The 139064-nt window shown below is 40.0% G+C and overlaps 11 protein-coding genes and 1 long non-coding RNA gene across 33 annotated transcripts in view; 5 read left to right on the top strand and 7 right to left on the bottom strand.

Moving 5' to 3' along the window:
- The window catches only part of micall1a (MICAL-like 1a), a 15362-nt gene extending 10503 nt beyond the window's left edge, over positions 1-4859 (bottom strand). For all 3 annotated transcript variants that reach the window (XM_067498098.1, XM_067498101.1, XM_067498099.1), the window contains exons 1-2: positions 4164-4859; positions 1219-1267 (exon numbers count right to left, since the gene is read on the bottom strand). In XM_067498098.1, the coding sequence (XP_067354199.1) occupies positions 1219-1267; positions 4164-4309 (195 nt within the window). In that variant the 5' untranslated portion in view covers positions 4310-4859. The remainder of the gene's footprint in view (positions 1-1218; positions 1268-4163) is intronic.
- A 283-nt stretch (positions 4860-5142) lies between these two features.
- On the top strand, positions 5143-14972 carry LOC137123834 (ADP-ribosylation factor-binding protein GGA1-like). Its single transcript, XM_067498104.1, has 17 exons — positions 5143-5269; positions 5990-6074; positions 7193-7268; positions 7344-7442; positions 7760-7883; positions 8862-8962; positions 9106-9186; positions 9667-9804; positions 9886-9967; positions 10150-10260; positions 10353-10496; positions 10832-10875; positions 11080-11270; positions 11441-11655; positions 11784-11953; positions 12115-12225; positions 12688-14972. Exons 1-17 carry the CDS (start codon positions 5224-5226, stop codon positions 12796-12798), a joined length of 1929 nt encoding a protein of 642 aa, XP_067354205.1. The 5' UTR covers positions 5143-5223; the 3' UTR covers positions 12799-14972.
- An 816-nt stretch (positions 14973-15788) lies between these two features.
- Positions 15789-23253, bottom strand: LOC137123833 (probable ATP-dependent RNA helicase DDX17). Of its 2 annotated transcripts, none has more exons than XM_067498102.1 (13): positions 23111-23253; positions 22417-22576; positions 22233-22329; positions 21855-21988; positions 21513-21578; positions 21276-21417; positions 20720-20880; positions 20433-20605; positions 19837-19947; positions 19662-19723; positions 19236-19295; positions 16920-17153; positions 15789-16791 (listed from the first exon to the last, which is right to left on the bottom strand). In XM_067498102.1, exons 1-13 carry the CDS (start codon positions 23161-23163, stop codon positions 16298-16300), a joined length of 1947 nt encoding a protein of 648 aa, XP_067354203.1. In that variant the 5' UTR covers positions 23164-23253; the 3' UTR covers positions 15789-16297. The 2 variants fall into 2 exon arrangements, with proteins under 2 accessions (XP_067354203.1, XP_067354204.1); XM_067498103.1 differs by lacking the exon at positions 23111-23253 and adding an exon at positions 22729-22842.
- Positions 23254-23728: 475 nt separating this feature from the next.
- Positions 23729-28728, top strand: ntan1 (N-terminal asparagine amidase). Of its 2 annotated transcripts, XM_067498105.1 has the most exons (11): positions 23729-23868; positions 24366-24468; positions 24755-24820; positions 24935-25043; positions 25142-25215; positions 25311-25364; positions 25459-25512; positions 25607-25704; positions 25792-25905; positions 26065-28214; positions 28630-28728. In XM_067498105.1, exons 1-10 carry the CDS (start codon positions 23788-23790, stop codon positions 26233-26235), a joined length of 924 nt encoding a protein of 307 aa, XP_067354206.1. In that variant the 5' UTR covers positions 23729-23787; the 3' UTR covers positions 26236-28214; positions 28630-28728. The 2 variants fall into 2 exon arrangements, with proteins under 2 accessions (XP_067354206.1, XP_067354207.1); XM_067498106.1 differs by lacking the exons at positions 25459-25512; positions 28630-28728 and having other exon boundaries at positions 26065-27771.
- LOC137123839 (uncharacterized) lies at positions 24375-26180 on the bottom strand. The gene is made up of 3 exons (XR_010913886.1): positions 26040-26180; positions 24722-24807; positions 24375-24512 (listed from the first exon to the last, which is right to left on the bottom strand). It is a non-coding gene; the product is annotated as an uncharacterized lncRNA (long non-coding RNA).
- On the top strand, positions 28120-44410 carry LOC137123838 (bMERB domain-containing protein 1-like). 3 transcript variants are annotated; one of them, XM_067498111.1, is made up of 6 exons: positions 28225-28854; positions 37517-37637; positions 39883-39956; positions 41642-41756; positions 42706-42788; positions 42877-44410. In XM_067498111.1, the coding sequence occupies exons 1-6, from the start codon at positions 28551-28553 to the stop codon at positions 42993-42995; spliced, it is 816 nt and encodes a 271-aa protein (XP_067354212.1). In that variant the 5' UTR covers positions 28225-28550; the 3' UTR covers positions 42996-44410. The 3 variants fall into 3 exon arrangements, with proteins under 3 accessions (XP_067354210.1, XP_067354212.1, XP_067354211.1); XM_067498110.1 differs by lacking the exon at positions 28225-28854 and adding an exon at positions 32476-32765; XM_067498109.1 differs by lacking the exons at positions 37517-37637; positions 39883-39956; positions 41642-41756; positions 42706-42788; positions 42877-44410 and adding exons at positions 29161-29231; positions 29780-29809; positions 30289-32043 and having other exon boundaries at positions 28120-28854.
- Positions 44411-44460: 50 nt separating this feature from the next.
- On the bottom strand, positions 44461-61423 carry LOC137123831 (meiosis regulator and mRNA stability factor 1). 11 transcript variants are annotated; one of them, XM_067498086.1, is made up of 27 exons: positions 61302-61423; positions 60470-60680; positions 58791-59660; positions 58434-58575; positions 58037-58251; positions 57738-57855; positions 57469-57641; positions 56642-57166; positions 55599-55753; positions 54392-54553; positions 54048-54237; positions 53667-53845; positions 53473-53553; positions 53085-53324; positions 52816-52935; positions 52505-52683; positions 52145-52365; positions 51882-52024; positions 51603-51736; positions 50262-50464; positions 49902-50129; positions 49024-49263; positions 48666-48917; positions 48368-48434; positions 48136-48249; positions 47790-47957; positions 44461-47388 (listed from the first exon to the last, which is right to left on the bottom strand). In XM_067498086.1, exons 2-27 carry the CDS (start codon positions 60620-60622, stop codon positions 47180-47182), a joined length of 5481 nt encoding a protein of 1826 aa, XP_067354187.1. In that variant the 5' UTR covers positions 60623-60680; positions 61302-61423; the 3' UTR covers positions 44461-47179. The 11 variants fall into 11 exon arrangements, with proteins under 11 accessions (XP_067354187.1, XP_067354194.1, XP_067354192.1 ...); XM_067498093.1 differs by having other exon boundaries at positions 48136-48231; XM_067498091.1 differs by having other exon boundaries at positions 48374-48434.
- Positions 61424-63131: 1708 nt separating this feature from the next.
- Positions 63132-67762, top strand: LOC137124586 (pannexin-1-like). Of its 2 annotated transcripts, XM_067499681.1 has the most exons (6): positions 63132-63540; positions 65028-65149; positions 65492-65691; positions 66201-66705; positions 66798-66957; positions 67048-67762. In XM_067499681.1, the coding sequence occupies exons 1-5, from the start codon at positions 63360-63362 to the stop codon at positions 66945-66947; spliced, it is 1158 nt and encodes a 385-aa protein (XP_067355782.1). In that variant the 5' UTR covers positions 63132-63359; the 3' UTR covers positions 66948-66957; positions 67048-67762. The 2 variants fall into 2 exon arrangements, with proteins under 2 accessions (XP_067355782.1, XP_067355781.1); XM_067499680.1 differs by having other exon boundaries at positions 66798-67762.
- Positions 67763-68722: 960 nt separating this feature from the next.
- LOC137123830 (nuclear distribution protein nudE homolog 1-like) lies at positions 68723-74896 on the top strand. Of its 2 annotated transcripts, none has more exons than XM_067498085.1 (9): positions 68723-68883; positions 69285-69380; positions 69499-69652; positions 70114-70262; positions 70393-70529; positions 71009-71179; positions 71267-71352; positions 71463-71617; positions 72920-74896. In XM_067498085.1, exons 2-9 carry the CDS (start codon positions 69295-69297, stop codon positions 73011-73013), a joined length of 1032 nt encoding a protein of 343 aa, XP_067354186.1. In that variant the 5' UTR covers positions 68723-68883; positions 69285-69294; the 3' UTR covers positions 73014-74896. The 2 variants fall into 2 exon arrangements, with proteins under 2 accessions (XP_067354186.1, XP_067354185.1); XM_067498084.1 differs by having other exon boundaries at positions 69259-69380.
- A 427-nt stretch (positions 74897-75323) lies between these two features.
- On the bottom strand, positions 75324-101514 carry myh11a (myosin, heavy chain 11a, smooth muscle). 3 transcript variants are annotated; one of them, XM_067498083.1, is made up of 43 exons: positions 101365-101514; positions 97759-98123; positions 97266-97422; positions 92733-92760; positions 89551-89650; positions 89405-89431; positions 87261-87353; positions 87065-87128; positions 86665-86763; positions 86069-86212; positions 85853-85948; positions 85636-85754; positions 85343-85495; positions 85032-85205; positions 84749-84922; positions 84510-84624; positions 84125-84318; positions 83576-83697; positions 83391-83460; positions 83111-83271; positions 82790-82898; positions 82489-82620; positions 82125-82331; positions 81844-81981; positions 81601-81724; positions 81300-81471; positions 80934-81146; positions 80557-80701; positions 80254-80460; positions 80054-80158; positions 79782-79934; positions 79323-79571; positions 78924-79136; positions 78602-78814; positions 78344-78505; positions 78011-78139; positions 77834-77922; positions 77626-77749; positions 77320-77528; positions 77035-77143; positions 76695-76867; positions 76326-76358; positions 75730-75868 (listed from the first exon to the last, which is right to left on the bottom strand). In XM_067498083.1, exons 2-42 carry the CDS (start codon positions 98098-98100, stop codon positions 76334-76336), a joined length of 5832 nt encoding a protein of 1943 aa, XP_067354184.1. In that variant the 5' UTR covers positions 98101-98123; positions 101365-101514; the 3' UTR covers positions 75730-75868; positions 76326-76333. The 3 variants fall into 3 exon arrangements, with proteins under 3 accessions (XP_067354182.1, XP_067354183.1, XP_067354184.1); XM_067498081.1 differs by lacking the exon at positions 76326-76358 and having other exon boundaries at positions 75324-75868; XM_067498082.1 differs by lacking the exons at positions 76326-76358; positions 89405-89431 and having other exon boundaries at positions 75324-75868.
- A 4581-nt stretch (positions 101515-106095) lies between these two features.
- cep20 (centrosomal protein 20) lies at positions 106096-109361 on the bottom strand. Its single transcript, XM_067499013.1, has 4 exons — positions 109252-109361; positions 108331-108528; positions 108040-108124; positions 106096-106631 (listed from the first exon to the last, which is right to left on the bottom strand). The coding sequence occupies exons 1-4, from the start codon at positions 109355-109357 to the stop codon at positions 106502-106504; spliced, it is 519 nt and encodes a 172-aa protein (XP_067355114.1). The 5' UTR covers positions 109358-109361; the 3' UTR covers positions 106096-106501.
- A 453-nt stretch (positions 109362-109814) lies between these two features.
- On the bottom strand, positions 109815-133569 carry abcc6a (ATP-binding cassette, sub-family C (CFTR/MRP), member 6a). 2 transcript variants are annotated; one of them, XM_067499010.1, is made up of 32 exons: positions 132993-133569; positions 130276-130452; positions 129961-130086; positions 125210-125347; positions 124756-124779; positions 122963-123085; positions 121799-121860; positions 121543-121674; positions 120632-120838; positions 119176-119353; positions 118789-118950; positions 118599-118691; positions 117864-118067; positions 117521-117667; positions 117310-117397; positions 116720-116789; positions 116500-116626; positions 116231-116407; positions 115976-116143; positions 115560-115743; positions 115392-115476; positions 115196-115313; positions 114430-114637; positions 114032-114342; positions 113479-113678; positions 113162-113288; positions 112856-112957; positions 112584-112730; positions 112301-112459; positions 111970-112136; positions 111599-111793; positions 109815-111214 (listed from the first exon to the last, which is right to left on the bottom strand). In XM_067499010.1, exons 1-32 carry the CDS (start codon positions 133032-133034, stop codon positions 111106-111108), a joined length of 4557 nt encoding a protein of 1518 aa, XP_067355111.1. In that variant the 5' UTR covers positions 133035-133569; the 3' UTR covers positions 109815-111105. The 2 variants fall into 2 exon arrangements, with proteins under 2 accessions (XP_067355111.1, XP_067355113.1); XM_067499012.1 differs by lacking the exon at positions 124756-124779 and having other exon boundaries at positions 132993-133568.
- Between the last annotated feature and the right edge of the window lie 5495 nt (positions 133570-139064).

Below are 139064 nucleotides of genomic sequence, written 5' to 3'. Positions count from 1 at the left end.
CAAATTAAAACTATATTCATTGCCAATGTGTATTATTTAAAATCTATTTAATTTGGCTCCATGTAAACATGGACAGAGGACACAACATACACAGGACACTACAATGCCTTTGTTGCATGTGCCCAACAAATCAAGCAGCTCACCATTTCGTCCCAACCAGCAGATACTTGATGCTCTGATTAAACTACTTCTGTTGCCAAAACATTATTTGCTCATAATGTAACAAATAGTCCTTTGAAGATAACCATTACTCTAATGACAAATTTCACTAAACAACAAACAACAAATGAGACGGTGAGTAAAGTTACATAACGCAGATACAATTGTTGGCAGTTACACAGTATGGACATAATCCAGCTAAAAAATCCTGCACATGGACAAAGTGGAACCAAATTGAAACTAATCAAAATGCATTGCACTTTATCCTACAAAAAAACTGCTTTGCTGCCGAGTGGTTATTACCAGGTCTACCTGCTTTTCTCCAATTTACTGAAAATGTATTTTGAGTTAATCCGCTCTAGATTAATGACGTACTGCTGATTCACTAAAGAGGGTGAGGGTTGTAGTTCAAACCGGCATGCAATAATGAGTCATAGACTTTCAGAGTAATCTGTGTTACCCAACCTGCCTTTATGTCACTTACATTCACATGAAATTTTATTATAATGTGACTAACATTTAACCATTTAACTGATTAATGAAAACAATTTGTGACAGAAAGGCCAGAAGGGTAGACAAATACAAGAGTGTAAAATCTGACCCAGTAGCCCGTCGCAGGCTCTCTGTATTAACAGTCGTGTTAGATACTGTGACGTATTTGATTTATTTATAAAAATCCATATGACCTGTTTGTTTCTCTTGCTACCTCAAACTGACAGAAACAGGACAGAGCTGTCAAATCTTAACTCAGACAGAACATGCGGAGAGTCCCATTTTATCGCTCAGTGTTCTGTTGGCATACAAATAATGTGGGGAAAAAAATAGAACAAGAGAAATATGAAAAAAATTTGTATAGTATATACTCAATAATAAGGCTCAATAATTCTGTTGCTGAATGAAGCATACACTGTGGGTGATGCTGAGTGACAGAAAATAGTTAACTAACAAGATCTCATGCACCTTTCAAGATAAAACTGGTAATCATATGGTATCATACAACAACAGATCATAGCATAGCAGCATTTCATCCTTGTAACATATAGTTGTAAGATGCCTCACCAGTCGATTGTTTTCGTATACATTCTCTTTAGACAGCGAGCCGAAGTCTCTGAAATGACAAGAATATAAACAATGTTAATAAGAATGAATATACAGGTCGGTGTACATTTGTCGCCTGCAACAACTGTAGCTCATGGTATCTTTTAGGCCGGGGCTCTTAAAGGAGATCATACAGTAGTAACCAATAAAGCCACGATGATATATAACAATCCTGTATTGCTTGCTGACCTTGTCCTACTTATGCAAACCACTGAACCACTGAAATGCTATTATTAGCATGATAATGTGACAGAAATGGTTAGCTGTTAAGCTTCACAGCTAACAGAGCACACGACTGCTCCAAAGCCATACATAAATGACGCCTGATGTTAAAAACTGCCAGGACACAAGGAAAAAAGCAAGTGCACTAAACTGGAGTGATGGGCTGATAATTACAAGGCTCTGCTTTGAAATGCCTGAAGCAAGGAACTAAAGCCAGGCTCTCTCCAGTAAACATCCTGCAGTAAAACTAGAAAGATGTCTGAGGTGTTCTGGAATGAAAATTTGGTTGTGTGCATGCAATGAATAAACGTATGCTGACACCAGTGTATAGCAGTTAGGACAATAAAAAAATGTTGGGGGTGAAAAAAAAACCCTACAGTGACCCCGGTGAGAGCTTGTGGAGACCATTTGGAACTCTCAAGAAGGAAAAACCCTGTGAATAAGCTCTGTGTTGGAGGTACACAAAGTGACCTCTGTTCTCTCTAATCTAGTTCCCATGGTCACAAACACACAGAGCAGCAGCTCTAACACTAAGATCATGTCAAAACAAGTCCACTGTGTCAGATCTACCAACACTACCAGATGGACATGCGGAAACTTAGACAAATATTACCAAAACAGTTACTGGGGCAGTTTAGCTTAGCAGGAAAGACAGTGCCACTGGTCACTGACATGGATGATCGAGAGAAGTGTGTGTGATCTGAATCCGCCGTGACTCTGAGTCTCATTCTCAGGTTTATTTTAGGAAAGAGGACTGCTGACGAATAGTGTCTGAGTATAATGTATGTGTACTGTGTCCTAGGCACTTGAAAACCCATATGAAAACCTGATTAGCAAGAATAGCTGCAATATCTGGTTCAGTTAGACTGTGATCAAGTGTGCAGAATTAGGATTTAATTCTGTTGTGATAGTCAAAAAGGGAAATTTAAATTATAAATCAGTAGTTTTAGTAGTAGACGAAACAAAAATGCATTAAATAGACACATTTAGATAAAACTGCATTAAATAGACACATTTAAAAACAGAGAAGGCAATATAAAAACAAAGCAGATTTTGCGTTAATATGTTTAATATGCGTTAATATTTTTAATATGTTCCATTATAAAGTTTTAAAAGGTGCAGTTTGTAGACTGATAGCACTCTGCCATCCACTTTAGTTTACCAGGCCAAAGATGATTTCTTGAAATCATATCACACTAGCCTCTTCAACAAAGTGACATGAGTGACGGTGGGTCTTAGCTAAGCAAATTCAAATAAGGTAATTTGCTGTAATAATGGGTCTCCTCTGTGTTGGACAGTCTGATGTTTTCTCATGAGAATACACTGACAATAGACTGCAGGGCTACAATGGCCTGTTCCTGTAATAGAGCTAAATCCAGTTTGACAGCCAGAGGTCTCAGCTGAAGATTACCCTGACAAACTGTCTGTCTGGATCAGAGGGAGTTCGGCTTGGCCACTGCAGCTACACAGGAAGACATGCCGGGGTGCAAATTAAAGAGGAACGACTTATTAGCTGGGTGTTTAGGATTTTCCACTGTCACACCTTGGCTTTTCTTGCTTGACTGACTTCTCCTTCTGTGACTAGTCCATTAAATGTTTTTTCCTAGTACAATTCAAGCATAGTTTTTTACTCATAAGAATCTGGACCACCTAAGTGATGAAGAGCATGAGCAAGCTGCTTATTGTCAAAAATCATTCCATCGTGCCAAATTTCCTTCCAGGACCCAGGAAGAACATAACAGCATGTTTACTGTCAAACTGCAAATAACTGCATTTCTTTTGCATTTTTTTCTAAACAAATGATTCACTTATGTTAATAATATAGTTTGTAACAAGTATATGATCATTAAATAAGCATCCCCGTTGGATAACACATACTTTCCTCTTGCACTCTTCAACTGTAATCAAGTTATGAAAAGTAAAACCGTAAATCTGTGATTTTGGTCTCTACCAAAACAATGGGCAGTCAACACTTCCTCATCCTTTAAATATATACAAGTCATTTTATTCGCATTGATACTGCGGATGTGGCTTGTAGTGGCTTCTGTGCTGAGTGTGTAGGTGGAAAATGCAGAGAGGAGGGGGATGTTTTTGCACACAGGGCATGGCAAGTCAGTCTGAGTTAAGTCCAGCACACTGGCCTCTCACTCACTGTACAGTGCTCACATGAATATTATCACTGGTGATTTAAGCAAAGATAATATAAAAAGAAAACTTATTAAACATTGAAAACAGTGTTGGGGCCATAATAGCCATGTTCATTGCACATGCAAGTATATAGAAGAAACATATTTAGCCTTGTTAATACGAGGTTTGGATTGAGAGGCTTTCCTCTTGCAAGTATTCTCAAAAAAGAGCAACTTGTATTTTTGTGAATATGGGCCTTACATAAACCCAGTCCTCATAAATCTGCTCACATATTGATTTAAAGCAAAGATGGTTTCACGACTATGCTATCTAGTTTGCTGTGCATTTATCTGATTACTAAGTTTTGCACTGTGGTCTGGATTTAAGGTAAAGGGAATCACCAGCCTATCAAAGATGTGCCCACCTACTAATGGATCAAGCTGCTGTGTTCAAATCCAGCTTGTCAAATTAGCTATTCACCGTTTATTCGAGCTACTTTCTAGCTGTCTATTTACTTGCTACCATCTGTCTATGCTACTTAGTAAAAGGATACTTACATCAAATCGGGTCTGTAACGATGTATTATGGCACAAAATGCCAGACCGTCCCGAAAGGACGTTGACATGTCCTTTATTTCCACATCGTTGTAATTTTGACACTGTATCCGACACCACTCCTGGAGAGCCTTGAGAGATCCCATCATACTATTTCATAGCAATCCGAATATTCCTGCCAACAAAGTCGATGCTCTAGAAACAGGCGTGAGAGCACACAATGCAAAGTCTTTTCTACAGTCGCAGACGAGTCATCGACTGGGTCTTAGCGTAGAGGCGACAGACAGGCAACACCCGATGTGGTGGTAACTTACGTTACATTCATTAACAGCCAGTGAGCCACGTTAAAAGACTAGCCCGGCTTGCTATCTAGATTTTAGCTGACTTTTGCAACAGTATCGCATGGTGTCGGCACTGTCCGATAGCAAATAGTTACCACAGCTGAAACTTTGATCCCCGGGCTAGTCGCGGCTGATATCCGGAGATGATAACGGTAACGTTAGCTTGCCAACAAAGTTCTTCATTTAAGTTAGCCAACTTAGCTAACTTGCTACGGTATCCTCCTGGGAGCTCTGGTCAGCAGTTTGCAGGGTTTGCTTCTTTTTGTTGAGCACCGGCACAATAGAGAGTCTCCTCCACAGTTTCGATCGATGATCCAGTTTGATGCGACACAGAGGTGATAGGTTTGTCTTTGAGGTTAAAAACAACACGATTTTTTTTTTGGTGATGCAGTGACTGCGGCGGCTGTTAAAACACCGAATAATAAAGTCTGTATCGCGCGCTACTCATGACGCCTTCGTTGTAAAAACAAATGTAACCTAGACGGCGAAAAACACATCCCGAACATCTGAAATTGAAAAAAGCCGCTCAGCACCACCGACTAGACATCCCAGTCGCAATGATTGAATATCTGGCAGACCTCCCTGCTGCAAACCGACTGTCTCCTCACTGTTTCTCCTCTCGCCCAACTGAGGGAGCTACAGAGCCGGTGCCATCACGGCAGTTGACGCGAGATGTTACAAGTATCACGCGATAGTGACCACTTTTTAAGAATTCCCGAAAGATGGCGGCGGCGCCTCCAGATGAGGCTACCCTGCAGTCTCGCATCAGTAAGTCATCATACATTACAATATTACATTAAATTTCAACGTAAACCTGCGAAAGAAGCACTGTTTAGGGATAGGTACACGCTTTGGATTTTCTACCGTCGTTCACAGTAATCTTTGGGGCAACGTTTTTTTTTTTTTTTTAGTCGAGAGATCGAATGTAATCAAATCAAGGTGCAATTGACGACGAGACAACAATCTGTCAGATAAGGAATCGTCTTGCATTTTGACTTTAAGTATAAGTTGCTGTTAACACCTTAAGATTACTGACACAGACGTGGCATTTAAATGTAAGAATTCAGGCAATGTCTAGTTAAATGCTAACAAAACCAAGTAGCTAGTTAGCTGCTGACTGTTTCCTGACACCAGCCGGTTGAACGAACCCCAAACCAGGAACCGTCGAGTCTCATGTGACCGATAGCTACATTGTCATTTGCAAAAACACTCCAAAACAGAGAAGTGGCTTGCAAAAGAGGGTACAGTTGCTGGCATTTAGTCAGACAAAATGAGATTAATGTCTCAGCTGTACTCCTGTCAATCCTACCTACTTGAATGGTTGATGTCACAATTGAGAGGTTGGACAGACTTTGCTAGTCTATACAGAACAACGTTAAATAAAAAGTGTCCAAAGGCTCATGATTTGTTGTGTTTGTAATGTCAGTTTTAAAGTTTTTATCAGGCAGATACAGAATTCTTTAATAATGTGTATACATTTTTACACAGACGGGGCCACAAACCCTCTGAATAAGGAGACTGACTGGGACAGTATCAAGGGATTTTGTGATCAGCTCAACAATGAACCAGAAGGGTGAGAAGAAGATGATGATAATGAATATCACACCTTTTCAGTGCAGCTGTGGAATGTAACAAAGCTCAGATATTAATCAGTGCTATTGCTGCTGTCACTCAAGTCATGTCTGGCTTTCATCAGCTGTTTCACAGCTGTTCATAAAGCATTTCTCATTTTCACCTCTTTTTTGTTTTTTACTTCAGTAATACACCAGTCAGCCACAACTTTAATTCCATGTGGTGGTTTAGAACACTTTTATATAAGTATATAAATGTTGATGTTTTATTGTGGCTTTACCACCTTACAGCACATAAAGTGGTTCAGCTCCACCTTTACCAACTGTGATTATATTTTTATTAAGCACTGTACATGTTTTGCTATTATTACTAGTATTACCAGTATTATTTAAACTATATTTTTTCTTAGTGGAGTACTACTACTTGTGTACTATAGGTACAATGTAGATAAGCTGTTAAGTACATTTACTTGAGTAAAAGATTTGAAGTGGCACATGTAGTGGAACGTTTTGACAATTTCTTTTTTTGTTGTTGTTGTTTTTGTTTGCGCTTTTAATTGAGCATTGTGTATTTTTAGCAAGATGGCACACAGTTTATCACACTATGCTGTTATATTGGGCTGTGCAGCTGCAGAATGCTCAAAATGCTCATGCTGGCCCTTGACCTCCATGATATTATTACCACCAGTGTTGATGTTGTTGCTGACTAGTGTATTTTGTTACAGATTTTACAAGAATGTTTGTACAAGGTGTTTGTATAGCATATTTTATGTTTCATATTCATATTTCTTTTTGTTTACATCAATTTGTGAATATTCTTTTGTGTGTTTTATTGGACAAAAGAAGAAATGACATTCTTAGAAATCGTGATTGGCATTTTTTCAAACAATTTCTTGACCTTTCTAGATAAAATCACCTTGTAATAGGAGTTTAATGGATAGCAAAAATAACTCAGCCTTACAACCAGGTAATTAAGTATAAAGTTGACTTTCAGAGTACACAGCACAAAACCCTCTACATATTGTAACATTGTGTGTATCTGAGAGAGAGAGAGACAAAGAGAGGAATTGGGTTTAAAGTGGTGTTGGTGTTGTTTTTTTTCTCCCTCAACTCTCATTAGTCCCCAACTTGCAACCAGGCTTCTGTCTCACAAAATCCAGTCTCCTCAGGAGTGGGAGGCTATGCAGGCACTTACAGTAAGTGTAAATGACCCGGAAGATGTCTGCTTGTTTGCACAAATGTAAAACTAACAAATGCTAAATAATTCCCAGGTTCTTGAGACATGCATGCAGAACTGTGGGAAGCGATTTCACAGTGAAGTGGGAAAGTTTCGCTTTCTCAATGAGCTCATCAAGGTGGTTTCACCCAAGGTAATGTCTTTTATCCTTTATGCTGTCATACCAGTTTGGCTACACTCTATCTGTCGTTTTATGACTTCTTTTTATGTGAGTTTACTACCTAATGAAAATAATTATATCCTGCATTACACTGCATAGTCCTAAGAGAAAATCTGGTGAAAAACCCGGAAAATATATGTTGTATTTAAGCTTTCAGTCTGTTGGATGGAGTCAGGTAGTTTCTGACCATGAGAATAATTATGTACATACATGTCTATGTATCACAAAAAGCCTTTGTGCTAAATTTACTAATTTAAAAGAATAATTGTTACTAACCTCTCTCCCTGCAGTATTTGGGTGCCCGAGCTCCAGAGCCAGTGAAGAAGAAGGTTTTAGAAATCATGTACAGCTGGACGGTGAGGCTGCCAGATGAGACCAAGATAGCAGAAGCCTATCAGATGCTGAAAAAACAGGGTGGGGGCTCCACAAGAGTGAGAACGTATATAACCATCAATTCAGTTCAGAGTGTTTTAGCAGCTTGTTCTCTTTATGATTACAGTGCTAGTCTGATGCATTCTACCATAAATTAATAACATCATGACTAATTAATGTGTGCTTTACCTTTTGTATGTTTGTTTGTTTTTTGTTTTTTTTTAAGTGCTCATACTTTTACATATTTTGTATGATGTTTGCAGATGACATTGTGATTTGTAGTAAGAGAAGGGAGCAGGTGAAGGAAGATCTATTAAGGTGGAGGGCTGCTCTGGAAAACAGAGAAATGAAGCTTAGCCATAGTTCATGAGCCACAGCTCATGTTAGATGTTTTGGAGATAAAGTCAGAGAGGCCAGATTGAGGTGGTTTTGGACATGTTCAGAGGAGAGACTGTGAATATATCGGTAGAATGATGCTGAGGTTGGAGCTGCCAGGTAGGAGGTCTAGAGGAAGACCAAAGAGGAGATTTGTGGATGTAGTGAGAGAGTACATGAAGTTAGTTGGTGTGAGAGAAGAGGATGCAGAGGACAGGGTTAGATGGAGGCACATGATTCACTGTAGTGACCCCTGAATGGGAACAGCTGAAAAGAAAAGAAGACTTATTTTGGTTCCCATTATTTTTTTAGTCTTAACATATCATGTTCTGTACAAAGTACTTTCAGTTCTTCTTTTTATAACGATGAGCCACAAGCATGGTTTGCTGAAAGTATTTCAGGTTACTAGAGTTGATCCAAAACTTCTGTAGGGTTTTGTATATTCCATATCTGTACTGTATTAGTTTGTGGTGTCTGTATAGTTTCGATATAGATTTAAATTTAATCAAATGACTTTTTTCAATTATTTTAATAATTACTGCACGTTGCAATTCTGGCAGAATACAGTGTAAACAGTGTAAACCAAATAGGAGCTGTGCAGTTGTATTCCTACAGGAGTAAGTTGGTGTAAATGCTCTCTTTCAGGCATTGTCAAGCAGGATCCAATACTTCCTGATGAAAAACCCCTACCACCCCCTCCACCCAGAGCTAAAAGTGCGGTATTTGAGGATGAGGAGAAATCCAAGGTAGGATGTATAAATCGCACTACCACATAGGATCCCAAAAAGAATGACTTATAACAATACTTATCTATGAAAATCAAATCCTCCAGGGAAAGTTATTTACTACACTGTTTAAAATCCATTTCTGGCCTGTCCTGTTTTTGTAGATGCTGTCTCGCTTACTGAACAGTACCCACCCAGAAGATCTCAGAGCAGCTAACAAACTCATTAAGGAAATGGTCCAGGAGGTGAGTCATTTGTTTTGTTAACCAAATAAGTTCTGCAACATGTGGTTTCAACAGGATGCATTTGTATAAAGTAAAAGTAAAAAAGACAAAGGTTACACATCTGGTGGTGTAGCATGAACATATTATTGCAAGAAAACAAACGTCCAAAGTCTAAAAGGGCAGTCTTGCAATACATTCTTCATAAAGTGATAATATTACAATTTTGTGTATTATTTCTTGGCCTTGGAAAAAAAAAAACTAGAGTTGTTCCCAAAGTCAAAAACATTAATGAGCATGATTTGAAATTGTGAGATTCATAGTTGCAACATTTCATAGTTGCAACATACGAAGAAATCAATTGCAGTTACGCTATTTATGTTATATACCCAAATTACCCCTCCTATTGTCGCACACTCTGTCAAAGAGAAAAAAAAGCACATTTTTTTTAGATTATTTTTATAAATCCTGGGTCCAGTGACATCCTGTCAGTCTTCTTCCTAGGACCAAAAGCGTGTGGAGAAGGTTTCAAAGCGAGTGAACGCAATCCAAGAGGTGAAAGAGAGTGTCAGCCTGCTGAGCCAGATGCTGGAGGGTTACAGCAAGGAGAGCTGCTCCCAGAGCAACCAGGAGCTCATTAAGGTTAGTAGTACAGTCTCATAGTTCTGTTGTTAACGCTCACAAAACTTTTAATAAATTTTTTTTGGATGTTTTTATTTGCAGGATCTTTATCAGCGCTGTGAAAAGATGAGGCCTACATTGTTCCGGTTAGCGAGCGATACAGAGGATAGCGACGAAGCCTTAGGTAAGTGTATTGATGTCATGTCAATGCAGTATGTTATATTTTATGAAGCCAGAAAAAAAATATTATGAAATGTGTTTTTGTGTGTGTGTGTGTGTGTGTGTGTGTGTGTGTGTTTATTGCAAGACCAAAAAAAATCATTTTGGTTTTGCTCATTATTTAATTAATTAATTTTCTGCTTACAGCGGATATTTTACAGGCCAATGACAGCTTGACACAGGTCATCAATCAGTATAGGCAGATGGTAAAGGGAGAAGAGGTGACAAAAGATGGCTTAATCACATCCTCCCAATCAGGTAGGTGCTTCTGTTTCAAGGTCACTGCTTGACCAAATGTCTCTGTGAACTACTGTATCAGATCATAAATGGGTGTTCTCTTTTCAAATTAGGCAACAATACTTCAGTTTTAGTAGACCTGATGGGACTTAATGCATCGGCTAACACTTACCCATCCAATCCAGAGCCCTCCGATCTACAGACCCTGACTCAGAACATGGGCATAAGCCTTTTAGATGATGAGCTCATGTCTTTGGGTAAGTACTGATGAATCTGGTTTTAAAATGTGGGAACATTTTCAAAAAGCTTACACGATTGAAGCCAGGAGTATAAACTGGCTGTAGTCTGCAAAAAACAAATGCACCTAATTTCGTCTAGCATCCTGGTGGTTGGACGGAAAACCAGAACACAGTTGGCGTAATCCCAACAAAGCCAGCCCCATTTGTTATCATTTAGCCGAACATCTCACAAACTCTGGCATAAAAATTATTCTCCATTTGGAAAATGTAAAATTTGTATTACATTGTACTTAGTATAACCCTGAAAACTGGATTTTAAATTTAATTAACCTTTTGTTGTTTCTGTTTTCTAGGGCTGAATGTTACGGAAAACAGCCACTCCCAGACCACCTTTCAGGTGCCAGTTACATAGTAATTGTGTTCATGTTCATAGTTCCATATTAATAGAATGTGAAAGTTTTTACTTTGGCACCACCCAATATTTTTGCTACTAATAATTTGGTATAAGCGCATAAATCCTACAAACTGGAGCTTTCTACAACTTGTGCTCCCATATCTGGTATTAAAAAATAAACTTTAACTCTTTTTAATGTTTTGTCAGTCTGCTGATGGCATGGAATCGTTTGTTGCATCAGTGCCAGCTGCAGTGTTACAACCAGCTGTTGTTCAAACAGAGCACACTCCACCAGCAGGTGGCTCCTGTGCTCCTCCTAAAGCCATGGAAGAGCTGGACTTGCTGGGGAAGACACTGTTACAACAGTCTCTACCTCCAAAAAGCCAGCAGGTGAAATGGTAAGTGAAATGAGATGTTGAAGATGTGCATGGAATAAATCCACTAACTTTTCATCCACCCAAAGTGTAATATAATACATAGTAGTAGCACTTGTTCAGGGGATGTATGTGTTTAATATTTTATCTTTGGTGCGCATCCAATTACCATGTAACTTGTCTTCTCGGTGCAGGGATAAACTCCAGCCTCAATCCAAAGTCCCTTTAAGAGAGCTTCAGACTAAGTCTAGCAACATTTCTAGACCTGCTCCAAGTACGGCAATCCAGCCCGACACCCTCCTCCTCACCAATCTCAATCTTGCTGCTGAAAAAGGCTCATTTCCCACTGACCCCTGTGAAAACATCTCCTTGTCTGATGTTACTGTGCCCCTGGAATCAATCAAACCTAGTAAGCACAAGCAGCAGCTCCAGACCCAACAATGACATTGGTTGTAGTTACAGACACAGTTTTCTCTTTTATTTCTCTATATCATATTGTGTTTTGGTTTTCTCTTTGCATCTCTTCATATATTTCAGGCAGCTTATTACCAGTGACTGTATTTGACAAACACAGCCTCCGAGTTTTATTTACCTTTGCTTGCGAGTGTCCACCATCACGGCCTGATGTGCTGGTAGTAATTATCTCCATGTTGTCCTCGGCCCCTGTTCCTGTTACCAACATCCGCTTTCAGGCAGCTGTACCCAAGGTGGGTTCGTGTTATCTATTGCTATCTACTGCTACTGCTATCTATGCTCATGACATTTTTAACATAAAATCAATTCAAAACTATATTAAATTATTTGCATGTTTATCTTTCTGGTATGTTTTTTTTTTTTTTTTCTTCATGTGTGATTGGGTGTATGTTAGGTCATGAAAGTAAAGTTGCAGCCTCCTTCTAGCACTGAACTCCCACCCTTCAATCCCATCCTGCCTCCAGCTGCCATCATACAGATTCTGCTACTCGCTAACCCTCAGAAGGTAGCCTTCACTTGTCACATGAATAAATGAAATCTCACTTTATAAAAGTAATTTGATGAAATAATTTAAAAAATCCAACTTTATTTAAAAAAAATACATTTGGAAGCATCTGTAAATTAATTGAGTGCATTGAAATGTATCCCGGTCCCAGTGAATTGGTCTGTGTATGCATTTTATTTTATACTTTTTAAAACTGCAAAAAAGTACTACTAAAAGTACTACTAGCACAATAGAATTCTGTTTTATGAGCAGTTCCCATGTTTTGTTGTATCTTGCCCAAGACAACATAGTTAAATAATATATCTTAATATATCACTGATTGACAGTTGCAGTAATACACGAAACAAATGTAGCAATGCATCATCAATGATGACAAAGAGGATAACTAGCAGACAAATATAGATGTAAACTATGCAAGAAAAAAAATGTAAAACCTTTTTCTTTTTTTTCCCCGTGTTATAGGAAAAGGTACGTTTGCGATACAAATTAACATTCAACTTGGGCGACAAATCTCATGATGAATCTGGTGACGTTGACCAGTTCCCTCCTCCAAACACTTGGGGGAACCTTTAGTGAGAAGGACCACCCTCCTGTCGTCGGATCTGCTGCTTCATTTACATTTATGTCGAAAGTTGCCCCTCAGTGGCAGTGGCAAAACAGCCTCTTTACACTTCAGTGGTTTCTGGTTTGGTAACACAAACTGACATGAGACCAGTTGTGGGAACCAGCTTGGACCGTGTGCCTTCCTTCACAGCTTTCCTGTCCTTATTAGATTACCTCCCTGTGTTTTGTAGTCACTTTTTTCCTTCAACACTCACTCCAACACACTCATGCAAAGCAACCTGTCAAATACATTGCTTCAAAGTAGTGATTTTTGGGGAAAAATGTTGAGCCTCCCTGAAAATTCAATGTGTGTTTGTCTAAATTTTTTTTCCCTGCTAGTCCCATTTCATATGAATTACATGATACAGCTGGTGTCTGACATTTTTTTTTTTTTTTAACACACACTTAATCTAAGCAAGTATCTCATGCATTCCTATCTTGGGATTCAAGTATTGTGACATTTTGCATGTCTAGTGTTTCTTTTGAGTACAACACGTGAGGCTGCAAAAAAATCAGGATTTTCTTTCAGTTCACCAGTAGTTTCTCTGTAAAGTGCTTAAAGCAATATGTGAAAAGTGCTACAATCTTACCAAAAGCCAAAAACCCACTTTATTTAAACTGATGTTGAATGGATGCCATTTTACTTGATTACTTATCAGATTTGAAATGATTTACTATCCAGTGATGGTCCAAATACAGAAATCATTACACACTTTTGACCCTATGTAGACAGTTCATTGTGAAACAATTAAACAAATATTGTTGTAAGAGTAAACAAATAGAGTGAACCACATTATGCAGGGCGCGTACGTGATTAATTGGTGTATGTTTTGTTTTGGAAAAATTGGTGGTGTGTGTACATAAGCTGTGACAGTAGGCCCGTTTCACAGCAGACATTTTGATTTGTCATATTAGGAAAAAAGCACAGGTGTTCTAACGGTGATCCTGTTTGATGGTGATGGTGAATAAGCGCAAGTCTAGAATTTTAGTAGCTAAATGAAATATAGCAATTTGTAATTTCTACCATTTATGTCTGTGCTTTTTCTATTATGACATGTAAAAAAATGCCTTTAACTATGAAGGAAGGGCGCTAAATCTGAGCGCCTTTAAAATATAAACTTTTTATTTCTGCACTTTTCTTTGTTTTCAAGAGATTGGGATCATTGAATTACATGGGATCTTGATATGGAGATTTGTCACACAACCAGATCTTCCACGCACTTTTTTTTTTTTTTTTTAAATTTGCACAGGACACCATTCCCTTTCAGTGTGTAGTCTTTTCTTATTTGCTGCCTTGCTACTGTTGATTGACCCAAAGAGGGACATGTGAAGTCCTGAGTTGACGTGACTGACGTCGTTTGATTCTACCACATGTGCCTGACATAAAACGTTTACTTTTCTTTTGCTAAATATGTATGTATCTATGTATGTATACAAATGACCAGTTTGATCTCTGCTTCTTTTTTCACTTTTATTTTCTTAGTTGGAAAAGAGTTTGTGAAACAAATAACAAATCCAATGTTACATAATCATCCTTAAATTCACAGGAGCACAGGTCTGTGATCACTTACTAGAGTCATAAAAATGAAAACACATTTTGAGGAAGATTAACTTCACTAAATGTGCAACTCCAAATCTGTGTAGCTACTGTAGATTCAGCTAAGGATCATTAGGAATCAATTTAAGAATTACCCACAGAATAAACATGATTAATTTATTAACTCTCTTCAAACCAAACATTAAACTTGATGTATTACGGCAGATTAAGCTGGTCAGCATACAGTGCTATTACCATTTGTATAGGCTATTTCATCTGAATGTGATCTAAGCTTTTTGTCATTTGATACAGTTGCACTTCTAAATTGTGTAGGGTGAAAAAGCAATAATCACACAAAATAGTAGTAACACCCTTTCATTGCTCAAGCAGAATGTCAATTATTGATTTTGCTCCCAGCATGCTTTGTTGTAAACTATGCATTGGAGAAGTTTGAGAACAAACTCTGTGTAAAGTAGCACATTCTGTGACTGGAAGAGTATTAATCAGTGGATATTCAAATTAATCGAGGTCAAAGGTTTTGAGCAAGTTGTCTGCGATTTGCCCATCCTATCTGCACTTATTAAAGTGAAACACAATGTACCAACTGCATTTTCCAGAATCAGGAAAATGCAAAGCATGAGCCATTTCATGTCTGGGTTGAATATTCATTGAGATATGCTCACAGCAATGGTACAAAGTCTTCTGCTTCCCATTCAATGACCTGTATATTTAGATTTGAGAGGTCACTACTGCAGTAAGCCACTTCAGCTTCAGAATGTAAAAGACTGGACCATCCATATGAACTACGTTTGGACAGTAACCCAAACTATTTGTCAGTTAAACTGGAACCAGATTTTTTTTTTTTATTAATTCTAGACATCAAGATGTTTCAGCAACTAGAACAGTGTGAGAGAAAAGGCCTATCTAGGAATATTTCTGAGGGAGGGAAACTGTCTTTTCCTAAGTGTTCATGTCATTTTATGCCATTGTGTATGTTTACCAGTGCAGTCAACGTATGTACATAGTGCTGGATACAAATTCAGAATGTACTGCAAATGTGTATTTAAGGCAAATAAAGTGATTTGTATAGGGGAATGTCTAAATAATTTGAAAAAATTGTAGCTTTGAATCATTCATTTAATAAGAAATTCTTCAGTAGAAAGTAGATAAAAGAAAACAATCTGCAATTTAGTCAATGATTTTCATGAGAATTTTGCTGCATTAACTGTTCTGACTGAATGTTTGAGTTAAAAGTTCCATAATCAGTTCTAACATGCTACAGGAAAAGAAAAAAATTAAACAGTATGCAAGAAAATCATTTTTCGAAATCTTCACATGGTGGCTCCATGGTATTAAAACAAGAATAATTATAAATGTAGATGCATTTTGAATAACAAACCAAATACAATACTTAAAGTCTAAAGACAGTCAGAGGTTAAGTTTTAATAGGACAGAGTTGAATGATGTGGTGGAAGCCAGTAATAAGGCAACATACAAAGCTAGAGCAAGACATGACTGGAATGTGATGGTATCCATGATAAACCACTTCAAAACCGCTAAACACTGAGGCCTCAGTATATTCTAGTTTTCATTCTATCCAAACAAATTATACAGTCTAAACTAGTGAGGGGACAACAGCTAAAAAAATCTACCATGGTAGTGTTTGACAAAAACGTGTTCCTCCATTGTACATGACTGAGAGCAACTGTATGAGAAGTGGGTGACAATATACATTGAAAAAATACTGAAGGGTAAAACATCCCATTTCTTTTTTGCATAGGAAAATTTCAAATTCACACCATGGTTTTAATAAAAGGTACATACCAGAGATAATACCAAACCTCCTCTGATAAATGCCTTTGTTGAATAAAATAGTTAGGCTGTGAGCACACTAAGTAGAACACATTAACTCTGTGCTTCTTTCTTGTAGTTCTATTTCCGAGGTGGAGGGCCTTGGGGAGGAGGGGGCGGAGAGGTAAAAGGATAGGGTGGTTGCCCCATGAAGCCCAAGAGTGGGGGCTGGGGTGGAACAAACTGCTGTGCCATCAGGGGCTGTGGCCCCCCTGAAGGTGGAGGAGGAGGAGGCTGAACAAACTGACCCTGTGGTTGGCCTGACTGATCCTGAACACCCCCACTGCCACTAGACTGGCTGCCACTGCGAGAGTTGTAGCCCCCGCTGCTGCTGTAGCTCTGGTACTGATCTGAACCAGAGCTGTAGTTGTTTCTGTGATCCTGACTTCTGTCCCTGTATGAAGAAGAGGATGTGGACCGGTCTCCATCACGGCTGTTGCGGCTGTCACGGCTGAAGCCACTGCGGCCGTCTTTGCTTCCTCCACCTCCACCAGAGCGCATGCGCCGATCACACTCGTCTTGGTACATCAGGTTTGGGTTGTTAGAGCTGCTGCCACGGTAACGCATTCTGCCACCTGTAACAAACAACAAATGTAAAATGTAAGAAATATTTAAACTGCAGATCCCCTGAAAAATGTTCCTCTTTCCTTGTACTGTGATACAGTCATAGGTTAAGTTGAAAACCTTAAGAACTCCCTCTTACCACCTCCTCCACCGCGGCCTGAGTCCACGAGCTGAAGCAGTTTAGGGTTTATGGCCTGCCGGGCTTCTTCCAACACCCGGACAAGGTCACGTGCCTGCCGCAGGTTCCCTGGGGTGAAGAAGGTGTAAGCAGTGCCCTTGTTGGTACTGCGGGCTGTACGTCCAATACGATGGACGTAATCCTCAGAGGAACTGGGATAGTCATAGTTGATCACAAACTTGATGTCTTCCACATCTTTTGGATAAAGAATGATTGGTTTTACAGCATGGGGAAAGGAAAAGGATGATAATCTCAAGAAGGGAAAAGGTTTCTGGAGAAAACATTGATCACTTTTACTCTTATACTGTTATATAAATACATTCTAATTGTGTTTTCACTTTGTACTGTAAAGAAGATACTGTTTATATTAGATTAGGAATAAAGATCTGAATAAACTTACCTGCGTTATCAGACACCATGCAAAAAATCCACATATCCAAGGTTTTATTTCAGTGTAAAACCTTTATAACTCATTTAAATCAAATACAGTTAATACCGAACTTGATTTCAGAGTTTCGTGCTCATTTCATATTTAGGGAGCATGATGCTGACGTGAAGAAACCACGTTTAGGTTGTAATGTTCACACCAAGCGGATTACTGGTCAAAATGTGTGAACGCAAGGAGTCTGTTTCTCATTACAGAAGACGTGGGGCTCTGACAGCACTGCTGACTAACAAGTCTCCATTTTCCCCTCCATCGTGGCAGAGGGAAACCCCTTCATTGACCAAAACGTAACAAAATAAGGTGTGCCAGGATAAAACTATGCTATACTCTGACTACAATATGAACAGGATAGAAGTACCTGAATATATAATGAGCTCATGAAGGAGTTAGGAGAAAGGGGCGGTGCGGTACTTACCCCCTTCATGTTGTTTCTACAAAGGTAGCCAGTCCCCCCTGATCAGTTCTGGTTCATTGTGAGGAACTGAGGGGGAGGGAGACAGGATTCATCCCTCACCTTCTGCGCACACCAGCAACGTCAGACGGGAGCAGAACCGTTTAACCTCATGAGACACACACACAACGACTGGTTCTCTTGCTCTCTCGCTGCATTGCAGGACCATCCTCAGACCCTGGCCAGGACTGGATCCAGACGAGCCCGTCTAATTCTCTCTCCCCTGTCTGTCTGCTTTTTGGGACGCACCGATGGGCAGACATACAGGTACCTCAGGCTGCTCCCAAGGAAGGCTCGTTGGATTTTCAAAGTCTGACAATACTGGGCAGGGGGGATCTTAGTTACCCAAGATGAATAAGAGGGGCTTTAATCCTTCTAAAACTAACTGAGCTTCTACTTTAACGTGACTGAGGGGGGCAGTGACAGCAGCACAGACTGTTACAGCTGCCATGTGCTGCCAAACCCTGAGAGGAGAAGAGGGGAGAAAAGAACAATACGGTCATAGGAATTTTGGCAAGTCAAAGACACTCCACTTATCCCCCCTTCTCAAATTTGTCTAATGAGATGTCAGACTATTCATCTTTGTCTTCTGATGTAGCTAATGAAATGAGGCAATTCAGCTGTCACTGTTCTATTTAAATATATCTGCAAAACAGAAAGATATACCATTTTGCAGAATGATATCAATGGAATAAAACTACATAATGTATTATTTTACACGTGAAGAAAGGTGTAATGTAACAACATCTACAGTGAATTTGCACTGACACCATTAAGGAGACATAAGAAAGGTGCGCAGGAGTATCTGTCCCACACAGCCCTCTGTTCAGGCAGTGTGCCAAAGAGCCCCGGTTGAAGGAAGCTTTTTTACTGCAGTAACAAGAAACAGACAATAAACCCAGTGGACCAGAAGGCCCGCAGCCTCCATCTTGGACGTAATCATTTTTTAAATAAGGGGTCCTTCAATATACAGTGTGGATATTATTACACAAAACTACTATAACTTCTGTGTGTTTTCACATTTTGGGTAAAAGCATTGCCACATATTATGGAAACCCCCTAATGTGAAATGAATATATAAATAAAATTCACAATGGCACCTGAAAATAATTAAGAACATTCTGTAAGAATTAATTCATTAATTATTGATTTATATGTGTCATGTATAAATTATACACTAATAAAATGTTTTTTCAAGTCTGCCTTTATAGAATACATAACTACTGGTCAAGTCTAGTTGTATTTAAACACATTGTGACTATTTAACTACTGTTATAATAATATCTACAATATACTATTATTTACAGAAAAATGATTACAGGTAAAATGCAGAAACGAGACAATAATATGCAGCATCAACTGCACATGTGAGGAGACATACCCAGACCACGAGAGGCAACATCTGTAGCAATCAGTATAGGAGCTTTGCCACTTCGAAACTCTGTCGAATTAAAAAAAAAAAACATCAGTTTGGATAAAGTGCTACTAAATTTTGAGAGCTTCTCAGTTTGTACGTAAGCATTTGAGTGCAAACCGACATGGATGTGCAAGAGCAAAGTCAAACCTGAGCTCAAAGGTTTTGGCATTGATACACACACCATTAATAATTTAAAAATAAAACTGGCATCCAAGAGCTGAACGAGTAGCTTTAAAAGTAATACCTTTTATGGATGTGAAAATAAACGATTTTAATATTTTATGTCGTTCAATGGCCCTTCACCCATGACAGATGAAAGCCGGTTAAAGTGAGAAAATTATCTACAACCAGGAAAAGGAAGTGATAGGATAGTATTTGAAGTATTCTTGCCTGTAAGTACCCAGTCTCTTTCTGGCTGGCTCTTGTCTCCATGAATGCACATTGCTGGCCATCTAGAAAACACAAAACCAATTTCAAGTGACAAGAGTAGTGAACTGTGAATACATTCTATCAAGTATCTGCATAATTCATATTGGAACTACTGCCAAAAGACTTAACTCCTCACCCGTCCCGTCTCATTCTCCTTGTAAGATCATCACAACGCTTCTTGGTCTCCACAAAGATGATGGTTTTGTTTTCCTTTTCAGCCATAATTTCCTCCATCAGCTGAATAAGCCTGTAGACAGACATCAATAATACCGCTCTCAATTTCAACTATGGCAGAAATTAAACTAACTAAACGCAGAATTATACTTCTTCCTCGATACATCTAAACGTTGATGCAGACTTACTCAGAGAAGGGAATTATAGTACTTCACATGGGATGCAAACTATTTGCTAAATGAAAACTGAAATAGTTTCACAATTTCACAAATATTCATAGGTTTATTCAATAACAACAAAGGACAGGACATTGTAGATCTCTATCAAATACATGACATCCTCATCTGACTGCAGAAAACAAGGTAACTCCAGAGGCTTCACAGACTTCATCTTGTCATTGTAATTTTGTGCTTTCTATATTTGTGAAGTTCAGTTCAGTAGACCAAGCATCAACAGACAAGTATCAGTTCATGTTATAACACTAGTATAGCAGTTGGTGTTGATGGTAAAAATATAGTGTAATTTGAGGTCAGATATTTTCCCGCTTGGTATCCTTACTTGTGATCCTTTTCAGTCTCAATGCAGACATCAACAATCTGCAAGATGTTGTGGTTAGCACTGAGCTCAAGAGCGCCAATATTAATCTGGATGTAGTCCCTCAGGAAGTCCTCAGCAAGCTGCCGAACCTCCTTCGGCCAGGTTGCACTCCACATCAGGGTTTGTCTGTCAGGCTGAGTGACAAATAAAGAGAAAATGTACACGGAATTTAACAGCAAACACTTAATCAATAAATAAAGATAATCTGTTTAAATGTCATAGTGATGGTAACCAAGCCATTGTCCTACCCTTATTTGTTCAACTATCTTGCGAATCTGTGGCTCAAACCCCATATCCAGCATGCGATCGGCCTCATCCAAAACTAGGTAGGTGCAGCGCCGCAGGTTAGTCTTCCCTGACTCTAAGAAGTCAATGAGGCGACCAGGTGTGGCGATGCAGATCTCAACACCTACAAGCATATAAAACCAGCAGGTCAAAAAAAAACTATTAGGTGCTGAGGAAGAATATTTCACTCAATGAGAATTGTACACAGTTGTTGGTTCATGTACAAAACTTTATGTGTGAGCAGTCCAACAATTATTGTATTAACATATGGACCCACATTACATTAAAATGCAGTGAGTTGAAAAACCAAGTAGCAGCTGTGGAAGCGAAACATCACAGTCAGCTCTAGACTGGTGTGTAGATCATTTACATATGTGCAGATACATCTGTTTTTATCAGTGAATAAACATATTTTATTTGAACAATATGGGAATAACACAGCCACCAGCAATAAGAGACATTTTCCAAGTCACTTAAGTTCACCACATCAAATTTGAGAATCAAAAAATGCATACACACCCCTCTCGAGATCTCGAATCTGTGGTCCTTTTGGTGCCCCACCATACACACAGGTGCTTTTGATACGGGAAGACTTGCCATAGTCACAGGCAACCTGTTGAACCTGCTGTGCCAGCTCTCTGGTAGGGGCAAGCACCAGGCACTGAAAAAAGGGAAGAGCGATTGTTTGTGCAATTGCACAATTTAGTTAAAAACACTTTTTCTAATACAGTGAAATGTTTTTGCATTGCCACTTACAATCGGACCATCTCCTCTCTCCAGATAGGGTTGATGGTTGATGTGAACTATAGCGGGAAGGAGATACTGCAGGGAACAAAGAGGCACAAAAGGCCAAATCGTTAAAATATTGTGCAACAGGAATACAGGCAAACCAGTTAATTTGTCGGATTAACATCCAATTAATGACTTAATTAATCTCACTTAAATCATCAACCCTGTCCTTCTGCAGTGCTACTACTGTTCATGGTTTGCAATTGTTTTTGACTTTACAGGGTATTTCTCCTGTGATGTATATATGGTCTTTCCCCATATTCTAAAATATGATATACAAACTTATTATGAAATTAGTACTATCCTTACAGCCAGTGTTTTTCCAGAGCCAGTCTGAGCAATGCCCACCATGTCCCTACCACTCAGGGCCACTGGGAAACCCTGAGACTGGATAGCTGTGGGTTCCTTAAAGTTCTGTTGCACCAGCACATCTATCACATATTCTGCCAAAAGAAGGAAATAGAAAATCTTTGCAGTGTAAGAAACATTTTACAAACATTACCACTGCTTATTAAGACTAGTTATATTTTATGTCTGAATGTTTTACACAGTTGACTTCTAAAACAAACAAAAAAATGCCATGTTGACATTCTGGAACTAGTGAATGAATAATATATTGTACATGCTTAATGGTTCTCTGGTATTAGCTGTGAACACTGTGGTACGTGTACTGTGTGGTTTACTAACGGGGAAACTGCGCCTGGTGAAAAGCAGTGATCGCTCTTGGCGCACCAGAGCCTCTGATGGTGATCTCCTTCTTTCTGTGAAATTCTTCCAATTCATACTAGGTATGACAGCAAAACACACATGCAGGCACAGTTAGTAAATAATATTATGATATTGATATTATTATATCAGATGTAAGATTTACCTGATTCATGCGCTGGACCTCAGGGTGTTCAGTGTAGAAGTTCTTCTCAAATTTTGGCAGCTCGTCCAAATTCCACCTCTTCTTGCGGAGACGCTCACCTGGATTCCCAAACTTCATTGGTGGGGGTCCACTGCGACCACTCATGGCTCCAAACCGTGGTCTAACAAATTAAAGTCAAAAATGACAACGCACTGAGGAATCATCAATAATAGTGGCAATAATGGTCTGTGATTATTTCTTTCGACGACTTGGATATGACATTTCATATGTAAATTCCTGAGATGAACTAATTTGATTAATCCGTTTTCTCACTTTTAGCGCCGCCATCATATTCATAACGGCAGTTACAGGGGACGTCCCGAAGCGCATAAGCTTAATGCTACGTTTTGAGTCTGACTTTGACAAAGGTCCTGTCGTCGCCTTAGGTCAACTTTAGCTTAAAGTTACATTTGTACAAACAACCTGTAATCTGTAGGTTAGTGCAGTGTTTACCGCAAAAGCACACGCAACATTAAGAGAGACGCTGCCTTTTAGCTTTGGTGCTGCTATAATCGGCCTACTAGTGCAGGGAGAAAATACTTGTGTCTAAACAGCCATGGCCCTAACGCAAACTTATTTTCATCTGTAACGCTAAACAACACTTATTCTTCTGTTAACGTGTGTGCATCGTTTCCACACGTGAACTAAAACATACCTGTCTCGTCCACGGTCCCTGTCTCTGTCTCCATAGGAAGAACCACCTCTCATTGTGGCGAAAATAAAAAGGTTAACTTACTAACAGTTATCGTCCCTGCTATAACGTTGTGACGCCAACCTAAGTGTTTCCCCCGGGTTGTTTGCGTTCTGCGCTTTAATAATCTGCAAAAAAACCGAAAAGCCTAAAATCCAATGACAGTCTATCTGTGTGCATACATAACTACGCATAAATAGGTATGTTGATAAACAATTGTTGGATGCGTCACATAGTCAAACAGCTTCACGACTTCGCTCTTTCTCTCGCTGCCTACTACTGGGGCGTAACTCGGGTTTTACGTATCGTTGTTTTGGCAGAACGTCACTACGCACGAAATGTCAACAAGTCGTCTTGGTGAATTGGATTCTTGTTGCTTAACGGTTGGTGGCGGTGTGTCAGACTGAGAGAGTTGGAGCCTTTTCAAAGCGAATAAATAACCGTAGAAGAAGACGAACTCTCGGGATGTTCAGGGCGATGAGCAATAGCCGGTGTCCACAGTTACTGCATTTTTACTACATATATTGTGCTATAGAAATATGAAGTTATAATTCTTTATAACTATTATTAATTTTTAATATCTTTATAAATAACGTTAGTCTGGAAAGAAACAACATTTAAAGTGGACTTCGCATACGAAAATGCCCTTGTTTATTCAAAATCGAAGAATTGACTGCATAAGCTCGACAGCAGAACTGTTCGACAAATACCCGCATTTGAAGGTTTGTTTCCGCACAGTGTGGCTAAATGTAGTATGCTGAGAAGGTCTTAGGGCCATTCGGTAGTGCTTTTCTTTAAGTAATCACCTTACAGACTGGCAGTTAGCTAATACTAATACATAAATTACATTAATGAATGGGAATGGGTGTAACGTTTGGGTGCAACTAATTCTAACTTGAGGATTGAGGAAACTTTACGAAATTTGTATTTGACATAACGTACAAGGATCGTACGTATAGTGGCACGAGTTGGGTATTTTGTAGTCAAATTTAGTAAATAATGATGGCTAGGGAATCAAATTAAATGGTGTAGTCAAATTAGAAGAGGACCAATCAGATCCCAATGTAAAAGTTTACAGTCAGTATTTATACCTATGAAGTAACACTGAGCAGCACTAGATTAATGGTCTGTCTGTTGCTTTTAGTGTTGCAAACCCACAATGGCTAGAATCTGCTTTAGTATATTTTCTAAATTCTAGTTTTTACTAATTATTTCACAGGAAAATGCAAGAGTATTTCGCTCCAAGCCACTTGCTGATATCGACCCGAAGCAACTACTGTATGTCCAACAGAGAGAGTTTGCTGCAACAACTCCAGCGGACGGTAAGTGAAGATGATTTCCATCTCTTCACTTAATTTGTTGTCGTCTGTGGGGGAAAAAAGAAAACACAAAATGTAGCGACAGGTATGGTGACAGTCCCTCTGAGTAAGCACAGTAGCCATTGTTATATGTTTTAAAATCTAGACAGAACACTTGTGAATATGTGGCAATGAGGATTTTTAATAAAATGAAATGTTTTGTATTAAACGCTGCTGTTAGGGTTTTGTTTTTTTAGATAGTAACCGACTCCCATACCCCATGTTAACCTTTCCTTCTTGTCTTCCATAGATTGTGTTTCAGTCATTGGATCTGATGATGCCACCACCTGCCATTTGGTTGTGCTGCGACACACAGGTAATGTTCTTTTATTAAAAGTGTCTTTTACAAGTATGCTTGGTTCTTCCTATCTGTGAAGTCAAGGAAGGACTTCCATAAAGTCTATCATCACTGAATTTTCGCATTTCTTAGGAAGTGGAGCTGTTTGCCTGGCTCACTGTGATGGCTCCAGCACTTGGTCAGAGGTACCACGCCTTGTGAAAGCTGTCACATCACTGAGTGACGTCAGTAATGATGGCAGGTATGAAACACAGATGAGCACACTATTGAAGTCTATGTATGAAATTGTTATGATTTTTTAAAAATCTTCCTACCTTTTATTTCCTTTTCATTATACAGACTTGAGCTTCATCTTGTCGGGGGGTTTGATGATGAGTCAAAGGCATCTCATAAACTCAGCCTTAACATATTGAGTAAGGACCATTAAGCTACTTCATATCCAATGGTAATGTTAAGTAGACAACACTTAAGCTATGCATAACTTACAAAGACTCTTTTCACTTAACAGTAGCATTCCAGAAACATAAAGAGGATATTCATCTGGAAACATGCTGCATCACAGGTAAACTGCTGAAGTTTGATATTTCATTTTGTTCAAAACCAATCCAGTAGTCATGATGTCCTGTAATCAAATATTGCGTTTTCTGATGTTGTAGAAATGAATGACATCATTGTTGATGGAACACATAGACCTGTAGTATATGGAATATGTAAGTGATGAATAGACTAAAGATTAAGAAGGATGTATCCTTTTACAGTAATTGAATGTGCATTCTAATATATTTTGTCTATGATTTTGCACAGGTGTAAATGTTAAATCAGGGGATGTGGTTCCCGCGTCATTCACTTATAAAGGACCTGCAGAGGAGCTGCGATCTGCACGGACCTTTACTGGGGGACAGGTAATCTAAAATGCAAAATAATTAATTTGTTTGAGACACAAAACTAAATCCAAAGATCAATAATACAATTTTCTTTTCCTCCTGCAGATGGCTGATATATATGACTCAAGTCAAAGACTTGTAAAAATTGGCCCCTGCAAGTGGTCTCCAAATCTGGACATTGCCTTCTGGTTGTCACAAGATGATGACACAATTTTAAAGGTAAATGTATCTAGAATCCTTTAAATGTTATATATACTGTATAATTAAATACACTAAAGTATTCTATTATGACACAAACATATCTTAGGTGAGTAACAAAGCACTCTACAAAGTAGCTTAAAACAAATATTTACTCTGGTTTTTCTCCTTCTTGCAAAGTACCTGTCCACCTCTCCCATGGCCGAGCCACCCTACTTTGTCCAACACACGAAGTCTACTATCCAGTTCATTTTAGAGCACCCCAACTCCGATAGCCTGTTTCCTGCCAGTCAGCCACAGCTTTACCAGAGGACTGAAAGCGGGGACTGGGAGAGGATTGTCCAGCAATAAAGGGGCCGGCTCCCATGTTTCACTGAACCTTAGGTGGAACCTGACTGCTTCTAAGCTCTATGGATACACTGTGACCCATCCACTGTGTATCTGTTATTTGTTCTTTGTGTCTTAACCAGGTGACCAAAGAGTACAGCATGTCTGATGAAAGGCTCACTTGACACAGCTGGCTGTTCCATTTAAGAGACTAAAGAAAGAATAACTGATTCTGTTCATGCCTATTAGTCAATTTCCATTTATATGATGTTGTATAAAGTTTTCATATTGTGTAGCCCGCAGTATTGCAGTAAGTAATGGTTAATGTCCTATTCCTGTCTTCGTGTGTATAGTTAAAACACCGAGCTAAATTCTTTTTTTTAATAGCCTGTATACTACAACGTTTTTTATAAGTTCAGTTTACGCATGCAAAATGAAGATCAACTTTCATAGAATTAATTTTTGACCGCCATTAAAATATGTTGAGTTACCATTTTTAAGCATCAGGTTGCCATGAAAAGTGTGAATAGAAGCAAAGGGTTATATGGATTTAGTGTTTTGGTTTGTTTTTTTGGTTTGTTTCTTTGGTTTGTTTTTTTGTCCTTTCGGCTTATCCTGTGAGTTCAGGGTCACAACATCGGATCATTTTGTCCTCATGTTGATTTGGCACAGTATTTTTTATTCATTTATTTTTTTGTCCTTTCGGCTTATCCTGTCAGTTCAGGGTCACAACATCAGATCATTTTGTCCGCATGTTGATTTGGCAAAGTTTTTTGTGCCAAATCAATTTTGTGCCATTTTTTTAACCCTCCCCACTTTCTACCGGGCTTGGGACCAGCACTGCATGGCTGGGGATGGGCTCTTGGGGGTTCAGTGTCTTGCCAAGGAACACTTGGACATGTAGGTGGGAAGAGCAGTGCTTGAACCTCTGACCCTATGGTCTGTAGACCACCACTCTACCAGTGTATTGATTGTCCAGACTGCTCTCACATCAGAGATGTTGGCTTTTCCTACACACATGAATCCAGTACGAATCTCCATAATTTAACAAAAAAACAGACAATGATTGGGATTGCCTAGCCTGCAAGTTAAAACTCATACAAATCTTTACCTTATTAAATGTCTGAAGCCAAAAACAGGAAACCAATCTCTAAACTAAAGGCTAAAACATACCTAAAACATCTGTATGATGTTTAAACATCAAGCTTGACATACTAGTAAAGAGTAGTTTCAGGTGTGGCACAAGCTGCAACAACAATAAAAAATATATTTTGGCAAAGGAAACGAGTAGTGATTGCTCACCTTTGAATTGTTGAACAAAGTTCATTTTAGTTTATACATACACCTTTTTAATGAGACTGTAAGGTGAAATTTTATCACAGCCTGCTATATTCTTTGCTTTGAAACTTGCATGTGTATAGATGTTTTTTCAAAAAGGATTATAAGGATTCTATTCAGTTTTGTCTTTTTTCAAACTAAAAATTCCAACAGTATTATCTAATACTGTTTAAGGTCTTTTGATTAGTTGTTTTTTTCAGAAGATTGCAAGGTGCCCAATGCATAACAAGTGCAACTTGTTACAACTTGTGAACATACTTTGTGTAAATAAATGTACCTGTATATCTACAATGAGTGTTCAAGAGTGAATTACATTGTAATTACATTACAGCAATACCTATTATTGCTGTATATTGCATTACATATAGAAACCAATACACTAGGTGTAAGTAGCTTATCACAAATATGCCAGTAATGTAATGAAATCTCGCATACACAACATAAGATAGAGGATACAAAAAACAACAAAACAAAAAACATTTTGACGTTAGTTTTGTAAAATTGTAACTTGGCAGACCATTAAAAAAAAGCCTTCCCTTTGGAGTCACTCGATTTTATCATCGTCACGGAGGATATCATCGTCTCCAGGCCTCAATTTGCTGTGGCCCATGAAACACTGTGAGGTATGAAGGTCGCTCCGCCCTTCGACTCTGCTTAACTTAAAGGTGCGTAGCGTTACTTCACGCAGAAAGACCGACCCGGCGAGTAGCAGGCTCGGGGTCTTTAGCCAGTTGTAGAATGCTAGTAAACGACGGCGTTATCCGACATTATCGTCCGCTGTATGAAAAACACTTCGTCGTTGAAAGGAGTTGAGTGAGCGTTTAAAGTAACTGAAATGTACAGTATACGCGATGCCGCAGAGATCAGATTGCTCGTTACTATGTGGTTTTAACCAACCAGATAGTAACATGTAGCTAAACCGAGCACACCCTTAACGTCAGTTCACGTCACGGAGATGAAATAACCATTTCACGTCTAGGGGTGACAAGGGCTGTGAAATAATGCGGACGGCGTTTTTGAGACATGTCCGTCGGTTTCCGTGGGCCACCAACGTTACTCTTTACGGCTGCCTGTTCGCAGGAGGGGACTTCGTCCACCAGTGGTTCTCGCGAACGGACAAAATGGACTGGAGCCACACGCGGAACGTCGCCCTGGTCGCTTTCAGTTTCCATGGCAACTTCAATTACTTCTGGATGCGGTACCTGGAGCGAAGGTTTCCCGGGAGGTCCGTCGGGATGTTAATGAGGAAACTGATCCTGGACCAGACTACAGCAGCGCCGCTGGCTACCTCTGTCTTCTACACAGGTCGGTTAGTAGAACAAATGCCGGCGCCGGTTAACTTTGAAACGTCACCTATCTGTCCAGTCATCCAAATAGTGACAAAACAATCGTTTTAATGTTGAATGGCCTGCAGGATTAACTGAAACTGAATAAATTAGGTACAGCCGCTCATCTGTTTACATGTGAGCTTTGCACTGATAATGTTTTGAAAACACTAGAATCGTTTTTTCCACTTCTAAAGAGACACACCTTACATGTGCACTGTTAACAGCCAAACCATTTGTAGTTTGTACTCAGAAAGGGAACTGACGCGTGTCTTATTTCAACTAGGCGTCAGCTTCTTGGAGGGCAAAGAGGACATCATGGAAGACTGGAGAAAGAAATTCCTCAATACATACAAGGTGAGAAGTGTCATGATCCAGGACTTTTGTGTCTTTGTTTCACGAGTTTACTTCCTGTTTTCAACCTTTATTTTGTAGTTCCTCAGTTCTGTTTCCTGCCCAGTGACTGTGACCATCTTCATCACTCACCATCAACCCTGATAAGTTTGGCCTGTTCCCCTGCTAATTTAAATCCAGCTTTCCCCACTGTTTGCTGCCTGGTTCTCTGATCATGCTCACTCTGTTTGTCTCATGTGTCTTATTTGTTTTTTGTTTTTTTCCTGACGACTTGCTTGCTTGCCTGCCTGTTTACCTGCCCTGTTTGTTTGTCTGCCTGCCTGTTCTCTTTTTCTTTAACCCTGGTTCTGTTTGCCAGTATAACAGTTTATTCCCTATTAGTCATGTGTCATTGAGTTTTTCAGAGAAACATTATCTATCTCTCACTTCTGCCAAGACAGATCCCCGTAGTCACTAACCTTGAACAATGTTTACCATTGTTGGTCGTTCTTAAGTTCTCAATATTTCGTAAGTTCACTAATGACTGGTGTGCTGTCTGTTTCTTATTTCAGACAGGGCTAATGTTCTGGCCATTCATGCAGGTAAATATTAACATCTCCTGTGCATCGATGGTAGTTTTCAACCATTGGGAACTAGTGTCCGCTCAGTAATGATTCAGAGCTTTCCACCACTTCTAACAAAACCTGACATCAGTTAAAATTAGGATCTTTGAGCATAGATCCTCCTTACTGATAAAATATCACATTTCATGAAAAGTTTGGCTATTAAAATATAAGCAAAATTACCAACATTTTTTCCTCGGATGGATTTTGAAAGGTAAACCAGTAGAACACTTGAAATATTAGTCTTGTCCAAATCCTAGCACGCAACTGACGAGCAGAAAGTTTGATTACAAAAAATGTATTTTATTTTTATTCTTTAGACATTTAGTCTCTGTATGACATCAGACTACATTTGTATAGAAATTATTTAGCTTTGCAAACTACTTATTTTGAGGTGTAAATATTAAACGTGCAATCACTGTGGTCTACATTAAATGTTCTTTATCTGCTTCTCCAAGTTTCTTAACTTCGCCTTGGTGCCTCTGTATGTGCGGACCACTTTTACCGGCTGCTGCGCCTTTGTCTGGGCCACCTTCCTTTGTTTCTCGCTTCAGAGTGGTGATGGCACTGCTAGTGCTGCTTTGGCATGGATTTTCCCCTCTAAAGAGAGTGATACTGTTTCCACAATGGAAAAAGTAGCGTCTGAAGACAAGGTAGTGGCTCCCAAGGAAGTGTGTAAGAACTGAAATATAGGTTGTTAAAGAGGGAAGCAAAATGTGGACTGAACGACCCTCAACAGGACTTAGCTGGACCAGTCAACGGTTGTCCTGTCTTTAATGTTGCACTACCACTGCTGGGGTTTGAGGTCAAAGTGTCAATGGGGTCAAGCTAAAAACGCGGTCTGGAGCTGTGAAGTGCTACGGGAACATCCTCCAGCAAGTGTATGCATAAATCATATATATTTCTGTAATCCCAGAGTGTATGGGCTCGGTGAAAAATGTATTATCATTCCTATAATTTAATCCCATAGGGGACAATCACCATGTTATATTTCTCATTTGGTTTGATTTCTTTTTATAAATCCAGTCTTTTGTGCTTGCATTAAGAAAAAGGAGTTTTCAATTGGACCATACAAAAGAAATGATTTCTGAGAACCTTTATGTCTGGATGGAAAGCTGATGGAACAGTGTAAGGTTGCTGTTCCAGATTCCTCTGCTTTCCATCTAAATGAAAGTTTTGATTAATTTGTGTGTTTGTGGGGAAACATTAACACTATGTGGACGGGCAGCTAGCCTTAGACCTTTACCTTCATAAAACCTGGTCAGTGGCCAATTTCACTAGAGATGAAATATCACTCCTCCTTATCACAAGTGCTTAGGCTGCCTCCTGATTTCTATCTGCTATGGTTCCAGTTAACATTTAAGTGCAAGAACCCTATTACAGAAACTGGATTCACAGAGTGCACCCAAGCATCAAACATTTAAACTACATATTTTGCATATTTATATCTAAATGTTATAGTAATAACTTACTACTGAAGATTATTTTGAGTTACTTTAATGAAAAAGATTCATTGAGTTTTCAATCCATTTACTTGAATAAGGAAATCCTGCCTGCCTGTTGTGTATTAGTTATGTAGCACGCTGTCTGTATCTTTGCACAATTCCTTAGGTTTTTCTATCATAAACATTTTAAATTGGTAACCTCTTTGTGAAAAAAATTACTTTACAGGTTAACTTGTAAATAATAACAGTAATTCATGAAATGTCTGATGCTTTCACTGAACAGGTTTTTACAAAGGTCATCTTTGTGAGCAGGCTGCAGGTCAGTAGAGGAGCTGTTTTTCCTGTCTACAGACTTAATATATTATATATTATATATTATAATATCTAAACAGATATTTATACTGGTTTCTGCTGTCCTGTCTCTGCAGAAAAGTGCATTCACATGTATAAGTGAAATTGCTGGTCTTGCAGAGAGACTTTAAAACAAGACTGTATTTATACAGTTAAACATAAAAATTATGTTTAAAATGGGACACAGACATGAAAGTACTAAAGGTGATGATTTCTTTCTATCAGACATCGTTTCAATGCTATTTTATGTGCAACATCTCAATATTTAAAAAACAATCTTGATTTTTAAAGTTTTTGATTTAAAAAACGTATCGGTGCTGTTGATTGTAATGTATGAAAATATGATCACATTTTGCAAAGCATTTACATTTATTTGTGGTAGGGCAATATTTATTATTGAATAAATGGAAAACATCCCATTGATTTTGTCTACTTTGTCTACTGAAGAAGCATGCAGCCATAACCCAAAACCATCTTCTATCACAGAAATTTGGTTGCTTCAAACCTTCATAACTAGACCCGAGAATTTTGAACAGGACCACAGTTTTCTTGTGTTGTCTAAGCAGTTCATTTAGTTAACTTTCAGACTTTAAATCATCCCAAATTAGTTTTTAAGTAGTGTGAAAATTCACGAGAATGAATAAAAACCATGTTTTAGGTTGAGCATAAAAGCAGTTTTTATATCTCCTAACGTTGACTATATTAAATGTGTCTTAAGAAAGGTTTTACATATTCTACATGTATTAAACACAAAAATGCACGAAGTTCAAATTTAAATTTAAGGGCGTTTTTATTTTTAACATCACCTCGGTGCAAGTGGGTGTTTCCCAAGTCCTCACATCTCTGCCCGCATTGCGCATGCTCCTCGCATCATCTCTCCATCCGCAAGTCGAGGGATCAGAAAGCTTGGAGAAAGATGCTTAACGTCTCGGGTCGCTGGAGCCTTGTGATCGGGTGAAACCGACCTATCTGGAGCGATACACACCAAGGAGCCGTGCAGATTTAGCCTGAAGGACGACCTGTTTTCTTGGTTGGCGAGCACTGCACCGACATGGAACTGAAGAAATCTATTTCAGACACCGAGCGCGCGCTCAGGAGCTACGGTGCCGTGTCGGAAACGGCATGGACGACGGACAAAGGTGAGCGTCGTGCATCAAAATATGAGTTTGTTTCACAGAGCTATGGAATCAGATTTAACCAGTTTTCTCTTTGTACAACACGCCCGGCTCTTTGAAAGCCCAGTGAGCGGGCAGCGTTGAAGTGGTTAATGCGTGACTCACAAAGGTTTGGTACTAAAAGGGCCTGTTAATCCCCCACAGGGGCATCATGGGCATCGCACGGTTCATAAATGGACTTGACCCAAGACATATCCATCTAAATTAAGCCCAACTCATTTTGAACGTGTCTGGTCATTTAATTCAGTCTAAGCTGATGCGCAAACACAAAACAGGAGCATAGAAAGCTTTCAGTCTTCTCGGATCAAAAAGCTGCTTCTTCTAGTGGGTTTTTATTTCACATGTGTGACAGTTTAGGAAACTTTGAATAATCCCCTTTTTTTTACTGCATACTCTTGAGGATAACTTTCAAGCAGATAAGTGTCCCTCTGGAGACCCTGATGGTTGTTTGAATGCATGTTTGCATCATGAATTACTATTTGTTTTCAGTTAATTGACAAATCAGTTCAGTTCTAAACATGCTACAGCAAACAAAATGTGGGCTGAGGCAATAAAAACAGTTTTGACAAAAATAAACATAAGCTGTAGAGCCCTTGCAGGTGGAGGGCGACAAATGACGCATGTGTTGACCCAAGCAACCAAATGACAACATATAATTTCCAATGTGTATTTAGTTGGTTCTACTGAGGGTAAGTCGTCACAGCGGGGCAGGGTGTGAAGATCAAGTCAGAGAATCAAAACTACTTCATATCATTGCACAAAACAACACAGAGGCAAAGCACCTCACTCTTATATATCAAAGACAGATATTGCTCGTGTTTGACTTGCATTTTCTATTTTGTGATTGCCATCTGTTTTTTTTTCCTTTGGAGGAGGGTGGCTGTCCAGAGGCAGCAGCAGCAGCAGCAGCAGTGTGTGTGAAGTGTGACTGCAGGATGTGTCAGAGGCGTCTGCATTGGCTGTCATACAGATGCTGAAATTCCCTGGTGTTGAGCCCCATGTGGTTGCTGCGCCGTGCATGATCCAGACTCTCCAAGCTGTTTAGAACTCACTAAACCATAATCCTGAAATTCACAGATGAGCCAGTTCATTTTATTCCAATGGGGCTAATTCATTAATTGGTTATGTATTTTATATCTAAAATACATGCTAAAACTTGTATTAACCTCGCCTGTGCTTGGCGAACAAGCTTATTTAAATCCCAGAGTATCAAAGCTGTTGTTTTCTTGTAATGTTTTTAATTCTGAGTATGTGTGAGCTGATGTTAAATGAAAGGGAGCTGTTAAGACATTACTGAATTGCCACGTTGCAACTTTTAATGGCACAGTTGGGACTTAATGCAGCTTGGTCTTATTGATAAGGAGCGTGTGGCCAGAGAGAGAGAGAGAGAGAGAGAGAGAGAAGAACGAGGTGCGTGAAGAAAAAGTGAAGGAAAGGAAAAAAGAGGGCAAAACATTCCTCAGACTGCATTTTCAAGATAAAAAGTTTGATTTGGCGTCAGCAGCTATTGTCAGCAGACACGTCGACACAAACAAACCAGGCCCTTCTGTGCAGACTTCTGTCTGCTGTGGTGAGTCAGCTCCATCCTCAGCAAGTGTCCATGAAAAGTATCACAAACGCAGACTGCGGTTTGTGTTGCTGCAGGAGGACAAATTCAATGTGTGCTACGAATGCTAAAAGAGATACTGTGGATAAATGTCATACATCACATTTGACATCTCTGGCTTAAAGCTGTGGTAAGAGAAGCAAATCCACGATTGGAAGACTGCAGGCTCAGCCCCCTCAGACCTGTGGTGCCATTGGGTTAGGCTGCACCAGGTGAATGAGAGCAAGGTGGCCGCCTATGAAACACCTCTTACCCCGAATAAAGAAAAGTTTAAATGAAAAAAGATGCAAACAGTTTGTTTATTGAAGTGTATGGAGGTCGATCTATGGGATTTTCTCACAGACAGCGTAGACAGAAGAATCTTTTATCGTCCATATGCACAAAAGAATCTGTGTGGATAGTACATTTATGGAAAGAAAATAATCAGCATATCACTCATTGATGACACATTTTGTCGCTTGATTTTCATCACTATTTTTAAAAGTGTTAGTTTGAGCTGTGTCGTTGTGTTAGCATCTAGTCTCACTACGCTATGGAACATTTGCTTTTCTGTGAAATGTTCCAGCTCTACTCAAAAACGTAACAATTAGGGCTTCAAGAGGGACCAGGTGAAGTTTAACACGTTTTAATGCTAGATGTTTTTGCAAATTGTTTACTTGTCATGATTATTTAGCCTGTTTAACTTTTCCTTTATTTAAATGGGAACTCTAGCCATTAATTATTGCTTATGGATCAAGGACTTGTGGGAGAGGTTTTTGGAAATGGTTGGAATTGAAGCTGCAGGGCCCGAAGCCTGCAGTATGAGTTCCACACTGCTACACATACATATTTCAAGCACCACATAGTTTTATATTTTAATAAGTTGTAAATTTCGCGACAGCCTTATATCTGTGGCCATCGCTGACCATGCACTTGGCCCTAAGGCCTCCTATGTTTGTAGGACCTACAGACATGGCTAAAAATATCAGCACCCACCTTTTCCATTCTGTCAGAAAATGCAACCCTCCTCTCAGAAAATTGTTCCAATTACAAATGTTTTGATAGTCACGTCCTATTTGTTTTTGTTTGCACTGGAACAACACACACACACACACACACAAAAATAAACAAAAACAATAGAAAAGTCTAATCTGATACAGCACCACACAGAACCCAAAAAATGAAAATTATGTTTACTCCCCCTTTGGAAACATAACTGAAATCAATCACATCCTGTAACCATTAATGAGTTTCTTACACCCCTCTACTGGAATTTTGGACCACTCCTCTTTTGCAAACTGCTCCAGGTCATTCAGATTTGAAGGAGGCCTTCTACCATCTGCTGTTTTGAGAACTCTCCAAAGGTGTTCTATGGGATTCAGATCTGGACTCATTGCTGGCCATTTCAGAACTCTCCAGCACTTTGTTTGGAACCTTTCTTGAGTGTGTTTCAGGTCATTGTCCTGCTGGAAGACCCATGACCTCTGGTGGAGACGCAGCTTTCTGACACTGGCCACTACGTTGCTCCCCAAAATTCTTTGTTAATCAGATTTCATGATACCGTTCACCCAGTCAAGGCATCCAGGGCCAGAAGCAGCAAAGCAAACCCCAAAACATCTTTGAACCTCCACCGTGTTTGACTGGAGGGACTGTGTTCTTTTCTTTGAAGGCCTCTTTTCTTTTTCTGTAAGCGGCGCCATGATGTCCTACTTTTGATAGCCTCCCTTTTCATTCAGATGGTGACGGATAGTACAAGCGGACACGGTTGTACCCTGTGTCTGCAGATCAGGTTGAATTTGTTTGGAAGTTAATCTGGGTTCTTTATCCACCATTCAAACAATCCTTTGTTGTAATGTTTCATTAATTTTGTTCTTCCGTCCAGTCCAGGGACATTAGCTACACAGCCATGGGCTGTAAACCTCTTGATGATATTGCGCACAGTGGACATAGGAGCATTAAGATCTCTGGAGATGGACTTGTAGCCTTGACATTGTCCATGTTTTTCTACAACTTCTTTCTTTTCTCCATACTCAGTGTTACACAAGACAACGGTTGAGTCAACTTTTCTCCTTTTTAACTGGTTGCAACTGGAAGTGTCATTACTATAACCTGTTACTTGCCATAGGTGAGTCTGAATACAAATTACAGGAGCATCACATGTTTGAAAAGCAATTATTTCTTACAATTTTGACAAGGTGACAATAATTTTGTCCAGTCCATTTTTGAGTTCTGTGTTAATTTTTATTAGATTTGACTTTTCTTCTCTTCTATGTTTTTTTACCCTGCTCAGCCACAGAAGGGGAACAGGCTACGTCAACACGACCTACAGTATACACACACATTAATCATGAATTACCCACTGTACATGTTGGTGTGCTTTCATCCTCAGTGCATGGAGGCTCTTGTTCCCTCTGAAAATGCATGGAATTGCTAAACAAATGGCCTTATAATTTTATCATCACACATACAGATACATATGAATTTGGGGAAAAAAGAAAGCGTAAGGATTTACAATGAAAGTATTAATGTAAGATACTACACTGTTAACCTAATGTCAGTGCTAAAAATATCATACTGTATATTTGTTGTTTGTATGCTATTAGATTCTGCTAAGGTCAATTTGTTTTAGTGGTCACTGCATTGATCAGGGCAATAATTGTTTGGCCAATACAGTGGCTGCAGTGGGTTTGCATGCTATTGGAAATATGGAGAGTGTGAGGCCAGTGGTCTGGGTGAGGCAGGAAAAACCCAGTCAGCACTAAGCCGCTGCCTTATCCATGTCAGTATTATGTCTCTTTTACAACAGCAGATTGATTTCAACAAGTTTCCTCTTTAGAAAATGTCCTTAAAGATTAGATTCAGCTTTTCTGCAAAGTAAATAGATTTTCAGTTAAGCATTTATATCTGAAGAACTGCTCTCATTATACATCTTGTTAACATGTTATTTTTTGGTTGTAATTTCAACTTTTAAACTCTGCCCAAGGTGAAGGGAATTATGTAACAGACATGGCCTTGTGGAGTAAAAAAAAATTCCCCACTAAGATCTCAGATGTTGAGTACTGGCTCTAAAGCCTCTGTTTCCTTCCTCTGTATTAATTGTTACTTTACGTGCTGTCGCTCTGCCTCTCAGGTCATTCAGATGTGTCTATGGCAGAAAGCACCATGTCACCAGAGGAGATTGAGGTTGAAATGACTCGTATCCAGCGCCTGCGAGAGGTCCTGGTGCGCCGGGAGTCAGAGCTGAGATTCATGTGAGTTGCTGAATTATCAGTTTCTGTGTTTTTCTAACACCAAGTGGAGTGTAACAGAGATGTAATCAGTACAGTGTCATAACAATTCCTTAATGTCCTTGAGAGGATAACAAGGTTGGCCTTGTTGCCATGACAGTTGACAGTCTCATCATAAGCCACTGCAAAGGCTTTTAAGTGTTGTTGCCTCGTGATACGAGTCAGCTGCTTTAACACTGTTCAATACTGAAAGAAGCAGTCCATTTGTTCATTGATTATTCAGGGGGCTGGACATGCCAATACAGCTGAATGAGTCACCATGATGAAGTCAGTGGCTCGTCATTGGCAGGAGCTGCCAATATTATGGATGACAATTTGTCCTTTTTTACCTCACTGCCTTTGTAACAGGAATGTTGTGTCTGTGATTGTTAGGGCAGCAAGACAACATGGATTTCGATGCATTACTAAGTCAAAATTATCTAGCAAGTAATCTGCAAGTATTTTCACTATTATTTAATTTCATTAAGTTGCAGATAATTTTCTTATTTAGCCTGTAGATCATCAAAAGGCAGAAGAATGATTTTCATAATTACCTGGATTGTAAGGTTAAGAAATCCTGCATCAGTCCAAAACAAATACATATTCAGACTCCAATGTAAGACAAGTAATAAGAGAAACCATAACTATAAATGTCATTTTGCTTGGAAAAGTGCATAAATAATGATTGATCACACTTGTTATGTCAGGTAACACATCTTAATCTCTTATATACTGTACAAGTATAATGTAAAATTTGACAATGGTATATTGTTTGTCACAATATCAGATTTTTCTAACACACATTGTGCTCCAAGCAAAACGGGGAAAATATATTGGATTTGGCACTTTTATGAAACCAAATTCAATTTGGAAATAAAATCCACTGTCTCATGCACTTTTTTAAAAAATAAAAACTTTATCAGACTGTATCACCGCTCTAATATGTCAAGTTGGACAGTTTTGTGGCTTATTACAAACCTGCAGTATCGAAAAAAGCTGCTGCACATGTTAGAAATCTCACTCTTTTCATACTGTCAGTTTAGGCCAACACTTGAGCAGCTTCATTAAGGCACCACGCTGCTTACTGCTTATCACTATGCTGTCATGATTGGTGTGACTCAAGATGACACATAAACACAAACACACACACATGTACAAACACACACGCACACGCACATACACGCACATAATTAGCAGATGGAGTGTCAGAGTGCAGAAGCTGCTGAAATCCACAGATAGCATTGAGTAAGTTGAACAGAAGACATAACAAGGCAGAAAAATAGAGAGAGAGAGACACAGAGGAAGGTGGTGAAAGGAGGGGTGGGGGGGGGGTGTAAGAGGAAGCAACAGGGAGAAATGCAGAGGGAGGTGTAGGAGGAGGGCGGAGGCTGTGGATGAGTCATCAGCTTGATCCATCGCTGGAAGAATTAAATCTGTGGTAGGTGTCACTGCTCCACGGAGAGAGAGACGGAGAGCGATTTAGGGAAAAAGGGGACAATGTTGACGCCCAGAGGGCAAGACGTCAGGCTGCAGGAGGCTCGGAGAGCAGAGGGAATTGATTTATGTTGCCAGTTTTCTATCTGCACACACTCTACTTGTGTGACATTACCAAGATGACAAGTACAACAGTGCAGCATACTGATTAGTGCCTCCATAATTTGTGGATTATTATATTATTCAGGAAACAGAAAATGAAGTGCTGATAATCAATAGTTTAAAAACTGAAACAGCAAACATTTGTACAAAATACAACAATATGAAAAACAATATGTGAAAATTCTAACCTTTGCTAACTAGCACCAGTTGAAGCTGAGAATGTGGGAATGGAAATAATTAATATATTGGACAAAATACGTTATTGACCTGATGATGACAGATGAAATTTAATGAACACTTGGTTTGATGTTGCATTTTACATTTATTTGTATTCTGTTTTACTCATATTTATGTTAATATTCACATTTCTTATTGATTCTCTGTGCCTCACCAACATTAAATATTAAACAGTGGTGCCTGATGCCAGGTCAATTTTCTAAATATAAATCTATTCATAGAAATCATTCCCTTATATTATCAGCTACTTTATCTAGGGTTCACTATCTAACTCTGCCTCAGTTCATTTCAATCACATGAATATGTAAAGTACAAGGGGAAGCAGGTAATAGCATTAGTTTTTCTTGAAACTGATGGAAGCCAGTGATTTACTGTTTTCTGTCACATTTCCTTTTAGGATGGATGACATTCAGCTCTGCAAAGATATCATGACTTTAAAGCAGGAGCTGAGACAGATTGTTGCAGTACCAGGTATAGTTCCCTACACACATGTATATACTCTTCACACACACATATACATACTGCCCCGCAGACTGTCAGCTGTCAAGAAAACCAGATGTCAGCCTTTCAGGAAACACACTCCCTGTTTGGAGTGGACCAAAAGGAGTTTGCCGTTTGCTTTCTGGCAACCTCGGCAGGCGTCATGGTGATTTATAGGAAGCAATGTTACACTGTTACATGTAGGATTGATCAGAAATCTTAGGGGCGTGCACTCAAAAACACATGCGTCATCATTGTGCAGGCAGTGTGAGCTGGGTGAAGCTTTCCAGAGGAGGTGTCTAAAAATGAATTTCAGTAAACACTCAATTTTATTCCATGGATGTATTTGTGGTGCAGAATCAAATATTGGTTCAACTGCTCAGTCAGGTCCAGTGCCGCCTGCTATGTCTACTGTGCAGTAAGAATGGGCCTAAGTGGTTCACTGATGCATCACCCACAGCAGCACACACAACACACTTCCTGAGTGTTTACATGCGCAGCAGAGGCCTTCGTTAATGCGATGTTTTGCTGAGCAGCACCAAATGAGGCAAAAAAGAAAATGACAGAAAAATATCACATGCTAAAATGGGGTTTAATTGTTGCGTAAGTAGAAAAGAGTATTACAGAAAGCTGATTCAGCAGTGTCAAACATCAGATTGGATTTTATTGCCTTTAAATTTAAATATTTTTCTTATTTTAAAATGTACATAAGAGTTCATGTTCATTTATCCCTGTATCTCGTGTAGCTTAACATTCTTCAATAGAACATTTTTTTAACAATTTAAAGATTTCCACATTTCTGCCAGAAATAAAAGTTCTGTTGGAGAAACACAAAATCATTTGGTACTTATTATTTGGAGACCACCTGTAGTAAAATATACTAGATTTCGATTAACTGCATAGAAATCCTTAAAAAGCCCTTAAACTATCCAGCATGTGTTTGTAATGACACAATACTCAGCCCTAGAACCACTTGGGATACACAACGAGTACAGCTCGTTGACGTTGTTGTATGCACTCTTTGCGGCTCTGAGCGTCCTTTTACACCAGTCCAACACAGCGAGAGTCCCTTGACACAAGGACCCCGCCTGCTGCTTCCTCTGCTCCTCTGACGTTGTGATTTATGTGACGCAGTCTCGCTGCCCTGCGATTGTCCTGGCCTCGGAGGGATACACTGCGCTGCTCCACTTTATTTCCAGATCCGTAGAAAGAGCTGATGTTTGCAGTCATTTTTTAAGCCTTTTTCCCAAACAGCATAGACACCAGCAGTGCAAGACACCTGCCTCAGCATCTGTTTGTGTATGTGCACTGTTTGATCTGCCTATAGTTTGTCTGTCTTTCTGCCGCTGTGCAATCTGAAGGTCAGAGATGTGAGACACAGCAAGTGTTTGGGACTGTGAATGCAAATTCCTTCTCCAAGCGAGAGAAAAAAGAACGCTCTGTTGGTTGCATAATAAAGTCTGCGCTTTGTTTGTTATAAATTATGCATGAGGAGAGAATTTAAACAGTCACATCATAAACAGACTTTAAAAGCCAGCTGACTTTGCTGTGAGCTCAGTTTGTTAAGTACAGGTAGCTAAAAAGTATCAGCTGGGATGTTTCAGGTGAGAAAGTAAAATATAGAATAATCTATTTATTCAGACATTTAGCTTTTTATTCGCTTTCTTTTTCTCCAGAGAAAGAAAAAACCAAGAAGCACAGGCAGCGGGAAGAGGAGCTGATCCTGAAGATCCATAAACTGGTGCAGAAGAGAGATTTCCTGGTTGATGATGCAGAGGTGGAGAGATTAAGGTGAAGCACTCCGACATACAGGCACAGTTAACATCGGGGAGGTTGTATGATTGAGCTGACTGATTGACTCTTACTCAGACAGCGTTAGAAAGATCCGCATCCACTGTCTCTGTGTGTTTCATACACACAGGATGGTTTAGAAACAGCAGGAAGGAGACTCATTAGAGTAAGTGTGCAGAACAAATGTCCTTTTCTTCTTCCTCATCTGCTTCTGCGATCACAGTCAGATAAACAGGATAGAAGCCCCAGGCTGGATTAAAACCTCTGGATGACCACATTTCTGCACAACTGAAAATTTCATTTTTAGCTATTTAACAGTTCACATGTGGGTTTAATGCTGTGATATGCACCAAGGCCACATGAAGCCCCTGGTTGTGCATTTTGTTAAGTCACAGCTAAGCATAGGTTTTTCTGAAATTCTTGTAAAAACGCATTTTAAACTAATCCGGCATCTGAACGTAGATATGAAACCTTACAACTGCATTTCCGCATCCAGAAAATTAGGGACTACATCTAAAACATGCACAGGTGTTTTAGGACATATCTAGACCCTCACCTTTTTACACGTTCATTTTAAATGGTTAAAAACTGTCATCTTTGCCCGTCATTTTACATTTAATTCCACGCGTTAACAAGAACAAAACAGGTTTTTCGCTATATATATATATATATATATATATATATATATATATATATATATATATATATATATATATATATATATATATATTTTTTTTTTTTTTTTTTTTTTTAAAGTTTTGGATTCAGATTACATAAGAGTCTTTATGGAGAATGAAAAAATGTTAAGTATCTATGAAAACAGTTTAAGGGATACCGAATCTAAGAAGACCATGTACTATACGAATCAGATAAAATACTGTAATCACAATCACAAACTTTAACTATTATCCATAGAATTGCAACCTAATAGGTGTCTATTTTCCCTAAGGGAGCGAGAGGAGGACAAGGAGATGGCTGAGTTTCTAAGGCTGAAGCTGATGCCTCAAGAGAAGAAGCTCAAAGTCACAAAAAGTGAGTGTTTTTACATAAAGGAGAAATGTGCAATTTACTTTGATGGTTTGATAATTTCTGTTCCCCTTTTTTTTTTTTATATAACAAGACCCTCCAAGGCCTAGGAGACAAATCCCAGATCCTCCCCTCAACAAACCGTCTATCACAAAGTCAGGGGTGGCCATCATTAAGGACTGCTGCGGAGCCACCCAGTGTGCTGTCATGTAACTGACTGAAACCAATTTACCTGTCACACACAAACAGACACACAAACACACACACGTTTGAGCGCATCACTTCCTGTGACTCAGAACCTTAGTTAGCTGAATTTCACATCACAATTATTCAGGTCAGGTTGCTAATTTAAATAAAGACTTGGAAACTGATCCCATGGGTGTTAATAAAAATAAATCCATCCTATACATACAGTTGGATGCAAAATTGTGAATCCTCCCTGATACAATATTAAAATTGTACTTTAATTTCTGATAAAAACAATTGTACAAGCTGAATGTTAAATATGATGAATAAAAAAAACGGTTTTACTCTGATATTTAAAAATAAGAACCTTTGCACCCAACTGGATGTAGAATCATATGGGCTCATTTGTTTTCATTTTAAGGCATGTCTTTGATAATGTATAAAAGTAGAGTAACTACAAGCACAATGTTCACAAAGTGAAATATAGGTGTTGAAGCTCTGTCTGACAGGGAAAAAAAAAAACACTTTTGTTTTTAGCCACTTATGTTTGACAAGTATTTCTTCTATTTCAGTCACTTAACACAAAGAATTGAAGATAGACATTTTCACCACTGTTCCCAAGTGGGATGAACAAAGTACAAAACTGGTAAATGTGGATCTTTAGCCAGTGAATGCTTTTATGTTGAACATGAGCAATATTTCTGGCTCTGTTTTGACGCATTAGTCCTCTGGACAAAAGGAATTGGAAGATTATACAATGTCAAACATTAACAGACACATGAGGAAACTCTGATGAGAAAGCCAATACAAGGTTTGAAATTTGGGAACAGTCTCAACAGAGGCTTCTTTAAATTTTAAGGAGCAGTCAATGGTGGGAAAAGGGGTCACAAGATCAAACCAAAGGAACATCGAGTTGACTTTATATACATATAAAGAGAGACAACAGTAAAACATACATTTCTAAAGTTTAGCACCCAACAGGCCTCCAATGTTCAGAAAGACAGTTTTCAGTGTTTTTAGTCAAGTATCCCTTTCATTTAGATGAGTCCTTAAACCATGGCCATATTAACATCATCTCAGCCATCAGCTACCAAGAAATACTGACTGTGGTAATAGGATATAATTTTTAGCTCTGGATATAGTGGACAACTTGCATCCTCTGAATTTTGAGTCTTGCGTTTTTAATCAAACTCCAGGAAATGAATGCAACTCTTGTAAATGCCTGTAATAGACTGTATGTTGAGTGTAGGACATTAGTGACTTCTGCCACGCAAAGTGTTGCTGTCACTTTACATTCCTTACTGACATTTAGCGTTCTCTAGTAGTAGTGAGTTTATAATGGTCCTAATGTGGAATATTGAACAAATATGCAGAAAATAAGCTGAAACTACTTGTATATATATACATATATATGTTTAAATAAAGAGCATCTTTCAAGAACATGATGAGTGTTTGGTAATTCATTCAAAATACTCAACACAGACGAGGCAGAAATGATGCTTGTGAAATTTATTAATGGAAATTCTTTTGGTCCCTTAACAATATTAGACTTACAACTTGTGTGGTGAGGCAGTAAAACTGTGTGACAGGGGAAAATGTTAAGCAGGTAAACAAAACAATCAGGGCAGGACTTCAAGGCAGCAGGGCTGACCCAACAAATTAGCTTGAAAGGTTTCTTCAGACTGTAGTTGTAATGTTGTACCTGTTGTGCAACACAAAACTTAAGACAACATGGCAAATAAGTTACATCCAATAAACAAGTGCCAATGCCAAGAATATTTTCTCTTTAAAACCTCACCAGATACCATATTTCACATACGCATTTCATGAACCAAAACTATGCAGATGTGCATATTATGACAATGAAAATAGCTTCTCACTGGTGTAATCAAAAAGTAGAAGTCTAAATAGGGAAGTTAAAATATCTGTGGTAGTTGCCACCGCAGTACACCTGAACAGTGCTAGGGTTTGCTCAAATACACAAAAAGTAATATTTGTAACACCCAATTCAAATCTAGATATTCATTGCGAGCATTTGTCATTTTAAATCATTAATAATTGTGAACTGCTCATTTTTTAATCAAAAAGGTTACCAGACAGACAGTCAGTACAACACTGCAAGAGAGACATGAGAAATAACACCCCATTTAAAAACTGTCATCGCAGACATGTTGGTGGGTTGGAAGGAGAAACCTCTGATCTGAGCACTGAGTGCTTTTCACACCAAGTCAAAATTAAGTCTGACAAAGAAGAAGAAAAACAAAACAAAAAACAACACATTGTAAAACACCAATTAACACTGAAACTGCACAGAAACTGAATAAATGGGCTCCTACCCATTTTATGAACCTTTCCTCTAAACACAAACAGCAACCATTTTCAACTCTTCAGTGGTGCCTGGTTTGTGCCAAATATCCTGGGCAGCCAACAATTTTTGGTGACATTTCTGCAGCTTGTAGACTGGTGAACACTTGAGACAAGACAACAGAAAACCTACACACCCCAGTAAGTAAAACTCATCTATAAAGGATGAGGAGCTAAGATGGCAGTTTTTTTTCCCGGCACCGTGGCAGATACAAGCCATTGTAAAAGCCCCGTTGATTCCAGAGAGCCACAGAGGATTCTCTGTATGTACATCACATGTCTGTTCAGGAGGCCCCTCAAAGCCCCCATACGCTGCTCTACAAACAGTCCATCACCTCTGATTCCCTCCATTTAGCCCTAAAACTCACAACTATCCATCTTCTCATTAAAAATCAAAACTAAGGAGGGCTCACGGCTCCCCCCAAACTCATCAACTCAGACAGCGTGGACGCCACCTCTGATGCAGTGCCTACCAGCAGCAAGGTTGGCTCAAAAAACCTTGAGCACATCTGTGGCACTTTCCAGGGTGTCGCCAACTCCAACATACTTAAAACATGGTGGAAATAAAAGACGTTTGATCTTAAATAATGTCTTACTATCAACCATCCCCGTTTGCTCCTCCTGGGTTTACACCATGCATAAACTCAGTTATGCACACCATGCACATTTCACACCACCTACTCGAGTGTAAACCACACAGACAACACACTGACTGCTGGATAAAGACAAGGTATAATTCAGTTCCTGCTGCCAAAACACACACCTGGCTGGAGTATTAAAGAGCCATCCTTTTCTCTTCCAGGCCTTCACCAGTTGCCAGAGATCAGCCACATTTGTTGCTGTATATTAAGTCAAAATACTACAAGAATAAAAATTCCCGAGAGCAGTGCTTGTTGCATTATTAATCCGAACCTTTAACTTTTTAAAGCCTATTAACTTCCATTAAAGACAGCACTACTTTAACTGTGGTTCCTAATTAGTCTCATCAAATTGCCACTAAATACACTGCACATTTAGGCCAAACTCTTCCATAGACTACAAAACACTCTGCATACTGTAAAAGGAATGGAGAATTAGGTCCTTAGGCTACTTTCCAACAGAGACAAAAGATGAAAACAATACCTAACAAGAGAAGCTACCTCTTTAGAATTCTACAGAGTGAATACTTTGCACAAGAAAAGACTGAAAGACTGAATAAGGCAGGTGCTAACTTGGTCGACATGTCTGGGGTTCCCTATAAAGTAAAATCACCAAAAATTTGAAATCAGTTCAAAAATGAGACCATCTTTGGGTATAAGGCAAGTAAATAAGTCAATAATTAGGAAGGAATTTCTGAATATGGTTCAGGAACAACACATTTCAAGCCTTCTTTTATCTGTCAATTTTAAAAACAGTAGTGGACAGCTCACTTTATGGACTGCTATAGAAAACCTAGTTTATCACTCCTAGCATTTCTCCTGTTGTTTACTAATGTTTGTAAACAGTGACAACTAACTCAGATTCATTTTCTGCCCGAAAGGCAGCAAGTGTCTGTAAAGTGAAGACAGATAAATTAACTTCCCTCAGGTTGAAATCAAACACAATTTCTGGTAAATGAATTTAGCAAATTAAAGATTGCAGAAAATCTGCAAGACGAAAATCACAGCTTAGTGAATGTCATTGGAAGAACACACTGAACAAGAACAAAGATGTGCAACAGCCCACTTGGATGAAGAGCCAATAAGATCAGGGTTACTCTAGGTCACTTTTGTGTAGTGTGTTCAATGTAGCTGGTCAACTCTTCTATTCAGAGTTAAACTATATGAACTGCTTTGTGTGTATGAGACTGGATGTGTATGCATGAGGGATCAAAGGCCTGCTGTAAATGAGAAGTTGGCAGCTAGCTTGATTCTGCTGCGAGTGGCTCTTCTGCTGGGACTGTCCACAGACAAATGCGTCTTCATGTTGAAGGCTGGAGGTTTGGTGCCTGCTGAGTCCTCTGTGCGGTCAGACTGCTCAGGTAATTCACAAGTGCTGTCAATGACTACTGTAGCTGCTAGCTGAGGTTCATCGCTCTCTGAAATCACAAGTACAGAATGAGCTTACACCTGAAGAAAGGTGCCAAGAGAAGTGTGATGTGCTCGTTAAAATGCATTCTGTTCTCCTTACTTGTCATTTCTTGTTAGATTTTTTTTGATACCAATAACATCTTTATATCGTGCCAATTTTTTATTTTACAATGTTAATGTGAAACTAGTGCTTCTGGATTACTGTCCAATTTGTCAACATTTCTACTGTATAGATTCTAGCAATTGTTTCTTCATACAAGAACATAGGTTCTAATTAACTAATTTAAAAGTCTCCTTTGGTTTTGACTAACAGCAAAAAAGAAACAAAACATACAGTACTAGAACAACTATTTACTGTATAGGTTTTAGTGCAATACAAATACATGAACTTTGGAACATTTAAACTGACCTGTTGGTAGAGGAGTCTTTTCCTCAAAGTGGATGAGGTCCACCTGCTGGAGGAGAACAGGGTCAGGGTGAAGCTGAGGTGATGGTAGGCAGGACGGTACAGGACCACACAGCAGGTCCACTGGGGAAGTCAGACACAGCAGCTCTGACTCTGTAGCTCCATCCTCACCTTACAGGTAGAGAAAATAACGGACTTTATTTCACCTATATTTTTAACCACGGACATGGAAATAGGAGAGCTGTGTTTGCCTTTATTTTAATACAAATAAAAGAAAAATATAAATACATGTATATGCACATGTATGAGAATTGATTTAGCTAATGACATTTTAAACCTTTATACAGACCTGTGTTAATGGGACTCTGGGCTCCAGATGTTGTGCTGCTGATCGGGCTGCTTCTGGGGCTTTCTGTGTTCTCTCCTGGCTGAGGGCTGCTGGGGACTAAAGAATTCGCCCTTGCTGAACATGACATACAGACATCCATTTATACAGATTCAGTACGATGTTCAGGCACCAGATCATGACATCACTACCATGACTAGTATATGAAACTTGCTTTAATAAAAGTGGCCAGCACCTTCACCTTTCATATCGTTCTTCAAAACGATAATCCTCTTGTGACCGTGTCCCTTGATCCAGACAACCTATTATCCAAAAACATTCAGAAACAAAAATGTACAAGAACGAGAAATACTAGAATTGTATAATTTTATGTAAAAGATCCAGATCTCCAAAACCTCAAATGACAAAGAAATAGATTCTGAAAAGATTTAAGTGGCACTACTGGCACATACGGTTTCAATGGTATGTAAAAGGGACAGAAGGCACATTCTAAAAAAACTCTGGATAAAGTATCTATTGAACACTACTCCTACCTGTGGAATAGCACTGAGGAGATCATCAATGCTGGCGTATCCATAGGACCGTGGTTCAAGGCTGCAGCCTGTAAATTTGTTATAAGCCCCTTGGAACTCTGTCAGGAAGATCTGGTTGTAATGGTAGGTGTGGAGCAGGGCACGCACGTTACGGGCAAACTGGTACAGCCTGGTCAACCTCACCCACCCCTCACTTTGACCACTGACAGTGCTGCCAGCTTTTCCATTTTCATCAGTTTCCTCATGGTATAGCTGTCAAGAAAAACAAAACACTGTCAGTCAGCCTGTGGTAGGAAACAGAAACAAGTATATTGCTCCTTGAAAAAGTCTGTATAGAAAAACTAACTCTTCTACTTACCTCCACAAGGTAGGGCAGACTCTTTAGCAACTCACAGAAGGAGAGAAACCCATATTCACATGGGTTGAGAGGGGCTCCATGGACAGTCAGGTAATGCTGACTCAGTTCTTCCACCTTCAGGCCCTTGATGACCTGCTCCTCTTCTTGAGACATAAGTATGGCCAGTAGCTGGGAGGTCAGTGAACGCAGAGATTTTCTGTTGATCAACTGCACTTCCCGACCCTCTGGACCATCTACCACCTTGAAAATGGAAAGAAAGTAGGTGTACCCTTATTGTAGACGACACTGATCATATTAGAGTCAACAAGCTCACGTACATTGGGCATCATTAACATACCCAGCAGCGATGATGGATGTGGCTATGTATGCAACAGAAATAAAACTAATGACAAGATGGAAAACAAAACATTCAAGGTTGGTTTTAAGTATTTAAAATTACAAAAACACTTTAACTTCTAGTTAGTCTAGGTATTAGAGAAGTTTGCCATCGACTCCTAAACTTTACAGCACTACCTTTACATTTTTCCCCCCCATCTTCTGTTTCTGTGCCAAAATGCTTCAAATTAACAATGTATTATAGGGACTTTTCCAAATGTAGATGCACGACTGAAGATCATTAAACAGGACGTTAGAGTTGCCATGGGAGAGCAACTGTTGAGTAATTGAACACCTGGAATGTTTGTGTCTGAGACCAGAGACCAGTATTAACCTATTTGAGGCATTGAGCACAGTTGTATATAAAAAGAAATTGAAAATATAAATTTACAGTCAACTGAAGTTCCAATTTTGCAGTTTGTACAATTTTGATATTAAATATCACAATTGTTTCCGGCAACTGAACTATGCAACTATGAAACATTTGTGTGGGTGTTCTTTACCTTCACAACATGGCACAGTTTGGTTAGAAGAGCTGGCAAAGAGCTGGCATCATAGTCCTGCAGGCGTAGACCATAGCCAAAGGTCTTACTGTACTCTGTGAGCAGTTGGCTCACAGGAAGGCTGGAGTTTTTCTGAGCTCGAAGAAGCTTGACCAGCTGCGCTGCCAAAGCCTTGATACACTCCACTTCTGTCAGAGTCAGCACTTTCTCCTCACCACACTCCAACACCTGACAAAAAGGGGGAAGAAATAAGAGTCACTTTATGTAGCCGTTTTCAGTTTTAACCAATGAATTAATTTCAAGAATTCATTAAAGATGAGATTAAGAAGCACATTATAAACATGAGTGTGCCGTACTCACCATCAGTACATCAGGGATCGCCTCAAAGAGCTCGATAAGTTTAGTAAAGCCGTAGTAGCTAAGCTTGCACTGACGACCAAAGTGGTGGTGGTAGGTGGGGATGAATTTACTGAAAGGCATTCTGCAGTGCGGCTGGTGGCGAAGCAGGTCCACGACTTCCTTCCCAAACTGCTTAGTGCGCTCCATTTCCTCCACTGTACGCTCTGCAGGCAACAAGAGGGAATCCATGGAAAAAAACAAACAATTACGATCTTTCATTCCTAAATGTTTATTTGTGACATCCCACCAACATATCGGCATTGAATTATACATATCTATTTGTGTTTTTATAACTATATAAATGTGTTAAAATTGCATGTAATTGTAGAGCTGTGCATAGTGTATTCAATCTTAAATTGTCCACACTCTTATTTCAGTTGAAGCAGAGACCAGGTCATTTTATTTTTAAATTTATGGTATCCTACCCCTATTTATTAATGCTTCATAAATGAAAGTAAAGTGAAATGTAAAGTGAAACCAGACCATAAACAAACATTAATCTTTTTTTGTTATTACATTAGCTTTCTGAAGACTCTTCAAAGTGTAGACAACATTCAGGGAGTAGCTTCACATTTAACTAATAATAAATGCAATTTCTGGTTAAAACAGAGCTGAACACTCAGACACCATGTCTAAGCCTTTTTTCTCTGAAAGTCCAAACTCTGCTGCATTTGAAAGAAGCTGCCTGAAAATGTCTTAAGTATACTATTTCATAATAAAGTGCCACTGCAGTATAGCTGGGCCACAGGTCCTTATCACCAATAAGCTAACAGGTAAACTGAAACAGACTCAGGATTTTCCCTTGCTGTGAGAACAATTGATGACAAAATGAACAAAGCAGAGTGACTCTCTAAAACGCATTCTAAATTTTCAAGTTCAGTGAAATTGCAAATGTAAAATGCTGTGAAGTCAGCTTCCTCACTCGGAAAGCTAAATAAACCTCATCGGCCCAGAAAATCCAAGATCGCTGATCCCTGCATTAACAGTGTGAGAACTGTAGACATGTACCACTGTTTTCTGTGCCTCATTAAAACAGTTGTAGACAAAGTTCTGTTCGACATTTCTCAGTAGACATGTTGCTACAGAATTTGTATGCAGCTAACACTGTAGTACACCCTTAAAAACTGATACTGCTAACCTGGGAAGAACTGGAATTGTTAAAGTAACCTGGCGGTTGTGCCAGGTTACTCCAACCTTTTTGGTCAGCGGAACCCACCAATATGGAATGTAGCGAGGCATTAAAAAGTGAGTCAGCTTCATTTCCACTTCCAAATGAGTGTTTATTAACTGTTTTGAACTGACCTCTCTTTGGAACAGAGATGACTGTGTCTGTTTCCTGGTGTGTGATGGTGATGGTAGTGTCAGGGATCTCAGACAACAGGTCCATTACGTCACACATTCCATAGTCAATCACCCTCCAGTCCCTAGAGAAGCACCTAGTAAACAAAAATACACCTGACTAGTATTCTCAGTTTTTTCCAAATTCTAGCACCTTTCTAACAATTAATTAAATAAAAATAAACATTTCTACAAAACATGACAATGTGATGAAATCTACAGCTCAAAGCCATGTCGACTGACCAGTGGTATGCCTGCATGAAGTCCTTAATTGACACTTGTTTGCTGGCTTGAAATTTAAGCAGTTTGAGAAGGTCTTGGGTGAAGCGCTTCACTTGAGCACGATGGGTCAGGGTAAGGAGGCGTTTAGTTCCCATACCCAGAATCTATAGGTGAATAAAATTAAGAACAATAAGCAAATTGTAAAAAAAAAAACACAAAAAATAAAATGTAGTAGGCAAATAAATGCTCCAAAATTGAGCAACCATGTGGATTCTTATAAATACCTGCAAGACATGTGGCACAGCCTCCAGAAGCTCCAGCAGCTTGGAGTAGCCATAGTTGGAGACACGACACTGCTTGGCAAAATGATGGTGGTATGTGGGTATGAATTTGCTAATAGGCATGATGCAAGATGGTTGACTTTTCAACAGATCAATAATCTCTCGGCTCAACTGGATGAGCTGTGGGTTGCCAACTGGACTTTTGCAGCGCTGAATCCAAGGCTCTGGGTAAAATAATTTAGAAGTCTGAAATACTTATACTGACTGGTAAAGACAGAACTGTGGAGGCGTGGTACTGCAAGGAAATAATAAATTCAAAATTTCAACCAACAACAAAATTCTAACAATTGTCAGTGTTCCTACCAGAGTTTGATGCAGGTGGTTTGTTGTGGATCCACTTGATGACTTTGAATCCATTCTGAGCCGTTACTATTGTTATGCTTGGAACACAGGTAATGAGATGTTCCAGGGGAACACCACCCTCTAGTGTGTCATCGCCAAGCTGCAGTGGCCTGAATTTTGCTGCATAGCAGTCTGGAAAACTATAATTTTATAATAAAAATATATATAAATAAAAATGAAAACTACATTACTCATTTTAAAGCTTTAGAGAAAACATGTCAAAAGTTTGTAACAGTCGAAATTTGTTCACAACTTTTAGAGGCAGTTGTCACCTGAGCAGTGGAATAGTCCCCTCATGTGAATGCAATAGACTGTGAACGTCAGAGGCTAATGTGCTCAGAGACATCACAACAAATGGGATTTTGTAAGAGTCAGGGTCAAAGTCAACCTCACTACAAAAAGAAAGAGAAAACACAAGTTTGGAGAATAGTGGTTCTAAATAAATGCCCAAACAAGCACTAATAACATTAACAAAATGTGTTTTATTATAAATTTGTATAATAAGCATTTAAACGTGCATAATATGTGATACTGTAATAACCTGAAGTCCTGCTGTGCATAATGCTGTCTGCAGACAGGTTCATGGTACTCCAGCTCCTCAAACACCACAGGGCTACCGCTTGCTGAGGAGGAGCCCTCCTGGGACTGGGAAGATCCCAGTGGACTCTGACGGATTTGGCTGCTGGGCAGAAGGCACACAAGCCTTGTGCCTCCCTGTTCCCGCACCGCCACCACCTCTGGTAGCCTGTACAAATCCCCAACCACAAGCTTGCGGGAATATCTGCAAATGCAAAGGAGCATGTAGTCTGGTACCACACAATAGCTTGCAATGGATATATTATAAGCAACTATTCTAATAATTAGTAAAAAAATATATGTATCACAACAGTTCCTCAAAATTCAAAGATATGTTGAAAACCAATACTTACTTTTTCTCATAGATTTCCGTGAATTTGAATAGGGGAAGACAATTGGCAGGTGCATCCTGAAGAATACTGATAATCTCAGTGCTATATATTGAGAAAGATAATCATTTTCAACAAACAAAAATCCCACAAAACCCAACGAAATTGGTGATTAGCATTTTAACTAAGCCCACAGTGTAACTGAACACAAAGTGTACCTGAGCATGGCAAGAGATTTGTTGCTGCCACCAGTGATCAAAGACACCTGAATGCGCTTTCCTCCGATTTTATAACGATGCAGGCCACTGACAGCGCTGATGGCCTGCTGCAGAGACAACATCTGAATTGTGGCCTTCAGCTGATAGTCTGTGTGTGGGCTAAGTTCCACAGCTTTTACCTAGACAAATTAAGTTGTCCAAAAAGGAGAGGTTTTGAGGCATTGGTCTTACTTCAAATATAATATCTGCAAACAACCCAACAGCAAAAAGCTAAAATTTCATCTTAAGAGGTTTTGTTCTACTAGTTTTAATCAAGAAAATACAGGTATATTTGCTATAAATATTAAATCAGTACAAAAGCATTAGTCTCGAAGGTCTTACTCGCCCATATCTGGAGAAGGTGTCGTGCAGTGTCTGCTGAAGATCCTTGCGGGACATTCTGTAGTCCAGGTTGGCCACCTGGATCTCTGCTCCCTCAGAAAAAGACTCAAAGGGACCTTCAGGACAAGGGCTGTGCGAGGCAGCAAGCAGAGGTGAGGAGCGACTGGACAGGCAGGGGGATGCACTCCTACTGTTAAGCAAAGGAAAGACCAGTTTAAAATCTTGTTATTTAGCATTACATATAATATTAGGAGAGCCTGGATTATTCAATTCTTACTTGAACACAGTAATAATTAATGGTTTAGGCCAACTTGGACATGAGTGAGTTACACTAATTATGTCACCTGGAGGACCAGGAGCCCTGGGAGAGGACAAGGGGACTGAAGCTCCTGTGCAGGTTCAACTTGCTGAAGGCTGAGGGTGTGCTAATCTGGAACTCGCCTGAGCTCCCGTCCCCTTGTTCTACAGGGGAGTCGGTCACACTGCGAGGACTCGAGCCCTCTCTTCTAAGATAAAATGATAAGAGACATGTTTAAAGGCTCCGCAACGCTTTTATGCCAACTGATGACATGTACAAAGGACATTCCTACCAATTAAGATTATATCAGTTATGAAAGGCAATATGTACCTGCTATCTTCATAAATATTAAACCAAAAACAAAACTATAATAAAATAAACAACATTTTTATTTAAAACTTTATTTTAAATTTCATTGTAGATTCACCCGTCAATATTATAATAATAATTTATTTTTGCCTGTGTGGAAATGATGGCACAAAATCATATTGCCAGACCTAATGTCACAACTCTGCACTGTAAATATTAAATGCATCCAGTTTTACATCCGTGCATCTATCTGACTATGTGCCACACACAAACACATGCAGTGCACAGAGGTGACAGAGGAGCAGACAAGAGAATGTACACTTCAATTGTATTGTTACAAAATCCTTCCTTCTGGGTTTTGTGGAGGTGTGACCGTATTTGTTGGTGTTTTACAATGTAACCCATGTAACAGTCAGAAAAGAGTGATTGATTTCTGATTTGTTCCCCATATTTATTCACTCACTATTACAGCAGCTCTCACTCTCACCAAGCTTGGAAAGAAGGGACAATTAAATGGTGGATTTAAGGACAGCAATGTCCAAATCATACAGCCTTTAGTAAGTCAAGAGCATCCATCTCATTCATGTAAAAACAACTAAGAGAAGTGGATGTAGGACAGGCAGTGAAATTTGGGCACAACAACAGGAACAGTTTTTGGATTCCTTTGTAACTACACTCAAGATTGAAAGATGACTTTTTAATAGCAAGCAACACAACTGTTACTTAGGTTACTTTGTATGCAAGAGGGCACTTATGTTTAAAAAATCTGATCCAAATCAAACAAACATGCTGTCCCACTAAGCTATTCAAGGTTGCAATAAGTACTTGCACAGTTCAACAACAAAAAAAAAGACTGATGTACATGGAGGAAATGATAGCAGGGGCTTGTATCGGTTTTCTTCAAATGACCTTCTCAATCTACTGTTGTATTTCACTGTTTATACCTTCTCCTGTACATTGATTCTCCAGTGAGGCCAGGCTTTGACAGATGCTCCAAGGCTCCTGTCTCCATATTATTGTTGGGGGAAGAGGAAGTTGCATGCCCTTTATCCAAGACGCCAAAGTCCATTCTGGGTTTTACCTCCAAAATACCTAGATCCTAGATTAAAAAAAGAAACAAAGAAAGAAAAATCCAAATGTTAATTATAGGATGACTGATTGTATAATGTTTGTGTTTCTCTTATGCATGCGTTCACAATGGGATTGTGAATAGGCAGTGAATTTGTCAGCAAATATGAAAAGAAGCCAAGCTAAAAAAATAAATAAAAGGACAAAATGAGGCATTAAAGTTTAGCTAGGGATGGGGTTTAAACATCACCCAGATACCAGAACCAGTAGAAACCGTAGTTTTTAAATTATTTGGTGCATCCTGAAGTATCATCTAAAATAAGGAAATGTATAGCACAACTTCTGATAAATATGGCAGTGTGACAAGAATTCTGAGTTCAAGGTCAAGCTAAAACAGCCAACAGGCTCATAGATGCTGGTTCCAAATTATATTGCATTAATCGAAATTTTCTGTATAGCCCAAATATAGCAAAAAAGTTAGATTACCATCCCTAGTTTCAGGAAATCAGTCCATACTGGTTATTTGTTTCTGAAATATTCCATGCTGATTTTTGTAATTGCAAACAAGAAAAAGATAGGCCCAGTCAATAAAAAGGCATAGAATGGACTTTGACAGGACACAAAGTAGAGTATCAGAAAAAAGCCACAAAATTATAAGCCAATGTATTTAATAACATGATGAATGAGTATGAAACATGCAACAGGGGATTCATGAAGCACTATCAGCTACTAGAACATGCTACAAGCTAGCACAGGCAGATGAATTAAGCTGAGTGAGCAGCTACAAGCGGTTAGTGAAAAGCAGCAATTAGAGGGACACTGGGAGGGAAACAATAAGCCACTGATTTACAAAGCAGCCAAGACCAGGACAGAGGGCAGCGGAGGTTAACGGGAAGCAGGCACTAACGAGTCTGCTGACCTGATGGGGCTTGGCTGGAACACCCCCGGGAGGCCGACTGCACCCCCTCCTGGGGCTGTAGAGCCTTTCAGGCACTTGGCCAGGGGTGTGGCATGGGCGGGTTGCTCGCCGTGACCTCCTGGGTGACCTGGGCTTCTCCAGGGGCAGAAAAGAGAAGGACGATATAGGTGGGGGAGGGGCAAACACTGAATCCTGAGTTTGATGGGGCTGGGGCAGAGTCTGAGTTTGAGGCAAGTGATGGGACTGAGACTGAAACTCAGGCTCAGGACTTGCATCATCTTTTGGCCGTGGGGAGAAGGAGAGGCTGATTCTGTGGCCAAACACATCCTCATTTTTCATTCGCTTGCGGGCACGAGCAGCTGCCTCAGGGCTGCCAAAACGGAGGACTGCTGTGCCCTGGGATATGCTCAACACCTTGCCACCACAGTTGTCTGACAGGCGGTGCAGCCTGAGCTTCACAGCGCTCCGAAGGCTCTTGTCACAGTTGATAGGAAGGTTGTGCACATAGAGGAGGTGCAAACTGGGCTGAAGGAGGGGAGGAAGAGACAGCGCGCCTTTCTGGTTTGTATAGTTTACATTTACAAATTTAAAGCAGCAGTCTTCCTTTAATTTGAAACCAAATTTTGCTGAGAGTGGCACAGAGTGAGAAATCCTGCAGTCTCCCTAGGAGAGAACTGTGTAAATGAATGACTAAACATGATCAAATTTATATCCCAACTACCTCACTTGCTGCCTTCTTGGTTCACTTTAAAGTTATATGAACTTTGGTTACTTTTAGAGAAGATCAAATAGGTGTTTTTTAATCCTAAAGCACTTGTGAGGCCTACCTGTGCTTTGACAAGCATTCGTGGTGGCAGATCAGCTGTAATCTCCTGAAACGCTACATGCCGGTGGGCATGCTGCAGCAGGGCTAAGGATGCATGGCTACCATGGACCAAGATTATCTGGAAACCATGGCGATGACGCAGGTCACTCAACTCACTTGCAAAGTTCACATCAGCTGTTAATGTTGCAAAGAGATCACCTGTTATCACTCCATTCAACTACGAGGTTGGGCGGCTGTAGTTGATCATCTTAAAATCAGAGATAAACTCACAGGATACTAGTACGACAGTTGCAGGTGCAGTGTGGGTCTCAGCAAAGCGTCGCAGGCTCTGGCGAAGTTTGTCATCCGCAGCATTCTTAGCTGTGGCATTTATATGTGCAACCGTAACCTTGTGAAGAAATGTACATACACACAGCTTGAGACTTATGTTGTTCAAATTTCTCATTTAGTTATGGCAGAATTTAAGTGCCACATTCATGCATTAAGTTCAATAACATACAATCTTTATAGTCAGTATCTGTAACATAACCACATAACCCTTCCCTAATATTAAACCTTAATGTTGGTACCTGGCAGTTGTTGAGCTCTTGGATAACTGCTTTGCTCTCCTTGCTAATGTCACAGACGCATATAAATTCTGCCTCACGATGACCCTGGAAAAAATAGCTGCGAATACGTTGGACCACAGCCCCAGCAGAGCGTCCACTGGGAACACTGCAATTTTCAATGTCCCAGAAAACACCAACTGGAGGGATGTTCTCAGGACCATTACTCTCTGGGGATCCTGGCAGAAAGAATACTGTCAGCAAAAATTCTATTTCGTTAACATTGCAGTTAATGTGAATCAATAAACACTTTGCATGCACTTCACTCAAATTCTGTAGTTTCCCCATTTCAAGTCCAATCAATGTACTAAAGACCAAAACTGACACAAAATTTCAATTAATATATACAGTATGCACTAACCATACTTTGGCACGAGCACCATGCTGTCAGAGGACGTGCCACAGCCATTACATAGAGGGACAGGGACAGGGACAGAGGCAGTCTGGGAATTAGGAACATCTGGCCACACTTTGTTTGACTCGGTTGCCAGACAATGCACAGGCTGCAAATAGGAACAAATAATATGGGGAAAAAAAAAAATGTATAAGTCAATAAAGAAAATCTTGAAAAAAGGCATTTTGTCAAAAATCACATACAAATCCAGCTTCAGTTCCCATGACTGAGGTAAGTCATACACATAGCATCAAGTTACCTAGAGTAAGTGTCATGCCACACAAATACAAAAAAGCCACAGTGACTGAAGAATACTCTACCAACCTTCAACAAGCACTCCTTGCAGTAGTGTGCACCCTTCATAAGAACTGTGCGTTTTACATTTAGGTGCAAAGGATTAGAGCAGAAGTGTGCTGAGGTGGTTGTAGTAGTGACGGTGGTGGTAGTTGGGTGATCACCAAGTGTACTTCTCTGGGGTCTTCTGGCTGATTGGCTGCAGTCGACGCCACAGGTGTAGCAGCCAGAAGAGGCCAAACAAGAGCCATGCAAGGGACCAGGCAGAGAAGAAACAGAGGGGAGAGAGGAAGCTAGAGGGGCTGAGGGGGGAAACAGACTGGGTTGACTGCATGGAATAGGTAAAGCAGAGTACGTATGAAGAAGCCCTGAGCAGCAGGGGAGGTAAGGGTGTGATGACACAGGCTGAGAGGTGGCAACCGAAGAGGGCAGTTGAGGTTTGGAACCTAGACTGGGCAAGGGATCATGTGCTTCAGCTCTACATGTCAGGTTATGCTTATGAACAGATGAGGCTACAGAGTAAGACCCAGACCTGCCAACAATGCTACTGCTGATGGGTGCTGCTGGAGAGCCTTGGCTCATATAAACTGAGACAACGCCAGCAATGTTGCTACTGCTACCAACAACACCACTGCCACCTAACAGCCCATAACCACCTTTATTGCAATAGTCACAGTGAGTGCAAATGCTTACTTTGGGGCTAGCCCCCTCTTGGTGTTGCTGTGGTGGGAGTGGCTGTTGGGAGTCTTGTGCAAGCTGAGGAGGCAAGCAGGGAGAAGGCAAAGGGAGAGGGGCCAAAGAGAGGGGTTGGGATAATTGCGAGGAGGAAGTATGGTGTGGAGGAGGAGGAGGGACATCTTTTAAATCTGGCAAAGCCTTTCTGCTCTCCATGTATTTGTTCTGCAATATTAAAAAAAGCAGATGATTATGATACATTAGTGCTTTGATTAAATGTTTGTATGGGAAATAAATTCCTAATTGCAATAAAAACTGTCACAGCACGACATACCTGTCCTACCCAGTAGTAATAAGGTCACGCAGCGGTCAGAACCAAAAGCCACTGCATCCCAACCTTTACCAAGCCATCATATCATTAGCGTTAAATGGCTGCAACATGCCATCTTTACACATGACTAGAATGTGTGCATAAGTCGCAGTGTTAAGCTTTTGATCATTATGTAGCTCTTACAAACAAAAGCTGAGATCGAACATTTTTGCCCTATGTGTTCATTTTACCCGACAGTCTCTCTCAGTTTTCTGAAGTACCAAAAAGAGGATTTCCCTATGCAGTAGATAATTTATAAACTTTGCATTAGACAGAACTAGATAAAGTGCAAAAACATTTTATGGTTTGTCATATGGAAAACACAACTGTTTTGTCTGAATCACAACCATATGGAAATTCTAATGGCTTTCATAGTTGATATTTCTCAAACAAATAAATTACTTAGTTACTTCTATATTTTAAAACTCAGAAAGTCTATTCTGGGAACAAGATCAGTTTAAATCACAGCATACTGTGACTGCAAACACTAAATGTCCTAGTACATGGAACACCAGTAGAATATAAGAGCATAGCTTACATAAATGGACTGTTGTCCATGATTTGATCTGGTAATGCACCAAACAATAAGGTTTGGAACTCAAATCTGCTTTTAACTTCTCTATGCAGGTTACACATGAAAATATATGAACAGATCAATGCCTACTTCTTTATCTGTGTGATGAGGGGCAATGGTATCATTGGTGGAGAAGCAGTCTTTGAGTTTCCATAGCAGGGTCGATGCCTCTGTTTGGGGGTGACTGAGCCATGGGAAGGGTCTAGAGCTGCATATAGATCTCTCCTTTCCCAATCCTTCCATCGTACAGCTCAGAGGGATCTTTCACCATACTTTCATCTCTCTTCTCTCTCATGCTTTCCTGTTCAAATGAAACTCACGTTAACGTTACATCGGTTATGTTTGTTTTATTGATTTCTCTGCGAGGTCATTAGCTCACATTGGTAAAAACAGTGTAAAGTACGCACTGACTCATTTGAAAGCGCAGGTCTGGTCGTAAGAAATGCACTTGATTCGATACAACTGCGTAACGGCAGCTTAAAACAAACGAGGAGACAAGGCTGTTTACGTACCTTTTGATAACACTTAACCTTAGTAATTTTGTGCTAACTAAAGCCAAGTTAGCTAACTGCTACTTCAGCCACTTATGATTAATTAATGCGAGGCAGGTCACACTAACCTAAATGACGCTGATTAGCTGCTAGCTAAGGCTATAGTTGTTGACAGTCTATTAATTTTGAATTGGGCGAAATTAGCTAGCTATGCAGTTAATGCTACGCGTTAGCAGCATGAACTTTTCATTTTTAAAGTCAAATATCTGGAGCTAACATCATATTTATGTCTACAGCAGGCACGAACCGTTAGCATTGTAACAAACACGTCGAGTCTCTCACATGCGACTGCTCATTGTTTTTACGGTAAAACCAATAATGTTTGGTAATGGCGGATAATTTTCAAATCAGATTGTTATTTCACTAGCTACCTGAGAATGTATCGTCTTTCACATCTTCCTCATAGTTCCCCCTCTATCTGTCTCTAAGGAAACTGCCACCTTTTGTAACCTTCCTTCTGCCAGAAAGCGGGCTACGCTGTCGCAAATGTTGTTAATAGTAAATAACAAATGTTACGTTGGGACTGTTTAGCACGTTCAATTGAATACATATACAAAAATACACTGTTACAGAAAGGGGATCGAAAACACTTACTTAATTCTGTATTTTTATATAATCTTTTGCTCAATGGAGAGGAGCTACAACAACCTTTTTTGTCATGGAGCACATATACAAATAACAATGTTATTTTTTCTCTGCACTTAGCCATAGCATCGGGGATCCACGGGGGGGCGACTGAACAAGTGATTGTCTTGCTCAGGGACACACCTGGTGGATAGTCTGGGATTTGATCCCACTAACTTCTATATCATAAGCCTGCTGCTCTACCCATTGAGCTACCAGGCCACCTAACTTTCAACTGATTGTAAAAAGCTCAAAACACAGAAATTCAAGTACTGATGTTCTTTAATTGGTCATACATGTCCCTCACAGGGATTAAAATATCTTAAAACAAGTTCCTGAAGATTGGGTGATCCACATTTTGTGCAAGGCTTCCTTTATCAGTATGGTTACCTTTCCATACTTTAATGGCAAGCCATTCCCTCTGGGCAACAACTGATTAGGGATTACTTAATTTTTCAGAAAGCCTTCCTGTTTGCGTAAGAACTATCTGGAGAAGAAACTGCTGAAATATTCTTGGTGAGCTTGGTAAGCTCGATTACCATATCTGAACCCCATCTAGCTATTGTGTGCCAAACCAGTACAGAAGACTTTTGAAAAGTTTTTCAAAAATCACACTTAGATTTCTGCTACTGGTTCTACTGATCAGCAGAGTGCCATGGATTTTTCAGGCAGTTAGTGCTGAAAAAAAATATGAATATGCTTAATTAATTTGTGTGTGTTTTGTGATCATTTTAGGAACATTTCACTGAAAAGAACAACAATCCATAATAGAAATAAAAAGTGTGTAAGTGTTCTTTTAAAGATAAAGATTATGTTTATAGATTCTACAGAGTACTGTTAGAATACTGTACTGTACTGTAAGATACTGTAGAATATTGTAAGTCCTGTGATAAATACTGTAATAATTGTTTACATTATTTCTCTGCAGATAGATAGACTTAATATTTTTATCTGTACGTTTTTGTTTTTGTTTTTTTTTTTGTTTTTTTGTCCTTTCGGCTTATCCCGTGAGTTCAGTGTCGCCACAGCGGATCATTGTCCGCATGTTGATTTGGCACAGTTTTTATGCCGGATGCCCTTCCTTAGTTCATTTTAAATTAATTTCTCAAGGGGTTGCAATCTTTTGCATGTAATTGTTATTATTTTTTGAATATGAGTACAAATGAAATAACATTTATACTGGCTTAATGTGCATTATTATTATTATAGTTATAATTTTTCACCTAGGACAAACGTTCTTACATCATCAGAAGTAACGGCCAAGGAATGTATAAAAAAAGACACCTTGATAAATTAATTAGAATTGTACTTTTCTGATGAAGGAACCCAAGTTCTAGCTGAATGGTCATTAAATATGTTGATACAACTATTCGTTTTATTCTTCTTGCCATTTCAAAATAAAGGAATGCAAACCTTTGCACCCAACCACAAAAATGTACGTTAGTGAAACAATCTATAGGAAATTTTACCTAACCGGAGGATCCAAAGCCACACAAAAAGGTTCCAAGTGTATCGCTTTAATTGAGCTCAGTAGCGCCCTCTGTGGGCAGCCTGCTCCCATTGTTCCCTGTGCTGTTTGGAATACACTGACAATCCATCCCGTTTGAGTGTTGAGCTATAGGTTAGAAAATAACAGCTCAACATTTTATGATACTCATTTTTACTCATTACTCATATTTCTATACACGGCAGTGGAGGCTTTTCATTACTTGAAACCCCTGAAGCTGATCGCTTTTGGCTAATTGAAAAGCAGCTGACTCTGCCATCAATTACATAAAACTGGCTTTTTTTGTTCCCTGTTCGTCATGGCGATTGCCCATGTAGCCACGGAGTACGTGTTTTCCGACTTCTTATTAAAGGACCCCACGGAGGCTAAGTATAAAGGGGTGCGTCTGGAGCTTGCGCTGGATAAAATAGTCACCTTTCTAGCGGTGGGACTGCCTTTGTTTCTCATCTCGCTCGCTTTTGCTCAAGAGGTGTCTGTCGGTGAGTTTTAAGAACATCTCCTGAAGAGCAACTCAGACAGAAAGCATCTGAGGGAATAAGCCTTTGAATATGAATTATTCGAAATGTCTCTTCCTCTCCGGCACACTAGAACAACAGTTTCAATTAAAGCCAGGATTATTTATTGGGGATGGATGAAGCCTTGTGACATTTGTGTACATCATGTAAGGGTGTTACTTAAGTTACATCCAAACAAAGGTGTGAAAACGGCATGAGGTGTGGTTTAAGACTCCATCCTTCTGTTGATCTCAATGAGGCAGCACTGCTGCTGCTGCTAATGATGATGATGGAAATGGAGCAACATGGGCGGCTACACACTCATGCATTTATGAAGTATAACTTAATACAGTACATAAAGGTATTGCAGTAGCATATTACTTGTATTAGTGTAAAAAGCAGAAAGACTCATACCAGTGATTCCCTCACACAGCAGAAACAGCTTCACTGTACTCATACATTCTTGGGGATAAACAGGAAATGTACAGCTCCATCTGCAGTTCAACATTGATTTTTTTTACTCTACTATCTGTTTTTATTATCTGCAGTGTACTGAGTGCAGACACTCAGACAAGATGGATCCATTACACTGCAAAGACTGACAGAACTGAAAGACATTTTCTGTAATAGAAAAAAGAAAACAAAGGACATTACATAAACCACAAACCTGAAACAGAGATAAGAGAGAACAGAGATGTGAATAAACAGTTTTTCACAGCCAGTTTTTCACAGTGTTTTTCTCACTTTGACATGTCAAATGTCTTTTGTGAAAGTTTGTACACACAGAGATGCTGGACAGTTTTATACACAAGGCAAAATATCAACAATACAATGGTATAATCATATTAAAATCTAAATGGATCTGCTATTTGGATCATTACTGCCATGTCACATCCAACAAGTCAAGTTTTTCTAGTTTTAGGTCAACTTCTCCAATGGATAGATTTGACACCTTTGTCAATGGTACATTATAATGAACTGAATATCTTTCAGTTCTTGACTCATTTCTAAAAAAATGTTTTTTTTTTGCCTTTTTTAGATATTTTAAGTTTTAACTGAGAAAGCAGTACTGAAATTACCCAGGGATTTCTAGTGATCAAAAATAGTTGTTTCATTAAGGATGTGGTAATAGCTACTGTGCTATCAAATCATAGCGTATATCTTCTTGTACATTTTCAAAACTTGTTTAGAGCATCAGTCTTTTATTTTAAATTAAAGGCCCCACACTGCCAAAGCATTACTTTCTGCTCACTATCCCAGGTCATTTTTGTAAACTGTGCATAACCTCCTATTGTACCCCATTGTAATAGGGCATAATTATTGACAGAAGAAATGCTGAATGCAAGCCACCAACAAATGAGGCCATTACTGCAGAGGAGAGACAATAGACACTTGCTGTAGAGTTTCTTTCTTTTTGCTGAATAATCAAAACATTTGTTGGCTCTGATTCATTTTTCATTTTAATCTTCTAGGCACCCAGATCAGCTGCTTTGCTCCCCCTAACTTTTCCATGAAACAGGCTGGGTATGTGGACTCCTTTTGTTGGGCAGCAGTGCACCAACAAGCTGCCAGTTCACCGCTATGGCTACACAAGGTACAAATGTCCTCTCAATGTACTTTACACTGACAGGTGGAAGACTGGGTGACTGGTTTTGATTTGGTAAAATGTGCTCTGTGCTTGACAGTAGTAATCAAAGTAATAATCAAAGAAGGCCAAAGATATCCACAAATAAAGGAAAATGTGGATTTTCTTTTTACCACTGTCAGTGATAGATAATACATAAACTATACATGCCAATCTGCTGTAAGACAGTTAAACAAGGTAAATGCATTTAGGTTTATACTCAAAATGTTAGAAAATCTCTGCTAGATTTTGGGCACTTCCCCATTGTGTTGTTGTTTCATTTTATTTGGTGTCTTTCTCTGATTCCCCCAGTTCTTCCCATATATACTGCTCTTACTGGCAACCCTCATGTACATCCCTGCCATGTTCTGGCGTTTTACTGCAGCTCCACACCTCTCCTCTGACCTTAACTTCATCATGGAAGAGCTGGATCGCTTCTATAATCGTGGCATCAAACTGGCAAAAAATCTGGCATCTTTAGAAGACAAGGATCCACCTGAGGAAACCCGACGGTAAACACCATCATCTGCAACCGTTTTTACTTTTTATTTCTCTCTAAGACAATATTTGAAAGAAAAAAAGTGACTAGTTGCCATTTTGAGCTTTGAAAATGAAAAAAAGGAGGTCATGTTCTGAAAAATAGTGAACTTACCTTTTAATCTTCTTCTGTATGCCAGAGAAGTATCCAACTTTTATACTGCAAAACAGTGGTTTTCGGGGCTTTTTCATACGAAACATCTGTCCATTAAACATTCTGTAGAGCTGAGTGGAAGTTCAGAGTTGAGTAGCAATTCTCCTTCACATTGCACATTATAATTTGACCAGCTTTAATATAAAATGGGGAGTAGAGCAGCTTTAGATTCATTATACATAGAATAGTACACATTCGGTCTTTAGTGCCCGTTTTTGAAAGGAATGGTTTCATCATGGATATTGTATAAGGAAGGGACCTGTACTTCAAGTCTTTTCATGCCTTGCCTTTTTGTTTCATCCTTCATACCCATACACCTTAATTCTGCAGCGGTGCTTTGGACCTGACTGAGGGCTGCTTCAAATACCCTTTAGTGGAGCAGTATCTGAAGACCAAGCGCTTCTCTCACTGGCTCGTGATGAAGTACCTGACGTGTCGGATCCTGACTCTGCTGATCCTCCTGCTAGCCTGCCTCTACCTCGGCTACTACATCCAACTAGCTTCCCTCACTGATGAGTTTCCCTGTGACCTGCGAACAGGATTGCTGAAGAACAACAGCATGGTGCCGTCTGAGATCCAGTGCAAGCTTATAGCAGTGGGTGTTTTCAGGTTGCTCAGCTACATCAACCTTGGGGTATATGTGCTTCTTGCACCACTGGTGGTATACGCGGCTCTTGGACCAGCCCGCCAAAGTTCCAGCTTCCTCCGACCCTATGAGATGCTTCCAGGATTTGGTGCCTTAGGTGTGGTCACCCCCTTCTACAATGACCTCAGTATCTATCTGCTGTTCCTGCAAGAAAATCTGAGCGAACTCAAATCTTTTAAGTGTCTGCAGGTGGGTGAAGTGAAGGTACAGTGTGGAGATTTTCTGTTTATGTTTGCTGTCTACTTTGATTTGGCTAAGGAGTTAAAATGTTTTGTTAACAGGTGCTTGAGTTGTTGCAAGAGAATGGTGAGGAGGGGCTTGACACCATGTGCCTACTGCGAAGTCTGGGTCAGGTTAAGACTGATGTGTTAGACAGCCAGAAGATGTCCTCACACAAGAACAACAAGGACACTAAGAAGCCCGAAGAATGATTTCTGTAAGGTGAGGGAAAAAAAATTACGTCTGTTTTCTACAACTGATTTTAGCTTCAATATGCATGGGAACATTAATGAAATAAACTTTATGTTTCAGAACTCCCTGCCTTGTTACTTACCCGATGTTATCAAATGCTGCTTTGATGAAAATGAAAAACTGTGAGAAAAAACCAGTGCACTTTTATTTGAAATTTTCATGATGTATTTAAATTGGTATAATATTAAGAACAAAGGAGACAAATGCTTATGGTAATATATTTTGCTTTATTTTTAATATAAGTAAGGACCCAAAAAACAAGTCTCAGCTTTAGTGTAAACTGCTGCTGAGCCCAGGCTGTGACTGTTTTGTTTCTAAGGAAACTTCTGTTTTTTTTTTTTTTATAGGTAAATCCAACTTTTTTAAGCATCGGTAATGACTTCCATTCAAATTAAGCCATATGCCTTTATATGTAAACATTCCTGCTGTAAGACCTTTTGTACATCATGGCCTTTACAACAAAATCAGGGAAGTTTTTCAAAACATCTAAATATTAATACATCTTATCCCCAGTTTAACACTGGGATAAGATTTATTAATTGCTTGGGTACAATAACAAAAAGATATGGTAGAGTGGTGAAAGGTTTTTCATCTAAAGTGTGCTTAACATTAACATGAATGGTTAAATATTACAAGAACTACTACTCGTGCCTAATCTGTAAAAATGTCATTATCTGTGTGTGTTTAAATCTGCAGTTAGAAATAGCTGTATACTGTATGCGCATGTTGAAAAATGTAGAAACTAAACTTTTTGAATACTCTGTGAATAAAAAAATAAATTAGGAAAAAAGAGTTTTTGTCTTTTGTTTGGTCACAGAGCCTTATACAATTAGAAAATGTTTTACCAATGTTGTTTGTTGTTCTCTGTGATTTTAATTCTAAATATAAATATAACATGTATAGATGTAAAATGTAACCTGATCATCGTATTACATACTGGGGTGAAAGTGGCAAAATACTGAACAACAACGTAGTTGCTCTAGGTTAAGTGCATGCCAGCTCCCTCATCAGTTTGTGAGTGTGTGTGTATGTGTGCGTGTGAAGTGAATGAACGAAAAGCAGTGTAAAGTGTAGCAATAAAGAAAAAAATGTGCTATATAAGTGCAGACCATTAACCATTTACATAATAACAGCAACAATAATAAATACATAAGGTGGTTTCCCTTTACATAAAAAAATAATAAATTTAGGGATGCTTGTGTGATATTAAGAGATGGTTCTAATGTTTTGGCCACCCTATTTAAAATGAATGAGGGGGCCAAAACATTAGAACCACCTCTTCTTATAATACACTCTGGCATGACTCCACCACCCACTATGATCTCAATAATATACAGAGAGTAGACTAATTATCTTCCTGACATTTTTAATTTAAAAACTGAGAAATTATAACATTGTAACAGTAGAATTCACGACGGAGCTGCTGTTTTGGATTGCATTAGAAAGTGGCCAGTGAGTGTATTTCATTGCATACTAAAGTGTATTTTGCACCTTCTATCTTACTGGGAAAAGTCAGAAACAACGGGACATTGCAACAACCTCGGATTTACAACCGGAATCCTTATTTTATTGTTGTTCACTGTTGCACCATTTCACGGAAAAAGCAGCGGATGGCATCACTTTCTTCTTGCAGCTCCTTAATCCTAGTTGTGCCACCTGCCTCTTCCGCAGCTACAAGTACGTTGAATGGTATGATTGGACAACAATTTAACAACGTCATTTGCGTTGCCCAATGGTTTCCGAGAATGAAGCCCTGTTTGTATTTGGATTGCGCCGCTGTAACGTTACGTTAAAGAGTAGTTTATGCAAGTAAGTTTCTTGCATAGTCGGGGAATTTAAGCGCACTCAGACATACATTCTGTTATTTAGTATGTTTTAATCGTCCCCTGTGTGCAGGTGAGTTTATTGGTTGTCTGTTATTTGTCGTTTTGTTTTGAGATAACGCTTTCTGGTTAGGCTAACGTTTCGTCGTTTAGCTGCTAGCTAACGCTAGCTACATAACTGTCCTATCTGAGAACTTTAAATCTATTTAAAGCTTTCTCTTTTCGTCTTTACATTTTACTCTTTGATACAAATAAATACAAATCATGCTCATGTCGTTGCTACAGCATTATTATACAGTGACAGTGACTTAAAATAACGTTACTTAAGCCAACCTAGTTAGCATGCTATAGCAATAACTGTTTAGTGGTATGAACTGTGAGGAAGTCAGTGCTCTTAATGTCACATTACTGTCGCATTAAAATCTTCAATATGCTATTTGTTTTATAGTTAAGTCTCTTATTACCCTGACTCAGTGCAGCAAACATGGTAGAGCCAACAGCACAAAAATTTGCATCCTTAGAAGAAGAGGTGGGCTTCTGGAAGAAGCAGGCAACAATACACCAGCAAAGGTAATACTATAAGACAAGAACTTAAAGGAACGCACAACCTTTTAATCATCTACCTTAAATTATTTAAAGTATTTGAATAGATTAGGTGGAAATACATTTGTTTTGTTTTTTCCATCAGGGCTGACGAGTCTCAGGAGGAGCTGCAGGAGTTTCAGCAGATGAGTCGAGATTATGAGGCAGAGCTGGAAACTGAGCTGAAGCAGTGCGAGGGTCGAAACAAAGAGCTGCTGCTAGACAACAGTCGACTTCAGTTGGAACTGGAAAACATGAAGGTAGAGCACCTTGAATATAAATAGGCCTCATCTCCTGCAGAACTGGCAAGTGCTCTGATGCTTTGGTGCTCCAGTTAGACATGTTACTTTATGTTACTGATGATGTTACTGTACCTTTTAGAAACAGACATACACACACAGCTACTAGCCAACCCAAATCCACCACAACAATGTCCTTATCGCTAAGAAATTTGCAGCTCAGCTTCAAATGAGCTGACTAACTAACTGACAGCTGACTGATTTTTGTTCGGGAAGGGAAGGGAACATTAAAGTAAGTGAATGCTGCAGTAAATGCTTAAAAACCCAAGCACATTCTTTGGCATTTATCGTCTTGAATAATGCTGTTGGCATACATAACTATGACTACTTTAACTATAACATAATTATAAAATTTCACCATGACACAGCAAAAGCGGCGCCTATCCATATCAGTTAATTTGTTGTCGGCTGGACATTTACAGGAGAAATTTGAAGCCCAGCATTCTGAAGCTTTAAGGCACATATCAACCCTGGAGGAAGATCTGGGAGAGACCAAGGCAGTTAGAGATCACCTGCAAAAATACATCAGAGAGCTTGAGCAGGCAAATGATGACCTGGAGAGGACCAAAAGGTCAGCATTAACTAACTTAACTGTCAAATGACTAGTTGGCTTCTGTGTTCCTACAAAAATATAGTTGGACGTTAGATGCACAATTATTCAAAATGACTTTTTATTGGCCTCACCCCTCTGCCTGCTCCAGGGCCACCATAATGTCTCTGGAGGATTTTGAGCAGCGGATGAACCACGTCATTGAAAGGAATGCCTTTCTTGAAAGCGAGCTTGATGAGAAAGAGAACCTGCTTGAGTCTGTTCAGAGGCTTAAAGATGAAGCCAGAGGTATGTACCAACATCAACTGAGTAGTGGAGTTGCCGGCCTTTTTTAATATAAACGTGGTGGCCAAAATATCAGAACCACCTCTTTATAATACACTCCAGTATGACTCCACTAGCCACTTTGACCTCAATAATAATCACATAGTACAGTCATCACCTTTTATGATCGTTTCAATCTAAAAACTGAGTTTTAATTCTAACCTTGTAAAGGTGGAATTCATGGCAGAGCTGCTGTCTTTGATTTCATTAAATTGCACAGGTGGTCATACTGTTAGGCCTGATCGATGTAGACGTGGTCATTTCTGTCCTGTTACACAGCTACTGTTTTCCATTCATTTCTCTTTAATAGAACATTGACTAATGTGTGTGGTGATATCAGTTGAGGGATTGAAATCCCAAGCCAACAGTAGAACATCTGGTCCAGGGTGACTGACCATAGTAAGCTGTCTAACAGTTATAACTAGTTTTCCTGCTTGTGGCAGATCTTCGCCATGAGCTGGCTGTGCGTCACAAGGAAAGACGTTCGTCCAGCAGCCTGGGCAAAGAAACAGACCGACCAGATATAATGTGCCTCTCACCTGGTACCCAATTCCAAACACCTTCCAAACCTCTCAGCTCATTTGCCACACCCCCTGCTTCCAGCATCCGTCGAGGTATGTGGATAGTCTTTTCTATAGTAATAGTTATTTTGATATGTAAGCACACCATGAATTGACTTCCTCCTATCGGTTTTCTTCTAGGCGACGGTCTAACAGGCACTCCCCTCACTACGTCAGCTAGAATTTCTGCACTTAACATTGTAGGAGAGCTACTGAGAAAAGTTGGAGTAAGAGATTTATTAGTTATGCTACCATGGGATGTTCTTAGAATACCCCCACGCTGTTGTGCTTTCATTGAGTCGTCTAATTATATTTTTGTTTTGTTTATTTGTGCTAGAATCTGGAGTCCAAGTTGGCATCCTGTCGAGACTTTGTGTATGACACTTCAGTGAGTAGACCGGCACGTCCAGCTGGTCCTGGAAGTCCTTCCGGTTTAGAAACAGGCCATGAGGTCCAAGTGACCAGCATGAGCCCTCCTCCTCAATATGACAGGTAAGGGAAATGGGGAGACATTTAAAATCTCAAGTGTAACAAAATGGATAAACCGTATGTTATTGACAAATTGCTTAAAGATTTATTAATCCCCTTCGGATATATCTGTATATCTGATTCTTATGGTATAAGTTTAATCCACAGACTAAACACCAATTCCAATTCCTTTCATATCCCTTGTTGTTGAGTGCATTGTCATTTTTCAGTTTCCTCTCAAAACAGACCTGCCTTAATTATTTATGGCATACATTGAACAAGATGCTGGAAACACTTTTTAGAGGTTTTGGTCCATATTGTCTTACCAGTAGGCATATCGTTAACATTAAGGGTTAGTTAGCCAGCTGGCTGAACTGAAACTAGCATTTGTTTGTTTTCTTGTTAGTTAATTTATAGTTACAGTACATATAATAACATTAGACTAAGATAATCTTGTTATTAATTACTTTTTAACTGCCCAGTTAACAGTGAAATACGTCTAATTATTTCTGTCGTTTTTCAGCCTGCCACAGAAAACCCCTCTGAAGGGCTACATAGCCGTACCACTTTGTCCCACTTCTCCCTATTTGCTGCTAAAGTAAATTGAGACAACCTACCAATTCACATGCAATTCAACACACAAATCCGTGGGCTAGGGCCAACAGGGAGAACTGGGATTGGGCCTAACTATGTGTGAGCCTGACATGTGCACTGGCAGTGATTTACTTTATTTTTTATTTTTTTTTTCAATTTAGGTTTTCAGCCTGTTTTGCCAGAGTTACTTTCCTGATTTTTTTGGAACGCAGCTGTTGAGTGCAAAGTTGGCATATTCCATTTTATCCGTAGGCACAGTCTTAAAATCATGAATTAAGGTTTACTATTGTTAGACTTTGACTAAAATAGGTACAAAGTTTGAATAGAATAGTTTGGTCCCAGTGCAACCATTTTGTTTCTGGCACTGGGTTGATAAACTTTGCTGTTTAGTCAATAACCAGGACAGAATGGAGTTATACTACATTATTACTTCCAGCTTTTCAAATCGACTTCCAAAGTGGTTTAGAAGAACCAACGATACTGATAAACTTTATGACATTTGATATTGGTCACTGATCCTGGATCTGTTTAGGCATGTACAAAAAACGAGGCCCTGGTGTGGTGGATATTAATTTCCAGCTTTTGATTTTATGACACAAAAAACCTAATCTGCACAGGGTAGAATGTGAGCTTTGTTACTAGATCTGAAACAAAATCTGATAGCATCTTCTCAATTTGATGAACTAATTTAAGGCTTGTTCATGACTGCTTGCATTACATCTACTCTTGCAGTTTAGTGAAGCGGCTGGAGTTTGGACCTGCTCCTCCAAGAGGGATCTCTCATGGTGCCCAATCGCCACAGGGAGGGGTCAAGATACTGCTATGAGACAAAAGATGTGCCACCTATGTCCTTCAGTAACCTCACCCAGATCCCCTCCTTAAGAGACTGCAGCTGTGGGACTTTGAGCTGTCTTCCTTCATCACCACATGCACTGCTGAAGTGTTCGAAAAGAGAGACACATTCCGTACCTCATAATCAGTGCATGAATTTCTGCTCCCTCAGGCTAGTACCCCTATTCTATTATAGGAAGCAACAGTACAGCTTGTGTAAAATCAAGGAATGCAGAAACTACTACTCACACCGTATGTTTTACTGAATCTTTGATGGTGTGGTCTTCTGATTGGATTTCTGTGGACTAAGCAAAGCAGGGCTTTGGAAACATTACTGGTACCGAAAAGAAAAAAAAAAAAAACACACACAGACAGAGTTGCTGTACTTGGCCATTGATCCACCTAGAGACCCAAATGCACACTGCTGGTTGTGACCCTGGCACAGAACCAAAAACCTGGGTTCAAACAAATACAATTCCAATGCCAAGTCTAAACCAAAGTTGTGATAAATGAAAAGCCACAAATTAGTGTTTTATTTGTGAATCTCATAGTAGACGGTAAAATCTTGTTAAATAAAACAATATGTTTATTTTGGTAAATGTGTGTTTTTGGTTTTTTTTTCTTCTTTTTTTTCATTTTTTTTTTCCCAATTTCATTTGTCATGTAATTTTTCCTCTGACAGTAAGTTTGCTAAATGCAGCTTTTAGCCTAAAAACTGAAGAGTGAGATGAAGTGATTGGATTGTATCACTACGAAGGCCTCTAGGTCAAGTCAAATTTGAAATTTTAAGGGTCCATAAAATTGTTTTTGAGTGTCATGCTACCATTAGCTTGACTAATAAAAGTTGCGTATTTAACTTGCTGTCTACATTCTGCTACAAATGATGAATTTACCCATGGCTGCCTTTATCAGTGTCATTGCCTCTTTAGTTTCTAGAAGGACTTTATTATAACTATTTAAATGGATGTTACTGAGCTTCTAAAAATAAGGGTATGTCAATTTCTTTGAATGTGATCAATTTGTTATATTTTTAACTTTAGTTTGTCCCAGGTCCTGTCTAAAACCGCATCCTCTCATTACACTGGTTTATAATTTTATAGAATGCAAAGCTTATAAATGTGAAGAATAGGAATAGGTTTCTGCCTCAGAGATGGGATTTGTCATGCTGCAGATTTGATCTAGTGTTACCAATAATTCTATTACTGTGTGTTTTATTTTATTTTTATTTTTTTGGAATGTAGAATTTAGGTCGACACTACTAAAAACCGAATGTGTAGTAATAATCTTCTATAGGTGTTTGACCTCTTCTATTGTCAAGGATTATGTGGTAAACTGGAAAAACTACAAAGCAATAATGGATTTTAACAGGTGAATGACGAGCACAGTTGATGGTGTGTGTGTGTGTGTGTGTGTGTATATGTCCTGGTAAATATGACCTATATTGAATACAAATTTGCTGCCTTTAGTAACCAGTGTTTTGAATAGGTAAATAGTTTATGCAACATCTTCCCTGAAATACTACGGCCATCCAGTAGCTCATTTAAGTAGATGGTAGAGTATATATCACAGTAACTATCACAGTACAATGTACACAGTAGCCTATGCATAGGAATTAACTACATATGTATGAGAAATGCATTTCCTGCTCCTCTTTGCTGTTGTTTGAACTAATATGAGCTAACTTGTTGTGATCACTGACCACTGTGTACTGGGTGTCTGTTATGGAGCACTGTGCTGTACTGTAGCTGCTTCTGTGTTTTGACTTTAAACTGTATGTGCCTAAAGTACTAAACCCAGCATTTATCCTGGGGATTTCTATAACAGAATCATGTTCTGTTGTACTGACCAAGACAGAAACATTAAAAGAAGAAAATCAGACCTTTTTTAAAAAGTTTTTATTTCTTGTGCAGGTGGTGCAACAATTAATAGATATCAATGGTGTCATGTAAACATCAGTTGATTACATATTTCATCAAATGGGAAGGAGTTGGTTTAAGGTGATGGACTCTTTTTAAACATTTACAGTAAGTCAGGAGAAGGTAAAAATGTTAAGATGTGATATCTGGGTTAATGATTTTATCGCTGGAGTAAAAATTACTCTGGGCAGTGAAAGTAATACATTGAAAGAGTTTAACAGGTAAATATTCATTGGTTGGGATACAAACCGCAGCACTGATTCGGAAGCAGACTTGGGATGGTAATCTCTGCCTATACGTCCAATCTGCACTTCAGTGCTGCTCTGGAACATTAACAGCAGTCACAGGCAATAGAACGACAGTCGCTGATAATAGCTACAGGTCTAGAGATTTACACAGTGTGTCCGTCTAAAGTTCTAAGGTGACTTATTGTGGAACCTTGAGGCTTTGTAAGTGTGATATTTAGAGGCACCTACGATTGTGTAAAAAAAAACTTGCATAAGAAAATAGTTATTCAGTGCAGTACAAAACAGTGTAAATTTTAAAAATATATAAAATGAACAGCAAATCACACATCAACAGAGCCACCAACACAACTCGCCTAGTTGATATCAAGTCCTGATTGTGCTGTGATAAGAAAAGGTTGCTCTGAGATAAGAAGACAGACGATGGGAGGAAATATATGTTTTGAAGTGATTTGGAAGAACTAGATTGTGTAACAGGCATTTGAAGTTATTCTTTTGTTTAAGTGGTAGACCTTGCTACATAAGGTAATTCTGATCTGTTTTTTTTTTTAATTGTCCCTTACTCCGTGGACTTTGTTCCATTGAAGTCGCTTTGGGAGTCGGCCTCCTCCTCTGAGGCATCGTCTATCACCCTTCGGCCTCCAACCATACGGCGAGGTGCGCTGCCGAAGGAGGGTTCGTTTCCACGCCTGAAATGTCACACACAATCAGATTGCCACAGTGAGAAGAGGGGTTGTGAAACAGTTTTCAACATAGTTGAAAAAAAAAAAAACACTCGGGTGTTACACACTAAAAGAGGATCGATGAAATACAGAATGTAAAAGTTGTGCTTTGGATACATGTTAGGCACGCTGGTTATCCATGTAACTCATTTAAATCCTGGCTCAGGAAAATGAGTTTGGTTTATTGCAATTAAACCAAGCACTGAGAAAAACATGGCCACTAAAAAAATTGTTGTACTGGAAATGGTGCAATGCGACTTGCTACTAATTTCTTCTATGAAAATCACTAGTAGTCAATCAGCCATATTTCTCTCAGTTAGGCTCAATGAAAGAAATGATAGCATTAGGAGTGTGCACGGGGGGATGAAAAGTTATGGCAAGTTAATAAGAAACTGTGATGGGTAACTATTAGGCACAGAGGTACCTGCTGCGTTACTCCTTGGGTTCAGGGTTGCCTCTGGAATAGAGATGGACATCGTTGTTTTGCTTATGCTCAGTAAGGCTGAATCTACCAAACTGCATCATAACCATGGTTTGAATGTTTGTTCATAGGTACCATGTAATGTAGAGTGAAGATGTAATTTAAATTTGTGGGCTTTGCGTGTACCTTTTGTTAAATTATCTGTATTTCACATACACAGATGTATCCTCGAGATGTGAGCTTTTTACAATCTACTATTTTCCCTTATGCAGGGAATGTACAATGGTTTAGCTTTACAGGAGAAAAGTTGAAATGCAAAAGAAGAACCTAAAACTCTCCACTTTGATACTGACTCTTTGTCCTTTGACCTACCTGAGCTTGCTCTTCAGAGAGTTGACCTCACGGCTCATGGCATCGTTGGCCTCAGTGGCTTCATCCAGCTCCCGCTGCAGCTTCCTGCGGGCAGCTGTGGCGCGCTGAGACTCCTCCTCCGACTCCTCTAGCTGCCGCTTCAGCTGCTTCATGCGAACATTCCCCTTTTCAGCCTGGTGAGCAAAAACGGGAAATGTGCAAGCTCAGTGCTGTCCTGACAGGCCACTCCACCAATCCAACCCTGGGCACCAGGCATCCTTCCCCAAACATGGACGCACAATATATTGTGCACACAAGAAACACATGCAGGTTCGTGCATGAGTGCATTAAGTGATTGTACCTGATCTTTGTACTGCTCTGACTGTTTTCTTTCATCTTCCACTTGCATCATCAGGTCCTTGAGCTTCTTGTCCTTCTGGCGCATACTCTTAGCAGTTGCCTGCTTCTCTCTGAGTAAAGATTGCACAGTTCAAGGTGACTGAGGAATAAAAATTACAATAAACTAATTTACAGTTAAAGCGGGACCTGAAAGTACTGATATCAGTAATCAAACCATGAGTACAGTTCACAGTAAATACTTCTTAAGAAAATAATTAAATGCTTGGTGTGTTCCCTTCTCCCTGACCTGTTCTCCTGCTCCAGCTGTTCCTCTAGCTGCGTCACCTTAGCCTCCAGAGCGGTGATGGAGGATTTGAACTTTGATTTGACCTGGTTCTCCATTTCTTGGAGCTTGGCCTTCAGCTCCTTGTTCTGGCGTTCCAACTGCTGCCGAGCGCTCTCGTTCTTCTGGGAGGTGGTGCGCTCTGTCTGCAGCTCGCTGTTCAGCTGATCCACCTGCGGAAGGAATACAATCGGTCAATATAAAGCTGAACGCAGAGGACAAGGCACTTTCTGCGCTTTGAAAAGACTGTTAGCGGCTTCACGTTGGCACCTGTTGTGCACTCTTCCTCAGCCTGTCGTTGAGGATCTCCATGTTGCTCTGCTCCTCCTCCAGCTCCTCCTCCAGCTGGGAAATCTTAGCATCCAGACGACGTTTCTCATCTGCCAAAGCTGACCTGTGCACAGGGACAACAGCAGAAATTGAAAGTAATCATCTTTTCTATGTTCTTTTCACAGAAAAAGCAACAGAGTTTACTTACTTTCCTGAGGCGTTGCTGGCCAGCTCATCAGACAGCTCGTCTCTTTCAGCCTCTGCCTGTTTCCTCGCCCTCTCAGCAGCAGCCAGTTCCTAGAAAGAGATTAGATATCGATTTCTTTATTTAAAGTCTCTACTCTTAGACAATTTGTTGCCTTATTAGGAATCCACATCGTGTTACCTCCTGTAGCTGCATGAGCTCAGCCTCCAGACTCTTGGCCTTCTTCTCGCTCTCCTTTGCAGTAATCAGAACCTCCTCCCGGGCAGCACGGGCATCTTCCAATTCCCTCTGAAAGTCCTTCATCTGGCCCTGGAGGGAAGAAAACAAACAGAAATAGAGACAACTATAGAGCGGAAGATAAATGTGATTGTATGTGATTTATTTGCCTGGTATATTTACTTTTACCGGAGCTTGCAGTCAAGTATTACATCCGAGTGCTTTTGCATTGTTCTGCATAGGAGTTAGTTTTAATGAGTTGAATCTGCTGCATTTATTCCATCATTTCATACTTACTTGTAGCTTACGGAGCTGCTTGATGGCCTCATCTCTTCCCTTATTGGCTGTCTCGATTTGTCCCTCCAGATCTTTCATGTCTGTCTCCAACTTCTTCTTGGCTGCTGCTGCCAAGGCCCTCTGTTTCCGTTCATCCTCCAACTCTGTCTCCAACTCACGAACCTGCCGTCAACATACCTCATCGCTTAGATTCCTGATGCAGCTTTTGGGCCAAATCTGATTTTTATGGATAAAGGTTTTTACAGCATGTCTCTTTACCTGTTTGACAAGCTGTCTCTTCTTTTCCTCTCCCATCTCATCACGTCCTTGGAGGTCCCTCTCAAACTGGGCCTTGAGGGCCTGCATGTTGACCTCCAGACGCAGTTTGGCATCCTCAGCCGCCTGCAGCTCGTCCTCCAGCTCCTCCAGCTGTGTCTTCATCTCCTCCACCTGGGCTTCCAGCCCTCGTTTCGACTTCTCCAGCTCGTGGACCTAGCATAAATATATTCTCAAATTAAGTGAAAGACTGTAATATGTTTAAAAAGATTCGATAAATCATGAATCCAGGATTTGTTTCATTCTGCAATCTTCCAGTACTAACATTTTTTCCCACATCATCCTTAGAGCTGATCAGATCCTCCATTTCTGCTCTCAGGGCCTTGTTGGCTCTTTCTAGCTCCTCTCTGCCATCTTGGGCCTCTTCCAGAGCTCTTGCCAGGGACAGAGCTTTAGTCTCTTTTTCTCTGGCCTCGGCTTCAGCACGATCTCTCTCCTCTGCGTATTTACTGGAAATACTTTTCTCCTCAGCCAGCATCTAGAAGTGAAAGGGGGTGAAAACACAAAGATGCACCGATAATGTGTGATAGCCCAGCATAAACATTTTAGATTACACAGCTAAAATAATCTAACCAGTAGAGCAGCTAAGTTTAAGAGTAATGAAAAAACATCCATGTTATTCACTGTTTTCTCAGATTGTTATCAGTTTCCTGATTTATCTGACCTGGTCAAACTTCTTTTGCTTCTTCTCCAGGTTGGACACATTCTGTCTCTGGTTGTCCAGGTCCATCAGTGTGTCCTCCAGCTCCTGCTGCAGACGGTTTTTGGTTTTCTCCAACTTGTCATATGCAGACGCCTTCTCATCAAACTGGGTATTGGCTGCCTCCAAATCTCGCTGCAGACGTTTCTTGCCTTCTTCCAGCAGTTCAATGTTTGCTGTCATTTCCTCTAGCTTCTTCTTTGAATCTGAAAGCTGTAGACAGACCCAGATTCAATCAGGGTTTAATCATTGACCATAAATGTGGATTTATTCTTTTGTTTTTGGTTTGGTTTGCATCTTTTTGGCTGTTCATGCTTCAAGATCAAAAGAAACTTCTTTCTACGTACTTCTCACCTACAGTTAAAAGTTTCTGTCATCACACCTCTAATCTGTTAATTAGCAGCCCTAAGTTTGAAGTCTGACCTGGATGTTGAGGGAGGACACGTTTCTTTCAACATTCCTCTTGGCCTCCATCTCCTCTTCAAGCTGCTCTTGCAAACTGTTTTTGTCATCTTCTGCTTGCCTAAGCTTCGTGGAGAACTGCAGTTTCTGACGTGTCTCCTCAGCAAGCAGCTCCTGGTACAGCACACAAAGTCAAAGGTCAGTGCTTCAAGTCTGACCTGTTGTCAGTAAGCATTTTTGGTTTAATTGACACAGTTAAAGATAAAATAAATTTCTAATAAACGCCTAATCACCTGGGTGTCTTGGACTTGTGAGGTAAGGCTGGCAACATCTTTGCTTAGTTTGATGTTCTTGCTTTCTGCATCATTCAATAGGGCTGTTACACTTTCCAATTCAACCTGGATAGAGATGAAACATTATTTGGAGCATATACTGTTTGTGCCATATTATTCAAACACTTAAGTTTTCAGTATGGATATAAAGAGTTATTTACAGTGATCTTGGAGCAGCGCTCTCCCAACTCAGCCTTCTGCTTCTCGCTGTCATTGAAGCGTGACTGCAGATCTGTCACCTGAACTTCCAGCTTCTTCCTCTTGTGCTCCCCATCTTGTTTGATCTGGGTCAGTGAGCGCACCTCCATAGTTAATTCTGACATCTCCTTCTCCAGAGCTTGCTTAGCCTTCTCCAGATTTGTCTTCACCTGAGAAGAAAGAACAATTATACGATCAATATCTGGTAAAGTAGACAAAAAAACAGGAAACGGACAAATGGGTATATATATAAATTGCGGGCCTACTCGTTTGGACTGCTCCAGCTGCTCTGTGAGCTCCTCCACAGCCTGGGTGTGTTTCTGTCTCATCTCCTGCACCTGGGCCTCATGAGTTCTGTTTTCTTCCTCAATGGCTTTCTTAAGGAGGTTCACTTCCTGTTCACGTTTTGCTCTGCACAACAGATGGATGAATCATGCAGATGTTTACTGGATAAATATGACATCTGTCTAAACCTCTACCTAAAGCATGACAACTTTAATGACAAATATTTATGTTCCGTGGTTTCTTGCAGTTTTTGTGATTTATTTACATTACATTTACATTTATGTATATTATTTGAATGTATATGTGTGTGTGTGTGTATGTATGTGTATATGTATGTATGTACGTATGTACTACCGACCTTAGTTCTTGCTGTGTGGCAGTCGTGTCCAGGGTGTCCTCCAGCTCAGACTTGAGGGCCTCCAGCTCTTCCCCAAGATCTCGTTTGATCTTCTCTGCCTTGTTCCTGGCTACCCGTTCAGACTCTAGGTCCTCTTGCAGGTCAGAGATGTGTCCCTCAAGCTCTCTGATCTTCTTCAGTGCATTGTTCTTCTGGGCTGTCTCATCCTCTAACCTGAGAATACAATGAAGCATCAAACAAGATATTAGTGAGCATTACAGAAATGTTAAAAGTTGACATGTTAGACAAGAAATGCAACTTTGCTTAGATTTGGGTGAGTTGAGGATTAAATCTGAGCATTTATGTAAATTTTGTTAAGTATATTACCTAGCCAATGCATTCTGTAATTCCTCCTCCTTCTTAGCAAGCTGAGCTTTGAGGTCAGCGATCTGCGCCTGCAGGTCTGCTATCTGCTCTTGTAAGTCATTAGACTCTGCCTCCAGCTTGCGCTTGGCTTTATCCAGCTCTTGCCGACTCTTTTCCTCTTTCTTCAAGCGTACTGTAAGTACGAGAGATGAATTACATTTAGCAGAAAATCTATGAAAAGTATGACTACAGCTCTGATTGTGACATCCATAAGCGTTTTCAGGGTGTTTAAAAAAAATTGCAATTCATAAAATCTGATTACCCTCTAATTCAGAGATCATAGACTCATGCTTATTTTTGAGCTTGGTGAGGTTTTTAGATTTCTCCTCTTCCTCAGCTAGGTTGGCACTGAAGTCTGCAATCCTCTCTTCCATCAGCTTTCGCTCCTACAACACACCCCAATGTAGAGGATGTATTTGCCAAATGCATTTTTGATACAGGAACTTTCTTAGTTATAATGAGCAATCCTAAAGCTTCTCGGATCAATGCAGTTTTCCACACTTACTTTCAGCAGCTTATTGTTATGGTCCTCCATTACCAGAATGTCATCCTCCAGCTTTTTGATCTTTCCCTCACAGGTAACTTTCTCCAGCTGCAGCTTTTGACGAGCGTCCTCTTCTTCTTCTAAATGTTCCTCCAATTCCTATTTAAAAAACGTGTAACCGTCAGTTTCTGTCATAGTGTCATCTCTTTGTCAATGTATACTCAGCTAAGAATGGAAAGAAGCAAAGTGAAATTATTTATGTCAGAAATATCAAGAAAACAGCCAGAAGTAGATGTGTAGACCTGCATCTGCTGTTGCATCTTCTTTTTGTCTACTAGCAGTGCCTGAGCACGTTCTTCCTCTTCATCCAGCCTGGCCTCCATCTCATGAAGGATCTCTTCCAACTCCTGCTTCTTAGCTGCAAGGCGAACTCTCATCTCCTCAGCCTCGGCATACAGCTCTGTTTCTGCCTGAAGCTGCTCCTGCAATGCATTCCTCTCCTCCAAAACCTGGAGTTCGGAGACAGAGAATGACAATATAGCCCTTGCAGACCACTAATGATAATGCTTTAACAGCTGAAACCTAAATTAGCCTCACAAAACAAATTCTCTCTTCTGTTCACGCGAAAACAAATAAAGTTTGGGTAATTTTTTTAATGTCTTTTACCGTTGTGTGCTTTAAAGTGATCTCCTTCAGCTCAGATTCAAACTTTGAAGCAGATTCTTTTGCTTTCTGCAATTCTTCCTCCTTCAGGCTCATCTCCTCCTCCTGTCGAGTCACTTGCAGAAGAGGCTTGACCTTTGGTTAAACAGGCATTTTTAAGAGCAGTTAAAGGGAAAAGGGGTAAGGATTCATTTACACAGTACATATACATAACTAATTCATTTTAGGTCTACAAAAAAACATATGAGGCTAAAACACATTTGTAATGTTTTTGAAATTAAAATACAGAATGACTCGTTAATACCTTTGTGAAGAGCCTCCACCACTGCCAGTTCCTTAGTTTGAGGTAGGCAGCACAGTTCCTCTGGATCACCTTCATGGCTGTGAGCTGTTGTTGCCTCTTGGCAAAGGCCCTTTAAAACACATCAGTAAACACCATATATATTTTATCATATAGGACAAAGTGTCTTCATAGTGTTAAAAGAAACAAGAGTAGAAATGACTTCTGAAACCATCCTTCTATAGTTAATATATACATGATTAGATATACTGAAATTGTTAGCAATGTGATACACCATAGACAATAAGAATGTTAAACTGAATCAGGAGGTTTGTATGTTCATACTTTCTGGCCAGGAAACCTCTAGCCTGAGCTTGGAAGGCGATAATGATCACAGTGATCTTCAGATCTCGTTCCTCTTCCAGCTGGGCCAACACTCCTGTGCGGAAAAATATCTTACTCTGTCCAATCCTGTACAGGTTTGGATCCAAGTCCAGATGCTTGATCTGCACAGACAGGAGATGAGGTGTCAATGGCCCACAAACACCCACTAAGATTACATTCAGTACCCGGGCACAAAATAACTGTTATGGCACTAAAGTTTGGGATTTCAAACCAAGTTTACCATGAGGCAGCAGGCTTGTTTACCATCCATGAACCCTTTGGGAATGGCATTTGCAGCCAGGATCTCATAACTGTGTGAAGACAGAAATGCGTAACATGATGAGAGAGCTTTACAGCAATGTTATAGCTTAGACTTGAAAACATGATGCATCTTCAATCAAATAAGTCGCATCTTATCCCACTCACCGCTGGCGGAACTCTTGGAAGACGATTCGGTTGGGGAATCCTTGTCGGCAGATTCTGATCCCCTCTAACACACCGTTACACCTCAGCTGTTCCAAAACCAGGTGAGCATCCAGCTTCCCTGCCTGAGTTTTATAAGGAAATACGCATGAATCCTTCAATACTGAATAGGTAAAGGTCAATCTGTTAGGTGGACTTTGTGTTGTTTTCATCTTCAGAAATACAGAATGGTAAAGGGAAGCAAAAATGCATTTGGTTATTTAGTGATCAATGAGATTGGTTCTAAATACTTGTTGTATTGTTTTACTTTTTTCCTCAAAGCTTACATCATATTTCTGAAATGCTTATACTTATCATTGTCACAAAGAAGCTAGTCACAGGTCTCAGGTCTCCAGTTTTTACATTTAAACAAATGGCAGTGCTAAATGCTACGTCACTGGGCTGGCATCTTCTAAAAAAAATTTGACTTATCAAATAAATTCATTTATCATGTGTCATATAGACTTTGTGGTGAATCAAAGCCAGAGCATCTTAAAAGGAATCTTGCATTACCCTCTTCTCGTGGTTGGGGATGATGCATCTGACGAAGTTGGGCTGAGTGTTGTGCAGTGTTGTCATGAGTTTGGCAAGAGACTCTTTGTAGAGCTGTCCCACTGTGCGGAACATGCCCTTCTTGGTCTTTGAGGCACTTGGCATAGAGGTATCTGACATCTTGGCAATTGTGTCAAGACCCACAACCCTGTCCACTGAAACAGACAACACGTGTTTATGTTAATATAAGATGTGTTAATACATTAATAAGAAAGAACTTGAAATGGTTGAAATTACGCTGGATATTGCAAATGGTTGTAACTAATTCAAACAGTCAATTTATTTAAACATAAGTGTAACCCATTGCTGTTAGGCTGTGTTTGGCAAAAACCAGCTAACATCTCACCATCTTTCCAGAGTTCTTGTATAAACTGGCTGGAGGAGTTCTGGAGGAGCGATGTGACGTTGTCATTTAGAGGGTCCATGTTCTTTGTCAACCAAGCTGTGGCATTATAGTCCACCTGTGAACAAAAGAATATTGTACCTCGCATAATGTTTTCACCCAAATCAAAACTCAATATGAAACTACTAGATGATTGCATGAATGATTGCATTTATTTTGCCTTACACATATCTCAAACTCACCTTCCCAGCATAATGAAGAATAGAAAACTCTGTCTTGTCTTTGAGCTGTTTAGGTTTGGCAAATTTCACATGATTTCCTTGTGTGTTCATGAGTTTCTCAACAAATGAGATATCTGTAGCTTTGGGGAACCAGCACTCTTCATCCAGCAGAGCCAAGATACCTGGAGGGTTGTTCTACAAAGAATACGGACCGATGACTGACCAACATTTCTAATGAGATACATCCTATGAGGTTAATGGATGTAACTAACATTGGGCTGATATTGCATCAAGTGTTACTTACCGGCCTCTCAATGAGCTCAATGCAGGGCTGCAGATCAAGGCCAAAGTCAATGAAGTTCCACTCGATGCCCTCCCTTTGGTACTCCTCCTGTTCCAGGATGAACATGGTGTGGTTGAAGAGCTGCTGCAGCTTTTCATTGGTGTAGTTGATGCACAGCTGCTCAAAGGAGTTGTCCTGTGACAAAAAACAAGAGCCAAGAGACACATATCCTGCATAAATATTTTGTGTATAGTTTAGGTTTCAGTTAATCAAATTCCACATTTCAGAAGAGCTTAGTGTTTTTAAACTCGCCGTGAGAAACACATCTATACCTCAAAGATCTCAAAGCCAGCAATGTCAAGGATTCCCAGGAATGAGGCCCCCTGGCGCTTGGTCTTGTCAAGGGCCTTGTTGACTCGGGACAGGATCCAGCGGAAGAGGCGCTCAAACATCGCCTTAGCCAGAGCTTCAGTAGCAAAGTCAGCCTAACAAACGCAAACATATAAAAGTATCCAGTGAGAGACCTTGAAGGAAAATTCACTCAGTTGGCTGTTTTGGTGAGAAATTGTTGCAGAATTTTTTTTTTTTTTGGTCATGTGGCTTCACAGTGCAATTCTTATGGTACCTGCTCTTTGGTTTGTGCTTTCTGCACCACCTCTCTGCCCACTTTAATTCTGGGGGTGAGCATGGCACGGGTAAAATCTGTCACATTGATGCCCTGGAGGTGGCACACTTTCTGAGCCGCTAGGGAGAAAAGAAACTATGTTAATATGCCAGCAGCACAGGGTTCACAATCCACAGTTGTGCAGTATTTCTATTAGTGAAGGCAAACAGTGTCTCACCAGTGTTGTCTGGCATAGTGGCCTGCTCCTGGTTCCTCTCCTTTTTGAACTCAATGTTTCCCAGCTGCATGACAGTGGAGCACACCTTCAAGATTTCTAGAAAAGAAAAATGGGACAGTTATCTTCATGGGGGAAGATTAGTATAAACACATGAAAGTACAGATAAGGAGACCCCTCTGTTATAACCAACCACAAGATCAAACCTATCACTTATACCCGTTCTTTCCTCCTCTGTAAGGCCCATGATGCTCATGGCCTCCATTGTTTCTTCAAACATCTCATCATCTTGCTGGCCGGGGATCTGAACATGGCCTGAACTCAGGAATCTGTATTTACTGAAGGACTCTAGAAGAAGCTCGTCTGCAAATTATACACAATGTTAAACAGTTAGTCGGGTCTGTATTGTCTGCGAGTGATGACTGAACATTCAGAAAAAACAGTCCCTCCAGGATTTTCTGACATTTTCTGGCATTTTTATGATTGCCGTAGCCTAAAATGCCTGATTTCACATGTTTTAAGATGATGACAGCTTTTCTAAAACTGTGGTGCATGTTCTGATAATTTGAAATTGCAAGGTCCCGCAGAATTCTAAGGGGGTTGGTTGAATTAATTGTTGCAGATTCAGCATTTCCTTGAGGAACAAAAACAATGCACAGCAGCTTTTTCTCTTATTATCATGGGGTTACAGGCCTTTAAAATCCCACTATATCAACTAAAACATGCACAACAGGCAAACTGAAACCGGGAGTGACTTTCTTGTCACACAATATGTCAAAATGATTTGACATATTGTTGATTTAATGTCATCTTACCACGCAGTTTGTCCTTGGCACCAGCAATCATGTAGTAGAATATGTGAAAAGCTCTTTCTGTTTTTGCCTGCCTGATACAGCGAGACTTCTCCAGCAGGTCTGACAGTCGGCTGTTAAAGAATTACAAATATGGGCTGTGCTCAAAGGAGACTGCAATTTTTAAACTTACTTACGATTTAATAAAAAAACTGTGAAAAATTGGCAGTTTTGGCAGCAGTCTTCTTTAAAATATGGTAATAAGAGTCTGAATTACGACTATGAATTAAGACTTAAAGTCTTATTCATAAGCAACTAAAGCAAAGTAAAAAAACTTAAACCTTGAAAAGAAAAAGACAATAGTTTTCTTAGCATGATGAAAAATGTTAGAACCATATCATAATTACAAAACAGTTAAGGATACAGGTCTCAATATTGGCTCCAACAATATAACCAGTCACATCAAAGTTGATACGGATAAATTTACCCTGTGAGAAAGACAAAATCTAAATTAGAAAACAGTTGACTGATAATTTCAAAATGCTGTAGTGCAAGAGGCCTTAAATAAACACCGGAAAACAAAACTTCAAATATGCACTTCAACAAATTAACAAACTCACAAATCGGGACGAATTGTCATTTTTGATTGTCTTGGCATTTCCAAAGGCCTCCAGGATGGGGTTGGCCTGCAGGAGTTGCTTCTCCAGCTCCCCCTAGTGACAACAATGACATACAGACATCAGTATAATATAGTGGTTGCTGGCTAGGGGGGTGCAGGTAGTGTTTGGAGATGGCTGACTGAAAATGGGTTGGGGTATGTAAACTAGAATATTGTTATAGACTAACAGGTAACAAGAAAACAGCCATAACATGACTTAACAGGCTGAAAATAATCTTATCAATAAGTATTTTGACAAGTAAATCTATGTACCTGTAGGAGGACAATGCCAAACTTACTCCTTTGGATTTTTACAATATATTACATAACATGAAGACTCCTCCATCTCTTTTTAGGTTACTATATGTTGGGTCAGACGAGGCATCTGGAAAGCGTCAACAGCACAAAGCTTTTTTTTCTTAATGAATCCTTCCAAGTCTTTGCAGTATTTAAAAATAATTCAGAATCTCAAACAGCCTTCTGGATGTGCAATTTGCTTCCAGCGTGACTGCAGAGCCTGCAAACTGGTGGGTGGAAGCTGGGTCATGGTCAGTAAATGAGGCCTACAACGTGTCACTCTGCATTGAAATAATCCACCTGATCAAAGAGTCTGTGTCAGTCTAGCATCCAGGTCAGGTGTTGTAGAACTCTACCTTAAACACTCTCTGGCTTAGAAAACCTTTTCCTACCCTGTAAATGAGCTAAAGCCAAGAGGACTGTTCATACTGACAATAAAAAACAGCAACTTAAGATGGTTCAGTAAAACGTAAGAGTTAAAACATTTGCTGAATGATTGAAACTAATGGGAAACTTATGGGGATTTCTTTTATGTTTACATAAAGAAAGAGGCAAAAAGCAAATCTTCACATTATTCTTACTGTTGAAATATGCTGCCATATTTATATTTGATTTATTTTGTTCTGGTGCAAAAGTACAAGTCAGGTGTGTCATGGAAAAATAGGAAAGATACAGACCAACTGATGAAGTGCAGTTCAGAGTTGACAAAGCAGAGAGGCAGAGCTTCTGTTGCTGTGTAAAAGAAAGGAGATAAAAGAAAAAAGAAATAGAGCACAGGAAAAAAGCAAGAAAGTGAATGCGAAAGTTGTTGGGCAGTGTTTTTTGTGATAAATATGTTCAAATATGCACACTTGAAAGATGGATGAAAAGCACGAGTCAAAGTAGTGCTCGAGGAGGAGAGAAAGCGAGAACAGAGAAAAGAGCTCAAGCTAAAGCTATTTCTGTTCAGGCGAAGTCCATGGGACCCTTAAGGTCTTGCAGAGGACACAGTGCAACATCTCCTTAGCAACTATACCCTAGTGAGTGAGCACATGAATCCTTCTGATACCTACACGGAAGCCAGACCAACACTATAAACCATGAACTTGTGGGATCCTGTCTGAAGCACTGCTCAAAAGGTTATGATTGTTAATCAAGGAGTAAAGAGGGTGAACGGGCTCTTTTTGGGCCAGTCAAGGTTATATGAGGAAAGTATAAATGCAGTTTAACGACATAGGTTTTAGAAACTCCACACTGTGAAAACAAACCCAAGGTCCAACGAATGCTACAAAACGAGACAGTCAATGTCAGGGCAACTGGCAGGTAGGAGGGGAGGAGGCGATCTGTGTTTTATAGACAAGAACAGGAGATGGGCATGCTCACACGGTGCTCGTTGATCTGTGAGAGACCCTGTCACTGCCAGTGAGGCTTCAAGAGAAATCTCCACAGGCAGTGAAAGGGTGGTCATGAGAAGACTGATGACACAATAGTCAATATGATAAACCAGTTCAGGAATGTACAACACTAGGCGTCTTTCACTGAACATTCTGCAGGTTTAAAAGTGACTGCGCGTCAATACTATGATGATGATCATGCAGACTAAATCAGCTGTCCTTAGGTAAAGATACAGAAATGACCAATGTTAGGGTAAACACCACCTAACGCAGAACAGTAAGATTTAGAATCTTATACCCTTGGTGTAAGAGAAATGAATTACAAACAGAGAAAAAAAAATGTTTTGGGGTAACTCAGTGACACTATCTTCATGCACTTTTCTAACACACAAACGCCACACACAAAAACACACTTCAGGCATTCCCCTTTACTCACGTAGGCAAACTGTGATCCTGATTGTTGCTATTTGGAGGAAATGGCGATATACAGGATTAAACTGGGCAGTTTCCTGAATTTTGAGTGAACTGGTTGGCAGATCCTAATTTTTGGATACAACATGATCATTTAACGTAGATACGTACAGCACTGCTGTCCTTCTTGCCTTTGTGTGAGGAGGCCACAACAGCCAGATACTGAATGACCTTCTTGGTGTTCTCTGTCTTCCCAGCTCCAGACTCCCCACTAGACAAGGGAAAATAGGAAGGGGATTAAAAGATGCAGGGGAGAAAGTAAAAGGGAAAGAGAGAACAAGATGGTGAGCAGCACTGACAGGTTATCTGCTCACAGTTCAATAAACCAGTATAATTGAATGGAAATCATGTGCATTAGAGGTAACAGTACTAACACCGGACACTAAGCATAATGTTGTTGTTCAGATCCTTTAAAGTAATAGTTTTAAGACATTTTAAGAAACGTGTCATTTTCTCTAAATGAGAAAATTCCGCTCTCACATCTGCATAGTAAGCTTTAGCTACTAGCTGGTTATAGCTAGTTTGTTGTAAAGAAAAAGGCAAAGAGACACAGAAAATATGAATATAATTTACTCAGCACTTCAGGCTGCATTTGATAGAAGACAGTGTAGAGGAGTCATGAAGTCACGTGCTAAGCAAAACTAACATGCTGCAGGCTAAAGCATCAAGTTTAATTACAGATATGAAAGTGGTATCAATGCTCCTTGCTCCTTATTTTTTATTTTATTAAATAAAATGCCTGTGCACAGCCCACAACTGAAGTCCTGACAGTTCATTGCAAATTGAGTGTCTACACTTGAAACTTCTCATGACAATTCTTACTCAGAACTGTGATGAGTTACAGTATTTAGTCAGACATCTAAAAGCTGTTCTGTCTTGGGATTTACACTGTATGAGTTACAGTGTAAATTCCAAGACAGAACATTAAAACAGAAGCAAGAACACATTCTTTCGTTTCAGAAAATGAACTTGGACACTTAAAGGAAAAAGTTGAATGATCCCAGAGCCATCAGAGAGGAGTCCAACACACAAACCCGTCCTTAGTCATGGCTCCATAAAAGGCATGGGATGCTCTCTGTGTTAGGGTTTGGCAGCTCTGACAGGAATCTAATTACTCTGTCCTGCTCAGGTCTGGTGAAGATGTACAACATCCAGAGTCCTACTGCTGCTGTTACGGCAAAATACAATCTGAGGGGAGTTTTTTGTCCTTTAGATGGTCTATTGAACTGACTTGTCCCGCGTGACCTGCTGACTCCCAGGTTTATTTGAGGATCACAAGATTACTTTGGAAACATAGAATATATTTGATTATTTTGGTACCATATCACTAAAATTCAGATGTGACTGTGTTTTAGTATGGATTTCTGAAATGTTATCTTTTCATTATTAATATTGAGTATTTTAATAAGCCTGCACTAAAGTTATTTAATTTTATTAGCTCAAAGGTCGACAACGTTGAGAAACCCCTGATGTGAACAGACTGAACACTTGCCCTCTTAGTTTACTGCTAAGTTAAATGATCCTTTACCATTGTATGGAAAACTGCAAACTCTCCATATGGGATTTGTGTATTGATTCATTTGTAGCATGTGAAGCCATCAGCAGAGTCAGAAAAGACTGCATCTTGTCACTCTTTAGCAACATCCTGCTTCTTTATGGCTTCTACGTTCATTGCGTCAGTTCAGATTTTCACATACCCAGTGAATGTTAGACCATGGAAACTGATGACCCTGATGAGATTAAATCTTCTTGAGAATAGATTTAGTTGGCTCCCAGCAAATTGCTGCCAAACAGAATGTAATTCACTAGAACAGACACGGGAATTTATTAATTACCTAAGCAAATAAATGCATTTTTGCTTTGCTTAGTATTAAGAGTATTTGCCTAGCTCAGCAAATGCTCTTACTACTTTTATTATTGTTATCATCATCATCATCATCAATAATAATAATAATAATAATAATAATAATAATAATAAACCATGTCATACAATTTTCCTTCTCCAGAAGTATATAATCCTTAGAGTGAAAAGTACAGGCCAACATTTTAGTTACAAAAATTTTAAGAAATACTTTAATTCATTACACTATGAAGAAGTAAGACCTATGATTTGCACTGCTGGGAAACTTACAGTGCAATCAAACACACATGTTTAAACATTTTTTAATAATGCTATGTTAGTTTTTTAGCCATTAGCACCAAACAATCCCCAGTCACACTAGTACACATGAGTAAATTTAACCATTAACATGTCTGCACACAGATAAAGAGATAAAAGCTACTAACGTTTCCAAAGTATTCCACTGACAAAAGCATCATCACTGAGGAAATGGACTGATGGGATCACAGAATTTAGTACATTTACTGAGAAAAAGCCTTAAGGAGGAAAAGCCCTTCCTCTCATTTCCTTTGCTGGCACCACTTGATGCTGAGCAACAAACTGCATGGGTAAATTTTAACTAAAAAAAATGTTTGATTTGTAATGGCTGTTGAAGACTAAGTGGAGGAAGAACATTTACCGTTTCCCTTAAATGTTTTGCTGTTTGATGTATCTCATTTAATTCATTGCACATAAAAATTATTATTCTTGTGATGTAACCATACAGTACATTGATACCGGATGTGGACAAAGATAAATATAGAACATGGGCCAGTGGGATGTAGAGTATGTGGGGGTGGAAAATCAAGAGAGTGACAAAAGTACTGTAGGAACAGTAAGGACAAATAAGGAATTGAATCACAAACCCAGTGCTACACACAAAATATAAAATGTACCCCCAGTATCCCGCTGAACTGTACAAAGGAAAATATATTCATTGGTTCATTTGTTTAAAATCCGCTTCCTACCAGTACAAAGACCAAGCAGTTACCGCAACACAAAAGGATGTCATTTGTCCCTGGACGTGCAATCACCCAGTCAAAGATCTCAACAATTAGTTTAAAACACATAAACAAACAAAATAAACCAAACATTTGGGGAGCTTATCCTGGTCTCCTATCAGGATACATGGCATATTTCCTGACCGAGGGTCTATGAGGAGAGCCACAGCCCCCTGGGTGCACAGTGAACACCCGTTATCAGTGTTATATTATGAATAATTTTGTGTGTGTTCAGACTGGATGCAGCGAGACCAGAGCGGTGTCTGATTTGTTTAACTCTGTGTTTACACAAGCATTATGTAACTGTTCCTCCAAACACACAGCTTTTCCTTCTAGCATTTATGTGACGTCAAGGAAAAATGGTCAAGGAAAGATGACAAAGGTGAGTGTGGAGCTGGCAGTTCTTTGCTTACGTGCAGAGGATGGACTGGTCCTCACGGTCTGTGGAAACAGAAGGTTACAGTGTTAGGTGTCTTATGACAACTCTACAAATACAGTGTGTTAGTGTGGGTCCAAAACAGCATAAAACACGAAAATGAAGATTTGAACCCCAGGAATCTGAAAAAACAAACAAACAAAAAAACAAAAACCTGAAGTACGAATGTGTAATTATCATTGTGTGTTACAAGCATGACAGAATTTAGTGTGTTAATCACAATAGCTGAGTACAAACCACGCTGAAAACATAATCCCTTTCTCAGGAATAGAGAGATCAATCTAGTGTAGCACTTAACATTTTCAAGACTAAGTTCAAGGCTTAAGAGCAACTGTGTGATTTGCGACAGCTACCTCGGGCCTAAGGAAGCATGTAACTCCCACAAATACTTTGATTTTTAACTATGAAAACCAGCTCAACTAAGCAATGAGTCATTATTATACCGTCTCCAAAAATACCCCTAAAAGACTCCACCATGTATGGCGATTTTGTAACTGTTATCTTTCTATACAAACCAGCCCTAGTTGAATACAGGGTGCTACTGCTATTGGTTTCCCACATTAAACTTAATGACACCTTAAAACTATACTGCAAAAATGTGGAAAAACAACATGAGAAACTTAATCGTCATCTACCAAAGAGCACCACTCATGTGCTGTGTCATAACCTTCATACTGTGGTTCATTATTCACTCAGACAGGACTCTTACATAGTTACAATGGACTATATGAACTAGCACAAATGCTGTTTCTCATCTTGCTCTAAACTTTGGCTGCCGCTCTGCTGGTTTCAGTCGCCTTACGTACACACACAAAATGCAGCAGCCTCTTCTCTCTCTGCACTTCCTAATTAAGGCAGAGGGAGAGGCAGAGGGGGAGAGGTGCCAAAGATGTGAGCTTTTGTAAAACATCCAAAACGACATATTTAATAGTAAAAAATCCAGTCCACGACTTTTAGATCTTCAATTTATTAATAATCACACATTATTATTAATACATTTTGCAGGCCAGCTTCTTCAGGCGTGCTCATTAATGATATGTAACTTGGGTTTTTTAAAGATTCCTATCAGACTCAGCCAGTTGCAAACCACAATTTCAATAAATTATACCTTATATAACAATTACAATGTATAGTAAAAACATCTACAAGCAAACACACTTATAAATATATATAGTATATATATATATAGCAAATAGCCAAATTCTGTACTATTGAACAAAGCCTCCTGGGAATAGGTTGAATTACAAAACTTGATTAAGGTTCTGCCATATTTACCATTCTGCATACCCACAGTTATCATCCTAAGAAAATACTCAATGGAATGTATGACAGAAAATAATCACTGGAAAGTATGTCAGAAAAACAAATTTGAACAAAAGAGTCAGATTTCCAAAGTAAGACTACAGAAATGGGCACTGTAGGTAATATATGTAGGAAGGGGATCCAGTGTAAAAACTTTTCATCTTTGGATTTAAAAACAACACTCAGACTCAGGAAGACAGTTTTCCTGTAACAGCGAAATGTTAGGAATATTTTTCTGAAACCGATTCAGTCACGTGAGGAAACCAACCAAACATAAATCTGATTACATGAGAGTGAAGCACTGAAAACACACTGGAGGCATAGCTCATCAGCCCCTTTCTGCAGTAGGCAGTAAACTCCCCTTGCGAATTATACATTTTTATCTTTTGGACATCAAACACTGCGGAACATTTGTGAGAGACTGGGATCTCTGCCAAGATGGCAGGCAGAATATTTCAAAGCTTAGGAGAGTTATCTGGACTTGCTCTTGTTCAGCACACTTCCACTAACATATGAGCTGTTTGTACTACTGCCCTCATTGAGAACATCCTCCATGGTAAATTGCTACTTCATGGGAAATCCAGCTAATGCATCAACTATAACCTTTCTCAGCCACAGTGTTATATAAGAAAATGGATGCATAGTTGTGTACTTGTGGTCTTAACATTCTTATAGGCACATTGGCCACATTATCACTGATTGACATTTGTGTGATTTTACTCATGGTTACCACTTGCTGTCACTGCATTTGCAGTTGACTTATTTAACACAAAACAAAACTTATTTAACAAGTCCTGTGCTAAATTCAGCTAAAACAAATGGAATGTGTGGTCCACAAACCCAAATATTAATTGCCATTAAATATATGATCAGCCTAAGCAGGTGTCGGATTTGTTTAGTGTAAAAGAAATGCAGCGATTCAAAACATTCTTTTTTGTGGACGCAGTGTCTTGTGTGGTATCAAGTGTATCATTTTCTCATAAACTGAATATAGTCTCTAAGTTGCAGCTGTATGGCTTCTTATGAAAGGATGGTCTGAAGAAGTGTAATCCAAACACCAATCAATCCTCCGCTTTCTTGTTTACCGATGACACTTAGTTTACACACCAAAGCTGCAATGGTAAATACTATAATTTCCTGTGTACCACCCTGGTTAAACTGGAAATCCTCCTGTATACACTCAGTGACAGCTGCATTCTTAAATAACAGAAGGCAGTAAGCATTGTGCTACATTATCAAAGACCCCTAACAGATTTAGCATTTTTATAATGACAATACGGCAAGATTTAGAAAATTGAAGAATACAACATTTAATCTGATGTTACAATAAATCTATCCACAAATTGATGTAGCTGCATTTCAAAAACTTTTCTCTTTCCTTTTCATATGCTCAGTCATGTCTTGTTCCTACAGCATAAGTCAATGTATTAATGCCCTTAAAACACAGAGACCTGAACTACCACTAAAACAATTTATCCAAATATATGTGCTTAACCTATGGGTGTTGTGTGTGCTAAACTCCTGTAGTTGATGATTGACAGGAGTGTAGATCAAAGTATGCACTGTGCATAATAATGAAATATAATTTCTGTAAATAAAACTGTATATTAACATTATTGCGATTGTGGAGTAATTTATATCATACAGTTTAGTGAATGGTTGTAATGTTAAGGACCATTTATTTGACCAGAAAATCTGTGATGATGTTTTTGTGAGTTATCATTTGCTAAGCAGCGTTTGCGCTCTGCAAATTGCTGGGAACCAGTTACGAGGCTGCATGAATTCTCCACACAAGTTCCTTGTTTAAAAAAGTGATTAAAAATGTACATGTATTCTACACACATATACAGTATATAAATATGAAATTGAGCAACAAATGCAATCTTTGACCAATCTTAACGTGATGTACTATAAAACCCACAAACCTATTTCCTATTAAGACTGTTACTTCTTCTTCTTCAGACTTTTATCATCAGACAATATAATTCATTTTAGATGTGTTTTTGGGTGTCTGGCCAACAGCTTCTCTTTGTGGCAACTTAGATGAGATTGTATGGTACAGGAAGATGGACAATCCAAATTTTGGAGATCTAAACAAAACTCTAAACTTTCTTTTCTTGCCCAAGAAAAAAACAATCTTCTTGGTATTAACACTAACCAAAAGAAGATCTTAAAGAGGAAGGGAAGCCCACTGAAACAGGAAATAGTTTACTGCCCTCCACCCATATTTTATTGCAGATGTTAACTCCCCTGAGAGACCATCCTCATGTCAGCATGACGTCCAGTGGGCACAACCCTTTGGAAGCACAAGAAACAGATTTTATGGGAAAGCAGCTGCTCTAAAGTCGTACCACTGCCAAGAGCCATTTACTGTAAGCACCATTCTGCCAAAGCCACTATCGTCACCTCTACGAGACACTGACTCTTAAATAGTCTATAAAAGTTTGCTTCAGATTTATTATATTTTTACTAGCAACTTACTCGTAATGAAAATGCAGCAGGCAGATGGAGCTCTGACATTGTTACTGGAGTTTGAGCTTAATATACACAATTCTGCATCTGAAGCTATCAGCCTGATAGTGTGGCTGAGTTTGTGGTTTTCATGCAGCACTTAGTCAGCATGAGACAGCAAAATGCCGCTAGCGGTCATCACCAAGACAAAAGTGAGACTTTTGACAGCGGCTCACCAGTGGGGTAGTAACATCGGCATACATGCTGTAGAAGTTGTTACTTAATTTGAAGGTAATGTAATGGTATGTGGAGTGTAAATTATATGTAAAACTTAGAAGATATTTCAGCTAATGTACTTGGTTTGTTTTACACTTTCAATAATTGACATTTTACTCACACAAGAAATTCAAATCTGAGACACTAAGATGCACCACTATACACTGTGGAGACCTGTAGTTGTCTAATATGTAGTTGTGTCCTTTTCTTTTTCTGGGGATGCTCTCTGTTGGTTCTTTGGTCAGCTCTTCTTCTGAGGCTTGGTGCAAATATAATGTGGTAATTGTATCCCTTGTGGTGGGGCAGTGTCTTCAAGACTACTAAAGGCCTAGGACAAAAGTCTGTATATATGCACCCCCACACCTCAGATACCACAGCTCACAAAACATTTTAAAGAGTGAAAAGGTTTTAAATAGTTTTTTACTGTGTGATCCAGGAATAAAAGTACACAAGTGGAATGTGTTTGGTGTAAGGATCCTACCTTGCATCATGCTTCTGTAGGCGTTATCAGTAATGGAGTAGATATGAGGGGGGACCTCGTGTCGTTTCTTCCCTTTGTACATGTCAATAATCTTCTCTGAGTAGATTGGTAGCATTTTATAGGGGTTCACCACCACACAGAACAGACCGGAGTATGTCTAACAGTGAAGGCAACGATAAAGCAGTGAGACTTTAGGACAGTTTATACATGTCTGTATTTTTTTATGTTTGTTTTGGGAAAACTGAAGCATGTCATAACATCAAAACAATTATAAATACAGTGTGTGTTCAAGCATCTTATTTAGGATCCGACCATTAGTATAAACATCATAATAAATTCATGACACTAGGATGTGGTTCCTGTGGGCTAAGAAGGGGAAAGGGTTTAGGTAATTAATAGAGCTGAGTATAGTACTACAGATATACGTGGGAAACACTGCTTTAGTGTGAATAAATTGTGTTGTGAGCAGTCAAACGTTGTAGTGTATACTCACATAAATAAGGCCAGAGAAGTACCTCTCACGAAGATTGTGCAACACTGAGGCCTCGTTCAGGCAGGTGAGCTCGGCCATGTCCTCCACCTTGCTGAACTTAGGTGGGTTCATCTTCTGGATGTCATCCTTGTTGACCGTCACCTTCTTGCCGTTATCAGCCAGCTCCAACAGGACCTCATCACCGTGCTCCTCCTTGACACTAGCCGCCTCAAAGCCGTGCTTCTCCGATGGGACCCACACCATCTTTTTGGCCGTCCAGTCGGCCTGTGCCACGGGGCTGTTCAGGAAGTCCTTGTCAACAAAGAGGAACTTCTCGTCCTCACTTGGGGCCTTCTTGGACATCTTGGTTTAAGGTGGAGGGCCAACTGTTGGAAGCAACAAGGGAACTAGATGTTAGAAAAGAGTGAATGACACAAAAAAACAGAGTCAGAAGGGAGGCAGAAAGGATGGAAGCAAGGAACTAAGGAAGGAAAGAACAAAGCAGGAGGGACGGAGGAAGGCTGGCAGGCAAAAAACACTTAAACATTGTTAACCAAAACACTACAGTAAGCGATGAGTCTCTAAGGGCAGGAGACATGCTACAAACACCACTGTGGTTGTGTCTCAAAGAGTGAACACGTCTAATCGGACGGGGAGTTCCAGAGTGCACTCATTCTCACAGACCTCCACTCCCTCTTGACCCTATACTTTCTCACACACACACATACACATGCACACGCAAGTACGCGTGCATGCACAGACACACACTCAAACACACACACACACACCACAGGGGAGACACACAAACAATTCCCTCCTTAAGTTGGATAGAAGGATTGAGGCTGGGGAATGGATTTTAATTAATTCAGTAACAAAGACAAATACATTTTGGCAGTAGATTTACATGAAACACCTCCAGACTATTACTGATCACTGCCATGTACTTAATCATTATGTCACTGCTTCATTGACAACATCCATTTTTTCCATGACTTTATTCTCCAACTCTTTCTCTCTCTCTCTCTCTGTCTGTCTCTCTGCTACGAGGCTTCAGTCTCGTGCTGTGTTGACCATATATGGGCCGCTTCTCTGGAGCAGGACTCTTTTCTGCGGACCTAAACAGCAAGGCAAGTGAACACCCAAACAAAGCCCATATAGGGAATAGTATGTCTCTTGCTGGCCTCGTCGTTTACTCCTAAATGATAACAGTAAGGCAGAGAGCCTGAGGGGGGCCCGGATCTTTGATAATCATGGCTCATACGGGACCCTAGCGGCATTCATTTTTAAATGCAAGAGCCGGCAACTAAATTATGAACAAGTGTCTGGGACTTAGCCCTATCTGTGAGTGGTATTTGCTGTGAAAGGTTCTGTAAAATACAATTGTGCAGACACCACACCTGCACACCGTCTCTAAAGAATGAAGAAATAGAGCTTGATAACAAATATTGAATCATATTCTGCACTTTGCCACAATTAGCCACCCAACAAAATTGGTCCACCAAGTCTAAAAGACACATTATAAGTTATTATATTGAACTGAGTAGAAACGTATAGCTCTTGGATTGCAGACAATGAGTCATTCCTGTCCACTGGCTGTTACTTCATCCCCCCACCCACCCTATGTCTGTGTACACTGAGATTGGCACACATTTTAATTGAGTGGGAACTATGTAAAAAAGCCACTGAGCCTCCTGAGAAACCCTATAAATGATCCACAGGGACCCACCAAACCCAATCACCCAGAAACTACTAAAAGATATCATATAAATATTATCTGGAGACTGAGACAGACACTTCCTATTTGTCAAAAACCACAAATCCCCAGTGATCGGAGCATACTTATTAGGAAACTAAGAAGGGATGCTTTGATGGTCAGCCTAAGCTTAAAAGTACACAGGCTATTCCTGTGTGAATCAGGGCACCTCCTGCATATTTTAGGTTTGACCACCATGGTTTGATACCTCTCTCTCTCTGTTGTGTCAACATAGCTTTGTACTCAGCCACAATGTGCTGAAGACAGCTGCCTGAAGTGGGGTTGACAGGTTAACAGGTTGATATAGACTGGAAATTTGAAGGATGACAAGGGGAGCAGGATTCCCAGCCATCAGTAGATTTGATTTGTCAACACATGCATAGCCAGCTGCCATGAAATGTAACAATCCACGTGCGACAATAACAAATCTGTGTTCATAGAAACACAATAATTCCCTAAAAAGATGATAGCAATCCTAACTCATAATAACATAAAAATGTACCAATCAGCGGACAAACTTGCGGATCTGCTTAGATCAGTGTGAGCTGTATCACACTTTTGTTAAGACTGCGAAATCCTTCCCTCTTATTACATGTTGGCCCATGTCATTAAACACAGCATAGCTAAGAAGCAATCAGTTTTTCTTAAAATGGAGAAAAATGGTACGATAAGTGCAATAGACAGAACAGTTATATTACAGTGTCTATCAAAAATAATAAACAAGTGGAAATGTAACCCGGGAGACCACCTGACCTTTCTATTTTGGAGTGAAAGAGTTTGACCTACAGACCCTGTGAATGAGTTTACTCATTTCCTCTCTTGGTTGTTTCATAAACTATGTTTTTCTTGTCATCTTATTAATAAATGTGACACATTAAGATTCCCATGCTTTTGAATGACAAGCAAGAAAAAAATGAAAGCAAGAAAATAACTCAATCGCAGAGACTGAAACATTTGACTTGTCTCCCTTAGAGCAAATGTTAAGCAACTTTCGCTTCTTTCCTTCTCAGGAATAGCTTGATTTTAGAGATGACAGGACAAATACCTTCAACTTGAGCACAAACCTTCCCTGTCTTGGCATTTTTTTTTTCACACTGGGTATTTGTGCCTGAACCTGTTTATCATGTTCTGTTCAGAAATTCCGGATGTCAGTTATCTACCGTCGATAATGAGGACTTTTTGTGTCAGTGTTAAGCTGATAAATAAGAGTAATGCTACATTTCCTACATGGCCTGACAATGACCGTTTTCACATATGCTGATATTATTGAACTTTTCCTAATGAGCATAATTATGGAGGGATTAATACAATGCCACCTGCCAATCTAGGAGGATAAAAGAAGCTGCTTCAGTACCATCACTGACAAGTTTAATGTCTGGAAACTGGGAGGACTCTGCCCTCAGTGCACCTTCGGCCACAATGTTCAACACTTGGACTGACATGCTGATTTATACAGCTGTATTTGGAAAACAGGAAACTCCACTTCTTTACTGGGATATTCAGACTGAACTTCCCCTCACTTCCTTTCTATTAGGTCCTGAAGGAACCATGTTCACATCTGGTTTACTGCCATGTTCACTGTAATACACGTTTTAATATGAAATACAACATTTCATAGATTAACCTACTCTTTATATAGAATTGATGCAAACAGCAAACACAGACACACTTTTTATAGCAACCACAAACATTGGAAATATTGTTTTAGAGACAATCAAAAGATGTAAAAAAAATTCTACCACAAAGGGGAAAAGCTATAAGAAAAGTTGGGGGCGAAACAACATAATTCGTCAACCGGGGATAAAGTGAGTAAACAAGTGCACCTCGGCATCTCTACTGGTAAAACCACACTCTTCGGTAAAATCTATACTTACATAATGGGTAGAAATATGGGAGCTTTGGATTTGGATGGTTTGGTTGTGGAGCGGCCGGCTTTGACAAGATACTCCAAAAACGAACAGTCCAAATGACCCCCGACAACTTCCGAGCCGTGCCATTTAAACGGCGCACCGTAGCGCGAGCGAGGGCGGAGCTGCACGAGCTGTCCCTCCTCCTCCAGCGTCGACAGCTTCAGCAGCATCTCTAAGGACGGACAGGAGGCAGAGGACATGCGCACTGCGGACACCAGCAGGCTTGAGGAGGCAGGAAACGCACGGTTTGAATGGAGACGAGCTGAATGGGTCCAGATCAGAAACTGTCAGATGAATCGGTGGGAAATCGTGGAACTTCTCCATTTTTCTCTGCAGTTGTGTACATTTATCCAAGCATTGTACTTCTTGGGATTTTATGATATCACTTAATAGACTTGACTAGATCATTATTAAATACACAGCAATATAAATGCATATTGTTTGTGTTGTCGTGGTCAAGGTACAACTATGTGATCTAGTTGAGTTTTATACTGGTGGGTAGTTAAGATCAGCGATTCATAGGAGTTGGGGTGTTTCAACAGGTCACATGATAAATGAAGATAGTTGCGAGATGATTAAGGGGGTGGGTGGGGGGGGGGGGATGCAAAACAAAGCATGTATTATTTTTTTACTTTTCTCTATTTATTTCCATTTTGTGAAGCATTCGTGTTTTACCCTTTTGAGCTTCAAATAGTTAATTAAATGCAAATTTCTCAGCCGTTATTAAAATACTAAGAACTTTACTAGGACCCACTCCAACATTAACACTCTGCTAAAATGTTAATGCATCAGTATGAATAAGCAATGCATTAATCATTCTACTTAGTTCTAGTTAACTCTTTAGCTTAACAGTTACTTTTAGTTTGTGGAACCTAAGTAAGAGTTTTGATACAAGACTTTTACTCTTGATGGGCTTAATATTGGACAGTACCCGGAAAAGCATGTGTGCTCTGATCAATCTATGGCAATGTGACAGTGAGCCAGCACGCAATCCTCATTACTGTTATTATTTACAGCTTTTTGTCTTCATCGTCTGTTGTAAATAAAGGCCCATAGGTACTCTGTTTTCAGGTTGTCTGTCTGTCCGCCGATGCAATTCTTGTGAATCCTTTGGCACAAATTTGGAAATAAAAACATGCATGTGAACTGCAACTTTATTGCTTTTTTGCAGAGACATACAAGCTCAATGCTGTAATTCCAGTTTCATTGTGGTATTGGCATTTTTATAAAGGCTGGTTTACATGTTGTCATCAAACTTACAAGTAAGTAGCAGACACTAGGGGTAACTTTGAGGTTCAGTGTCTTGCCCAGGCACACTTCAACGTGTAGCTAGGAGGACGGGGAGTCGAACCACTGACCCTGTGGTTCATGGACAACTGCTCTACCAACTGAGCTAACGTACGCGTTCTAGTCCCATGCCCTCGTTAGTTGGTTTGTATTGGTCCCTGCTTAGCTAAAATGTGTGTAGACCTCATCAGAAACTGTATTAACTGAGTGTCTGGCATCACAGTTATGTAGTTATATCTTATCACTTTTACAGATTATGTAATCACATCTCACTCCTCATAAGGTAAACTAGCTGTCCCTAACACAGGAATCCCCCTTTACTGTAACCGCTCCAGAGAGGTTTCCCCTCCCAGTAAACACCGCTCATAATTCACATAATGAATGTGAGCACGCACGCGTGTGTGTTCATCCCGCACCAGTGTCATCTATTGTTACACACCTCACATTCCACTAACCCTCCATGTCTCTCTGCTGCATCCCTCCAGTTTCCAGCTTCTTTCCAATGAAACTTCCTATATAAGGACACTGTTCTATTTGCTCCAATAAATCAAGCTGCTGGTTGATAGGTCTGTTTTGTGCCAGATTGTGTGTGTGTGTGTCTGTGAAACCCAATGACAGACCAAAGACCAGCATGGAGGTTCTCTGGGCTACCTCTGGCCAACATCAAGGAGGCAGTGTTGCATTCACGAAGCTGGGACAAGGGCTGAAAAACTCAGAGGAGATGGGGAGGGAACAGGGGGAGGAGGAGAGAAGAAAAGAAAGCAGCAGATACACTGAGCATAGAGTTGCAGTGTGTGCCATATAAGGACAGTGGGGTCTGTATGGAATCTCGGCAGCTTTCTGTGTAACAGTCTAGCATGGGCAAGCCCCCCAGGCTCCAGTGACTAAATATGGTCCAGCAGCAATACCATTGTTCAAACAAACAAAGTTGCTTCTACGGGGACAATTCTTATTTACTCAGAGTTTACTGTGACTGAAAATGGTTTCGTTTTATCTATCTATGGTACAACAATGTAACATGGACTATAAGAGGGACACTACACTGTATACTGCACAGCACATATCTTAGTTTCACATAGTCTCTCAAATGTTTTTTGCATTGCACGGCACCTTAGCTCCTAAACGCCGAGTCACTGATTTGAAAAAAGGTCACTTTATTGTTTATGTTTAATGAGATATATGCTAATCCATGCAGGGAGAAGGGAGGAGAGCCTTCTCCTACCTAAAAATTTAAAGGGTTCACATGGATCCTTCACTAAGCGATCCTCCGAGCAATCAATAATGTGTAAAAAAAATCCAGTGGCATGGTGGAGAGAGGGTGTTAGGAGTGGACATGGATAAAAAAATTTGACCGAAGGATGATGTCATCAATAGTAGTCAGAGAATCCCATTTGAATACTTGAGGCACGCATTAAATATGACACAATAACTCTTAGAAATAAAATTAGACTGAAAGACCTAGTAATATACCTCGAGTGTTGCATTTCAAATGTATACAACTTCAGCTCAGTTTAGGAAGCAAAAGTTTCAGAACTCACATTGATGTAGTTCATTTCCATTGTATATGAACTGTAATACAAAGCTCTATTATATACAATTTGTTTAATGTTTTTTTTTTTTCAACCTTGTGTCCATAGATGGACATCTATTGGAGAGAAAATATGTTTATGGATACGTCTGACCCTTGTGGAATGCAATTGCATTCTGAATTGAGTCCAGGGGCAAACATAAGTTCACTCTTCTGCAGTCAAAAGACTACAGCATCCCATACTATTTATACAGATGACTCTTTTATCCACAACTAATATATACAGTGAATGCTACCTGTTACAGGGCAAGCTACCAACTGAACAACAATGCCACGGTTCAATAACCTCTTCTTATATAGCCATTTTGAGTAGAACACTCATATCTGGTGCCAATAAAGTAGGTGGCTCTGGTCCACAGTCATTGAGGGCAAATAAGGCTTGTTCCAAGAAAGCAATGTAACATCAGACTGTTTGGAATGAAGTTTGGTGTTCCCTTTTTTCAGCATGTTTAAATAATGCATTTTCAATTGGGACTGAGAAGCAGTTAGAACACTGAATAAACCTAATTGCACATTACATGTTATTGTGATCTCACCCAAGTCCCTCCAGTCATAAAAAAAACGAAGTGAATAAGGTAGAGACATAATAAATAAATCTTAAAAACTTGAAATGCTTTTAATCTGAATTTGGTTAATATTGGCATAAAACCCAGCATCAGTTAACAGGCTGAGAGAAAAATGGCCGGTTCTGTAGATTATCCGTTCCAGAAACTCTGCGTTTTAAGTCTTGTGAGATAAGAAACTCAAGTTCCCTTAAATGGTGAGAGAGGAAGTGAGATGCAAAAGTATGCAGCTTATGTGGGGTAAACATGATGGTTGTGTTTTGTATGTCTTGTTGTTTCCGGATACATAATTTTGATTGGTGTTTTTTTATGACTGTTTAAAATCAAAGGATCCCTTTTAATCTCCCGCACAATGAATTATTGTTACATTAAACAAACGTATGCTAGATAAATTAAATTGGGGAGATCATAAGGACTTCATAGTGTTCACCTCCGCTTCTGAGCTGCAGAAAACAGAAGAGCAATAAGTCCAGATGATTTACCTTTTTAACTATTCCATAGAGTGGTGATATGTGTCAGTAAATAGTCAAGGGTGAGGGTGCATTGGCAAAATGGGTGGGTTTGGCTATAGAGAATAACACAATGCATTCCAAAATATTAATACAATCACAGGAAATTAAGTGAATGTGAATTTAATACACTTCTACACAGCACCGTTTAAACTGCCCTATTATAAAAACTGAAGTACACAGGTACTTGCAAATAAAGACTGCAAACCATGCTTCACATATCTGGCTTAAAAGTTTATAAAAACATAAAAAACTGCATATCTTAATATTACTGATGTAACAGCATTAATGCAATCAGCTGACTCGACCGGTTCACCGTAGTGCTGTCTAAAGTGTATTTATTACATGCTGAATATTATATATTTGAAATAAGGCTTTATGTCAATCAAGTTTTTTAGGCTAATGTCATGTGTTGTCAGCAAACAACATCATGTTTTACATATTAAGTTGCCAGTTAGTGGCTTGCGCCCCTTCCTGTTTTTGTGGAACTAAATGCACACTAATCAACCCTGGTTTGGCAGGAGGACGTCAAGGGACATCACTGACGATACACCCCAGTGCATCTGAAGGAGGTACCTTGCATAACAAAAAACACAACACTATTCTAATGAACTGTGCATGACCAGGGCTTAGCAAAGTATCACTGTGCAAATGTTTCTTGTGGCTGCAGTAGCTGTCAGCCTTTTCTTTGCTGAAGGTGCCACCTTGTGGTAAAAAAGGAATTTGCTATAGCGAGTCTTATTCACGATAGTGTGTAAATATAACATTTTATTTTGAAAAACTTCCAGGCAATAAATAAGTATCAAACATTTGTACATGAACAAAGAGAAACTATAAAGGAATGTATTCTCAAATTATCCAGAGAATGGGGAATATGGGTTAATGCTGGTAAAGCGAGACATTAAAATCAAAACACATGAAAGTCACCTGGCATTATTTGGCAACAATAAAACAGCTTTCGTACTTAGTTCAGCAGAATTTATATACTCCGGGTATAATTACTATATAGTAGATTACACAACGTGAAAAAAACAATAAAATCTATGGAGAAGAATATCACACTTGCAATCCAACAAATAGCTGTAACATTTCGTGACATGCATTGGATGGTAGCAGCATTTTCATTCTCAGTCCATGCTGTGCATCATCCACTTCTAGGTATCAGGTCCGGGTACTACACTACTGGTATTGGTACCAGCTGGCAGAGAGGAACTCTGTAGAAACACTTTCCCCTGATTATCACCACTGTTCATGATGTGCGATACCAAGCCATAGAGAAGGGGTCTATGAAGTAAAATATGGAACACACTTGTTATTAAAACAGAGATAAGTGATAGGAAAACTGTGTGTGCATAACTAGGATGCCCAGAGAACACAGTTTCTTTCTCTCTACAGTAATGAGGACAACTTTAAAATATTAAAAGCATATTTCTATATACAACCCCAATTCAACTTTTCAATCTTTTGAACTGTTCAAAAACAGTTCAAAAGGTTCAGAGAATCAGGAGGATTCTCTGCGCAAGGCAAACGGCCGAAGTCAAAATTGGATGTGTGTGATCTTCAGGCACTCACTGCGTTAAAAACAGGCATGATGAAGAACACTTCCAGAAATCACTGTCAGTGAACACAGTTTGCTGTGCAATCCACTTCAAAGCTGTATCATACAAAGAAGAAGCCACATGTGCACACGATCCAGAAATGCCATCGTGTTCTCTGGGGCAAAGCTCATTAAAAATTGTTTGAGGCAAAATGGAAAAACTGTTCTGTAGTCAGATTACTCAAAATTTGAAATTGTTTTTGGAAAACATGGACGCTGTGTCCTGTGGCCCAAAGAGAGGGACCATCCAGCTTGTTATCAGCGCACAGTTCAAAAGCCTGCACCTCTGATGTCATGGGGTTGCATTAGTGCCTATGGTGTGGGCAGCTTACACATCTGGAAAGGCTCCATCAATGCTGAAATGTGCATAGAGGTTTTAGAGCAACATATGCTCCTAACCAGACAACGTCTCTTTCAGGAAAGGCCTCGCCTATTCCAGCAAGAGGATGCTAAACCACATGCTGCATCTATCACATCCACATGGCTTCACAGGAGAAGAGTCCAGGTGCTGAACTGTCCTGCCTGCAGTCCAGACTTCTCACCAATAGAAAACATTTGGTGCCTCAAAAAAGGAAAAATCTGGCAACAAAGGCCCAGGACTGTTGAACAGCTACAATCCTGCATCAGACAAGAAAGTAACAACATTCCTCTACAAATCTCCAGCAACTGGTCTCCTCACTTCTCAGTTTACAGACAGTTGTGAAATGAAAAGGTGAAGCTACACAATGGTAAACATCACCCTGCTCCAACTTTTTTTGAGATGTGTTGCCATCAAATTGAATTTGAGCTAATATTTTTCATGAAATGGTGAATGTCTGTTTCAACATATGATATGTTGTTTATGTTGTATTGTGAATAAAATATGGTTTGATGAGATTTTCAAATCATTGCATTCTGTTTTTATTTAGGTTTTACACATCATCCTAAATTTTTATTGAATTTGCGTTGTAAAACTATATTGATGGAGACAACTCATACAGCTTATGAAATTATCGTGTCATACCTAATTATACCCCCCAAAGAGTTCAGTAAATTTCTGATCTCTGTTGGACAGTACAGCGTGCAACTATTCTAAATGTTATCTGACACACTTACACAGACTTGCAGCTTGCGTCCTCTGCAACCTTCAGCTCATTGGCCAGGAACTGTCTGTCCAAGGGAGCTTCAGGTTGGCCTGACTCTGAGAAAACAATAAGTGCAGAGTTTACGAGCTGTGCACTTTCTACAACAACATTTGTGATCTCACATTTAATTCAAGTATAAAAATGCTAATTTCACATGGAACCATCGTTCCCATCATTTAGCTACTATATGTGGGGCAAACTGTACGTTACAGCAAATATCATTTGTTGTTCGTGTTGTGAGATCATAATTCTTTTCACCCACCTGCTGTTAGTACTGACGCAGTGTACCTGTACTTGTTGAACTCCAGATACTCCCGGATCAGCTCGTTAATGAGCAGGTTTTCGTGGGACAGCGGGGGGCGACTTTCCCGCTGATCATCCAGGGCGCTGAACACCTCTGCCCTCATCCGAGCCCTCAGCTGGCCCAGCACACCACGGGACTCCAGGGTTTCCTTCACGGCTGAAAGATTCACGTACGTTCAGATTTCATATGACACATGCAGGGGTCAACGCGCCCCTTGGTAACAATAGCTTAGTAGTGAATTTTGTATTTTGTTATCTTAACGTTGCCCTGACAGGTGGTCTTTGCCTCAGATACACCGTAAGGTTATTTAAGGTGTCCTTTAATATTAACAGAGCTACGGACCGTTTCGAGTATAACCGACACCCGTAAAGGATTTACCAGAAACTAATCGACATTCCGCATGTGAATAACTGAGTCATTTCCACTTCATTCCAAAATTTATTACAACTCTGGTTAAAAGCCAGCTTCCTAGCTAACGTTAGCTAGCAGACAACAGCTAGCTACAGTTCGGGAAAGCGCTAACAAACACTGGGCACGACCTAAACTAAGCGCGACCCAGCACTTTTTGACACGTATCAGGTTGTTTTTTTGCGGTGCCGATCGAAAGCACAGACTTTAATAATGGAGAAATCACTGTGTTACTTTAAGGGTCACATTTACCTTCAGCTAAACTTACCAACTTTTCTTAATTGACTGATTTTTGAATGAGGTCCGTTCCCGAGGGACTCGTGTTATCGTAACATAGCACGGACTAACAGGTATCATTAGCAGTTGACTAACGAATGGAGTGACACGGCTTGTTGTTTATCTTCTCCAGGTTAGTTTAAAATGATATCAAGTATTTAATCTACATAATAAGGAATATTAATGAGCGCTTACCAAACTTCAGCTCAGTGATGGTCGCCATTGAAACAAGTGTAAACAAATGACCATGTGTAGACGTCTGTACTCTAGTGGCCAAGTTGGGTAATAACAACCAACTCATTCGCGGGACTGTTAACATTCGGCTGTAGATCAGTTGGTAAAGGCAGTCGTCCACGGACCAAAGGGTCAGTGGTTCGATCCCCGGTCCTGGCTATATGTCGAAGTGTCTCTGGGCAAGACACTGAACCCCTAACAGCCCCTTCCCCTCCCCATCGTGCAGTGCCGGTCCAAGCCCGGGAGAAATTGGGGAGGGAATCCGGTGTAAAAACTGCGCCAAATCAACATGCGGACAATGATGAAGTCTTGCATCTTTACTTGCGATCTGCTCGTGTCAACTTGTAATTTGACATGGACCATGGAACTTGATATTTGTCTGGGAAGTGCCCCTAGAGACTTAACTGATCTCCAATATTAATACAGCTGAACCTGTTTTTTTTATTTTTTTTTATTTTAAAGGCATGTGTATTTATACTGTAGACTTTAACCCACACCCTCTTAAACAGAAATAAATCTAAGCATCATTTCAAATAACTTTTATTGTCCAGCATGATGTATGGTACAAGACAGTACATTAACAGTAAATGGTCAGTGAAAAATTAACAAGCTTGTTATAAAATAAAAGTATAAATACAATACAATCCTCAGTATTTTAAGGACACTTTTAAGGACATTTTGTCAAGACATAAATAAACTATAGGGTTTCTCTTAAAATATATTGTCTAAACCAGTAAGACAAAAACAGTAAATGCCTCTTCTCTTTAAAAAGTTCATAGGGTTCTTTCTTTGAATCAAGAGTAAAGGTCAGCATGGACTATATACAGTATGTCATGTCAGCACCAAAAACACAATACTGATATATTTTCAACTCTGCACATATATGTATGGCCTGAGTGTGTGTGGTGGAGCCAGAGGGACAGTCACATCTATCACAATTGTTTTGTAGAGACATTCTCTTCATTCATCGTGGTTTTCACTACCGGTGTCAGGTTAAATTTGACCAGAAAGGTCTCTATTGACTTTTTTTTAGGTGTTTACTTTGACAAAAATAAACAACAGCCGCAGCATAGTTGGACGATTGCTAATGTCTTGGCTCCCTTCAATGTTTTCTTCTTTTTCCCTGACATATAAAAACTTTAAATTGGCTGCTTCCAGCTCAGACTTCCCTTACGTTTGCCAGGCTTAGCTTACCAAAGGTTAGTGTGTCAGAATCCTTCCTGTGCCAGTTTCTGGGACAAGAAAAGAAATTTGATTTCTATAAATTTACAATAACAAAAGGGCCTCTTTTTTGGTACACAAGGCAGAAAAGGTGTGAGTAAACATCAATGTTTAAGCCTGAGACAACATTCAAAAATATGTTGTGCTTTTTAAACAGTTACAAAAACTATAAAAATAATATTTCTTATTCAAAAAGAGAATGCAAAAACCTTAAGTGTCTGGTACTCTTTCATTCCAGTCTTTCACCATCCAGTTGTGGAATAAAATGACTCCTCTATTCTATATACAATATTTATAGTTTCAAGACTCTCAACAATTCACTGTAGCTTTATTTTGAATGTTCATCATCTGAGGTTAAAAATGTTTTAGCCTGGCTTAAGACAGCTTGTCTGTGTTTTAAAAAGTGACCAAAACTGCAGGGGTTCTTTCAGCAGCTGCTCTTGAGATTCATTAACAATGCCCTCGTTGGAGAGGCGTTTTGAGCTGCCAGAAATCTTACAATGGCCCAGTTTAACCTGTTGGAGAGCCACACAAATAAGGTGCCACATCAGTACGCTAGGTCACCATCTCCATAGTACGCGGCCCAGCGAAGACCTAGATGAGCCCAGCTTCTCGGCACATTCGGTAAAACTGTCCCCGTTGTGCTATGAGGTTAGCTGGAGTGTCCATCTCAGAAATGTGACCTCTGTCCATAACAATCACTCTGTGAAGCAGCAAAAACAGGAGAAACACAGGTTTTAGACACACTACTCGTCATTACAATTGATCTAACAAGTATAACTGGGCATATAGTGAGCGTATATCTAAATGTAAAAAACCACAACTGTGCAACCAAGAATGTCAGAATGAATTAATTTAGAAAAAATACCATTTCAGTTACATTTTCATTTAATAGTTTTATGTATAAAATTAATCTTTTTACAGGTTCCCAAGAGTTCAAAGTAAAACATTAAACAGACAAAAGCAGCAAATCTTCTTATTTGAGACACCACAGCCATCGACTATTTGGTATTTTTACACGATAAATAACTTGTTGTCACTGATTATGTTTCTGTCATCTGACCAAACCGACTATTTAGTGACATACCTTGTGTAGTCCATGATAGTGTTAAGGCGGTGAGCGATGGTCAGAACGGTGCAGTCTTCAAACTGCGTACGGATTGTTGACTGGATGAGTGTGTCTGTCTCCAGGTCCACGGCAGCTGTCGCCTCATCCAAAACCAGGATTTTGGTTTTCCTCAGCAAAGCTCTGGCCAGGCACACAAGCTGGCGCTGACCCAGACTTCACAGACAAAAGAGAATGGGAAAGGGAGGGGCAGAATCACATATTAGACAAAGACTGTCTGTATCCCACTGCTATGCTTATATATATTTATAATAATTTATTTGCGAGTGACTTTAGTCAAAACAAAAGCTTGTGGTTTATCTGCATTGCAACGTGTCATATCAACTATGTACCTGAGGTTTTCGCCTCCCTCTGAGCATTCATGGTTGAGTTTGTCGGGCAGATTAGAGACAAAGGTTTTGAGGTGAGCGAGCTCCAGTGAACTCCACACCTCCTCATCTGTGTAGGTGTCAAAGGGGTCAAGGTTCATCCGGAGTGAGCCTGAGAACAGCACAGGGTCCTGGGAGAGAAAGAAACAAATGCCATTCATTGCTAAACTGTCCATTGGTGACAGACCTTTTAACATTTAAAATTCAGAACAGCTTATTTTACAAGGGGTATGGATTGCAAACCCTTTATGTGATAAAAGCCAGGGCTCAGTTTCTGTTATTACTGCTGTCGTACCTGAGGAATGATAGTGATCCGCGATCTAAGGTCATGGAGTCCAATTTCGGCAATGTTGATTCCATCTATAAATATCTTTCCCTTTGCTGCCTCTAATATTCTGAAGATTCCCAGGGCAAGTGAGGACTTTCCCGCTCCTGTTCTGCCCACAATTCCAACCTGACAAAGAGGTTTTATGTCAGAATTTATGTGTGACACAATTGTCCAATTGACGTGATCCAAGATAAAGACTGGTGAAGACTGCAAACATTTTTTTTCCCATCACACACACAAGATAAATCACCTTCTCTCTTTCCTGAATATGCAAGGTAATGCCTTTCAGAGCCAGCTCAAGGCCTTTACGGTACTGCAGCCCATAGTCCTGGAACTCGATATTGCCTTTCTGGGGCCAGGCCAGGGGCAGGGAGCTGCCATCTATACTCCAACTAGCCTAATGGAGAGAATAATAAAGGATGAGAGGAGAAGAAAAAAAGCCCTCTGACTGTAAAATGTTGAAAATGGTGACATTACAAGCAGCTCTGTTTGTGTGTGTGTGTGTATGGTGGGAAAACTGACCTCTTTGGCAGTGTCAGCATACTCGTTGACTCTTTCCACAGAAACAATGTTATTTTCTACATCGGTCCAGGATCTCACAATCCAGCTCAAGATTCCAGTCACCTGAAAGATCCAAGACAAAAAGGTTTATGCCAAATATTATTTCCCACACCGAAAATGAATTTGCTGATCGAGCAGATCAGTGCCTTGACATTTCGTTTTTTTTCCAGTTAAGGTTGCATTGTGTATCTGGAGTTAACATCCACAATTCTTGTGGTGCATGTAAATGAAAGTCTGTGTGCACCTGAATAAAGCAGAATCTCTTACCTGGAGGGAGTGTGACACAGCCAAGCCAACGATGCCCGGGCTCAGTGTGCTTTTTCCCATCACAGAGAGAATGGCAGCAGCCAAGACCACACCATTACCAACAAACTCCAGATTGACTGCCAGCCAACTGTGGATGTAACATTTGATTTAGCTGTGGGCAGGCAAGTCCAAAATGTGTCCTCATTACTAAAACCACAAGTCATCTGTTTAACAGTATAAATCATGGTCCTACAGCATGAATCATTACCCCTTACAAATTGTTAACTGAGTAAATGAATGAAGCTAAAGCACATTATAATCATGACATATCATCTCACCGGGTGGCCACAAATCGGGGGAAGTAAGAGGTCTGATTGAAGTCGACCCTTTCATTGGCCTGCAGAATAAACCTGGACTGCTCTCTGAAGGCCCGGATGACACTGGCGCCCTGCACAGTCTCATTGAAGTGGGTGTAGATGGGCGAGCGGCTCACAGCTTCCAGTCTACGCAGCTGACAGGATGTGGCAACGTAGAAGCTCTGCAGCCCAGAATGGAAAAATAAAATGCCAGCTTTAATGCATGAAACCATGCTGCAATGCCTGGGTTTTCCCATAATTCAAATTGAATATGTGTAACATCTATGTCAGTAGGTGGGGAATAAAATATATTTCAATAAAAAAATCAGCAGGGTTGGTTTTGGAGCCCAGAGCTTTCCAATAACATACAGTAATGGAACCCAGCTCTTGCTAAGCTGCTTTTCACATAATGCTGTCAAAGAAAAAATAAAGGTCACAATCATCTGTGGTGAGTTTAAACGATTTCTTTGTGTGTGTGTGTGAGTGTGTGTGTGTTTGTGTGTGTGTGAGTGTGTGTGAGGGGGGGGGGTTATACCTGGACAAAAGCATATAGGAAAGCGAGAGGCAGGATGATCACGGCCGCAAAAGGTGTTGCCATCAGCACAATGATGCAGACCTCCATGAGTTTAAAGACGTAGCTTAGCATCATTTTCAAGCCCTCGGGCACCATGCAGTCTATGGCATCAATTTCTTTGGCAAAGCGGTTCAGTAGGTTGCCACTGGGCGTGCACTCAAAAAAAGACATTGGAGAGCGCAGCACGTTGATCAACAGGTCCATGTGCAATTGTCGGGAGGCAATGATGCCGCAGATGGATATGGCCACGGTTGTACCAAAAATAGCAACACCTGAACAGAAAGTAGAGCTGTTATTCAATAAATAATAAAGCAATGTGAGTGTTTGTTCAAGTGAATTTCAAAAAACATCAAACTGACCTTGTGCAAAGCCCAGAGCCCCAAACACTGTCAACTTCAAGTCTGTGTCAATCTGGGTGCCATTAACAACAGGGTCATCAGCCCACATGCTGAGCCAGTAGTTGTAGGCCAGTGACGCACCCTGCTGAAAGGCATACAGGAAGACGATGGGAATGATGATGGCTAAGCCGATGGTCTTGAAGTACTTCTTGTACATCTCCAACCTTACCTGTTTTAGAATAACAAAATAAAAAAATTAATTTCAAGGAATTAGAGAACTTACTTGATCTTTATGCATCTTCAATATCAAAAATTGTAGATTTTGTATTTTTATTTATTCTAATACTACCTCTCATTTAAGCCCTGATTTCATATCCACCAATGTCTGATGGAAACTTTTGCTGCTAAAGGCTCCACTACGTTCACTTGCTGGTGGATATCTTAGACTCTCAGCTGTTAGGTACTGAGCAGGTGGTTTACAGTGGGATTTCACTGCTTTCTCTCAGAAAATAGCAGCTTGGTGCAGCCAAAACCAAAACAATGAAAGTTGTGTGATTGAACCATAACATTAAAGTTGTCGTTTGGAAAACCGAAACAATGGGCCAAAGGAAGCAGTAAAGCTTTAAAGCACTGAGAGGAACTGCAGAGTTGGGTGAGAAATCCTTGGATTCCACAGCTGTAAATTATCTATATGATGTTCAAACACCCATTTTATTTTATTAAGCACACAATTATTGATTATAGCAGCCGTAAGAAATTTTAGTATGAATAATCTTGTGTGACTTACTCTTCCAGTGCGCGCCTTGTCAGCCTCAGTCAGCTTGCCCAAGTCCTCTGGTACCTGTTCTTGGTCTGTTTCAGATACAGGCTCCATATTCTGCAGGTTGGTATTAGTGGTGTCACCGCTGGAGAATGTGGAGGGGCCAGAGGTCAGTTTCATAAACATGATGCTGAATGACAGTGTACATGTTTATTTTACTCACCCAATGAGCTGCTCCTGTGAGAGGTCTCTGGAGAATGGCATGAAGTCCACCATGCTGAGACGGGCATTAGACCTCCTGGAACCAGCTACAAGACAAGGACATCTTAAGTGTCAAGTGATTCATTTTTCACTGTGTTATTTTAAACGTATTGCTGCAGTGTCTCTTTACTTCTCTGTATGGCACTCTCTTTTCGCTCTGTACTGGCGAAGGTGTGGATGAAGTCAGCAAAGGCACCATGGCGGTTGAGAAGATCCTGGTAAGAGCCACTCTCTGTGATTTCTCCATCTACCAGGACTAGAATGAGGTCAGCCTGTGGCAGGAAGCTCATTCCATGGGTCACCAAGATCCGGGTCTGTATAGCAAGCCACACAATTCAAAAATAGAATGTAAGCGCAATCCAACACTAAATGGAGGCTTTCTTAAAATAAAAAAATCAGCAAAGAAGTGGTTTTCATATTATAGTAGCAATAGCTCGGGTCACGTGCATGTAAGAGTTTTTAATGGTGATGTAAACCCATAGTTTGTTTTGTTGCAGCAAGTGAGGAAGCAAAATCACACTTTGCAGGTTTTGTTACATGTATTACCTTGTCTCTAAGGACACCTTTAGGTCCAATGACTTTGTCAAAGATGTGTTGACCCACATGTGCATCAACAGCAGACAGTGGATCATCCAGCAGATACACATCAGCCTTCCTGTACACAGCCCTGGCCAGGCTCACTCTCTGCTTCTGCCCGCCAGACAGATTAAGTCCCTGCATGGAAAGTTAAGACATGCTATGACTCTGAAGACAAGAAAGGATTTAAGCTGATTCACTGTAATTTAAAATCACAACAAATACCTTCTCCCCAATTTCCGTAGCATCTCCAGCAGGAAGGATGTCCAGATCAGGCAACAGGGCGCAGGCCTCGAGCACACGTTGGTACCATGTTTTCAGCTTCTCACGGCCGAATATGATGTTGTCTTGGACTGTGGCGTTCTGGATCCAGGCCTGCTGGGGCACATATGCCACAGAGCCCTGGAAAGACATATGCCAGATGGCAGACTGTTAAACGTAATATTTATGAAGTTATATATAAGTTATATATTTATGTAACGTAAATTTAGTACCTTGACAGTGACACAACCATTTCTTTTCTCTGTTTCACCGAGCATAGCGGACAATAAAGATGACTTTCCACTGCCCACATGTCCGACCACAGCAACAAGGGAACCTCGTGGCACATGGACGTTGATCCTGTCAACAAAAAGTGAACTATCGTGTAAGTCACTTTTCATTTCATAGTATAGTTAGTACTTCTATGGTCTTTTTTTTAATAATAACTCCTACTTTTTCAGACACGGAGGGCCCTCTGCAGACCAGCTGAAAGTACCATTTTCTATGGCCACATCATCCCCATCTAAACATGAAAGAAATATTTTAATCACATGACACGACATGTTCTCTCAGCCTGAGCAGTAAACAGACTTTCAAAACAATATTCACCTTTGAAGTTTCATGTCAGAGTGCAGTCTAGGCATAGTTACAAGTGAATTTGCTTAATCATGCAAATTGCAGAGCTGTTGATTTTTCACAAGCTGTCTTAGGAAGTGTTGACAGATCACAGACAGAGAGTGCAGTTTGTTTTTCATTTCTCTATGAATCATAATGTGTCTGAAATCATGCTGTGATTTATGTTTAACCACTATATGGGAACATCCTATAATTACCCTGTCTACCAGCCACCCGGGGACCCAGGAAGTGACAGTGCACATGATCCATACAAGACTGCGGTACGCCACAGATATAAACAACAACGTTTTGTGAGCTGCTTATATTGATTATGACAGCCTATGATTTAGGGCAGTATGGGAACCAAATTGTTGAAATTTGGTGCAGTATAGTAATTCGTTCAGTTTATACATGGGTGGAACTCTCACCAGAGCTCAACGGAGCCTTTGAGACGTTGTCCACTTTGAGTTCCTCTGAGCACAGGTACTTCCCCAGGCGTCTCAGGGAAACCACAGCCTAAAACAGAGTCAGTAGATAGTTACAGTAAGTCTCCTATATCCATCATCTGGGACCATGTAAATATTCCTCGTCAAGCAGAAGAGAAAAAATATCATAAGCATTAGATAAAATATCACCTACCTGCATGGTTGTGCTTATTGCAAATGGCAGCTGACTAAGTGGGGTCTTTAGGATGTTGATAAGCGCCATCGAGACAAAAACTTTTTGTGCATCTAGGACGTTCCTGTTGTCCAGCATCACATAGACTCCAAACATGGAAAAGGCAATCTTAGTAAAAAAAAAGAAAGACACTAAATGTTAAGCTCATTCTGTTTTGGTCATAAACCAGCCCTGGGACCTGGGTGCATGCCCCATGGACCCATTCTGACCCCTGAAAACCACAACATTAAAACCACCTCGTGGATCTAATGCTGTGGCCAATCATTTATAATACTGTAGGTGTTCATTTATACAGAGCTCTTACCAGGAAAGAAGAGGAGTTGAAAGATGCAATGGAGATGGAATAAAGGATCTGAGATTTCTTCAGGGCCTTAAGCTCTTTTTTCCTATAGCCCAAAACCTGCTCCAGGAAGGCCTTCTCCCATGCATAAAACTTCAAGATCTTGATTCCATTCAGGATCTCATTCATCAGTTTGATGCGGCCGTCCATGAACTTCATTTGGATCTCCTGTAGACCAGACAGAACAGTTTTCTTAAAAATGCCTAGCTAAAACAAGTGGAAAGACAATTACCAGACCAAAGCAAACACATGCATTTGTGAACATGGGTTTGTCTGCCCTCATAACAGCTGTAGTAATTTTCCTGAACATCACAAAAGTTGTTTAATTTGGTAAGAATTTATTGCTTGTTAGATTTTAGCGATTTTTATGAGAAGGAAACAACAAAGGGCCAGGAGTGTGGTCACTGCATTCAAATTTAAGTTCGATTAAATTGGCATCCAAATGTACAGAACCGTCTGATGTTTTTCCAAAGAAATGAAAAATCGTCTTCCTAAAATTGCCCACCCTTTCCTGTCATTGTTTTTCAAACACATTATATGGGTCAGACATCAAAAGGACAAGAGAGAATGTGCGTAGCACCCATGCCAAACACCCACACAGCTCTTCAGCCCCTATCTAAACCAGCTGTGGCATCCCAACATGCCAGATGTCAGGGCTACTGTAGTGAAAGTGTGATGGATTCCTGCAGTAGCTTTTACCTGCAGCTTGCTTCTTTTTTTTGCAATGAATCCGTTGAGTGGAAAAATCAGTATGACAGTGGCAATTCCTGCCAAAGCTGATGGGCCAAGATGCTAAAGAAATGAAAGGATAAAGTGTGTTAGGGGCTTTTCAATTAAAGTATAGTTGCACATGAATGAACGTCAGTGTCAAAATACAATTTCAACATACCTGCCAGAGGAAGAAGAGACAAAGAACAATCTCAATAGGAGCCAGCCAGACTGCATTGAAGTACACCACAAAGTCCATGAGCTTCTGAGTGTCTGCAGAAACCAGATTCACAATCTCACCCACGGTGCAAGTCCTCCTGGCAGCACTGTTAATCACCAAAGACTGTATTGACAATAAAAGAGACAAAACCATTTAGCTGGCAGTGCACTGTGTACAATAACATTTTATAGCCTTGTAGAGATTTAGGATGAACATTCATCTGAGGTAAAAGCTGTTAATCATATGTTGTGTAGTCTTTTGCAGTCTGGAAGGAACAAAAACTTTTGCTTTTGCTACTTAAGATGTCATTTATGTGTTGTTTAGAGGGTAGTGACTGCATTTACACACCTTTCTGTAAACCAAGCCCATAACAGCTGTCTTTACTCTCATTCCCACTGTGAAGCAAGTGTACATGTACTGATGGTTGAATAGGGACTGGAGACAGGACAGCAGAAACATAAGAGTGGCATAGAAGTAGCCTTTCCACAGTGGGGCGTCTTCATCTCTCATGAAACCCAGAAGAAGACTGTGGAGGACGAAAAGCCGAGAATTATTTCAAGTATTATGAGTGGTTTGCACACATTCATTTTCCTGTCTGACCTCGTGTGCGATTAAAGGGTCAAAGCTGTACTGTATCTAAATCCTATTTTTGTGTTTGACTTCCTGTGGGAAGTAGCAAATGATGCAAGTCCAAAAAGACACAGACAGGTTTTTTTAATGTGTTTTTTCATTTAACCCGACAGTATTTGAATTTCATTGTGTGCCTTAAACCAGTAGCCTTGAGTGCTACTGTGGCTGCTGGCTGACTGGTCCACACAAAGTAACTTGGTTTGCACAACAGTGCACTGCCTGTGGCCGAGCTGCCCTCACACTTGGCTGGCGGCTCTCTTATTGTGGTCCGATTGCATTTCTGCCATTTAGAGCCTCTCTCTCCCTCTCTGCCTGTCCTCCATGCTGGAGCGCAGACGGCTGTGGTCTCAATCTACTTTTGTTTCTCACAGCTGCATGACCGTAATTAACACTTCCACTGATTTGGAGCAATGCATCAACAACATTCCAGTCTGGATAGTGGGATGCTGTGGCCTGGTTGCCAGCTTCTGTTGTCGATTGGTCACAGGTATTGCAAATAATTCGAAATAGGACAATCAAAGCAAAACCCTAAAGTTATAATTATCTATCTAGCCTCTGGTAGTTGTTTTCCCACAAGCTGCTTAACCTAACGTGCTTAACTAATGTTTCTTTAAATAGTCTCACCAGCAAAATGATCACTTTAACCTAAATCTCCAAATTTAATGCGACAATGTTTATTCATCAAAACACAATAAAACCTCCTTCTATTTTAGCCTGAATGAATGTCCATCCAGGTAATTTCAGTCTGAGCTGAGCTGGTTGAAAGTACTGACGGCAACTTAATACAGTACAGTGCAGCCAATGCCATTTTGGTTTGTGGAACTCCGAACACTGAAAACGTTATATGTGAAAAACGCAACAACATCTCATTCCAAACATAATGACACAGTTACTTGCAATAGTAACCCTATTATGTGGAATGTTATTGAGAACATCTTGCTATCAAAGTACAACCGCCTGATTTCTATCTTGATGCTAACCATTCAGCACACACCAATGTTATTTTCGGGCTGTCAGCACCGCAAACCAAATACCCCTGAGCCTTGTAAGACTGGGTTGAGATACAGCTAATATTTCCAAACACTGGCAAGTCACACCACAGCCACTTATTGCCAGACTCCACTCATGTTGAGAGCAGATCTGGGCTTAGGTGCACTTTCTCCTCAAGTCTTACCTAAGCACTTGGGGAATGGCAAACATGAAGGCGTCATGGAATATGATGCACAGTGTCCCGTTCAGGAAGTATGGACCAAACTTGCGTGCCAGAGTTCTGAGCAGGAAGAAACCATAGCTCTGCTCCTTCTGCAGCTTCCTGAGGAGCTGCGCTTGTTCTGGCAGCCTGGTCCCCAGCGCCACACCCGATGCCAAGGCCTTCTCCTGCCTGCCACAAGTAAGAAAAGGCACAGTTATAGACAAGGCATCTGTTTCAGAAATTCCTCAACATAGTCCTGGTACCTATCAACTTTTTAAAGTCAAACAGACCGTTTAAAATAAGTCACAGATGGACACAAGAATTCTCCAACAGCAGTAAGCAGCATTATGTGCTGAGATAATTATTGGACTTAACAACGGATCTTCAAAGTGCTGGATCATGTTAACAAGCCCTGAAAATAACACTGACATTGTGGTACTGTATGTCCTCACATGAACTTTTTGTAACTATATTTGGCCCTGAATGTCTCTGGTAATGAGATATCCTGAATTCAAATTTACCAAAATCATGACTAAGTCATGTACTGCTTAGGTCATTAATTTAACCAGTACCATATTGACGTTTGACCACACAGCAATAAAATGGAATTGATTGTTTGTTTGTTAAGCTATGACAAAAGAGAGAAAACTGTAATGTGTCACAAGCTTGAAAAGCAAAATAGAAAACCATATGAGTCTGAGGAAATATGAAAGTCAAGATGTGAATGTCCTGCACATGTTGTTTTAAATAACACACTTTGTTTTTGGAACCTTCACATATATAAACCTCTTTTTAAAATCTGTACTTAATGTGTACCCTACATAACAATAATGCATATGATAAATCTCTAGGGTGCCTCTTTAAAAAGTCAGAAATTGATTATCAATTGTTACTTTTGCAACTTGGCGCATTCAGCTGTCCAGTCCTCTTGCAGCTCAGAGATGATCTTGTGGGACGTATCTTCATCCCTCAGTGTCCACAGGTCCTCTGCTGTCAGTGGTGTGCGATATCCTTTCACAACAAGCCTGAGAAGGGAGCGCTGAGATGAGTCACACACATAATCTCCAAGAAAACACATATTATTGTAAACAAGCACACACTGTTGCTGTAGTGAGTCTAAAAATGAGGGCTTTTGAAGAACCATCTTACCCAGTGAACCACCAGAAGAGAATCTTTGACAGGAAAGATGCATCTTTCACTGGACAGGGATTCTGCAACAGATTAAAGATCACACTCACTGTTGTTTTCGCTGTAAATCTCTCACTGATTCAAGGCTTTCGAGAAATACACGGCTTCACAGAGAGCTGCAGATGTGAGGGGTGCATTTAAAAAAGTTAATCTAACGACACTGTGTCAACAATGCTGTACTGTTAGGTGGCCCGCTGTGGGGTGGAAAGGCCATGAACTCCCACATGACAGAATAAATAGAGTTCAGTGTTAGTGCAGGGTGAAGATGACGTTTTGTGGTCTAGTGCAGACAGAGCGGAAATGTGTCATCAAAACTGTCCGACAAGTGGATACACAAAGGCGCACAGAGTGTCTTCTCATGCATACTTTATGGCATCGGTCTAACCCTGCCACCCCCTCACCAGGCTGTTTACACTCCCCATTACCAGCACTCTTGCTCTTCATCCCCTCTTCCTCTTTTCCTGTGAGTAACTCCAGACCAGACCATAGAGCAGAGACGAGGAGGAGGAGGAGGAGGAAGAAGAGAAGGACACACCAAGGAGCGACCAATGGGTGTGTCCACCACGTCATACTGTGGCCTCTGCACCCTCAGCCCCTTGCCACCAGTGTTTCTTAGGGACTTTTCCAGCTATTTTGTTTATCTCCAAGGGACGTATTATATCACATTTCTGTTTTCGTTGATTAGAACTTCATTTTCATTCACTTGTCAGCTGTCCTGCAACACTTGTGCTATACTGAGCTTACAAAGCTTTTGTCACGTTTGGTGGTCTGTATAGAAAAATGTTTTTGCCGTTTGACCACACTGCAATAAAATGGATTCAAAGCAGCAGTCGTTATTTTACCCACCACTGAAGTAAGTGAGTTGTGTCGAAGGTATGCAGGAGAACAATGTTAAACACACACGCACTCATTCACACTCCGCTCATAGGAAGCCAAAGCGGTGAAGTGAGAGTGAGACAGGAAGAAGGGAGGGATGTGAGTCACATCATTTCCTCCAAATGGGAGAATAATGTCTTGACAACAAAAGTCGAAAACCACAAGATAGCTTCTCAGGCATTTACTGTCCTGGGTATAGGATCGGAGCAGGCATTTTGACGGAAGTGGGATACATTCCCCTCTGCTCACCTTATCCAAAACTGTTTTACCCTCTGGAGGATGGTCAGCAAAACAGCTCAGGAAGAGCTGGGCCAGTTGGATTGTGAAGTAGGAGAAGAAGGCGAGGTATCGTACGATGTCCGAGGCAATGCCCTGTGGAATAAATACAAAAATACAGATCACCGTACTGTACTGCAAGTTTAAAAAATTATACATCCTCAGATAAACTAAGCTTAAAAAAGTCTAGCTTTTTTATTGTTTCCTATAAGCTATACCAGATAAGTCCAGTTTTATATTTGAAACCAATAAATTTAATTGGCTTCTCTGTTGAGCACATGCCAAAGAAAAATAACATTGTTCTTAATTCCAGAAATAGGATTTTGCACAGGATCAAAATGTGCTTTGCTTTTTTCATATTGACCAATCACACAACCTCCTGTGGTTTACTGTGCCATTTATCTGCACTGTGGCTTTGTGTGCCATTTCAGAACAACACTAAATTCACTGTGACTTTTCCCATGTTTACACACTGTATAGCAGAGGATATGGTTTAAATGTTGAGATCGCAGACATAATAAAGAGTATTTTGGATCTTTAAGTTGAATATGGTCAAAAACCCATAGTCTTTAATGGTGGACTTTATATAAATGAAGCAATAGTTAAAGCTGCCTTTCAGTCACGCCAAGCAGTCATATCTGTAAACAAGGAGATTGTGGTTTTACAAACCAGCACCCTTACTTTCAATCAAGGGTGCAGCTGTGATATTAACCACTCGACTTTTGTGAAATGCAGGAGTCACATGTTGTTCTTGACATACAGAAATTGTGGGTTTTGGCACAGGAATTGTTTACTACTGGGTCAATGCCACCGCCACAACCGGTCTGTTGTGCACCCATATGTGTATCCGTGAAAGTCAGGGCCATGGTAAACAGTAGAACAATTTTTTATTTTTCTGAAAAGTGTGGTGCTCTGCCCAGACAGGAGATATGAAGGGGCCAAATGGACCTGCCCACACAGTGAAAAACAGGCTCAGGGTGGTCGCAGAGTGGGAGAGAAAAATTTAGGTCAAGCGACTAAGAATGGCCAGTGTCCATAAACATGAACTCTGTCAACTCAGTCCATCTCCCCCACTATATGATTTAGGCACTTTCTTTATAAATATTTAGAAACGTCTTCAGTACGACATGTATACGTGAGCAGAAAACTGCTGATCAGTTTAGCATTAGTTTTGTTCTTTTACCTGTTACATCTCACACACTAATGAACATTTTTTTATATCGCAGAGAGAAACTTGTGCTGCAATAGCTCAGATATCAGCCCCTATAGTAAGAAGTTGTTGGTATATCAATATCATCACCTAAAAAAAACTAAACACATTTCCCTAACGCTTAGATTTGGGTTTAACAGGAGTTGGGCATAGGAATTGGGTTCTCCAAGATGTAAATGGAGGAGAAATGTTTTGTTGTCTCGTGTATCCTTTATGCGCATGTTGTCGCATGAAATGAAAACATATGTGTCTAAATCTTAAGTGGCCTTGCATTATGTGTGGATGCATAGATTTCCATCTGGCTGTGTTTACAGCAGTGTAGGCTCATAAACACAGCACTGGCGTTCCTCTGGTCTGACCCTGGGCTGCCATGTCTCACCAGCATTTATCCAAGGGCCATCATTACTCTCCTCCAAGAAGTGTGGGAATGTCACATTGAGAACGATAAAACAGAAATATGGATATGTGTGTGTGTGTGTGTGAGTGAGAGTGTGTGTGTTTATAGAAATGCTAATGTGACTGCCCCATGGCTGTGTTCACAGAAATAGAAACTTACCCCATACAACAATGATTGCAGTGTCTGACAGGGGACACAGGAAGAAAACGAAAACGTAAACACACACAGACTTGACCAGAATTGGCAGTGTCATCCTCCAGCACTTGGTAACTTTAGGTTACCTTGGTTAAAATTGGGGGATGAAATATAAACTCTTTGCTGACACAGGGTATGTGTATATCTCTGTGCTGCTGGAGACTTGTGTCTAGACTACGGGTAGGAGAAAACCTGATTAGATATTCCTGCACAGTGTTTTAACACTTCGGGTTCAGTGAGTTCAAACCTGACAAACACTTAAATTTCGATTTATTTCAGATTTTCCATATAAAAAAGGAGATTTGGATGTTTGACTTATATAGCATTGGGTAAATACATGGGGCATGGTGATTATATTTCTATTTAACAGTACAGAACAGAATATTGCTAATAGTGAATCATTAGATCAACTACATACCTCATCCAAGGCCAGCTGGATCTTAGCTCTGAGAGGAACGAGGGAACAGACAACAGCCAAGACCCAGAACAGGAAGAGGAACACAGAGGAACGGCAGCCTCTGATTCTTTCCAACTGGATGATGCATAATGCCAGGATCTAGACAAAGACATACAGAGGGACAAGAACACTTAGTTTGAGAATTCACGTGTGTGGTTCTGGTGCACAGGAGAGGAAATAATTCAGCCATAGAGCCAAAGAAAATATGTACTTACTCTGTGAAAATCTTTCAAAACTCCCATTTAATGGAACTCGACTTCAAATACTGAAGGAAGTATAATGCTATGTTCCCTTTTTGAGCTGCCAATGTTTTGAGAAACAACCTAGGTTTCTGGGATTTCCCTTGCCATTGGTGCATATGTAAATGACACATGTATGGTACCTGGCATCTTGTGCACACATTGATAAATATTTTTATGCCCTTTACTCTTATAAAAACAAAATATAATAATGTTGCCTCAGGATAAGACTGATTTAGAGCTTGGTCATGGTTGTCTCTCTAGGCTCACATATGTCACACATCTACCGTTGAACCACTGTAATTGGTCCCTTTCTGAGTGGTTGGCCAAGTGAGACGTCACTTTGCCATGCCAGCTCATCCGTAAGTGGGGTGAAAGTGGGTATAGGTTTCATAATGAATGCCACATTGGTTTCTTGGGGATGAACCACAGCACTGTCCTGTTATAAACTAAAGTGGTTTGGGAATTATATAAGTCTTGCATGTGGAGATGTGTGCAGATTATCATGTGGTGGAAAACAGGGCAAATATCTTTATGTGTCCTGGTTGATGTAAACAACATCAAGGGTTCTTGTTTGTTTGGTTTTGGGGTGATTATACCTTTTTTTTTCATTACCTTCTAACGCTTTGTCCTACACATTTGATTACTGCCAGTCCATCGAAGAAGAGACAGACATGCCCCTGCCTATAGGAAATTTAGAGCCTTCTGTCAAACCTGACTTGAATGTCTTTGGGCAGTTGGAGCTAAAGGCAGAGCTATATAGAGAGAGTGTGAACACAGGGGCAAAATGCTAAATCCAAGCATATGAATATCCAAGAACTGTATGTGCTTAGGGGATGGAAACATCCCGATTGGATGTAGTTACTAATCTGTGCAGCTTTTTACATTTTTACTTTTACTTGAATGGTTTTCAACACAAGAAAGTTTAAGTTTTACTTTCACTTATAGTATTTTCACATTTTCACTGTACCTACAATATCTGGTTCTTTAGCTGCTAAATGCTCCACTATGTTCACTACAACTAATCGCTAACCTTATGTGCCATTTGGCGCTGGGCACGTGGTGGACAGTGGCTTTATGCTAATTATTTTTTCTGGAAAACAGTAGCCTACTTTTTCTGCTGGAAAAGAAAATTAATGAGAGTAATGATTCAGAAACACTAAAGTTGTAAGCCGGGCAACAAACAAACAAAAAATTACGCCTAAAAAACTAAAAATCTCCACCGTGATGAATTAATCGCCAGGGACTGCTTTCACATTACATAATATTATGGGCATAAAAATATTGATACATGCAACTTTAATAAACGAGTAACTTGACATGACTACATGTGTACCACATCTATTAGAGCTGCAGTATGTGAGAGAGTAGTACCAAGCCAATAGCATGAATCTTCTTGTCCAGATTTCTGAATAGATGAAGTTGAGGTTGCCTCAGCTCCGGTCTAGTGAAGAGAATGTGAATGGCCTTGGGTCAGTAGCTGAATGTAAAGTCCCTCCTACTCCCAGCCTTCCCCTCTGACTTGTAATATTTCTGCAAACCAGTGGGTGGAACTAAGTCAATCACTGCGCCCTGAATCATAACCATAGCTTATAATTATATGGGAAGTGTGCAGTGCTGAGGAAGGAATAGAAGCTTTACGTCATGGTATTGCTGATTATACAGTCAGTGTCACGGTTGTCCTTCTCATCGATATTAACAGTGGTTCATTTCTGGGCTGTCTGACTCAGGCAAAAGTGTTCCCATAGATTCATTTGACTTTAAGAGCAACAAAACAAGTTGGTCAGAGCAACAAGAGCACAGTGCCTGCACCCAGAGAGCGGGCAGTAGTGGGCGGATACAATCACGATCTCGAAAATTATATCCTTTAATAAAGATAGGTCTGGAAAGAAGATTTAAAGATTGATGACATGTTCTTAATATGATTTAGTGGACGTTTATTGTCTCCCGCTCTGGTGTGATAAATTACATCCCCAAAATAAATTCTGTTTTGAAATATATCCCCTCGATACAATAGACGTCTCAGTGTATTTTCACCCAAACACGTGCTGGTATTTACTCAGGAGTCTGAAAAGACCACAGGTGGGCAAGGCTGTCTGACTTGGAGAGAGGGGGACTGTGCAGGACCTGTATACGGCTGCAGACACAAGGAACCTTGTGAGTAAATCTATACAGCTCTGTAGGTCGGTTTTAGAGAGTCACTGGACCATAGAAAGGCGTCCTATCTGGGCCCAGGACCCATGGATGGCATTGTAATTCTCATATCTCTTTTGTATAAGATAAACAAAATTTTAAACTTCATGCCACCCAGGTGGTGAACTGCACCCTTCCTCTGTTTGCACATAATCATCAGTAAAGTATCATTTAAAATCTGAAAATGAGTGGGATCAATGTTCTGAGAAACATTCAGGGCAATTTCCATCAACACAAGCTACTGGAAAAAAATCTCTGATTGCACCTCAGCCCTTACCTACTATAAATAATATTGTATAGCCCACCATGTGTCACGCTGATCCAGGTAGTGGGTGATGTTAAATTCAAGATGTTTGGAGTGAAATGAGACAAACATTCATAGAGATTAAAGATCTCATCTAGTCTACATAAATCTGCACAGGTCATGTGCCTATTCAAAACTAAACATTTGGTTTGACCTCTTTTTTCAGATCCAAGCAAATCAGTGCGCTTGCTACAGATCTCGGGTACAGTTTTCCAAATGTCATGTTCTTATTCCAAGGTGTGTTTGATGGATGTTTCATCCTTCATCTTTTCTTCCTTTCTACAGTGGCAATACAATTAAACGTGTCGCATCTTAAATACAGTTTTGGTCAGAACAATGGCGCTTAAGGAAGAAACTGGCTTCAGAATTGCCCTTCAACAGTACACCTGTAGCCTATATAAAGACTCAATCTTTCTGTGTAATTACTTTTACCATAGGCTACAATTGTGTGTCGTCACCTTTGTATTAGGTGGTTTTGTGTTTTTTAAAGATAAACCAGAAGGCTGGAAGAGATTCATATGAATTTCACTGCTACCACCATTCAAGTATATACTGTAGGAAAAGATAAGCTCCTTCACTGAGTTTACATTTCGCGTACAGAAATAGCTGAAATATGACGTTGTATCAACAATCTTTGTGACATATAGTCTTTCACTGGACAGTTACATATTTCATTGCACTGAAACTTTGCACATCCACACACTAAGGTCCACATCAAATAATATTTGAGGTCATTACATACGAACTCTGCTCCCCTATAAGTGATGACTGTATTTACAAGTCACTGTTATATTTGCATTAACCTAAGCAATGTAAAACTACCCCTGCTTGCACATCTTTGCACCTTAGTGTCTGGCCAACATACTCTCTATATGTTTTGACATCTGAGGTTGATAGACGCAGGCTGAATTATTTAGAGCTGTCAAAATGCACAGTTAGAGCAACAAATATGTGGCACGGCTCAACACATCAGCAAGAAAGCTGTGCTTACATCCTGAACAAGATTTTGAAAGGAATATTAAACATTCAAGACACAGTGTCACAGTTTCTTGACACTGTCAGGATGTAAGCACAGCTTTCTTGCTGATCACTGACGGTGTGTGCTGTAGGGATGCAGTTTTTGGAAGGACAAACTAGAAGTTAGTATCTTTCTGGTTCCCTCTACCAAAAGTCAAAGGGATTTTTCCATTGGAATTTAGATTTTTTGCAGAAAAAAACACACGTTTGTAATACGTATATATATGTGTTGTTCAGCAAAATGAGCTACACAGATGAAAACCATTTTTCAATAACAGGGGGTAAAGATGGATTATTAAGCAAATGAGTCGCTGTATCTGACATGATGATGCATAATGTTTCCAACGACAATTGTAGGATCATTGAGCCACCTGCTAGTAACACCCTTTTTTAAGATGCTTAAGAGCTCTAAAATAGCGCTAGTGTGGTATTTATTTTTTTATTTTACAGCGGAGAACAAAACATGAAAATCTTTTGACCTTGACTCGACTACAGGGATTTAACCAAAAACCCTTTCACAAAAACCTTATATATTACAAAAAGTGTGAACGAGATGTTCAAAAAAACAGATTTCAGGCTTTTAGGACTTATTCCTACAGCACTCCATTCTTTAATATCATAACAATTAGATGTCAGCAGCATTTAGCCTATGCAGGTTTTTGTACGATGTTGTCTACACTTAGCACTCACTACAGTGAGTGGTTTCTGTGTATGAGGAAAAGCTTTCTCACACTGATGTAGTGTAAGCCATTATACATTTTGAAAACCAACTTATTTTACTTCTAGCATGCTGTGCATCCTCCGCTAATAACAGTGTGTTGTGCAGTTTAAAGATTGCATGAGGTTACAGCTCCACTCCTGACAGTACGCTTTTTTACAGCAAAACATAAAATTAAAATAGTTTGAGCTTGATTTGGCCAGATATAGATGCCCCCCCAAAAAATGAAAGAAAGATTTACCACAGTCATGCTGCGTATGATGGGGCTGAGTAGGAAGACCATGTGATGCTGGATGTCCTGACTCCTCTCTAGTAAGATGTAGAAGAACTCCACAAAACCAAAGGAGGCCAGCAAGAAACCCAGTACCTAAGCAGGACAGCAAAGTGATGGGAGACTGATCTGAAAAACTTTACGGATGTACACACTTCACATTTGCCACTATGTTTCTGCTGATGTTGGGAATCTTGTTGAGAAAAAAAAAAACAGTAGTTGTTTTGTACCTTTTATAGCCATGGGAAAAATCTTAAATACAATAAAAACTGGTCAGACTCTCACCATTTTGGCAGCACAGAGGCAGGACATCTGAATGCGTCCGCTGTCATGGCAGTAGAGGTGAAGGCAATAGAAAGGAGCTAGCAACCACAGATAAATACAGGGAACCCACACCAGGACTGTGTTCTGGAAACACTGGGTCAAATCAGGGTTGGCTGTGTACCATGTGCGGTTCCAGTCCTGCAAAAGGGAGAAATTAAGAAATTCAAAAGTTCAAGTCTGGAGAACAAAAGAGCCAGAAACTGATATCAAAATGTGACATGTATTCATCATTCAACAGTGAGAGCTGGCGCGGGCCAAGTTCAGGGAATCCAAATTTAGTGCAGCTCCTGCGTTTCATCCATCAAGCAGCAGTGACTCAAACCACAGTCAGTCCACAGAAAATGTGTCTGTTCTCAATACTGAGAGAGTGTGAGTTGGAAGAGGCCCTTTTCTTGCTAAAAGGCTGAGTCAGTTTGGGACTTTTCTGACCACATCTCTGGCTTGTTTTCTTATTTCTTATTTTCTTAGCGTCAACACAATAAACTGTGAGGTCAAGGATTACACTAATCTTTGACTAAGCCCATACAGATGAGGTGTGTACAGAAAAGATTATGCAACAACATCAGCAGAACGAGAATGGGTTTGTCAAACATTGAAAGAAAGCAACACAAGCAGCTAAGTGGCCTGTTGTTGTCTTGCTTCCCTTGTTTATCACCTCACTGGTCTAATGAGGGGCAGGGTGTCTGGCTGTGCTAACGAGACTGCCTTGCGGAGTCACCACAGGAAGTGTTTTAAAGCTTCTAGCATGGTGGAGCAGTCTGGCTCAGCTGGTAGACTCCCAACTAGGATAAGGGAGAGTGGCCACAATTGGTGGCAGCTGCAGCATCATTATGCAAGAACCGTCTGCCCACAGCAGGGCAAGTGATACACGGCAGGTGAGAAGCACTTTACATAGAAAGATGCTCCTGCAGCTCTGGGGGCAAGTATCAAACCCAACAGTGGTTAATACAAGTTTAGCATCAGTCACTGGAACGTTGAGAGTTTTAATCATGGTCAGACTGTAGGCTACGTGGTTCAAATCAAAGCTGGCTCGCTACTACAAAGGTAGTATTCCCATCTAAATCTGCATGGCATCGCTGGCTACGGTTATGTATTAAACAATTTTTCACTGTATACCTCTGGGCACACCGATGTAGAAAAAACAGTTTAGGTTATACATTTCTCGGGAGACGGTGAGTGGGAGGCTACTTTCGCAGACCCTTCTGATTCCTGCGGTCAGTGTAAAACCCTCTACGAGCCCTTTCTAGTGCGTTTTGCTCTGTACTTATCCTGTTTCTCACCCTTGGCTGAAGTGGTCACAGTAAACTCATAGATGCCAAAGGCTTGGGTGCTGTAAGGTGTCTATTTATACCTGACAAACACAGGGATGTGAAATGGGAGGCTCGAGAGGCTTTTATTGTGTTGCAAGTCTGTTAAGTAACTGTTTTAACAACCTCTCTCTTTGACGGAGCAACGTGGTGCTACCTTGTAATGTAAATCGTGCGCTAATACACTCATTAAGTGAACCCCCGCACTGTTGGTTGTGAGGAAAAAAAGCAGCATTGTGCTCATAACGCGATTGTGGCAACCCCGTAATTTTAGAGATCAACGATCACTCTCCTGACAGTTTCCCATAAACTTTGACCTGTTGTCCAAATTACAGGATGGTTTGGTTTGATTTTAGGATAAAGATACTAAATGCACTGTTCGTTTCTAAATTGGTTCCTTCCAAATTTGTCCTTGATCAAAAGCTTGCTACGTGTTTCTGAATCAAGGCACTTCTGCTGAGCTGGACTGTGAACGTCCACTTAAGTAGAAAGATGATATGACTTCCTATTGTTTAGTCAGCAATTATGTAGTTCTAAAAGTATGTGAGAGGTTAAATATTGCAGTTAATAACAGTCTCCATGCTTTCTTATAAACTTGCTAAGAGCACTGCATTCTGTACCTTTGGATTGTCCTGGCAGAGCTGGTTAGATTCGATGGTGTACAGTTTACTTTTAATTTCTTAGCTTGACAGCTGTTGTTTTGACGTTTGTTAATATACAAAAGCCTTTTCCAGCAACAGCAGTTACTCAGTGTGACGCAGTCTCACTTCTCAGCATCTCATTGTGCTGAATCACAGAGCAGACTGACAGCTCAGCTCAGACACGTGATGCCCCACCGGACCCTCTCTTTAGACTAACTAACATTCATCCAGGCTGCAAAGTGACAAGGTCCGTGGACGCTGAGGTGGATTTTCTTATCGCACAGCTGAGCGCTGCCAATCAACAGGTTAACATGTTTGTCTTCCTCTCCTACACACAAGCTTATTATTTTTTCTTTTCTTTTTTGTTGTTCTGAGATGGAAAGTAAAAACCAGCACAACATGCTAATTAGCTAATGCTAATGGGTTTTTTTTTGTCAGTAAAACATATCAGTTCTGAGGTTTAAAAGGCAAACAAATTATAATTTTTACATTGTGTTAAACACTTAAATTTACATATACATGTTGAATAGCCTCAGGAAGACAAAGTAAGTGATACATTACTAATAGTTTATATCAAAGCAGCACACAATTTGCTACATCCAACTTACTATGCACTAAAAGTATGATACAACTGAATGGGATATGCTTTAAAAGTAGCTACTAGTAGAAAAAGACACACATCCATCAAAGACATTTGAGTCCAGGGTCACTGAGCACATCACAAACTCACCCAAAGAGGGTCCAGACCACTGAGTCTGCAAAAGGCATCCATCCACTCGTGTCCTCCTTCCTCCCTGATGCTCCACTTTTTGAGTTCGAACAGCCCTTCTCCTTACGCTGGCTATCACACACGCACACACGCTCAGCACCCGGGTGTGTATGTGTGCGGGGGAATACAGAGTACTGTATGTGTGTCCTTATTAGACTTTTCCTATCTAGCTAAGGTATTTCTTGAGTTTAGCTGGTTCCTTCTTGTCTGTCTGGACGATAACACTCTGTATTTAGTACTGTGTCTTGGAGTGTGTCTGTATGACTTTTCCTCCCTTTTAATTAATCATCTTCTCTCAATGAAACTCTGTGTCTGTGTTGCTGTTTGAACTGCTGCTGCCCTGAGATCCTGTGTCTTTCTGACTCTCACTCTGTCTGCCTGCTGTTTATGAGTGTGTCTCCTTGTTGGGTGGGTGGAAATCTCTCTCTCTTTCTCTCTCTCACCCCTCTCTTCTCTCCCACATTTGCTGGATTTCAGTCAAAACACCACAGTTACTCCCTTCAATGGGATGACGGTCCCACACCCAGACACACTCCTCCCACTTTCGTTCGCTGCCCCTCACCTCCTTTCTTGCTCCTTCTTTCCCCCACCTTCCCCACAGCCCAAACCACCAGTCGTCTGCCCACACAGTGTCTGTTTGGGCTCAGACATACCTTTTATATGTGGTGGAGGAGATGCTAAGATAAATGCCATGATTTGAAGCTCCCCACTTAACCCAAATCCAAGCTATTAGCAACACTATATGCATCACATAGGTGCACACATTGTATGGAAGTCTCTGCAAGTGGACTAAACAAGTTATGACATCTTGACTTCAATTCAGACATATGGATATCAGTTGACTGCTTTTGTAGGGTGGAAAATTATGTCACAATGATGATTAGGATCACATGTATTTCCAAGTATTGCAAAACAACTTGCTAATATGGGAAGTGAAGACAATGGATTTTGTTAATTAGTCATCTTATTGGTCTGAAACTTGCCCTGTAAGTGGAAAATGGGGAACTATCACACACGTTTTTCCACAGAAACTGTCACATTAACTTAGAGAGCGGTTAAGATTTCAATTTTTTTCATTAATGAGGAGACACTAAGTGAAATATTGTAAGAGGTATTTGTTTCGTCACTTGAGGAATAGGGCAGAGTGACATTGTCGTGCTTTTAAATGCAAGTGTGAACATTTTGCAACTGACATATAAAAATGACCATAAAATTCAACAATACAGCAAAAGCTTTCTCCAGAAATATTATTATACACTTTATAAGCACAAAAACATGAGTGTGTCCTCACAGCACTTTGTACCCTTCCCTGAATGGCGTGAGGATGGTCGTTCTGGTCAAGGCACAGGGGAAAACATCAGCACGGCAGCTGCGCAGGAAAGTATGACACCGTCTCTACTGGGACTAACAACACTGCTGCCATCAACACCGCACAGAAGAAACATGGAAAGTTCGGCAGAGCGGCAGACCACCACCAGGCCCTGTGTCTCGCCATGTGCAAATATGAGATTATTATTAAAAGTGAGTCATCAAATTTTTTTTTCCTCCACGCAAACGTAATTTTTTACTCAGCGCTTTAGCTCTTGCTGTAAAATGCTGAGAAATATGCAACAGGACATGTGAGTTAATTATCTTATTATTTTTTTTAAAAAGTTGAATTTTAAACTGTTGCTTAATGGCGCAATTGGAGGTGACATAAAGCCAGGAAACTGGAAGTATAATTGTGATTAAAAATAGTTCCAAATGACCGTTAGCTGTCCCCAGAGTTAATCCTACTGCCTGCTGCATTAACCAAAAGGTATGCACAGGATTAAGACAAAATAAATTAGTGTAACAAAGTCTAATGCAGCTGCCAGACAGACCTAAACAAAACAAACAGCTCTGGTCTGACTGACTGTTGTGTTATGTCTCCATCCCACAGCTTTACTTGAGTGTTGCTACCACCAAGAAATGGTCCGAAACACCTCAGCTAGTGGGGTGGGTGACGTCATCTGTGTGTGTGACCATAGCACAGGTGGCAGTGTTTAGCATCCCTGTTTTTGTACCAAAAATTACCCAGTGTGGGTAAAATTACCCAGAGAAAAAGAGACACGTGTTCCCATTTGTTGTGTTTGAAGCGAACAAATGTGTGTTTTCTATCCATCCATACATATCTTCAATCCACTCATAACGTGTCGTTCAGAAAACTGCTGCATGTCAATATTGTGTCCCTTAAAGTTGTCAGTAAATGTACATTACACATTTTTTAGTTCGGAGCAAACAGTTTAACATCTCCCCTATTGCTCTGAGAAAAAAAAAACCCAACCCATATGCGGCTGTGAGCATGCCGCAAAGAGCAACAACTGTGCAAATTGCTGGTGCAGGTCCAAAACGGGTTAATGTAAACAAACATACACGTCTGGCCTGTAAATACGACCCGCATGATGTGCCAGCCCATGGCATTGGAATGGGGCCACTTGTGGTGATGGCGTGTAGTAGTAGTAATGCACAGAGGGTGCCTGCGGGGGTGGCAGTGTCCCAGCCTACCCGTGGTCTAGCGGTGGTTAACCAGTCTGGGTCACCTACACTTCCTCTGGCCTCTCTCTCTGGGAGAAAAACAGTCTAGTCAAAATAATGGTGTCATTTTGGCGTCTTACGTTTGAGCAGGGGGATACAAATTTAGCAACAGCAAAGAAGGGAGGGGCCTAAAACAGATTGAGAAACAAATGAACAAAATATCTGTTCGGTACTTTTTCTCTCTTAAATCAGCAGCCTTAAATGAGAGGCACAGCTCCAGTGCAGCCAGTAAATTCAGATATATCAACGTATGCAAGTAATTGCAAATGTGCTCTTCCCCTTTTTCTTTTCCTGCCACCTTAATCTATTCTCACTGTTTCAGTCTTTAGTTGAGCTTTGACTCAGACCTGCTTTCAGTCGGGTGGCAGAACTGCTGTGCTTGCAAATTGATATGATGACGAAAATCCTGTGTGTGTAGGTATGTGTGTATGTCCTTGTGTGTATCTGGATTTCAGACATGTTTCCTCTTTCTGCAGACTCTAGACCTTTCTTACATGCCTTTGTGAGTAAAATAGGCCTAAAAGTATTCAGCGCCATGCTGCACTCGGACCTCTTTAAGCAGCTGCTCATTCATTAGAAGCTCAGATACTCTCAGCTTCTTTAGTTGCATATTGCTAAAGAAATAAAGAAAGACACAGTCATAGTGAAGCTTTGGAAAACATATTTATTTTCATTTAAGTGCTGTGACACACAAAAGTTGATGTCAATGACAAAGAGCAACCGCTGCATCCTCTCACATCACGTTTGTCTGGGCGAACAGTGGCACTTGAACACTGCAAGGATGAGAGCTGGGAAGTATAGTGCTGCACGGTTTGCACTGATTTGCTAAGTTGAACAGCTAATCAGAGTGATCTTCCTCACAGACGGCCTGAATTCAACCAACGCCTTTTTAACATGCTAAATATTTGGCAACAGGGGTCAGATTAACGCCAACAGCTGAAGGGCCCCAATGCAAAAAGAAGCCTATTTCATACAGACAGTGTTAGGAGAATTCAGCCTCTCACATTGTCCAGAATAGCTTTTCACAACTTGTAACATACAAGCGGGTCATCAACCGAGAAAGAATTGTCCTCACATGTGAAATTTCAGTGAGCAATCAGCATTCAGGAGGCACAACATGATAGAAAACTATCATCAACTAAGCATTATGTCCCAGGATGATATGTATTCATGTATTTATCATAAAAAGTTTCTGGCTTGACCTTAAACAGTGAATGTGAATGACATATATTGTGAATTTCAGTACAATGGTGGTTAGAGCTGCTCCCTTACAGCTAGAGGGTCCCCAGTTTGAATCTACCTGCTGGCTGGGAATTTTCTGTGTGGATTTTGCATGTTCATCCCCTGCTTGCATGGGTTTCTGCTCATTTTCTCCTACAGTCAAAAGACATGCATGTTAGGTGAATTGATGACTCTAAATTACGCACAGGTGTTAATTTGAGCGTGAATCGTTGTCCGTCTGTGTCCCCTCCTTGACCCTGAACAGGATAAGCGGTTACAGATGATTGTAGGTTGGCTATATGCAATAATAAATATAATAAAATAATGATTTGTTTCACAGACAATTTTGTTATTGCTACACTTCAAGTGTGTTGTTATTGACTCGGGAAACCTCAGACAAAAAAAGATGCTGTTTTTCTTGTCAGATGCAGATGGCTTGCCATCATTTTTCCAAAAACCCTGGAACAAGAAGGTGAGGGAGACTGGGCTGTGGTTACCCCGGAGAGGAAAACCATGTGGGATGATAGTCAGTTAGAGGTGGTGCTAAACTGGTGGAGTTCTTACTCTCAAACAATGTAAATACCAACATGTCAGTGGTGAGTTTTGGTGGGATGACCTGCCTATGCCTCACTGCTGGCCCAGCCACAGAATGCTCTAAGTGAAGATGCTTGCAATGATATGTAATTTTTTATTCTTTTTTAAAAATTATAATTGTACATTTTAATAAGCGTGGAAATGCTGGCTATAAAATAAGGACGAGACCTATTAAGATGCAGTTTGAAAACGAGGGTAAAGTGTATTAAAGTTTTTAAAGAGATGTTAGAATTACAAGTAACCACATCTTTCCATTTATTCGAGTAATCAGCAGGTAATTTATTAATTTTCTAATATAAATTTAATTCATCTATTCAAATAGTTTCCATTATTCATGTTGTCAATTATTTATTAATTCACTAAATTATTCGCTTATTCGTCCATTTATGTATTCAAAATCTATATATCTATGCATCCATCCATTTATTCATATATTTTTCATCCATTTATTCATCTATTCATTTATTAATACATGAATTAATTTATATGGTATTCTCTCTATCCAACTATCCACGCATTCATCCATCCATCAGTTTATTCATATATTTGTAAATCCATCCACAGCCTGGGTCTTTCTCTTGTAAAATCTGCAGCAGCCTCACTTTAATCAGGCAGGTCCTCTCAGTAAACACTACTTAATTACTTGAAAGGCTTAGTAGGATATTGTGGCTTCTCTTTAAATTGAAAACAGAAGTGGGGCTGCACCAAAAATAGCAGCGAGTGGAAATCCACGGGACCGGGCCCCGTCACCAGTTGCCCAATAACCTGGGTGACTGCCTCCCCCCTTAATGGACACCGGAGCCTGACTCCCACTCACTCTGGCCTGTTGTGACGTATGGAGGCACCAGCCCATTGCGAGTCATCACACTGAAGTGGTAAGACAAGCATCAACAAAAAACAATTCCTCGCCTTTTCACTTGAGGATTGTGGACCAAGCCCCTCTAAAAATATCACCAAGGAAAACTGAAGAGGAGGCTGGAATCGTGCTTGTGACATTTATTAAGGAATCATCCACTTCCTGTGAACTGTAAAAAAATTATTTTTCCAGGCTAGAAAACAAATGGGTTTAGTACAATGAGGCAAAAGTGACGACCAACAAAATTAAATCATATTTTCATGTTCTACATGCCACAGAACTCAGCCACAGCCTAAATTCTGGCCTGTGGCACTTCTTATTTTATGTCTTTTGGACTGCTGCCAGCCATTGAGTGCTCATCATGAGTCTTAATAGCAGTTAAAAGGTAATAAAAAATGCTTGAGAAACAGTGGCAAGTGGCAAAATCAATCCAAAACATATTCAATGTTTGTATGTTTATGTTTTTATGCTTGAACTTTGGCTGACTGACTGGTTTATTTTAATCCCCCATTTTGAAACCAACCACCTCAACTGTCTAAATCTTGCCAAAGTACTCAAAAGAACAACCCAATATTACCATGCTTCCATCGTTATTTTCATCCATTCAAATTTAGTCTTACAAAATTAACAACTTACACTTCATTCAATGTTACACATGCCCTCATGGTGCATCCAAAATCCAACAGTAGCACTCATCACTTAGCTTCCTATTGCAAGTCCGTTTGTTTTACACCATGTACTCTGGTAACCCACAGTTTGCGCTATGTAAATCAAAGAGCTCAAACACAACTTCCGGAGAACCATAT

Source organism: Channa argus, chromosome 3, assembly GCF_033026475.1.
Source record: "Channa argus isolate prfri chromosome 3, Channa argus male v1.0, whole genome shotgun sequence".
In the NCBI taxonomy this organism is placed as follows: Eukaryota; Metazoa; Chordata; class Actinopteri; order Anabantiformes; family Channidae; genus Channa; species Channa argus.
The sequence above is the reverse complement of the archived record's forward strand: the minus strand, read 5'-3'. Positions and strand labels throughout refer to the sequence as shown.

What these genes read in the sequence shown, in the direction of transcription:
- LOC137123831 (XM_067498086.1), bottom strand. Translation starts at nt 60,622, where the DNA reads ATGGAAGGATTGGGAAAGGAGAGATCTATATGCAGCTCTAGACCCTTC. An exon ending in CCTTCTCCAGATATGGGCGA is followed by an intron (nt 53,846 to 54,047) that starts GTAAGACCTTCG and finishes TAATTTGTCTAG; the next exon opens with GTAAAAGCTGTGGAACTTAG. An exon ending in CTGTGCCACATGTCTTGCAG is followed by an intron (nt 52,025 to 52,144) that starts GTATTTATAAGA and finishes ATTCACCTATAG; the next exon opens with ATTCTGGGTATGGGAACTAA.
- LOC137123838 (XM_067498111.1), top strand. Translation starts at nt 28,551, where the DNA reads ATGCGGACGGCGTTTTTGAGACATGTCCGTCGGTTTCCGTGGGCCACC. An exon ending in GAGTCAGAGCTGAGATTCAT is followed by an intron (nt 37,638 to 39,882) that starts GTGAGTTGCTGA and finishes ATTTCCTTTTAG; the next exon opens with GATGGATGACATTCAGCTCT. An exon ending in GAAGCTCAAAGTCACAAAAA is followed by an intron (nt 42,789 to 42,876) that starts GTGAGTGTTTTT and finishes TTATATAACAAG; the next exon opens with ACCCTCCAAGGCCTAGGAGA.
- LOC137124586 (XM_067499681.1), top strand. Translation starts at nt 63,360, where the DNA reads ATGGCGATTGCCCATGTAGCCACGGAGTACGTGTTTTCCGACTTCTTA. An exon ending in TGCTCAAGAGGTGTCTGTCG is followed by an intron (nt 63,541 to 65,027) that starts GTGAGTTTTAAG and finishes TTAATCTTCTAG; the next exon opens with GCACCCAGATCAGCTGCTTT. An exon ending in CACCGCTATGGCTACACAAG is followed by an intron (nt 65,150 to 65,491) that starts GTACAAATGTCC and finishes TGATTCCCCCAG; the next exon opens with TTCTTCCCATATATACTGCT.
- ntan1 (XM_067498105.1), top strand. Translation starts at nt 23,788, where the DNA reads ATGCCCTTGTTTATTCAAAATCGAAGAATTGACTGCATAAGCTCGACA. An exon ending in GGAAACATGCTGCATCACAG is followed by an intron (nt 25,365 to 25,458) that starts GTAAACTGCTGA and finishes CTGATGTTGTAG; the next exon opens with AAATGAATGACATCATTGTT. An exon ending in ACCTGTAGTATATGGAATAT is followed by an intron (nt 25,513 to 25,606) that starts GTAAGTGATGAA and finishes GATTTTGCACAG; the next exon opens with GTGTAAATGTTAAATCAGGG.
- LOC137123833 (XM_067498102.1), bottom strand. Translation starts at nt 23,163, where the DNA reads ATGAGAGGTGGTTCTTCCTATGGAGACAGAGACAGGGACCGTGGACGA. An exon ending in AGGGACCGTGGACGAGACAG is followed by an intron (nt 22,577 to 23,110) that starts GTATGTTTTAGT and finishes TTAATTTGTTAG; the next exon opens with ACCACGGTTTGGAGCCATGA. An exon ending in AGAGAGGAGATGGTCCGATT is followed by an intron (nt 21,418 to 21,512) that starts GTAAGTGGCAAT and finishes CCCTTTTTTCAG; the next exon opens with TGCCTGGTGCTTGCCCCTAC.
- myh11a (XM_067498081.1), bottom strand. Translation starts at nt 98,100, where the DNA reads ATGTCCAAGAAGGCCCCAAGTGAGGACGAGAAGTTCCTCTTTGTTGAC. An exon ending in TATGATCTCTGAATTAGAGG is followed by an intron (nt 81,472 to 81,600) that starts GTAATCAGATTT and finishes TCGTACTTACAG; the next exon opens with TACGCTTGAAGAAAGAGGAA. An exon ending in GCCACACAGCAAGAACTAAG is followed by an intron (nt 80,702 to 80,933) that starts GTCGGTAGTACA and finishes TCTGTTGTGCAG; the next exon opens with AGCAAAACGTGAACAGGAAG.
- LOC137123834 (XM_067498104.1), top strand. Translation starts at nt 5,224, where the DNA reads ATGGCGGCGGCGCCTCCAGATGAGGCTACCCTGCAGTCTCGCATCA. An exon ending in TCAGATGCTGAAAAAACAGG is followed by an intron (nt 7,884 to 8,861) that starts GTGGGGGCTCCA and finishes GCTCTCTTTCAG; the next exon opens with GCATTGTCAAGCAGGATCCA. An exon ending in TACTCGCTAACCCTCAGAAG is followed by an intron (nt 12,226 to 12,687) that starts GTAGCCTTCACT and finishes CCCGTGTTATAG; the next exon opens with GAAAAGGTACGTTTGCGATA.
- abcc6a (XM_067499010.1), bottom strand. Translation starts at nt 133,034, where the DNA reads ATGGATGCCTTTTGCAGACTCAGTGGTCTGGACCCTCTTTGG. An exon ending in GTGGTCTGGACCCTCTTTGG is followed by an intron (nt 130,453 to 132,992) that starts GTGAGTTTGTGA and finishes TCCCTTTTGCAG; the next exon opens with GACTGGAACCGCACATGGTA. An exon ending in GCCTCTGTGCTGCCAAAATG is followed by an intron (nt 130,087 to 130,275) that starts GTGAGAGTCTGA and finishes TGTCCTGCTTAG; the next exon opens with GTACTGGGTTTCTTGCTGGC.
- LOC137123830 (XM_067498085.1), top strand. Translation starts at nt 69,295, where the DNA reads ATGGTAGAGCCAACAGCACAAAAATTTGCATCCTTAGAAGAAGAGGTG. An exon ending in GCAACAATACACCAGCAAAG is followed by an intron (nt 69,381 to 69,498) that starts GTAATACTATAA and finishes TTTTTCCATCAG; the next exon opens with GGCTGACGAGTCTCAGGAGG. An exon ending in TGCTTCCAGCATCCGTCGAG is followed by an intron (nt 71,180 to 71,266) that starts GTATGTGGATAG and finishes GTTTTCTTCTAG; the next exon opens with GCGACGGTCTAACAGGCACT.
- cep20 (XM_067499013.1), bottom strand. Translation starts at nt 109,357, where the DNA reads ATGAGTTGGTTGTTATTACCCAACTTGGCCACTAGAGTACAGACGTCT. An exon ending in CATCACTGAGCTGAAGTTTG is followed by an intron (nt 108,529 to 109,251) that starts GTAAGCGCTCAT and finishes TGAATCTTTCAG; the next exon opens with CCGTGAAGGAAACCCTGGAG. An exon ending in GACGCAAGCTGCAAGTCTGT is followed by an intron (nt 106,632 to 108,039) that starts GTAAGTGTGTCA and finishes TTTACTTCATAG; the next exon opens with ACCCCTTCTCTATGGCTTGG.